This window comes from Lissotriton vulgaris, chromosome 1_2 (genome assembly GCF_964263255.1).
Source record: "Lissotriton vulgaris chromosome 1_2, aLisVul1.2, whole genome shotgun sequence".
NCBI classification, from domain to species: Eukaryota; Metazoa; Chordata; class Amphibia; order Caudata; family Salamandridae; genus Lissotriton; species Lissotriton vulgaris.
This window is the reverse complement of record NC_141686.1, coordinates 352,828,240-352,972,418: the sequence shown is the minus strand read 5'-3', so window position 1 is coordinate 352,972,418 and position 144,179 is coordinate 352,828,240. Positions and strand designations below refer to the sequence as shown.

The 144,179-nt window shown below is 51.3% G+C and overlaps 1 protein-coding gene across 1 annotated transcript; it reads left to right on the top strand.

The window, feature by feature from the left end:
• The first annotated feature begins 29,699 nt into the window (after positions 1–29,699).
• Positions 29,700–97,706, top strand: LOC147736790 (uncharacterized). Its single transcript, XM_086952699.1, is given in 7 exon segments — positions 29,700–31,488; positions 74,460–75,277; positions 82,364–82,535; positions 89,061–89,153; positions 89,156–89,901; positions 96,849–97,431; positions 97,510–97,706. Coding segments are annotated over 7 exon segments (4,398 nt in total).
• Positions 97,707–144,179: the final 46,473 nt, after the last annotated feature.

The following is a 144,179-nucleotide window of genomic DNA, read 5'->3' as shown; positions in this document are numbered from 1 at the left end:
AAGTGGCTGGGAAACATAAAATGGCCGCCAACAACACATGGCCAGGCCAACCACAGAAAGTTATTATAATGAACTCAAACATGCCTACACACTAACTACATGGAGTACTAGGGTCAGCTATTGGCTTAAAAAAAAAAAACATTTAAATTACACAAACAGAAATTCCACAGCAGACATTGCTATTGCATAATGATGACCATAATCCAATGCCAGCCATGATGTTTGTTTACAAACTTGAATAAAAATTTAAACACAGAATTATGATTTTACCCATGGGTACCTCTCTATGTAGCCTGGATGAAATTTAAAAAGAAATACAAGTTGGGACCTCATAAAAGTACAGGCACCCATCAATAATTTAAATCAAGGAATGAATACTGTAGTTAAAAAATTTAAAATCAAACAAACACAAGTCTACAACATCATACTCACTCATACATTACTGAAACTTACTTGAAAAAGAGAATTCAAAATCCAAAAGTCCTCAGTAAAATCCAAAAAAAAGCAGTAATGCAGCCAACACACACAGAAAGTGATCCTGCCAGCTCAAAATCCAAATGAAAGTGACCACCTCATGGACAAAGCACTGGGAGGAGCCTGGTGGACAGGAACAGGAAGTTGTAAACTCCAGAGCCCTTCCTCCTTAATATTCAAAAATAGAGTAGAAACAGAAAGAGGACTCCTTCCCCCCAAAAAATACAGCCAAAGGTACAACTTTGAGGGGTTTCTCACTTTTTTGCTAACCAAAATGGTAATTTATTATTATGGTTTAACTTTTAACATGCTCGCGAGTTATTCTGTGCAAGATTGCAGGTTCTGCGTGTTCGGCAACTCGATCTTACCAACAAACATCCTCGCGCGTCCTTATGGCTTTATCGCGCATCCAATGACGTTATCGCGTTCGCACAGTCGCACGGGAGGGTTTACAAACATGGTGGCAGACGCGACCGGGAAAAAGCGAACGCAGAACCAAGGTAAGCCATTGCCGCGCACGCGATAATGTTATTCAGCGCGCGACAACTACGCTACGCACCGGATAGCGGAGTAATCGACAGCTACGCGTACTCCGCGGAACGCGGAGTTGCCAAAACTCCGCAAACTCCGCGAACGGAGCGTAGTTCTTCGCCCAGGGTTACACATAGCACAGAAAAAGAGGCGATTCTAATATCGCACAATCATCAAGGCGGCACTAACATGCATTAGCGCATGATAGCTGCCGTTTTACGAATGCCTCGCCTTCATCACTGATTAGATGCAAAGTAGGCTAACCTCACATAGAATCCATGTAAAACATCGCTGACACAGCATCGCAATATTTACAAGGTTGCCCCAGATCCGTGAATCGCCAATAATAGTTGCACTAATGCCCCTTAATGCTGGATCCTAATGTCTGGTATTTTCTTGACTACACTATGTGTACTATTGGTGGTGGATTCTAGGGTTGAAGACAAAATATGCGGCAAGTAGGGCACTGTAGGAGAGTAGGGTCTGCTATCCTATGGTCACCCCAAATTTTTGCTTTTTGCTTCACTGGTTTCTGACTTAATGTGGCTGTGGGCCTGCTAATCAGACCCACAGCCTGCTGTTCTCTCTCTAAATTGATGCCAATGCACTCTAGGTGCATTACGAATTGGAACTGGTTCACCTTATGAGCCCCTGTAATAGTGCACCCTAGGTGCCCAGGGCATAGGTGTATCCAAGGCCTACCAGGGGCTGCAGCACGTATTGTGCCACCCCTGGCCTGGCCTCCATCTTTGACACAACTGGCTGAACACTCAGCTGGGGTAAGTCGGTGTAACCACCTCTTACTTAGGTACAGTATGCCTGTGCCTAACCCTAAACTGGACACATATGTTCCTATCAGCCACTCCTATGGAAGGCCTCATCAATCCTGGAGGCAGAGTGCTTGGAAATATGTGAGATGGTGCTCTAGCATGAGCTGAGCCTGTCTGCAGCTGTCGGGAACCACTCCCTAAGCTGTTCCGGGATATTGCCATACCATATACTCTTAAGTGCATTATAATCCTCGCGGTTAAATGCTATCTTTGGTTTGGCTTTATCAAAACATGTCGAGTAAGGTGTCATACGAATTGGAATACTATCCCCTCGCCAGTTCTGGCGACGGGGATAGCATTCCACCCTTCTAGAGGGACACGACATGTGTGTAGCCTTAACCCCGGTTAAAGTTAAACAGAGCCTCAGCTCCACAAAATGGACGCTGCCACCACAGACACAAGTCTGGCCTCCTGCTGCTGACCGAAACTCGGCAGATGGTGGCCTGGACAAAGGGTTTCCTGCCTTGGGAGGTGCGAGCACCACCCCAGACAGGATTTTGTGTATTAGGTAGGACAGGGCTGAAAAGAATCAGACATGCCCGGGGCACACAAGGTGTCCCCGTGCATAGGCCAGCCCAAACCGGTTCTGGGGCCTTCCAGCCCCAGTCCTGGCGCGGAGCTGGACAAAGGAAAGGGGGTGTAACCGCCCCCCTTCCTGGTTCCTCCCAGAGGAGGGACCTAGTAGGTGATCCACCCCCTAGATTGGAATAAGAGGGGGAGCAGTGCCATTGCACAGCAGATCATCCCGAAATCAACTTAAACTAAGAAGAAGACTGGACTTCGACATTCTGCTGCACAGAAGACTGAAGAAGAATCTCCCTTGTGGCCAAGGAGTGACCACCCTGTGAACACAGGTACCAACCAGCAACTCGACGTCTGCTTTGCCGCCGCCTCCCGCCGGAGACCGAGCCCAGAGCCCGACAAGAACCAGATTCCCAGACCTCTCAGAGCCCGATCCACAGTCCCTGCAAAGAAGGGACCCGTGGAGGCACCGAGTGACGTGGGACCGGACCTCTTGGAAGACACTCGTAAAGCTGACTGCGCAGCTTCTGAGGCATCCTCGACGTTGTGCTTTGGGGATTGAGAACCCCCACCACCGAGCAGCCCTTGCACCGAAGATCAGCCCTCCAGCATCTCCACGATCTGCGTGGGGCCCTTTTGCACTGTGCCACTCGACGCGCCATCCCGGCCACTAGCCACGCGGCCAGCGGCCATCTTGGCGACGAACCCGAAGATTTAAACAGCAGGTCTGGTTGCTCCAGACCTACCCAAGCTCCTGTGAAAAGGAGCACCCGCTCTGACCTTGCTGGTCCGAGTGAACAGCATCTTTCAACTTCTGCGTGGCTTGCATTTGCCAAGGCCTGTTTGCTCCGATCAGGTCGCCGACACCGCCAACAGCGAGAAGCCTACGTGGGACAGCTCGTGACCGACTCCTGGACGTCCTCGACCCCGGGTATCCACGTGGCTGCAGAAAGAAGCTACCCGACAACGCCTGTTTGCACCCGACATCACCTGGTTCCACTCTGGTTCCACGGCAGTCACTGGCTAGTGACTTTGAACATTGTCCCCTCTGCTTTCAGGTCTTCAACTCTACAGATCCACCCTTGGATCCACCGGAACTCTTCTCATCGAGCCGCCTGCAGCATCTCCTGCTCCAAGCACCATCGACCAGCGTGACGAAACCCGACACATCTTCGACCCTGTGCACCCGCTTCCTGTGGGTGAGGTAACTCAGCTCCGCCGGTGCTCCTGCACTGGTACACATCCCAAGGGCCTGTGTTTTAAGTTTCAGCTCCGTAGGTCACTCGGAAGGTTCCTAACTTTCTAACTTTGTGCTTTTTACGCACCATAGACTTTGTATTGAGAAGTGCGTGCACTTTGAACACTGCACCCGAGTCCCGTGGGCCTTTCCCGACTTAGCTAACTCCAGTCTCGAATAGCTCCAGCGATTCCCAAGGCCCTAGGCCTCTTCACTTTCCTCCTGGTATCCCTTATACCACTTATTTAGTATATGGTTTAGGTGGCCCCTAGGGCTCATCCATATTGTGCAACTTTTGTGTATTTTAAACTGTCTTGTGATTTAACGCTTGTGCTTCTGTGCTCATAAAGAGTCCAGGGGATTTTAATAGTTAATAAATCAATATATATTTTCAATATATATCTGTGTGGTGTCCCTTTCATTTGGTATTCGAGGGGGTTGTGTATGGTATAACAGCTGGCTTCACATGCCTTTCAGAGTTTAGCCTAAGACTGCTTTGTCCACGTTACCACTAGGATAACTGGTCTACAAGGTTGAATTACAACCATCATCATAAGGGTTGCTTGGCATGGTACAAAGTGATCACTAGAATTAGTGAGCATTATATACCAGGCCAACTTCTCACATTGGTGAGCAGCGGATTGGGATCTGAGCTTGCTGTTGTTTTACCATTACAATCTTTGAGATTATCATTTGAAAGATCATACAGGTACCTGCTAGGTACATATAAAACAAGACTAGTATACTTAAGTTCTACTGAACTTAGTTGTTGTAGAGTAAAGGGAGTAGCACACCCTAGCTACAACTACTAGATAGGTTTAGTAGGAAAACACCAGTGTAGGTAGATTGCAACACATCCACCCACACTAGAGCAATGTCTGGAACAGAGGGGTCCAGTGGACTTACTCCTGTTGAGAGTGACCCTCCAAGGGCACCATCCCAGTTTGCTATTTTTCCCTTTAAGGAATTAAGACAGCTTTGTGTCTTAAGGGGTCTGAAGACAGGGCCTACCCCTACTACAGACCACCTAAGAGAGCTCTTGGATCAGTCTGAGGCTCTAAAGACCTCTAAAGCAAACCCCACAGGGAATGCTGAAGGAGGCCATCCTTCAGAGGATGACACTGTAGACACCCCTACCCCTATCATCCTAGTAGATGAGGAAGCCTCCACCACTGGAGCTCCTCAGGTAGATGAAGAGGAAGAAGAAGAAGAGGAGGAGGAGGTGGAAAGCAGTGAGTCAGATGATGACAGAGATAGTCAGGTGCTGGTCAGTAGACTGAACCAGGCTAACTTAAGTCAACTTGGGAATGAATCAGGTAACAACCCATTCAGACCCCCAGGTGGACTTAACCAGGGCCATAGGAGGAGAAGGCATCACTCAGGTGAATCCAACACCTCCCATGTCTCTAGAGGCTCTCATGGTCACTCCAGAAAGGAGATGACTAGCCCTCAGAGAAGGGAACATGAGGCCAAGATGAGAGAGGCTGAGCTTAGGATCCAGAGGCAAGAATTAGAGGTTGCCCTGGCTAAGGAGAAACTTGCTAGAGCAAGACAGCCTAGAGAGAGTGGGGTAATAGAACCCACTGGTGGCAGCAATATCCACAAGGATAAAGACAGGTCTTTTGATAATAGAAACCTGAGTAAGATTGTGCCCCCCTACAAAGCTGGGGATGACATCCATAAATGGATTACTGCAATGGAGAGAGCCTGCAGAGTACAGCAGATCCCTCAGGAGCAGTGGGCAGCAATCTTGTGGCTCTCCTTTGAAGGTAGAGGCCGAGACAGACTCCTCACAGTTAGTGATGGGGATTCTAGAAACTACCTGGTCCTGAAGAGTGCTCTGATTGATGGGTTAGGCTTAACCACTGAACAGTACAGGTTAATGTTCAGAGATACCCAGAAGACACAGACTCAGGACTGGTCTGAATTTGTTGAGTGTGCCACTAAGGCTCTGGAGGGATGGTTGCTGGGAAGCAAGGTTACAGACTATGAAGGATTGTACAATTTGCTGATGAGAGAACAAATTTTAAATAATTGTCAGAACCAGCAGTTGCATCAACATTTGGTTGACTCAGATTTGACCTCTCCCCAAGAATTGGGAAAGAGGGCAGATAAATGGGTAAGAACCAGAGTTAAGCAAAAGAACCAGAACCAGAACCAGGGTGGTGACCAGAAGAAAACAGACCAGAAGGGTGGGGAGCAGAAAGCTAAAGACCAGAAGTCTTCAACAGGGCCCCAAACTGAGACAGAGGGTGGGTCCCAAACTTCCAAGAAGAAGAAGAAAGAAGGTCAGAAGAAACCCTGGTGTAAAACTTGTAAGAACACCTCTCACTGGACAAGTGAGTGTAAAAAGGGTGGAGCCCCCAACACTGCAGCCCCTAAGGCACCTGCACCCACTAGTACAGTTAGCAGTGTTGGTCCTCAAGCCAAGGGTTTAGTGGGAATCACTTTGGGAACTGAAGGAGATTCTGACCTAGTCAGAACCCTTACACAGGCTGTTCTGGTTTGTGAAGGGGACATAGATTTGACCCCTGACATAAGTCCCAGTAACCTGGGCAAATACAGACAGACACCTTTGATTAACAACAAAGTGGCTCAAGCTTACAGGGACACATGTGCCAGTGTCACTATGGTGACACCTAACTTTGTGGACCCTGGACAATACATGCCAGGCGATGATTACCTGGTGACCAATGCCAGCAATGTCACTACTACACATAGTGTGGCACTTGTTAACTTTTCCTGGGGAGGGGTAACTGGCCTAAAGAAAGTTGTGGTTAGTGCTGATCTCCCAGTAGAATGTTTGTTGGGCAATGACCTGGAGAACTCTCTATGGTCAGAAGTTGAGTACAGGACTCATGCAGAGATGTTAGGGATATCATCACATGTCCTTGCTGTGACCAGGTCACAGGCCAAAAAGTGCCTCTCTGAACCTCAGGTCTTGGATCCTGGAACAATGGACCAAGTACCTCCCAAGAAGAAGAACAGGAGGGTTAAGGCTGTGCCTTCCCAACTGCCTACAAGTGAGGATCAGGCTTCACAGGAAACTGATCTAGAGACCCCTGAAGGAACTGTCCCTGAAGAACTTGAACCTGATCAGGTTGAGTTTCTGGGGACAGGGGGACCTTCTAGGGCAGACTTGGGGCAGGCTCAGTTAACCTGTCCTTCTCTTGAACCCCTCAGACAGCAGGCTGCTGCTGAGGCTGCTGGGAATGCTCAAGGTGCCCATAAAGTATATTGGGACGATGGACTCCTTTATTCAGAGGCTAGAGACCCCAAGCCTGGTGCTACCAGGAGGTTGGTTATACCTCTGCAATTTAGGGGCTTCCTACTCACCTTGGCCCATGATATTCCTTTAGCAGGACACCTAGGCCAGAACAAGACTTGGGACAGGCTTGTCCCTCACTTTCACTGGCCTCACATGTCTGAAGACACCAAGGAGTTTTGTCGCTCCTGTGAAACCTGCCAAGCCAGTGGTAAAGCAGGTGGAACAACAAAGGCCCCCCTGATACCACTACCTGTGGTGGGGGTTCCCTTTGAGAGAGTGGGGATTGATATTGTTGGTCCAATGGATCCCCCTACAGCATCTGGGCACAGATTCATACTGGTGGTAGTGGATCATGCCACCAGGTACCCAGAGGCAATTCCCCTTAGGACCACAACAGCTCCTGTTGTGGCCAGGGCCTTACTTGGAGTTTTCTCCAGAGTGGGGTTTCCTAAGGAGGTAATATCAGATAGAGGTACCAACTTCATGTCTGGATATTTGACAGCTATGTGGAAGGAATGTGGTGTAAACTACAAGTTCACCACTCCTTATCACCCACAATGCAATGGGCTTGTTGAGAGATTTAACAAGACCCTAAAGGGCATGATTAAAGGATTACCTGAAAAGCTCAGGCGAAGATGGGACATCCTTCTGCCCTGCCTTTTGTTCGCTTACAGAGAGGTCCCTCAAAAGGGGGTTGGCTTCAGCCCCTTTGAATTGTTGTTTGGGCACCCTGTAAGAGGACCCCTGTGTCTTGTGAAGGAAGGATGGGAGTTACCTCTCAAAAAGCCTAAACAGGACATAGTGGACTACGTACTTGGTCTCCGCTCCAGGATGGCAGAGTACATGGAAAAGGCATCCAAAAACCTTGAGGCTAGCCAAGAATTACAAAAAGCTTGGCATGACCAAAAGGCTGTCCTTGTTGAATTTCAGCCTGGACAGAAGGTATGGGTGTTGGAGCCAGTGGCCCCAGCAGCACTCCAAGACAAATGGTCTGGACCCCATACAATTCTGGAAAAGAAGGGAGAGGTTACCTACTTGGTGGACCTAGGAACTCCCAGGAGCCCCCACAGGGTGCTCCATGTGAACAGATTGAAGGCATATGTCAGCAGGGCAGACATGGGCTTGCTCATGGCTACAGATGAGGGACAGGAGGAAGAGAGTGACCCTCTCCCAGACCTGCTCACTCAGAACCCTGAGGATGGCTCAGTTGATGGTGTGGCCTTAGGTGGCAGCCTCACTGAACATCAGCAACATGACTGCAGACAAGTTCTACAGGCATACAGGCATATGTTCTCCTTGACCCCCAGTCAGACTAACTGGTGTACCCATGTGGTGGACACTGGTGACAGTCTTCCTGTAAAGAGCAAGATTTACAGGCAACCTGACCACGTCAGGGACTGTATAAAGACTGAGGTGCAAAAGATGCTGGAATTAGGTGTCATTGAGCCTTCAGAGAGCCCCTGGGCTAGCCCAGTGGTTCTGGTCCCCAAACCTCACACCAAAGATGGCAAGAGAGAGATGAGGTTCTGTGTGGATTACAGAGGACTCAATGCTGTCACCAGGACAGATGCACACCCTATTCCAAGGGCAGATGAGCTCATTGACAAGTTGGCTTCTGCCAAATATTTGAGCACATTTGACTTAACAGCTGGCTACTGGCAAATCAGGTTAGCTGAGGAGTCTAAAGCCAAGACAGCATTTTCTACCCCTAGTGGGCATTATCAGTTTGTGGTGATGCCCTTTGGTTTGAAAAATGCACCTGCCACCTTCCAAAGGTTGGTGAACCAAGTCCTCACTGGGTTGGATGACTTTTGTGCAGCTTATCTGGACGATATTGCTGTCTTTAGCTCCACCTGGGAGGATCACCTGATCCACCTGAAGGAAGTGCTTGAGGCTCTGCAGAAGGCAGGCCTCACTATCAAGGCAACAAAGTGCCAGATAGGGCAGAGCAAGGTTGTATACCTGGGCCACCTTGTAGGTGGAGGCCAAGTTCAACCACTGGAGAGTAAGATCCAGACCATCAAGGACTGGTCCCCTCCAACTACCCAGACTCAGGTCAGAGCTTTCTTGGGCCTGACTGGGTACTACAGGAAGTTTGTTAAGAACTATGGGTCCATTGTGACTCCTCTTAATGATCTGACATCCAAGAAGATGCCCAAAAAGGTTCAGTGGACAGAAATCTGTCAAAAGGCATTTGATGACCTGAAGAAGGCCATGTGCTCTGCACCTATCCTGAAGAGTCCTGACTACTCAAGAGAGTTCATTGTCCAAACAGATGCTTCTGAGTTGGGAGTGGGAGCAGTGCTTTCACAGCTTAATGTAGATGGCCAGGACCAGCCCATTGCTTTCATTAGCAGAAGGCTGACCCCCAGAGAGAAACGTTGGTCAGCTATAGAGAGGGAGGCCTTTGCTGTGGTGTGGGCCCTGAAGAAGTTGAGACCATACTTATTTGGCACTCACTTCAAGATTCAGACCGACCATAAGCCCCTCCTATGGCTTAATCAGATGAAGGGTGAAAACCCCAAACTACTCAGGTGGTCCATTTCCCTACAGGGGATGGACTTTACAGTGGAGCACCGCCCAGGGACTGACCATGGCAACGCAGATGGTCTCTCCAGGTACTTCCACTTAGAACATGAAGACACAACTGGTCAAGGTTAGTCTAATGTCCCTGCGTTTGGGGGGGGGTTATGTAGGAGAGTAGGGTCTGCTATCCTATGGTCACCCCAAATTTTTGCTTTTTGCTTCACTGGTTTCTGACTTAATGTGGCTGTGGGCCTGCTAATCAGACCCACAGCCTGCTGTTCTCTCTCTAAATTGATGCCAATGCACTCTAGGTGCATTACGAATTGGAACTGGTTCACCTTATGAGCCCCTGTAATAGTGCACCCTAGGTGCCCAGGGCATAGGTGTATCCAAGGCCTACCAGGGGCTGCAGCACGTATTGTGCCACCCCTGGCCTGGCCTCCATCTTTGACACAACTGGCTGAACACTCAGCTGGGGTAAGTCGGTGTAACCACCTCTTACTTAGGTACAGTATGCCTGTGCCTAACCCTAAACTGGACACATATGTTCCTATCAGCCACTCCTATGGAAGGCCTCATCAATCCTGGAGGCAGAGTGCTTGGAAATATGTGAGATGGTGCTCTAGCATGAGCTGAGCCTGTCTGCAGCTGTCGGGAACCACTCCCTAAGCTGTTCCGGGATATTGCCATACCATATACTCTTAAGTGCATTATAATCCTCGCGGTTAAATGCTATCTTTGGTTTGGCTTTATCAAAACATGTCGAGTAAGGTGTCATACGAATTGGAATACTATCCCCTCGCCAGTTCTGGCGACGGGGATAGCATTCCACCCTTCTAGAGGGACACGACATGTGTGTAGCCTTAACCCCGGTTAAAGTTAAACAGAGCCTCAGCTCCACAAAATGGACGCTGCCACCACAGACACAAGTCTGGCCTCCTGCTGCTGACCGAAACTCGGCAGATGGTGGCCTGGACAAAGGGTTTCCTGCCTTGGGAGGTGCGAGCACCACCCCAGACAGGATTTTGTGTATTAGGTAGGACAGGGCTGAAAAGAATCAGACATGCCCGGGGCACACAAGGTGTCCCCGTGCATAGGCCAGCCCAAACCGGTTCTGGGGCCTTCCAGCCCCAGTCCTGGCGCGGAGCTGGACAAAGGAAAGGGGGTGTAACCGCCCCCCTTCCTGGTTCCTCCCAGAGGAGGGACCTAGTAGGTGATCCACCCCCTAGATTGGAATAAGAGGGGGAGCAGTGCCATTGCACAGCAGATCATCCCGAAATCAACTTAAACTAAGAAGAAGACTGGACTTCGACATTCTGCTGCACAGAAGACTGAAGAAGAATCTCCCTTGTGGCCAAGGAGTGACCACCCTGTGAACACAGGTACCAACCAGCAACTCGACGTCTGCTTTGCCGCCGCCTCCCGCCGGAGACCGAGCCCAGAGCCCGACAAGAACCAGATTCCCAGACCTCTCAGAGCCCGATCCACAGTCCCTGCAAAGAAGGGACCCGTGGAGGCACCGAGTGACGTGGGACCGGACCTCTTGGAAGACACTCGTAAAGCTGACTGCGCAGCTTCTGAGGCATCCTCGACGTTGTGCTTTGGGGATTGAGAACCCCCACCACCGAGCAGCCCTTGCACCGAAGATCAGCCCTCCAGCATCTCCACGATCTGCGTGGGGCCCTTTTGCACTGTGCCACTCGACGCGCCATCCCGGCCACTAGCCACGCGGCCAGCGGCCATCTTGGCGACGAACCCGAAGATTTAAACAGCAGGTCTGGTTGCTCCAGACCTACCCAAGCTCCTGTGAAAAGGAGCACCCGCTCTGACCTTGCTGGTCCGAGTGAACAGCATCTTTCAACTTCTGCGTGGCTTGCATTTGCCAAGGCCTGTTTGCTCCGATCAGGTCGCCGACACCGCCAACAGCGAGAAGCCTACGTGGGACAGCTCGTGACCGACTCCTGGACGTCCTCGACCCCGGGTATCCACGTGGCTGCAGAAAGAAGCTACCCGACAACGCCTGTTTGCACCCGACATCACCTGGTTCCACTCTGGTTCCACGGCAGTCACTGGCTAGTGACTTTGAACATTGTCCCCTCTGCTTTCAGGTCTTCAACTCTACAGATCCACCCTTGGATCCACCGGAACTCTTCTCATCGAGCCGCCTGCAGCATCTCCTGCTCCAAGCACCATCGACCAGCGTGACGAAACCCGACACATCTTCGACCCTGTGCACCCGCTTCCTGTGGGTGAGGTAACTCAGCTCCGCCGGTGCTCCTGCACTGGTACACATCCCAAGGGCCTGTGTTTTAAGTTTCAGCTCCGTAGGTCACTCGGAAGGTTCCTAACTTTCTAACTTTGTGCTTTTTACGCACCATAGACTTTGTATTGAGAAGTGCGTGCACTTTGAACACTGCACCCGAGTCCCGTGGGCCTTTCCCGACTTAGCTAACTCCAGTCTCGAATAGCTCCAGCGATTCCCAAGGCCCTAGGCCTCTTCACTTTCCTCCTGGTATCCCTTATACCACTTATTTAGTATATGGTTTAGGTGGCCCCTAGGGCTCATCCATATTGTGCAACTTTTGTGTATTTTAAACTGTCTTGTGATTTAACGCTTGTGCTTCTGTGCTCATAAAGAGTCCAGGGGATTTTAATAGTTAATAAATCAATATATATTTTCAATATATATCTGTGTGGTGTCCCTTTCATTTGGTATTCGAGGGGGTTGTGTATGGTATAACAGCTGGCTTCACATGCCTTTCAGAGTTTAGCCTAAGACTGCTTTGTCCACGTTACCACTAGGATAACTGGTCTACAAGGTTGAATTACAACCATCATCATAAGGGTTGCTTGGCATGGTACAAAGTGATCACTAGAATTAGTGAGCATTATATACCAGGCCAACTTCTCACAGGCACCATTCCCAAATTACACAAAGTCAGGAAAATTCCTTTCTCTATCAGAGAGGAAGTAAAGTTCCATTTAGAAAAATTACTCACGGATGACATAATTAAGATGGTGGAGTCATCCGAGTGGGTCACCACTTTGGTTGTGGTTAAACGAACCAATGGGAAATTGAGATTATGTATAGATCTATGCGGTATGTTTGCCAGTAAAGTAAAGAGAAGCATAATCTGAGCCTCCGTTGGCTGACATAGAATAGGCATAGACATCATGGGACCTGGTATGGATCATGGGTGGTTAAATTTCTTGATGAGGTTTTCATTAAGGAGGCGTTACCCAAATGTATTGTCAGTGACAATGGTCCCCAGTTTACCTCAGAGTTATTCCGCAACTACTTAGGATGGAACAATATAACACACAAAACCACGTCTGTGTATCACCCTGACAGTAATGGGGCTGTTGAGCGCTTCAACAGGGTCCTTAAGGGCATTATAAAGCTATCCACATTTAACAATTTAGCATGGAAGAATGAAGTTTGCAAGACTTTATGGACATATCGCATTACACCATGCAACAGCACAGGACACAGCCCAGTCGAGCTCATGAGGGGCATGACCCCCATGTCTAAAGACAATGTGTGCTGGCTAGCTGCCAACAAAAGAGTAGAATGGTCACCTGAACAAGTAAGACCCTGTTTCGAAAAAACACAAGAGGAATGCAAGGCACGTTATTAAACCAAACATAGCTGCAAACCTGTGCATTTATGTGTGGATGACATGGTACGAGTGAAAGTGAGTGGGTTCACATCAGAGTCATAATAGGTTTTCAAAACCTCTCAGGGTAGAAAAGGTGTTTTGCAACTCAGCCTTGTTGAGTGACGGTAGAGTTTGGCATTTCTCAAAGTTATCGGCATGCAATCCTGGTTACCAAGATGGACTAGAACCTAGGGACTCACAGTATGGTCAAACTCCCCACAGCTCAAAGGTAGGAATGTGGATTTCTGGGAGGATGATGAAAATGTTGGTCAATTACAAGTCACCCAGCGAACAGCCTCTACGTGCTCAGAAGAGCGTTTGTCTGTAAATGGCATTGGTGCACCTTTAAGAATCAGATATGGTCGACTTGTGGTTCCTCCAAGGAAACTCAATGATTTTGTATGTGATTAGCATTTTCCTCTTGTTTTTGTTCAGTATAGAGGAAGATGTGTAGTGTTCCCCCTCTCCCTTTTGTCCCCTCTCACCGCCCTTCCCCACCCACCTCCCTGCCATCAGCTGAGCATTCTGGAATGTTGCCAGACGACAGCTGATGATGACTGCAACAAGACGCTCCTCTCGGGTCTCTCCACTGACCCACTTTACACTGTGTTGGAAGTTATCAATAAACTATAGTTTGACTCCTTCCTCGAGTTGTCATCTTTTACATTCTCTTTAAAATTAAACAGTTACTGGCAGATGCATCAAGCAAAATACCTCCCGGTAAAATAGCGATTTGGTAAAACAGGCCGATACCGAACGCAAAACCAGAAAATGCAATGCATCAACCCCAAATCGGTAAAAAATAAAGAATCGCTAAAAAATCCCTTCGGTAAATTACCGAATTGCAATTCAGACAATCGGAAATAACGAACACCAAAGCTGACCTCGGAAATATCGAATCGCTAATAAAGAATCGCAATGGAATGCATGAAAAATCGCTAATACCGAAAATTGCCAAAATCGCTATTTTGCATGAGCAAAATAAGGGGAATCTCAAACTGGAGGTAAAGTTATTTGAAGGAATGAAAAAAAAAATATTATTTCCAGGTGCTGAAAATCAGTAACCCTTCAAAAATGCCCCTGGAAACCCCACAAGTCTTCCAAAATGGCTGCCCCTACGTGCTTGCTAGCAGGAGGAGGATCAACACCCAGGCTCAGCGCAGGAGGATGATCCAGGACAGGGTCTTCAGGGTGCGCATCACATTGCTGGGGCAGACAGAGGAACAGGTGTACGATAAGTACAGACTCAACCGTGCCATGATCATGCGCCTAATAGCAGATCTGGAATCATTACTGCAGCACCAGACACGTAGGACCAACGTCATACCAGCCCATGTCCAGGTCCTATGCAGCCTGCACCTGCTGGCGTCTGGAAGCTTCCAGGGGGTAATAGCAGAGACCGGAGGCGTGTCGCAAAGCGCATTATCACGCTTCTTCAACCAGTTCCTAGAGGCCATGCTGACATTCATACATCGCCACATCACCTTCCCCACAACCCCCCAGCAGCTGACCCGCACCAAACGGGAGTTCTACCAGGTGGCACAATTCCCCCATGTGATAGGGTGTGTTGACTGCACGCATGTCCCCATCTGTCCTCCCTCAGCCATCGAATACATCTTCCGCAACCGGAAGTCATATCATTCCATAAATGTGCAGGTCGTGTGCAATGCTAAGCACATCATTACGGACCTTGTAGCCCAATTCCCAGGGAGCACACACGACGCATACATCTTCCTTCACAGTGGCATCCACAGGCTCCTGATCAACCGTGAATTTGGAGAGGGACACCTACTAGGTACATATTGATGCATCATCGTTTACTCCATCCCCACATGTATCATTGCATTCATTCTCTCCCCATCCTGCAAGTGACAGTGCTTACGCATTGCGTGAGTATCTACTCACTCCCTACCTCAACCCAGCAACACCTCAAGAGCAGTGCTACAACAGAGCACACATCAGCACAAGAAATGTGGTGGAGCGTACATTCGGCATCCTCAAGAGTCGCTTCCGAATACTGCACAAGACAGGAGGTGCCTTGCAGTACGACCCAGTGACCTGCTGCCAGATCATAGCTGTCTGTGCCATCCTGCACAACATCGCCTCCCATAGGGGGATACCCATAGAGGTGGACGGAGAGGATGAACTACGTGCACAGTAACCCACACCCCAACACCGACAGGCACATGTGCCCAACACAGCAGAAGGGCAACGGAGGCGGACATATATCACACGGCATCATTTCTGAGACAGGTAGGAGAGAGCCTTGACAACATGATCTGGTTTGCAAGGGTTTAATGGACATGAACACCTGACTGGCGCAGATAAATGTAACACAAACATGATGCAGCTGAAGTTAAAGCTAAACTTAAATTGTTCGTTGTCAACATGGGTGCTGCATGTAGCACTATAGTTGGCCCATAGTTACGTCACCATGGATAGGGAGACATTGCCACATGTCTACTTGCGTTTGCCACGTACCCCCAGTCTCCTGGCCAGTGACTCCTCCGCCTCTCCACGATGAGTGTCAGTGGCTGTTGCGCCGCGCACACTGCGCCTCCTCCCGCTGGTCTCCGGCAAGGAGATGCTGCTCACACTTGAGGCTGCCTCACTCCCCTCATCCACTCCCACACTGCTGACACTGGAAGTCCCAGACTGCAGATGCTCCACTGCAGTGGTCACTCTCTCGAGGGCCCTTGCCACATCCCCACAATAATGCCCTAAATCCACCTGCAGGGACAGGGACCGGCGGGAGAGCACAGCTGTACTGTTGCAGAGCTTAGTGATGGCCCTAATGGTGGAATTTGTTGTGAGCATGTTCTGCCTGTGCCTCCGGCGCTCACTTTGTTGGCCTGTGACAACAGCACGTGTCAGTTCCTGCAGGCATAGCTTAATGTCATTGTTGCCCACAGCTACGGCTGTGGTGAGCTCACGCACAGCGTCAGTCATGGTGCCAATTCTGTTAGACAGTTTTGTCATGGTGAGATTAATTGCACCCATGTGTCTCCCCTGCAGGCGCTGGACACGCAGCATCCGGGTCTCAACAATTCCGTACCCATCGGCCGGATCCACTGGTCTCGCTGCAGCCCTACCCTGGGGCACGGCCCTCTGTCTGACACGCTGACGTGCTGCTGTTTGGGTGGTTGGAGTGATGACAGCCTGGCGTGGGACATTTGGGGCTGCTATACTCTGCTCCGTCTCCATCTTGTGCAGGGAGGGGACATCTGCCCTGCGGCTCTGCGGAGTTGTCCGCACTGATGGTGGTGGTGGAGGTGTTGTTCTTGTCCGCACGGATGGCAGTGGTGGAGGTGGTGTTTTTGACAGCACAGATGGCGGTGGTGGAGGTGGTGTTTTTGTCCGCATGGATGGCGGTGGTGGAGGTGGTGTCCACGGTGGTGGTGAAGTGGAGGACATGGCTTCATGTCCCTGTGAGCACTCCGCATCGGTCACCACTGGTGTCTCAGAGATGATGAGGTGGCTGCTGTCATATGATTCCATGGGGGATGCATCTGTGTGCATTGTTAATATTTTGTTATTATATGTGGATATTGCATTCTTTTGTCTATATAAAGTACATATTTGGACTGACATTTGGCCCTTTGCTGCTGTTTTCATATCATTCACCTCTGGGGTCAGACATGCACTCATTCATGTATTGACTACAACTCCCATGGTGCAACACTATGGTGAGGGTATGTGTTTTAGGCACCGCTACACGTGCACTGTGTCTGGCATGGGGGAGTGGGCAGGGATTGACAACACGCTGCATATCTACACTGCCATGCATCTTACCTTGTCCTCCTTCCGCAGCATCAGAGGTGTCCAGTTGGGTGACCCCCACAACAGCTTCAGGTTCTATTGTTGACTCCACTAGGTCCTCTAGGGCTGTGTTCGGTGTCACATTGGATGACCCCCCACCTGTGCCTGCTGCATCCTTGACCCTCTGAGCAATCCTATCCTTTGCCCTTTTACGCAGGTCATACCAGCGTTTCTTTAAGTCGTCAATGCTGCGGTGGGTGACTCCGCAAGCATTGACCCTGTCCTTGATGCGCAGCCTCATCTTTCTTTTTTCTGCCTCAGGCACCTTCAGGGACAGCTTCCCAAACAGCTTCTCATTATTGCTGCTGACACTCTCAATCAGTATTTCAAGTTCCTTATCAGAGAACTTGCGCGTTCTCTTCCTGGGTGTGTCCTTTCCCTGCTGGGGTGCCTCCTTCTCCATCATCAACTGCTTGCCTGGTCCTGGTTGCTGCTGGTTCTGTGTAGCTCCTCAGCTCCTGTGCTCTGCCTCCTCCTCTGAGCTCCTCGGGCACTGAATGGAGCATGGGCTGTCCAACTTCCTGGTTGTGATGTCATCAGCCTGCTTCCGATGCGTCTCGTCTTTTTACCGATTTCGCAATTACTGAATTCGCAAATACCGATTCGGTATTTGCTAATTCGGTATTTGCTAATGGTGTCTCGCTATCGTACTTTCGCTGTGGAATACCGATTTTTACCGATTCGGTAATTAATACCGAGTCTCTTGATGCATCTCGATTTGCATGTCCTTATTAGCGATTCCTTATTTTTCGCTAATAAGGACATGGAATACCGAATTTTGATGCATATGCCCCTTATTTCTTTAACATGCAATGGCGTTTAACCTTAATACATCAGATTATTTATTCTTGTACAACACCCTGAACCCATGTAATAGAAGTTGCTCTCATATCTGATAACTAAGAAAAAATCTGTCTAAAATTAAATATTTGCCTAAAATCACACAAATTAGTGAAGCACGGAAGCCAGGATGAGTTCCGGGTTTCTGAGCTCACATGATGAAATTCAGCATATCCCTTTAACCAGCCTCTGCCATAAAGGTGACTCTGCCCCCGGTGACCCGGACACGATCACACTCACAGGAAGAGAGGAGCTCAGTGTAACAATGTGCCTTTTACTTAAGTGTATCTAGTTGTCCCTTTAAGGGTTTTGATGATTGTTTAAGCAGCACCATGGCAATGGAATGTTTATGTGTGGGCAGCAGGTCAGTTGCACCTGACTAGATCAAGCTGATGGATGGGACATTTCCTTCTCCTGAATAAACTTATCTTTATTCATCCTTCTGGAGATTATTCTTGATTTTACACTCAGCCTCCGCTGCTGACTTTGCCCCCTCTGACCCGGGTACTATTACCCTGACAGGACGAGAACAGCTGAACAGCCTCTGCTCTGACCCGGAAGTGAAGCTGTTCCTGAGCTCTGCACAGAAGGAGAAGCGGGAGCTTTGAAGGAGGAGAGAGGGTGAGACTGAGGGGGGACAGAGGGGGGAGGAGGAGGAGGAGGGGGAGGGTGAAGGAGGAGGAGAGGGAGGGGGGAAGGAGGAGGAGGGGGCGGAGAAGGAGGAGGAGGGGGAGACTGAGGGGGGACTAAGGGGGGATGAGGAGGAGGAGGGGGAGGGGGAAGGAGGAGGAGGGGGAGGTGGAAGGAGGAGGAGGGGGCAGAGAAGGAGGAGTAGGGGGAGACTGAGGGGGGAGGAGGAGGGGGAGGGGGGACTGAGGGGGCATGAGGAGGAGGGGGAGGAGGAGGGAAGGAGGAAGGAGGAGGAGGGGGAGGGGGGAGGAGGGGGTAGGAGGAGGAAGAGGAGGAGGAGGGGGAGGGGGTGGGGAAGGGGGGAGGAGGAGGGTGTAGGGGAGGAGGATGGGGAGGTGTAGGAGGAAGGGGAGGAGGAGTAGGAGGGAGAAGGAGGGTGATGGGGAGGCATAGGGGAAGGGGTGGGGGGAGGGGACATTTCCTTCTCCTGAATAACTTTATCTTTATTCATCCTTCTGGAGATTATTCTTGATTTTACACTCAGCCTCCGCTGCTGACTCTGCCCCCGCTGACCCAGGCTCTATTACACTGACAGGACGAGAACAGCTGAGCAGCCGCTGCTCTGACCCGGAAGTGAAGCTGTTCCTGAGCTCTGCACAGAAGGAGAAGCTGGAGCTTTGAAGGAGGAGAGAGGGTGAGACTGAGGGGGGACAGAGGGGGGAGGAGGAGGAGGTGGAGGGGGAGAAGGAGGGGGAGGGGGCGGAGAAGGAGGAGGAGGCGGAGACTGAGGGGGACTAAGTGGGGATAAGGAGGAGGGGGAGGAGGGGGGAAGGAGGAAGGAGGAGGAGGGGGAGGGGGAGGGAGGAGGAGGAAGAGGAGGAGGAGGAGGGGGAGGGGTAGGGGTAGGGGAAGTGGGGGAAGAAGGGGGTAGGGGGAAGGGGAGGTGTAGGAGGAAGGGGAGGAGGGGGAGGGGGAGGGGGGAGGAGGCAGGAGGAAGAAGGGGAGGGAAGGAGGAGGGGGAGGAGGAGGAGGGGAAGGAGGAGGAACAGAAGGAGGAGGAGGGGAAGGGGGAGGGGGAGGAGAAGGGGGAGGAGGGGGAGACTGAGGGGGGACTAAGGGGGGATGAGGAGGAGGGGGAGGAGGGGGAAGGAGGACGGAGGAGGAGGGAGGAGGAGGAGGGGGAGGGGTAGAGGGTATGGGAAGGGGGGAAGAAGGGAGGAGGGGGAGGGGGAAGGAGGAGGAGGGGGAGGTGGAAGGAGGAGGAGGGGGCAGAGAAGGAGGAGTAGGGGGAGACTGAGGGGGGAGGAGGAGGAGGGGGAGGGGGGACTGAGGGGGCATGAGGAGGAGGGGGAGGAGGAGGGGGAGGGGGGAGGAGGGGGTAGGAGGAGGAAGAGGAGGAGGAGGAGGGGGAGGGGGTGGGGAAGGGGGGAGGAGGAGGGTGTAGGGGAGGAGGATGGGGAGGTGTAGGAGGAAGGGGAGGAGGAGTAGGAGGGAGAAGGAGGGTGATGGGGAGGCATAGGGGAAGGGTTGGGGGGAGGGGACATTTCCTTCTCCTGAATAACTTTATCTTTATTCATCCTTCTGGAGATTATTCTTGATTTTACACTCAGCCTCCGCTGCTGACTTTGCCCCCGCTCACCCAGGCTCTATTACACTGACAGGACGAGAACAGCTGAGCAGCCGCTGCTCTGACCCGGAAGTGAAGCTGTTCCTGAGCTCTGCACAGAAGGAGAAGCTGGAGCTTTGAAGGAGGAGAGAGGGTGAGACTGAGGGGGGACAGAGGGAGGAGGAGGAGGAGGTGGGGGGGAAGGAGGGGGAGGGGGCGGAGAAGGAGGAGGAGGCGGAGACTGAGGGGGACTAAGTGGGGATAAGGAGGAGGGGGAGGAGGGGGAGGGGGAGGGGGGAGGAGGGAGGAGGAGGAAGAGGAGGAGGAGGAGGAAGAGGGGGAGGGGTAGGGGTAGGAGAAGTGGGGGAAGAAGGGGGAGGGGGAAGGGGAGGTGTAGGAGGAAGGGGAGGAGGGGGAGGCGGAGGGGGGAGGAGGCAGGAGGAGGAAGGGGAGGGAAGGAGGCGGGGGGAGGAGGAGGAGGGGAAGGAGGAGGAACAGAAGGAGGAGGAGGGGAAGGGGGAGGGGGAGGAGAAGGGGGAGGAGGGGGAGACTGAGGGGGGACTAAGGGGGGATGAGGAGGAGGGGGAGGAGGGGGAAGGAGGAGGAGGGGAGGGGGGAGGAGGGAGGAGGAGGAAGAGGAGGAGGAGGAGGGGGAGGGGTAGGGGTAGGGGAAGGGGGGAAGAAGGGAGGAGGGGGAGGGGGAGGGGGGAAGAGGTAGGAGGAGGAAGGGGAGGGGGGAAGGAGGGGGAGGAGGAGGAGGGGGAGGAGGAGGAACAGAAGGAGGAGGAGGGGGAGGAGAAGGGGGAGGAGGGGGAGGGGGAGGGGGAGGTGTAGGGGGAAGGGGAGGAGGAGGGAGAAGGAGGGGATGGGGAGGGGGAGGGGGATGAGGAGGGGTGGGGGGAGGGGGAGGAGGAGGAGTCGGGTGAGGGAGGGGGTGGAGGAGGGGGAGGGAAGGGGGAGGGAAGGGGGAAGGAGGAGGAAGTGGAGGGAGGGGAATGGGCAGTGGAGGAGGAGGCAGTGGAGAGAGGGGAATGGGCAGTGGAGGAGGAGGCAGTGGAGAGAGGAGGGGGAGGAGGGGGAAGGGGAGGGGTAGGGGGAGGAGGAGGTGGAGGGGGCGGAGGAGGAGGGTGAGGGGGCAGAGGAGGAGGTGGGAGGAGCGGGAGGAGGGGAGGGGGTGGGCAGAGGTTGGGGCAGAGGGGGAGGAGGGGCGAGGAGGGAGGGGCAAGGAGGGGCTGGGGCAGAGGGGGGAGGAGTGACTGGGGCAGAGGGGGGAGGAGGGTGGAGGAGGGGTCCGGGGTAGAGGAGGGAGGGGGAGGAGGAGCGAGGAGGGGCTAGGGCAGAGGGGGCAAAGAGGGACTGGGGCAGAGGGGGAAAGGAGCGGCTGGGACAGAGGAGGGGAGGAGCGGCTGGGACACAGGGGGGAGGAGGGGCCGTGGGGGGAGGGGGGCTGGGGCAGAGTGGGAGAGGCTGCTTCCTGTTGTAGGTGCTCCTCGTTATGCTGTTCTCGCCGCTTTGGTGTCTCAGGGGGTATACGCTCACTGGGGATTATGGCCATAGGTAATGCGCAAAGGCTGATCATGGCTGCCATCGGGTGTTCGTGGCTCGCCTTGGCCCACCGCATATGTGTTCGTTACAATTACAATGATTGTGGGGGGGTTTGCAGGGAGTCTTGTGTGTCAGGGCCATCCGGGTCCACTGTGCAGGCCTGACCGCCCGCTGCTCTGCTTGCCCATCATCGCCGCCCCTGGGCTGGGACGCGGTCCCAATGAGGCCTCTTCCATTGGTTGCCCCTGGGGGTGATTGTCAGACGCAGGGAGGCAGCACCAGAAGCCTCCGGTGAAGCAGGCCCTTCAGGACACTCACATCGGTCCGAGGCCCTGAAATGTATGAGCAGCCGGTGCCTCCATGTGGCTCGCGGGGGGACACCTCTTCTCTGCGGAGGCCGAGCTCCTCGTGGCTGGGCTGGGAGGCTCCAGATCAGCTGGGGCCTTCCTGAGCATGTGCAGGGCCCCCGAAGAGCTCCCCATGCTCGTCACCTAGACTCACGCATCCCCAGTAAAGAAAGGCGGTTAGAGACAGAGGAATGGAATATATTCTTATATAGCTTAGATCAAAAAGAGGTTAGACCTGCCAGCAACTGGTTTCAGGCATTTAAAAGAAGGGGAGAGGATCAGACCCTAGGGAAGAGCCATGTTTTAATGTGATTCCTGAACTTGGGTAGAGAGTCCATTTGTCTAATATTCTGAGGAAGCTTGTTCCACAGGAGAGCGGTGGTCACTCTAAATGACCTTCCTCCCATCCTAGATCGCTTAAATCTGCCAGCACTTGAGGAACGAAGTTGTCTTGTGGGGTGGTACCAGAGGAGGGGGAGGAGGGCCCGGGGCAGAGGACGGGGGAGGAGGGGCCGGGGCAGAGGATGGGGAGGAAGGGCCGGGGCAGAAGAGGGGCGGAGGGGGCCGGGGCAGAAGAGGGGGGAGGGGGCCAGGGCAGAGGAGAAGGGCAGAGGAGGGGGAGGAGGGCCCGGGGCAGAGGAGGGGAGAGGAGGGGCTGGGGAAGAGGGGAGAAGAGGGGCCGGGGCAGAGGGGGGAGGTGGGGCCGGGACAGAAGAGGGGGAGGAGGGGCCTGTGGCAGGGGGGAGGCGGGCCGGGGCAGAAGAGGGGGGCCAGGGCAGAGGAGGAGGGAGGAGGGGCCCGGGCAGAGGGGGGAGGAGGGGCCGGGCAGAAGAGGGGGGAGGGGGGCCGGGGCAGAGGAGGGGGGAGGAGGGCAGAGGAGGGGGAGGAGGGCCCGGGGCAGAGGACGGGGAGGAGAGGCCGGGGCAGAAGAGGGGGGGAAGGGGGCTGGGGCAGAGGAGGGGGAGGGGGAAGAGGAGGAGGAGGAGGGCCCAGGGCAGAGTACGGGGGAGGAGGGGCAGGGGCAGAAGAGGGGGGGAGGGGGCCGGGGCAGAAGATGGGGGAGGGGGCCAGGGCAGATAAGGAGGGCAGAGGAGGGGGAGGAGGGCCCGGGGCAGAGGAAGGGGGAGGAGGGGCCGGGGCAGAGGGGGGTGGCGGGGCCCGTGCCAGAGGGGGAGGAGGGGCCTGTGGCAGAGGGGGGAGGAGGGGCCAGGACAGAAGAGGGGAGGAGGGGGCCAGCGCAGAGGGGGTAGGAGGGCCCGGGACAGATGAGGGGCCCAGGGCATAGGAAGGCGGAGGGGGAGGGCCTAGTTGGCATGATATAAAACTAAAAAACAAAAACGAGTGGGTGCAGAGATTTGAGCAGCATTGCAGGGGGCAGCACCAGGCCTCCTGCAGTCCTTGTTTGCAGCAGTGGTAACACTGCATAGTGCAGCACATGAGCTCATACAGATGTGCAGTGCATATGACTTGGGGTCAGATGCAGGGGGCAGCACATGAGCTCATACAGATGTGCAGTGCTATGACTCGGGGTCAGATGCAGGGGGCAGCACATGAGCTCATACAGATGTGCAGTGCTATGACTCGGGGTCAGATGCTGGGGCAGCACATGAGCTCATACAGATGTGCAGTGCTATGACTCGGGGTCAGATGCAGGGTGCAGCACATGAGCTCATACAGATGTGCAGTGCTATGACTCGGGGTCAGATGCAGGGGGCAGCTCATGAGCTCATACAGATGTGCAGTGCTATGACTCGGGGTCAGATGCAGGGGGCAGCACATGCGCTCATACAGATGTGAAGTGCTATGACTTGGGGTCAGATGCATGGTGCAGCACTTGAGCTCATACAGATGTGAAGTGCATATGACTCGGGGTCAGATGCAGGGGGCAGCACATGCGCTCATACAGATGTGAAGTGCTATGACTCAGGGTCAGATGCAGGGTGCAGCACATGAGCTCATACAGATGTGCAGTGCTATGACTCGGGGTCAGATGCAGGGGGCAGCACATGAGCTCATACAGATGTGCAGTGCTATGACTCGGGGTCAGATGCAGGGGGCAGCACATGAGCTCATACAGATGTGCAGTGCTATGACTCGGGGTCAGATGCTGGGGCAGCACATGAGCTCATACAGATGTGCAGTGCTATGACTCGGGGTCAGATGCAGGGTGCAGCACATGAGCTCATACAGATGTGCAGTGCTATGACTCGGGGTCAGATGCAGGGGGCAGCACATGAGCTCATACAGATGTGCAGTGCTATGACCATGGGTCAGATGCAGGGGGCAGCACATGCGCTCATACAGATGTGAAGTGCTATGACTTGGGGTCAGATGCATGGTGCAGCACATGAGCTCATACAGATGTGAAGTGCATATGACTCGGGGTCAGATGCAGGGGGCAGCACATAATGCTCACACAGTCGTACGACCCACAGCGGGGTAAGTTAGGCGTTCGATGAAGTGTGCATGCCAGGAGCCTGTCACACTCATCGTGCAATCTAGGAAGTGTGAATGCAGTTCTTGTACTGCCAGCTCTCATAGTATCCCTCTCTGAAGGGGTATTTACTGAGGGGCTATTGGCCCTTGGAGTATCTTGGGGGTCAAAGGCTCTCTGTCCCCCTCCTGCTGCCCCTCCCTCCGTTCATTTAGGGGTGTCTCACCCAAGGCTCACTGACGGAGGCAGAACAGGCATCAGGGGGCCACAGGTAACGAGAGTAGAGGGGGTGAAGTTTGTTACCGTAAATATAGCCCCTTACACCATTGCATTCCTGCTACAGCAACGGAAAATCAAAGCACTGCTCGGAGGATTTTCACAGTCCCATCTAATAACTCCCCTTTATTTCTCTTCCCCTGCCTTGTCCGTCTTCACTTCTATATATGTATAACCCTCTCCAGCTCGGCAGGTACCTGTGACCCTGCTGAGTAAGATAATGGGACCGGCCAGGATACAGGAGATGCACTGAGACTTAAAGAGAAGAGAAGAGCGAGAGACATGAGGTGGAAGGGAGAGACGGGAATGATGTAGAAAGATATGTGAGGTGGAGAGGATAAGATATAGAAACATGCGAGGTAGCCGGAAGGAAAGATGAAGAGTGGTAGATAGAGGAGGACGTGAAAGAGAAAGAGATTTCAAATTGATGACCTGAACTCTGACCCTAGAGATTATGAATTTGCCAAGTTAATGGTGTTGAATTTACACCAACTCAGCTCACATGAAAGGAAATACCTCGGATCTGATCTGTGCCTATAATTTGCATCAACCAAATTTCACTCATCCTTGCATATGGTCCGATCATTATTTGATCAAGATTTGTATTCAGTAGATTTTCGTAACTTGATCCACAAGAGGAAATGTAAACATATGCAAATGGCGACAGATTAATACAGAGCCAGTGTTATCAACACTCTCGCAATCCCCCACTTCCCATTAATTGAAGACATTCTTTCCAAAGAAAAAGTATCCACTCTGTGGCTCAGACAGGCCACGTGACCCACACCCCTCAAATCCATCCGCGTGTTATAAACCTCACCAAGCCAGTGCCCTGATTCAAACCAGAGCTAAAGGAGGCGAAACCTGCATTGAGTCGAGACTGGCAGAAATGAGATGATGAAGAGAGGAAAAAACACATTAAAAACTGAACTTTCAGAACATAAAGGCAAAACCTCTACATGAACACTCCTCTTACTAGGCTATTAAAATCTTAGGAGCAAATAATAAACAAAAAGATTTTTGATATCCTGAATGATTTGTCGTCCCCAGATAAAATCAGAACTACCCTGTTTCCTATCGAAGCATTCTGTAACACTCGAAATCATTTTTTTATTAACAAAAAACAGCAATAATTCTGAAGTTGAGTCTGAAAAGAACTCTCCTCTCCTTATCCTTGTTTGAAGAAATAAACAAGGTCAAATCTGACAAGGTCAAATCTGCTCACCAACTGACCCTTGCCCTCCAGGAGTCATGGAACCTCTGACCTCAGCAATCTTATGCAGAGCATTTTCAGCAAATTAATAACTAAAGCGATCGATTCAAGTGCGTTTAAAAATGCTGTAGTGCTTCTGTTACTGAAATAGATGGGAGATGTCCCGGAGATACTCAAGAATCACAAACCTAGAGCTAAAAGTCTGGGAGGGATGGACGATAATAACTACCAGCAGTAGGCTCTCAATGCATATTTATACTGAAAGTACTTACGAAAATAACGCCACCGCTCCCACTTTAGGCAACAAAAGCAATAGCGGTGCCCGCAGTCCTATCTAGATCGCATTATGCCAACCGAGTATATGTAAGATTATCCAATAACACATTCATAGACTACAAGTAATTCACAGCGACGCTGCTTGTTTACTACATCATCTTCAGAGGTGGGCACGCGCCACACCTATATTGAAATAACAAATCCACTATCAGACCCTCTGCCTCACCTTCAAAGGGTTGAGATTGCAAGGCAGGTGGAAATGCATACACCCGTACAAAACCTATGATCTCACTTGTTGAATATTAACAAAACTGAGATTGTAATTCTAAAGAATAGGATCAATCTTTGGAGCCAACGTTACTCGCCAACAAAAATGAAATTGTTACCGGAGCCTAAACCCTCAGCTAAAAGCTGGGCGTGATAATCGATAATAATCTTGAAATCTTTTTCAGTTTAATAGTCAATAAAGGCAATTCATACGTAAGGCAGTCAGGCAAAATCATCCGTTATTGAACGAATACAGCAAAGGTCAACTGACCCACGAGCGCCAATCCGTCCTATCATCACTGATCTAGAATGGGCAAACCTTAACCCCGAACCTTCAAATCACACCCCCACCCCCACCCCCTGAGCGTTCATAGTAGATACAATAGAGATTGATCTTGTTAACAGAGTCAGTCTGAGCATGGCAGTCCACCGTAGAGCATCATCTTCCCAGCTGTAAGAGTTTCTCTCCCCTCCCCTTGGCGTCATTCGCTCACCTCCATTCTCTCTGGCATGTCCCCCTCTAGAGAACATGTATAAGTGAGTAGGCCCTGAATTATCTCAGCCCAGGTGGCGAGGGCCTCCTATGCTTTGGGGTCTCTTCTCGTCCTTCTCAAGTGGAAATTTAAACCTATGCAAACGCCAGACCCACTCCACTGGATCAACCTCCCAAGCCCTCCTCATCGGAGCCCGGGGACTCATCCAGTGGATTGCAGCTACCCTCTTAGCTATAAGGAGCCTCGCATAGTGTACTGGCTACTGAGCTTCCTTTTTGGGTTCTCTGGAAGAAGGCCCAGCAGACATGCACATAAAGGAATCTCCCAGCCAATGGCCTCCTGTAATTCAACTAAAACCTCAGCCCAAAAGCCCTATATCTTTGGGCAGTGCCAAAAGCCCTGTATCCTTGGGCAGTGCCAAAAGCCCTGTATCCTTGGGCAGTGCCAAAAGCCCTGTATCATTGGGCAGTGTGAAAAGCCCTGTATCATTGGGCAGTGCCAAAAGCCCTGTATCCTTGGGCAGTGCCAAAAGCCCTGTATCCTTGGGCAGTGCCAAAAGCCCTGTATCCCTCGGCAGTGCCAAAAGCCCTGTATCATTGGGCAGTGCCAAAAGCCCTGTATCCTTGGGCAGTACCAAAAGCCCTGTATCATTGGGCAGTGCCAGATCACGTGTAGAAAGTCTGCGATCTCTGTGTGGTAGTTCTGGTCTCTAGTGGGATATGTACTGTGCAGGCGCTTGGGGGAGAGGTAGGTCATGTGTATAATATTTTATTGTTTTAGCTTAAAACGAGCAGACACCGCCACCCTTTTTATTCTCGTATTTATCCTGAGCCACTGGGTCTTCAATATGCCGCTGCCAAGCCGTTTCAATTGGAAGGGGCTTTAGTCATTTATCGGAGCGTACTGCCCAATATAAGTGTGTAATTAAGACCCCGACATTGACAACAATGTATAGAGTGTTAGTGTGTTCTGGAAACGAGCTTGTTTAGTTTAGCGTCTTCTGAGGTGGGCAAACGTCACACCTATATTAAAATAACAAATCCGCTCTAAGACCCTCTGCCTCACCTCAAGCCCCTTACTTCATTGCAGGCCAGGTGGAGATGCATACACCCCTACAAAACTTACAATCTCACTTGAATTTACTTGCTATTCCAAAATTATAGAAGATCAGATCAGGAGGTTGCAGCTTTGGTACAAGCTCCTTCCATAGGGAACTCTCTCCCGGTTAAATACATTTGAATCTAACTTAAGTGTTTTCCCAGAAATATGATAACCCACAAGCCTACTAATACTACATTCTTGTCTGATTTGTTGTCTTCTCTTTGTCTTCTCTTTTATGAATTTCTGATTCAGTGCCAAGAAACCCCAGGTTGAACATGCTCTCTATAAATGCAAGGACATAAGCAGCATTTTGTAGAGGTTTGGTATGTTGGGGCGTGCTTCAGTCACTTAACCGAATATTGCAAAAGAGAGCTGTACAGTGCCAGTGAGGATGATTGCGCAGTCTTGTCTGTTTTATAAACCTTCGATTGCTGCAGTTCTCTTTTTTAGGTCGCACAGTGTGTAATTTGGACAGAGCAAGGAACAGACATAGGCCCTGATTTAGATCTTGGCGGTATTCCCTCCGTCACTCCACGGCAGCAGCTTCAAGTACTCCGTTGAGTTGCCGGTATCCCGCCTGCTGTATTTAGGTGTGTGCTGGCTGAACCATTTTACTCACCGGCAGACTGTTTTCCGTCGCATAAGTGGCACACACCCGGACTCGGCGGTCTCCTCTGCTGGCTAACATAACTCCGTCCCCATCAGGCCAGCCGTATTGTGCCAAGCCTATTTAGATATCCCTGTTGTGCTGGGGTTGTCCTAGCTGCAGTTTGCTGATGGAGTGAGTCCCTGGTGGAGTGGAGACTGGTAAGTACTACTTATTAATGTGTCCATACATATATGTTGTATGTGCTTCTAAATACATATGTACATAGTGTCATGCCCCTTTTTGTTACATATTGTATGCCACACAAACAACATTCCCACGCTATTGAATGCACACCCACAGGCATCACAGCAATAATATATTTTTTCAAGATTCAATACAGATGTATTCATTTGACCTTTTTAAATTATTAAATGATGACTACTGCATTGCACAGGAGAAAAAAATTGAATGTAAGAGCAATGCAAAAATACGTAAGGCTACAGCAATTGTCAACATATGATTCATAGTAAGACAAATGTAAAAGTAGCTTACCTCAGATCCCGGCGACAACGGAGTCATTTGGCATCGTGGTGCTGTCGAAGCAGCAAAGGTGGAACCTGGATGAAGGGATTAAAGACAGAAACAGTAGTGGAAAACACAAAAAAGTTAAGTTTTTATTCCTCATTTCCTTTGATTCCAACGCAAATTAGGTGGGATTCCAGCCATAGTTGGTTCGACGGAAAGCTACAGCGTGATTAGCTCGCCGATCATCTTGGCTGGAGTGCCTCCAACAGCTGATTCTGCCTCTTACACCCTCAATGCAGTTGAAAATTCCTGGCAGAGTCGGTTGAACTCTGGCGTTCTTTTCTCTATGGACCCGTCAACATCTAAATAGAGTGGATGAACCGCCAAGAAGGCATGCAAGTTGAAACAGAGATGGCTAAACCATACTGCCAAGATCGAAATCAAGCTTATTGTGCTGGAAACACATTTCAAATCAGTTTCTTTCTTAATGCATGGACTAGGTTATGGGCATTGTGAAAATCTAATGATTGCATTTTTGGGTGGTTTTAGACATGAGCGATGTTCTCTGATCACACCGGGCTTGGTGAGACGGGAAGGAATATTTTGACCTAACTGTCCTGTGATAACGTGTTGTGTTTCTCTTTTCCTTCTCTCTGCAGACACTTGAGACTTGAAAATCAAAGTACCAGAATGGGGAGAAGACGGGCTCCAGGAAAGAAAGTGACAACGCAGTGTTCACGTGAATCCGTAAGAGCCACAGTCCCATCTTTACCTCTCCATAACATCTCCACTTCAGGATCCCAAAATGATGCTCAGAGGGACAGGGACCTGGAACCGCTTTTGGAGGACCTGCCCCACATTATCCTTCTATCCATGCTGGAGGAGTTGGAAGCCAAACTGGATAACTTGCTGAATACTGTGGAGGACGTACCTTCTAGAGTCGCTGGGCTGATTAACAAAATCAGGATAGAAAAGGATCAAGGTTACCTAGATAATGGTGGAGTGTCTTTGGAGGTGGTTTGTCTAGCGAGCATTAGAGATTGTGCTGTTAGCCAGTCTCCGGCGACACCTCAACTGGACAGGCCAGTGGAACCGAGCTTGTGTCTTCAGACAGTGTGCTATGATGGGCATGCACTAAAGCAGGAGTGTACGCTCTCTTCTCCAACCAATATTCAAGGGCGTCCAGAGGAGCCAAACCTTTGTCTACAGCCAATGCTTCTACATCGATGTGACCCACAGCAGGACCAGTGCTTGCAACCTGGGTTTCCAGATGTACACGAGTCGAAGCGAGACCAGTGCTTGCAACCTGGTTTTCCAGATGTACACGAGTCGAAGCGAGACCAACGCAAGCAGCCTCGGTTTCCAGATGTACATGAGTCGCAGCAGGAAGAGTGCATGCAGCCTGGGTTTCCAGATGTACACGAGTCGCAACGAGACCAGTGCATGCAACCTGGGTTTCCAGATAGAAATGGACTACAGCTGGATTGTACTTTATCCATATGCCCTCAGACAGATCCTCCAGGCAGATCACTGGAGGCAAGCCTGTGTCTTCCCTCACAATTTGTTGTTGGCCAGGCACCAGAGCAAGACCAGAGGGTACAGTCAGCGTTCACAGAAGAGAGGGAACCAGAAGCGCCCCTGAAGCAAGAAGCATCCCCATTGTCTACTAATAGATGGGACCAGCAACAGAACCTCTACCCACACCCGCTATTTCCTGAAGGACTCGAACCACAGCAAAACCCCCGTATACAACCCACGCTGCCAGATGGGACGGAACCTGAGGATCCCTTGGAGGAAGAATTGATATGTTTTTATTTCCAAGATCCCCAGGAGAACCGCACCCTACAACCCGTGTCACCTGATGGGATGTCATCAGATGAACACTTATAGTCTGAGCTATTGTCCTTTCATGAGTTGGTGTCACAACAAACCCAGCGCCTACAGCAACACTTATGCTTGAAGCAGGAACTTCCTTATGCACAGGATCCAAACGTGAACTACGAGCTAGAATCTATGCGCCCTGAAGCACAGGAACCAGAGCAGAAGGACAAGCTAGATCAGACCTGTGCAGATGCACCAGGTTCAGATCAGAACAACACGGTGGAATCACTGCACACTGCTGCACTGGATCGAGAGAGAGAATCGGTGCTTCCTGAAGCACAAAAAACAGATCAGAACAAAACAGTGGAACCACTACACCTAGAGGAGCAGGATTCAAATCTGAAGTACACGCTAGAACCAGCCTGTACTGATGCACAGGGCTCAGATCAGAGCTATATACTCAAACCACTGCATCCTGAATCACAGCATCAACATCAGAACAGCAAGGCAGAACTGCTCTGTCCTGAAGAGCAGGATCAGCCTGTGCCCCCATCATGCGTAGAACTGGATACAAATACTGCAGATGAAGACGCCCCCTCAGACTCAATGGAGACAGGACCAACACAGTCATATTTATTGCTGTCCAAAGTCACCCCAGGTATGTGTTTCGCTATACATGGACACGCGGAGTGCATACTAACACATGTAACCTCTTTAGGATGCATATTAGCAGGTTTTAGAAAGTCTCTGAGGGGATCATTTGCTGTTGGGTGAACCCCCTGAGCGATACTGACCCCCAGTGTACACAGGGTGCAGATGTGCCCCTGCACTCTTCTCTGTTTCCACACAGGACTGCATCCTTCCTGTGCAGAAACAGGCCTGGTTATGGGACTCTGCATGAGACAAATAGGACAGTAGCTCTTGTCCTTCCTTGACCGTCCCTATTCCAGCTGAGGTACTGGAAATAGCGCAATTCATGGGAGAAATTACTGGCCAGACTCACACGTAATAGTCGGATAAAAGTGATGTGGTGTTCATTGAGAATAGCCGACATGCACAGTCTAGAGAGGGAACTGTGTTTCCAGTTGCACAGTTACATTGGGTAAGACGCAGTCGTCTCCAGTTCCTGATATAAAAATCCTAGTCAGTATTCAGCTTCAACAGCAGGGCCGACCAGGGATGTTCTTGCCCCTGCAGGGTTCTCCAAGAGTGCACACGGCCTTGTTGTGAAAGACAGATACACTACGTGATTCGCTGTATGTGACTTGTGAGTTCACCCACCCGAATTCTAGCTCAGTCCCAAGTGTGCTATTAATGGTTTTAAGGGAAGATAAAAGTAGCCATGGTCTCCCTACAGCAGCATCCTGCCTTTAGTAAACTCTTTAACTATGTAAAATGTCATCGCATCATCACACGTAACATGCTGAGTTAGGGTTTGCACACCCGTAGTGCGAGTTATGTATTGTGGTTCTAACTATAACTTGCATATTGCAGTGGTTTGATCAGTTTTATGTTTCAACTATAAATGCACTTTACCCTTGTTTTTTAAGAATTTATTTTTTTATTTTTTTAAAGATCCATTAAGGTGTTATAACAAAACCAACTATAATTTGACTTTAACCTTATTCAGTGAAAATATATTAGGGATAAAGTACCTCCGGCCACACATTATAAGGATATTGCATGTCACCGAGGAGTTCCACAACTATATAGAGGAATGAGGCCGAAGGCAGAGTTACTTTATAAGGTTATTGGACTCCGAGGTGACTCGCAGTAATCTTATAATGTGCGCCAGGTGGTACTTTATCTCATATAATACATGTTCACACCATCACCTTTCCCACAAACCACTTAAAACCTTGTTACGTAGCTCTTTCATATGAAAGAGCAAACATGTTTGCAAACAAGAAGAATAAAAATAAAGCCTCTAGTGCAAAATTAAATGCATCAAAAACCTGTGGGATATTTTTTGCACACAAATATTAGAAACAGTTCAATACAAGTCATAAAAAAGCTGCAGTACCTCCGAACATGTAGAAACATGCAGAAAGATTCCATGATTCCACCTTTCCTCTATCTAAGGAGTTGAAAAAAATAAGCATGTTCTCTTTGCTTGTCACAGTAAACTAGCAAAATGAAGCAGAAGAAAGAAAATCAGCGTTCCATTTGTTGCTTTAAACAGCTGCTTCAATTATGTTTTGTTAGACCTGGCATCATTGCTGTGGGTCTCCCTTCATCTTTTCTCTTCCTATCTTTTATGTTGGCTGGATTTAGATGCTCTGGGCGCTGTGCCACTGCTAATCAGTGCCACAGAGCGAATGGTCCCCAGTGTAAAGATGACTGTATGAATTAGGATAACCATAATGCCTAGGTCTGTGTAGCATGTTCTAATAGCGAGTTAACCCTTCATTTCACTGTTACTATTGTGAAGCTATCCGTTCTCATTGGCCAGAATCGGCAGGCTGACGATTACCTTCTATAATCCTATCTGACCCCCATAAACTGATCGTGTGATATGTTTATGCTCAGGACATTGAGATACACCTTTTAGTAAGAACCATTTATATATCCCATGTTCGAAAATGGCTCTTCTGGAAACACGGTATTTTCTTGCCTGAGCTTTCCTGTAGGATTTGCTAGTATGTGTAGTGGCCGTCTGGTTTTGGAACAGCAGGGCCAGCTGGGTCAGACCTGGCTGGAGAGAGAGATCGGTATTCAGGGAAGGGTGACTCTTTGTATTGTATTGTATTGCATGTTGGATTTATGTAGCGCTTATAACCCAGGGGTCTCTAAGCGCTTGCCTTGGGAACCCGTCCAGGCTTTTCCCTGTGAGATAGCCCCTACAGGGCATCCCCAAGGTGAAAGCCAGGCATCCCGCCGCAGGGGGCCGTTGTGGAGATTAAGCAAGCTTAATGCCCAGAGTTGCAGAGTGTGAACCCATGATTAGGTCAGGCACCGAAGCGAGAATTATCGAGTCCGTGGACATTTGAGCTCAAGACCCTGCCGCGTCGGGAATAGAACCCTGGTCCCGGGTCTGACCTCTGCTTCAGGGTCTGCCTGCTCTAACCAGTAAGCCACACTTCTCTTTGATCTGAGCAAGGCCGTGCCTGGAAAAGTGAATGATAGCTCCACCCCCACACTGGGCGTCTGATAGCAGACCCCCGCATTCTGAAAGGGCAAGATGTTGCCTCGTAAACCAAGTGCTCCCCGACCCCACCAAACTGGTTCTGACTGGATTTAGTGATTTGTGGCTTTAGAGAACAAAGACTTTTTAGGTATAAAATGCTGCGCTGGAACCTTGTCCAGGTGTTTTCTTCTGGATGTCAAGACGAAACTCTGTCCGGGATAACAGAGGAAAGGACTTTTGAAACTTTCACCAAGCATGCTGAAGAAACTTCCAGAGGGCCTGAATGGAGAGCGCCTCCTGCCGAAGTCTCAGGGACATTAGACTTCACCCCGTCTGCCGTTGGAATTCCTGTGCGTGGAATTCTGCTTACAGGTGAGGCCTCCGTCGAGCAATCCAGAGCCTCTAGTTCTACTGTGAGGAACACGGACTGGGAATCTTCACTGAATCTGTGTGGGCCGCTGCAGCTAAGAGAGAGCTATCACCGCTGAGAGCCTGCCTGAATTTGAACCTTCAGAACCTTTGCTGAATATGTGCGGCCGCTGCAGCTAAGAGACTGCAGCCGCTGAGTGCCCACCATTGTGCCAGCCTGGTCGAGACCATCCTTTGTCCTGTGGGCTGCCGTAGCTAAGAGATGGCTGCTGCAGCTGAGTGCCCGCACCTTTGCCAACTTTGTATCATCATGATTCATCCTGTGGGCCACCGCAGCTAAGAGAGAGCTGCTGACACTCAGTGCCCGCAATTTTGCCAACTTTGCATCATTGGGATCTGTCCTGTGGGCTGCCGCAGCTAAGAAAGAGCTGCTGCCGCTTAGCGCCCGCACCTTTGCCAACGTTGCCTCATCGTGATTTGTCCTTGGGGCCATCGCAGCTAAGAAAGAGCTGCTGCCGCTGAGTGCTTGCATCTTGGTCACCATTGTTGAGGACTGTCACTATCGTCTCGTGGGCCGCCGTAGCTAAGCGAAAGCTCTTGCCACTGTGAGACCACCACGGAGCTGCAAGATGAGAGTCATCACCACCACCAGCTTGGCCCGTCGCAGACGCGTGCTGCTGTTGCTGAGAGCCCGCCTGTCCCTGAGTGCCTGAATCATTGTGGGTGCATGCTACGGACCCCTGCAGCCAGGACTTGTGCTCGCTGGGAGTCGGCCTGTCACCATCTTCGCTTTTTTGAGAAGCTGCGTGCTGTAGCCCCTTTCAACGGCAGGTATCTGGTGCGCAATGGGTCGCGTAGGCCCCGGCCTTGAACTCAGTCAGTGTCACGTCTGGTGAATACGTTATTGCCTTTTTGAGTCCCTACTGGTTTACGTGCATTGTAGCTTGTTAAAATGCTTTGAGAGTATAGAGTTAAACCTTAGATAAAGATATTATTGTGCATGGTCATAAATGCTTCACACACTGCCTCTGATATAGGCCTAACTGCTCGTGCTACCTTATCACAGGGTTGATCAGGGGTTGTCAAAGGGGGTAGGCCACTTGCCCTGACTTAGGAAGAAGGGTCCCTATTTGGACATTGGCGCCAGCGATTACTAACTAGAGACCCCCATTTCTAACATGTTTCATGACCTGACCTGCCATTCACCCGGGCTGCTGGCTCTTGCAGCTGGCATTTATTTATTTATTTTATTTATTTTATGTTCTTCTATAGCGCAGGAATCGACCCCGAAGGGTATCTCCGCGCTTATGGTCTTCCAAGATGCCAGATCGAAATCATAGTCATAGAGTGCCCTAGATCTTACACAGCCGGAAATAGATGTGTCTTCAGGGATTTCCTGAAGGCATAAAAGTTAGTAATTTGTCTTAGGATGAGGGGCAAAGTGTTCCACAGAGTAGGGCCCCTATAGGACAGGGCACGACCCCCTTGTCTTGCCTTCTTAATACGAGGGACCTGAAGCAATAATTGGTTGCTAGAGTGCAACGAACGGGTCGGAATATACAGCCGAAATAATTCAGCCAGATATTTAGGGCCAGATCCATGAAGACATCTGTGGATTACACAACACACTTTAAACTCAATCCGCTGGCGGATGGGCAGCCAACGGAGTTTATGCAGAAGGGGGCGTGAAGAGGACCTGGGAGGAGCGTCAAGAACTAATCTGGCCGCAGTATTCTGGACCACCTGCAGACGGCTCAATTGTTCCTCGTTGGCTGATAGGAGCAGTCCATCGCAGTAATCCAATCTACTGACGACCAGTGCCTGAACCAGCGTTTTCCTGTAGCAGTCATCCAGGAACAGGAACACACGCCTCAGGAGCCCAATGGTCCTGAAACAGGTTCCCGCCACCAGATTCACATGTTCCTTTAGTAGTAACGCCTGGTCAAGCCGTACCCCCAGGTTTTTTACTATCTGCTTAGGACAAGGAGCAGATTCTAGATCCAGGGGCCACCACTCAGGCGACCACAAGAGGGGGGGCTTCTCCAAAAAGCATGACCTCCGTCTTGCCCACATTGCATTGTAGGCAATTGGAGGCCATCCAATCAGTTACTGCTCTCATACCAGTGGAAAATGCGTGTTTAATTGCCGGTGTCAGGGTATGGAAGGGGAACAGAAGCTGAGTATCGTCAGCATACGATACTGGAGTGAACCCATATTCTCTCACAATATCCGCCAGGGGGGCCACATACACATTAAAGAGTGTGGGGCTTAGGCATGAGCCCTGAGGGACCCCCTTAGTGAGCTCTATAGAGATCGATTGATGGGAGCCCAACCTGACAGTTTGTGATTGGCCCAAGAGAAAGCTCTTAAGCCAGGCCAGAGCCGAGCCGCCTAACCCCACCTTCCACAGATGACCGAGAAGAATATCATGAGAAACCGTGTCAAAGGCAGCGGACAAATCCAACAGCACCAAGATCATGGAGCCCCCTCTATCCTGTGCCATCCTGATGGTATTGGTCACGGAGAGGAGGGCCGACTCGGTGCTGTGGTTAGGTCTGAACCCAGATTGAGAATTCCAGACCACCCGCTGCCTCGATGAACTTAGACAGATGGGTATTCACATGTTTCTCGGTCATCTTGCTGATATGAGGAAGGAGGGAGATAGGACGGAGATTGGAAAGGTCTGACCATGGCAGGGCTGCGTTCTTTCGAATAGGGTTCACTACCGCTTTCTTCCATTCACCTGGCGCATGTCCTTCTCTAAGAGAGAGATTGATCACAGTTTGAATTCCAGGTAGGAGCAGATTCCCTAGAGAGCCCACCATCTTCGCTGGCAAAAGATCTAAAGGAGATCCTGTTTTAATTTGACTGGCCAGGGAGGTAGCATCAGGAAGATTAATCTCTGAAAATGTGGTAAATAAAATATTACCACACGCGGATGGCGGAGGTGAAATAGGGAATGTCGGGGAGGAACTGGCGATATTACTCCCAACAATCCCTGACTATTTGATTTTCTCATAGATAAGCTCTATTTTATTCTCGAAGAACAACGATATTTCATCACACAGGGCTTGAGAAAAGTCATCAGGACTCTCACAGGCCACTGGTTTTATGAAGGACTGTAGGATCTTATAGAGTTCTCTGGAAGAGTTGTCTACTTCAGCTAATTGTGATGCAAGACAGCTCCTCCTGGCCATCTTCAAGTTTTTGTGATAGGAGGCCAGGGCATCAGTATACTCTTTCTTACTAGCTTCCATGTGTGATTTCCTCCAAGCTTTTTCGAGCTTTCTACACTTCTGCTTCTCCCCTCTAAGTTCTTCAGTATACAATATCTCTTGTTTGGATACTGGATGCTGTTTGTGTAGCTTCAGTGGCGCCAATAAATCCACTGCTTCCAAAAGAGCTTTATTGTACTTGGTTAAGCCGGACTCAACATTATCTATCTCTGTGATGATGGGTTCCTTCCAGACCCTCTGTAATTCATCCGATATTACATTACGCCACGGTCTCCGCAAAATAGCGGGAAGAGATTTTTGATGTGGTATAGCAAGACCACAGAAAAGGAATTCAACCATATGATGGTCAGACCAGCTCACTTGAGGCGTTGACCAATATTTAATTTTAGAGCAATTGGTGAAAATTAGGTCCAAAGTATGTCCACCAATGTGTCTGGGACCCTTATTTTGAATCTCTAACCCTAATATTGTAAGATCTGAGAGTAATAATGCAGTATCGGGGTGACTAGGAAGGTCTGCATGAACATTAAAATCTCCAAGGAGAATAAAATCTTCTTTGACTTTTAAATATGGAGCCAGAAATTCCACTAGAGAGAGTGAGAAGCCCGCACTTGACCCCGGGGGACGGTATACTAACGCCCCCTTCCAGTGAGTTCTAGAGGTGGAATTGATCTTAAAGACCATAATTTCCATCATGGGACAACTTCTTTGTTCTAGTAGAAAAATCTTCAGACCCTCTTCTCTATATACTATAGCAATGCCTCTCCCGGTTTTGAAAGGACGATCTAATTTAAGGACCTTATATACCCTCGGAACCCCTAGCGTAATGGCGGGAACTGTGTGGGGTTATAACCAAGTTTCTGTGAGGAAACAGATATCTGGCTTTACGATATTAACCAGATCTCAGAATTCAAGATGGTGCTTTGGTAGGGAACGAATGTTTAAAAGAAAACTTTTTAAACTGTTCACTGGCGGAGTTTCCTCAGTATTCAAGCTGGTGGAAGAATTGGTGGGGGATGTTTGGAAACAGGGCCTAATAGGTAGCTTGGTTTTCTCGGCAATACCACCTGTATCCAGATTAGTAAAAGATGCCTGAAAACAGCAATGTAGGCATGAAAATGGGCCTTCGGGGCATAACAGAGAATGCACGACACAACCTACCAGCGGTTCTGGCTGCAGATCTTTAAGCACCTGGGATGAGCACCGGATACTATGTCTCATAATTGCATCTAAGTCTTTTGAGACAGAGCCCATGGCCCCTGGCCCCGCCCGATCGTGGACGGGCGCAGACGGGCTTCTCTTCAGCTTGTTTTAGGCACGCTCTTAGGCGCACCCCTGCGTGCTATTGCTGCGCGCTCAGAGCAGAAGGAGGGCTAAATAGCCCTTCCTAAGAAAAGCCTAGAACGCTAACCGCTGCTCCGACCGGAAGTAGGTCTGGCTCTTACCTGTCCGCCCTCCGCTCAACGACACTAATTGCCGAGTCGGAACAGGGCGGGCAGGCTGGAGTATCGAGCCCAGACTTCCCTGTGTTGGAATGGGCCCCTGTTGCCCCTTATGGTACTAGGAGTGCGGCGTTAGGAGCGTGAAGGGAACTGAACCAGTAAGTGACAGCAAATATAAAATGTAAAATGCACAAATTAAAACGTATTTTTAAAAGACTGATTTCCTGGCGTCAGGTAGACAAACACGATAGTACAAGCGTGTCTGACACTCACATGACAGCTATGCTGGCGTCAAGCGGGTCGGGGAGACTCTCCCACCGTCCTCCCTACCGCATTGACCTCAGAACTCGACGGTAATAACTTATAATAGTCGAAATCTGATGTCTTTTCTTTTTAATCAGCGACTTGCTGCATCACAAGTTGCTGATAAGAAATTAGGGCCAGATGTACGACCTTTGGGATTTGCGACTCGCATATTGCGATTAATTGTGAGTCGCAAATCCCACGTTTGCGATTCCTAGTGGGGTCGCAAATTGCATGCCTCATAAATATTAATGATGCTTTCGCAATGGTCAACCCCATTGGGAATGGCTGGCACTCCCAGGGATGGTGGCCTGCTGGGGTCAGCAGACCACCATGTCTTGGACTGCTTTGTCAATAGAGCAGTTTTAAAAAAAAAATGCAGCCTGCTTTCCTTAATGGAAAACGGGATGCATTTAAAAAAGGAAAATTAAGCTTTTCAGTTTAATTTTTTAAGGGCAGGCAGTAGTCCCTGGGACCACTGTCTGCCCTTAAAAAATATTTGTGCATCCATTCAAAAAGAGGAAGGGGTCCCCTGGGGACCCCTACCCGTGTGTGAGTGCTTTACCACCCGTGTGAGAAGGGTGTTAAACTGCGAGTGTTTTGGGGTCGCACAACATTCATACATAGGTTTTAGACTCGCTATTAGGAAGTAACGCTCTTGGCACGGCCCTTCCTATTAGGGAGACACTAACCCCATTTTGCAAGTCGCTAATTCATTAGCTGCTCGCGAAATAGAGTTAGTACATTGGGCAGACCTATTTTGCGGTCGCAAAGGGGCCAAAATCCCCTTTGCGACAGCAAATAACAGTCATACATCTGGCTCTATGAGACTGCCTTTTATGCAGGGATTACAGAATCCCATGTAATATAAATATATGAACATATAATAACTTTGGAACAGTGCAGTGAATCTGCACACAACTATTTGGGTATAGCATGGCTAGTTTTATGTATGTCTGTCAAGCGGGCGGCCAAGTGCCATTTTCCATTTAATTCCCATTGAAAAAGTTATTAATAGAGCTACAGAAAAAAGGCTGAATGAAATTACAACAAACGTTACTCATGGAAGGGCCTTTGATTCATTTGATACAAATCCATCAGTTATTTTTATGAAGTTGAGCATTTGAAAAGTGTGTTTTTTGTGGGCTTCAAATCAAGACACTCGTCAATTAAATTAAAGCGAGCTGGATCTTTAGCCTAGAAATGGTCAGTGAATCTGGACTTGAGGACCAAATGTAAAAATATATTGCACCCGTTTGTATTAAGGAGCTTTTTCTCCTGTCGTCCATTTCGGATACATAAACCCAAAGTTGGGTCCTCCGACCTGAAGCTCCCTGATTGGCTGGCTACAACTCGAACCATTACAGGATAAAGTGACTTGTTCCTCCCATCGTATTAATACTAAAGCCTTAAGGAGATGTGGTGCCATCCTGTCTCTTCCTAGCACAGGAGCTGCCTAATGTTAACATTGGAAAAAAAATTGCTGATTTTAAGACTGAAGCTGGGTTCCACATTGTGATTCCCAAGGGGATAATGGACGGAGCGTTGTAGCAAATCAAACACTCACCCCCTGTCAACTGATCTGGGTTTAACCCATCCTCATTCTTTAGCTCACTCCACCAACCCAGTTCAGACATGGCCATATGCAAATCAGTATGACCCGGTGCCTCATAGGAACAGTCCAGCCGGAACTGCCAAGCCATGTCTTCCCTGGACCGGAAACATGCATCCTGGGACCAGTTTCTGGATAATCATCTGTCATCAGCCAGGCTAGCTTGAATCCAGTGGCAAAAAGAGCAAGGGACCCACATTGTGGCCCATGAGGTCTGCAAACCTTGGAAAAATGACTGCAAAACATTCAATTGGCCTTGGCCCTGGTGGACATTTGTGATTTTCAGAGACCTGGTGCTTGGTCTGAAACCCTATCAATGTCCAATAAGGATACACAAGTTTGCAAGTGTGGGAAAGTGCCTCTTTTGACATGGTTGCCCCATTTTTTTGCTGATCTATGATGTAGTTTTGTACTGTAAGTGCACTAGGTTTCTGTTAACCAGGTGCCAGATCTCGTTCCCTAATACTGTACCGAGAACATCTGCGGCGTACCACAAGGCTCATCCCACATGGCACCGCTCACCCACGTTGCACGATGGCACGACCTCAACATCATCTCCTACGCCCACGACACCCAGCTGATCCTCTCACTCACCAAAGACCCACACACCGCCAAAACCAACCTCTAAGAAGAAATGAAGGCCGTTGTCGACTGGATCAGAAACAGCCGACTGAAGCTGAACTCGGACAAGATGGAGGTCCTCATCCTCGGATCCACCCCCTCAGCCTGGGACGACTCCTGGTGGCCGATTGCACTAGGAGCATCCCCCTACACCCACCGACCATGCACGCAACCTAGGGGTCATCCTCAACTCCACCCTCTCCATGACGAAGAAGGTCAACGCCATCTCCTTCTTCAGCTTCAACACCCTTCACATGCTTCGCAGGATCTTAAAGTGGATCCCCCACTGAAACTAGAATGACGGTTACCCAGGCCTTTGTCAGCAGTAGACTGGACTACGGGAATGCACTCTACGCAGGAGCCCCGGCCAAACTCCTGAAACGGCTCTAACGCATCCAGAACACCTCCACACGCCTGATCCTCGACATCCCTTGATGAAGCCACATCACACCCCACCTCGAGGCCTGCACTGGCTCCGCATCAACAAGAGGATAACCTTCAAGCTCCTCACCCACACACACAAGGCACTCCACAACACCGGACCAGCATACCTCACCAGCCGACTCAGCCTCTACAGCCCCACCCGCCAGCTCCACTCCACAGACCGCGCCCTTGCCACCGCCCCCCACATCTGAAGAATGACCGCCGGTGAAACCTCCCCATCCGCCTGTGGCAGACCGAAGACCTTCTAACCTTCAGGAGACTCCTCAAGACCTGGCTCTTCGAACAGTAGCAGCGTCCTCCCCCCCCCCCCCAGCACCTTGAGACCATCATGGGTATGTAGTGCGCTTTATGTTATGTTATGTTAGTGCTATTTTAAATGCTATGATTGATTGACAGCATGGACTAGTAGATATCGCAAAGGCATGGTCACTGCTATACGCACAAGGTAGGATAGGAAGCAGCATCAACTTGAGATAACAGTATATGTACAAGATAACAATATTGTCCTAAGATGGGCACAACAATCAACATATAGACATAGAATACGAGTGTAGACATAAAGGCTTAGTATTTGTGCAAGATAACATCTTACACTTAAGAATTGTGGAACTTGGTTGAGGGTTAATTTTCCCGGCGAGATGTCAGTGATGTAAATTGTCTCTGACACTATAATTTTGTGGGACTTTGTTGAGAGTTGTTTTTACTGGCATGAAGTATTAGAAAGGACAGTAGGTGGCACTGGGACCAAATGTATTCTTTTGCGGTCTGGCCTCCAATATTTATACCTGGTGCCCACTTTGAAATAGGAGTTTCTAGAGACTTCCATGTCCATGGCCATGAGTTGCCGGACATCCCCTACCTCTTTGCCCTGGGTCCAGCTTGTCTGGAGTCCCAAAAGTCCAGTAATAACTCCTTTGTGAGAGTGCTCATGCAGAGCCTTTGTGATTTGCAACTATGGTAAGTGACATCTCCTCTCCCCTGTTAAGTTAAAGAGGCCTATCCTGCCAACTCCTCGCTTCCACATCAGCAGAGGAATACCAAAGCACTCAGAGAAGTCCAATGGCCATATCGTGCGGCCAATAAAGAAGTACTGAGTTGTTTGTCGTGATTTATTGTTTTCACAAATATTCACCTTTCTTGCGTCTGAGACGTAAAATCCATTACAGACAAGCAGCCGGCGCGTGTTTCGTCAGACTTTTTTAAGGCTGCAGCAGGATACATAAAGTATCTTACACAATTGTAACAAAGACATAGGGATAAGAAATGCAGCTGTTGAGTCACCATCACCAGACATAACTAGAAGAACACCGTTGTGATCCTGAAGTATACCCTGTGAAGAGCCAAGTGCATCGGGTGAAATCCTAAAGCAGATTGTGCCAGATAATCTGGCCATGCTGTTATTGCAACTTGCTATAAAATCATACTACTCCCCGGAGAAAGTCATTGTTATCCAAAACACCAGTGATCAAATCTGTTAGCATTTCAGAATGCCCAAGTAAAGGGGCACATCCGATATCCCAAAAATGCTGTATGGCGGCAATCCCCTCATATTTGGGCATACTAGTATAAAATGAACAAATTCCAAGGTAAACAGTTTGTTGCCATCAGTCTACGCACATTTTTTTTTCCCTCCTGTTCAAACATTAGATTGGGTGTGTCATGCTGTTGCATGCCAGGTATGTTTTAGGCTAGCCAGCTAGCTGCTGTCCATTTTTTAAGAACTGATATGATCACACAATGTGTTGATACCACAGTTCGGGATAATTTTTTGTTCTATAGCATTGCATTAATTGTTTTTAGGTCTCGCCTATCCTATTCCGCAAGGAATGGATAGGGGAGAATTTTAGGGTTGCATCAAAAAAGGTAAACCAGCCGGCGGATTTCTACAAGTGCATGTGATCGTGAACGCGCATCCGCCTGCTGGTTTAGCTTTCCCGATGCAACTCTAACCACTTCATAGGGATCCGCTCCGCCCCCTGCTGCACACGCTTTCCATCCGCCTGCCTCGAGCGCGTCCACTTCAAAGCCATCTGTTGCTCGGCCTCACTTCTCCACTTCTCCTCCTCCCTCCTCCCCCCTAATTACATCCCTGTTCACGGCTACGAGGCAGTGCTTCAAAGGGATCTGCAGTCCCGCCCCTAAAAGCTTCTTTCGGCGACGACTTTTCTCTCCTTCGCTCTCCTTCTCATGTTTTCTCATCCTTCTTTGCTGCACTCTGAACCCCCACCTCTTTGTTTTTTCTTTCTTTTTATCTTGACCTCTGTATCTTTCTTCTGTTTTCTCCCTGTCTGTTTCTGGGATGACTAGCATGAAAAGACCCCGGCTGGCTGAAGCTTGGGAAAAGAGACCACCATAAGATAATAGTAGGCGTACGGTTTCCCAACAACAGAGATCGGCATTAAAACAGTAATTCCTTATGGCATGTTTCTTACAAACCTGGCATTTTTAATGTGAACTATTTATAGTTCATGAACACAATAAAAATTAGAAGAGTAAATATTTCCACCCTGCCCATATCACTGATTAATTCGATAAGTAATTTCATTCGAAAACGTCCCATTTCCAGGAGCTGTCTGTTCGACTACGGGAACGACGATTTCTTAGATTAACGTGTGCAGCTAACTGCTGCGCGCTAACTATACGGTGTCCTGGGGCGGACACACATATCATAATCACAACAGCAGCAGTTGTATTTCGAATGTCAATAATGTTTAAAGTAAGATTTGATGTACCTCGTATGAAAGATATGCGAATACCTTCCAATATCAGGTTTAAGGCATGGTGTGTGACGGCCGTTTGAATAATCACTTGTTTTTCATAGCACTTCAAATAATCACCATTAATTATTGTACGTTCGGAGAGCCCTCGCCGGAAACTTGATCTGTACTTGTTCATTGATGACCACGAGGTTAGTGGCGAGCCAGGAAGTAACCAGCTGGTCTGTCTGGATTAGTAGTAGATTTATTTTTATTTCAGTGTAGCTGAACAAATGCAAATGCAGATACCACGTGCCAAGAAACCGAGCCTTGAAACACATTTTTAGTGAAAGGAGCTTTCACGTGCACTTGATTTATTAGCACTGTGAAGACTTGGAGACACTGGAGCAGAGCGGGCAAGAGAAAATGCCGGGGTCATGTTTCACAGAGGATCGGGCAGAGTTATCAGCCTGGAGAAACCTTGTCCACCACACTGGGCTATTGTAAGCATTGCCTTTTCAGCACACAGCATGAGCTCGCCCACGACTCAAAGTTACCAGTACCATGTCATTCCAATGCAAAACTGCCCCTGTGAAATATTCATGCTCACCCGACTACATCCCAGCTCATCTCACCTTAAAGCAAAGAGTGCTTCTGCCCAATCTCCACTCCTAGCCTGTGTGCTTCTGTGTTTTTTATGTATAATGTAAACTTGACCCAAAGGCATTAGAGCGCTCTGGGAGCACGAGCTCTGTATGGCCGGGATGCCCGTCACCCCCTCCCAACACAATCCCCAAGGATGGGAAGTCGGACGCAGGCTTGAACTTTTGGAAGGCGGGAGGGAGTCACCCTCCCGGCCGTATTTATTAAAATATGAAACAAAATTTAAAACATCAAATAAAAGTTTCATAATCATGTACAATTTTACATTTATTACATTTCGATGAAGACATGTTCTTTGGCTAACCTTAACAGATCTCTAATACAAAGGTTTCCTAGCCGAGTCTAACATCCTGCAAATGCATACATTCTAAATTAAAATTGTACATCCTAGCATTAAAGGCCAACGGCAAGGTCTTAACCGGTGTCAGATCCCTACTACCAAAACTCTCGCCCTCACGCTGTGAGTGGCGCATGCGCAGAGGACTCTACCCTCATTGCCAACTGTAACTTCCCTTGTCATGGTGGGGGCCCCCTTTCCACTCGACGCCATCTTAAAGGTCGTCCGAGTTCCCGTGTGAGGTATCTGTAGGAAGGACAGCGTGGACTCCCCCCCCCATCCACACACTCTCTATCCGCCGTCGCAGATATCCGGCCCCCGGGAAATTAGTAGGAGGGGCATACAGCCGCCTCCTCCCCTGGGAGGGGCCTATGGCCGTCTCCCCTTAGGCGACCCATCCTTAGTGGGTGCCGCCTCCCCATGGGAGGGGCCAATGGCTGCCTCCCCCCGGGCGCTCCCATCCATTCTGGGTGGCGCCCCCCTCTAGGGACCTTGAAATTACTGCTCACCGATCATGACCTTACCGCCCGACCAAAAAATAAATACGACAGTTGTTCACCTACTAAGGAAGGAAAAAATTCAGCATGCCTAATTGTATCAAGACTGTTTACTCCTAAAAAGAAAAAACAGTATCCTACAGACAGAAGTCACATTCTCAACCTAAACATTCCTTTACTTTTCTACAAAGGAAAAAAGGGCCTAACTCAGCAAAACTTTATTACAAAACAAACATTGCCATAAGGGGCTGGTGGGTGGGTCAAAATTGCTGCTTGTTCCGTCGAGGGCTCACGAGCAACGAGTGGGTGCAGCCTTCAGAGCACAGGAACAAGAGGACGCTTCTTCGGATTCCCGCTCTATTTATTCTTCTGCGGGAGGGCGTGTACCCTCCTCCGGTACGCCTACTGGGCGTGGTCATTGGTGTAGGTGTCTAGGACAACCATTCCTGGGCGGGAAAAGGCGCGCCCCGGCTACGCCGCTTCGGGCATACCAGCCGAGACACGCTCCCGCCCAAAATGGTTTCCCGGGAGGATCGGGGCACCCAACCATACGTTCGGGGGGACCGAGTGGTCGCCCCTTTCCATTTGGCCGGGATGCCCGTCACCCCCTCCCAACACAATCCCCAAGGATGGGAAGTCGGACGCAGGCTTGAACTTTTGGAAGGTGGGAGGGAGTCACCCTCCCGGCCGTATTTATTAAAATATGAAACAAAATTTAAAACATTAAATAAAAGTTTCATAATCATGTACAATTTTACATTTATTACATTTCGATGAAGACATGTTCTTTGGCTAACCTTAACAGATCTCTAATAAAAAGGTTTCCTAGCCGAGTCTAACATCCTGCAAATGCATACATTCTAAATTAAAATTGTACATCCTAGCATTAAGGGCCAACGGCAAGGTCTTAACCGGTGTCAGATCCCTACTACCAAAACTCTCGCCCTCACGGTGTGAGTGGCGCATGCGCAGAGGACTCTACCCTCATTGCCAACTGTAACTTCCCTTGTCGTGGTGGGGGCCCCCTTTCCACTCGACGCCATCTTAAAGGTCGTCCGAGTTCCCGTGTGAGGTATCTGTAGGAAGGACAGCGTGGACTCCCCCCCCATCCCCACACTCTTTATCTGCCGTCGCGGATATCCGGCCCCCGGGAAATTAGTAGGAGGGGCATATAGCCGCCTCCTCCCCTGGGAGGGGCCTATGGCCGTCTCCCCTTAGGCGACCCATCCTTAGTGGGTGCCGCCTCCGCGTGGGAGGGGCCAATGGCCGCCTCCCCCCGGGCGCTCCCATCCATTCTGGGTGGCGCCCCCCTCTAGGGACCTTGAAATTACTGCTCACCGATCATGACCTTACCGCCACAGGCCGGATAGTTGACCAACTATCCGGCCCCCCCTATTCCTCCTAAAGGTCATACTTCCTCAAACCCCTTAGCCATGCTATGAAGTCTCCTATGAGTAAATCATTCCCCTCCCGGGACAGGTGAACCCCATCATTCAGATACATGTGATCACCCCAAATACACCCATGAGGAATGCTATGCAACTGCGAAGAGCGAAACTATCTACCAATTTTATTGTTAACCCTCTTCACCGAATGGTTCAGTGCTGACACCGAAAGGCCCCCCCGCCATACCTTCCTGGGAATCATGTGGGACCAGGCAATCGTGCACCCCGGGATTCTTTTCGCCAACCAGCTAACAGCAGACAAAACTTGTTCAAACAACACTCGTCTACCCAGTGTCACCAAGTCATTGCCCCCCAGGTGTACTATGACTACAGATGGCGGTGACCTTTGCCGCCCTAAGAGACCCTCAACAAATGACTCGAATTGGTCAAAACAGAGCCCGCCCTTCCCATGGAAGGCCACTCTGTACCCGTATTCCCCAGCTGCGTGAGTCGCGTCACCTGCTTTGAATACGTCCATGGCGCGCCTCACGTATGAGTGGCCCACGACCCATACCACTCTCTCTCTAGACGGTGATCCATGACCGCTGGTCTCTTGGTACTGGGTCGACTGCAAATTCCGACCCGCGTGACAGGCTCGCGAAACTGTAATTAAAACAAAAGACAAGAAGCGTGAGTGCATGTCAATTGATCTTTACAACATGTGCAATCGCACATACCTTTTAAAGCAATTCGAGGACCATCGTCCCAACTGTTTCACTTCATCCACACTCTGACCCCTGGCTGTAGCCTCAGTAGCAGCCCCTATCCTAAAGGAGTGGGTCCCAAAATCGCACGGGTCCATGCCCGCAGCAGCGATTGTCAGTGCTAGCACCCTCTGGAACTGAAAACTCGTCAGTGGGGTGCCATCCTTGTGCCTCAGCAAACTCCCCCCCATATAGCCGCCCTTAGTGCCAAGTATTCCTCTATACACATTATCGGGCACGTGGGGGACCCTTGCGCGCGCTGCACAACAACACTATTTCCCATAGCCCCTTGGTCGGTCTTGGACCTGGCTATCGTGACCACCATCGAATCACCCCTAATTTGGACGTGATCCCTGCACAAGCCTCCCTCAACGTCTTTCTTATTCCTTGCGACCAGTTCGCTCACCCGCATAGCCCCATGGAACGCTAATGCGAAAGCTGCCCGGAACAGAACTGCTTCGAATTGGGAGGAGCATGTCTCGTCTAGTTTCGCCATGAGTAGGGACAACCTATCTAAGCCAATCGGGTGCCTTTCATCTTGCTTGCGACCCTCGAGGCGCTGCCAGCCGCAAAGGGCATTTTTCACTAAAAAGGAACCCGTTGGGTCTTTTATGCCATGCACCTGCGCCATGAATGAAATGGCCGCCCTATGCATATTGGCCGTTGTCGCTGATCGGCCTTCTCTGTGCAGTGCTACCAGGAACCCCAGGAAGGATTCCTCCTGACCCCAGTTCTGATTCCCTGTCGGACCCAAAAATGTGTAATAGGAACGAAACGCTCCTTCGTATGCCTTCCTCGTCCTGGGGGCTAAGCTTGCTGCCACAAGGTCTTGTAATCCGGGGCACCGATTAGCCAAAGTGCTTCGGGGAATGGTGCCGCCACTAGGTCCGCTGTAGGTAGATAACCCCTGAACGCCTGCATATGTGAACGAGAGAGTGCATCAGCTGCATGATTCAGTACACCCAGCACATGTTTCGCCCTGAACTGTACATTCAGTCTCATGCAAAGCAGCACAACGTCTTTCAACAATCTCAAGATCCATTTGCAGCGTGCTGCCTGTTGGTTAATGCATTCGACAACAGTCATATTATCAGACCAAAACACCACTGAGCGGTCTCTGAAATCGTCTGGCCATGCCATCAGAGCAACAAAAATGGGGAATAGCTCCACGAACCCAATGTTGCTTGTGAGACCGCTGGAGTGCCACCACGCCGGCCATGTTTGCGCCGACCATCGATTACCAAAAATGGCGCCAAATCCCACGCTCCCCGCCGAGTCAGTCCACAAACCTAGCTCATCCGAAGACGCTGGCGGCTTGTTCCACACTACTCGACCGTTGAAGTCCGCCAGAAATGCCAACCAAATGCGCATATCCTGGCGAACCTCTGCAGACAGTCTCATACGGTGGTGTCCTTCTTTGAGACCAACCATAGCTTGTGCAATAGAGCGTGAGAAGGGGCGGGCCATTGGTATCACTATAAAGGCAAAGTTAAGCTGACCCACTGTTTGTTGCAACTGGTGCAGGGTCACTTTCTCCTTACCAAGGCAGGGCTTCAAGGAAGCCCTAAACTTGGCCACCTTTCCCATCGTCAAACGGAAACATCCCTCCACAGAATCGAGCTCAATTCCCAGAAACTCCAGTGAAGTAGATGGTCCAACCGTCTTACCTGGTGCCAATGGGACTCCAAACTCCCTCATGAGGATGCAGAAGTCGTGCAGCGCCTGTGCACATTTCGTATCACCGGCTGCTCCCAAGAACAGGAAGTCATCGAGATAATGCATAACATGCCTATGCCCTGTGGCCTCGGTGAATGCCCACTCTAAAAAACAACTGAACATTTCAAAATAGGCACAAGAAATGGAGCAACCCATAGGCATGCATTTATCCATGTAATAGCTCCCTTGGAATGCAAAACCTAGCAAACGCTGACCCTGCGGGTGTACCGGGAGCAACCAGAACGCCGACTCGATATCTGATTTCGCCATCAGCGCCCCGGGGCCCAGGCGATTCAGCATGGCCACGGCCTCATCGAACGATGCGTACCGCACCGAACAGACTTCTGGGTCAATGGCCTCGTTCACCGAGGAACCCCTTGGAGCAGACAGGTTATGAATAAGCCTAAACTCCCCTGGGTCTTTCTTCGGGACAACCCCTAATGGGGAACAGATGAAATCCGCCACAGGTGGGCGATGAAAAGGCCCTGCCACTCGCCCTAAGCTGACTTCTTTCGCAATTTTTCTCTCTACCACACTTGGGTTATGTTGCGCCGATAACTGGTTTTTACAAAAGGAGTCCCCTCGAAAATCCCCCGCCGGGATGTGGAAGCCGTGTAAGAATCCCTTCCTCAACACCCCAGCGGAGACATGATCAGGGTATTTGTTCAACCAAGGAGTCATAGCCATGAGATCAACGGGTGTAGGCAATTGGTCACAACGTTCTACCTTACTCCTGCTTGGACCCTCCCTTTCCTCCTGTCCCGTTGTTTTTTGATCTACATGAACTCTCCGGGTGTGAGGAATTCCCACAGCCCGCACACATATGCTTGAACCTACATGTTCCTTGCGGTCTGTTACAGTTGCCTCGATTGAAGCCCCAACAGACCCCCCGCTTGCCACCATTCCCGCCGGTTTTCGGCTGGTGATCGCCACCGGCGCCTGCTCGAAAGGGCACCGCGGGCTTTTGGCGGAAGACCCCCGCCCCACTCCCGCCCGGCGAGGATGTACCTGCCGCCCCTGGCAGGAGCTGCTTATGCCATGAGACCGAGTCGAGGCAGTCCCATGTCAGAGAGGCATCATATTCTTTCGCTTTTCGGAATTTCATGTCATAACCTTTCCATTCCTCTCCCTCATACAATGCATAAAAATCCATAATACGAGTTTGATAGCAAGACAGTTCAGTTAACACCTCGGGTTTACGTTCCCCCATAACTGCAGTAAAGATTGCAAAGGCCTTCGCCCAATTCGTTACCGTTTCATCCACCCTGAACTCCGCCATCTTGGCGCGCCACACGCTCGGGTGCCACAAATCTTTCTGGGTTTTAGCATACTCCATCTCGCGATGGTCAGTTAATAATGAAAACATATTGACATATTTGTCTCCCCATATTAACTCTTTTGTGGCCATAGGGATGTGCTGTGCCACCCTCTCCCCCCTTGAGGGTAATGAGCCCTCCCCTGCCATTGGCAAAGCGAGCTTACCCGGTTCGGTCGTTGTTCCCGCCGTTTTCTCGTGACCAACTGCAGGTCCCACCGGTGCCACCTGTGGGGAAACAAGAGGAAGATTCGCCTTTGCGGCATCTCTCGACTGCCGCAATTGCTGGATTAGTAGCTTGGCCTCTTTGGCCGTGTCTCCAGGTGCCACGGCACCCCCTGCCTTTTTATTGAGCCATGCATCCAACTGAGTGGCCAATTCGGGAGGCATTTCCTCATCGTTAGTAATCACTACCGGGATCGGTTGACCCGCGTCTGGGATTGGTACCGGGTTGTCTTCCGGTGTGACAGGGGCGGCCGGGGGTACCTCTGGGACCGGAACCTCCCCTGCAACCGCCCTCTTCTTGACCCGCTTCCCTCTACCCTCGGGGACGATTCCCGGCAAGGCCGGGTCTATTACCTTCTTAGGGTTACCAGGATTGCTCAGTGCAGCCAGTTGTTTTTTGACCTCCGCCAAGCCTCGACCGATCGATTGGACTTGTCCGAGTTTCCGGTCCATGCAAGCCATCCGGTTCGACAACAGGCGTAGCACCTTATCCGTCTCGGAACCCTTTTCTGCTTTCTTGCCAGCCATGGTTTCGAGTATCCGCTCCTAGACGATCAACGAGGTCCTGGACTCTTCGACTTCGAATAACTGAAAGAGAAACACAAGAATTATAAGTTCTCAAAATTGCTGCTTGTTCCGTTGAGGGCTCACGAGCAACGAGTGGGTGCAGCCTTCAGAGCACAGGAACAAGAGGACGCTTCTTCGGATTCCCACTCTATTTATTCTTCTGCGGGAGGGCGTGTACCCTCCTCCGGTACGCCTACTGGACGTGGTCATCGGTATAGGTGTCTAGGACAACCCCTCCTGGGCGGGAAAAGGCGTGCCCCGGCTAGCTGCTTCGGGCATACCAGCCGAGACACGCCCCCCGCCCAAAATGGTTTCCCGGGAGGATCGGGGCACCCAACCATACGTTCGGGGGGACCGAGTGGTCGCCCCTTTCCATTACACAAGGTCACATGCATTTTTTAAGCATCGGGAGATTATGTTATATGCCCAAGATCACAGGATGTTAATCCAACTCCAGAACACGAACCTGGTTCCACACTTCCAAAGTCGGCAGCCCTGACAGTAAGGCCACGTGCTTTGCTTAGGAAAGTCATAGTTCTCCCTTGATGTTTTGTTATAAATAAATATGACGTGCTAGTCTCGCCTGGGCAGTCCGAGACAAGCAGCCGACTGTGTTTGTTTATGTATTTTTGTCACCACTCGAGCACGCTTGTAGTCTCTCGGTAAAGCCCCAAATGCACTAGCACCAACTGAATGTTCTAAGCATTTAACTTCAATCTCATCGCCTGAGGGGAGCACCTGGAGGGGGCCCGCAGACTGTCAATGTAAATCAAGTTGATAAAATCTACATGCGCATCTGATAAAGTGCGAGCCAAGCAGCAGCAGCTCAGTGACTACAGATCTTGCTAAGAGTGAGCTCCCAGTGTTCACTAGAGGGTCAGTGATCATTCTGTTACACCCTGCTGATATCCGTGCTCTGGGGAGGCGAATGTGTAAGTTGGGCTAGCTTTATTCAGATGGGTTGAGAATGGAATGATACACTGGCTGTGAGAAGAGAACAACATTGGTGGCCTTAAATAGACCACCGAAGAATGCTTGATCTGGGTTCAACATATGCATCCGACTGACTCTGCCACTCCTGTTTTAATATCCTGAGCGGACCTCAGTCCTCACGTTTCGCTACGCCACTCGCATGACTCCTTTTACTATGTTCACTAAGAGTCTTTGAAATCTTTACTGCTTCCATGTCGCAGGAGGGTATTACTCGCTAGAATGGAACATACAAATGTCGCTTTGAGACTCCCAGAATCCCTTCTGCCCTAAAATAGAGGGGAACTGGGGGCTCCCTAGTAATCCGTCTTTAATGATCAGCCACACAGTCAAATAGTAGACTGTAGCATGGTGCAGAGGACCTTTCTGCTTTTTATGCCCTCTGAAGGCTTAATAACTGAAGGTACTTGAAAGCTTACCACGCAGTGCCACAAATTACAAGCCACATAAGTACACTGCACTCAATGCAACATACACTCCACATACCACTCAGTGCCACATAGTTACACGCCACATAATTACACTGCACTCAATGCAACTTACACTCCAAATACCACTCAGTGCCACATAATTACACGCCACATAATTACACTGCACTCAATGCAACTTACACTCCAAATACCACTCAGTGCCACATAATTACACGCCACATAATTACACTGCACTCAATGCAACATACACTCCAAATACGACTCAGTGCCACATAATTACACGCCACATAATTACTCTGCACTCAATGCAACTTACACTCCAAATACCACTCAGTGCCACATAATTACACGCCACATAATTACACTGCACTCAATGCAACATTCACTCCAAATACCACTCAGTGCCACATAATTACACGCCACATAATTACACTGCACTCAATGCAACTTACACTCCAAATACCACTCAGTGCCACATAATTACACGCCACATAATTACACTCTACTCAATGCAACATAAATACACTTTATCTATCGCCATCCCTCTAGCTGTCTATCTATTGCACTCACTCTATCTATCGCCATCACTCTATCTGTCTATCAATCGCCATCTATCTATCTATCTATCTATCTATCTATCTATCTATCTATCTATCTATCTATCTATCTGATCTATCTATCTATCTATCTATCTATCTATCTATCTATCTATCTATCTATCGCCCCCTCCCTCTATCTATTGCCCCGTCCCACTATCTATCACTCTCTATCTATCTATCTATCTATCTATCTATCTATCTATCTATCTATCTATCTATCTATCTATCTATCTATCTATCGCCCTCTATCTATCTATCTATGTAAATGTACATGTATTTATATAGCGCAAATTACCCACATCGCAGGCATCTAAGCGCTTGCTTAGGGAACCCGTCCTGGTATTCCCCTGTGAGATAACCCCGGCAGGGTATACACAAGGTGAAAGCCAGGCATCCCGCCGCGAGGGGCCATTGTGGAGATTAAGCAAGCTATTGCCCAGAGTCGCAGAGTGTGAACCCGTGAGTCGAGTAGGCACCGGAGCGAGAATTATCGAGTCCGTGGAATTATTGAGCCCAAGCCCCGTCGAGGCGGGGAATTGAACCCTGGTCCAGGGCCGATCTCAGCTTCCGGGTCTGCCGCCTCTAACCCCTGAGCCACACTTCTCCACTTCTATCTATCTATCTATCTATCTATCTATCTATCTATCTATCTATCTATCTATCTATCTATCTATCTATCTATCTATCTATCTATCTATCTATCTATCTATCTATCTTTCTATCGCCCTTTATCTATCGCCCTCTATCTATCTATCTATCACCCTCTATCTATCGCCCTGTATCTATCTATCTATCGCCCTCTATCTATCTATCTATCGCCCTTTATCTATCGCCCTCTATCTATCGCCCTCTATCTATCAGCCTCTATCTATCTATCGCTATCTATCTATCGCCCTCTATCTATCTATCGCTATCTATCTATCTATCTATCTATCTATCTATCTATCTATCTATCTATCTATCTATCTATCTATCTATCTATCTATCTATCGCCCTCTATCTATCTATCGCCCTGTATCTATCTATCGCCCTCTATCTATCTATTGCTATCTATCTATCTATCTCCCTCTATCTATCTATCGCCCTCTATCTATCGCCCTCTATCTATCCATCTATCGCCCCTCCCTCTATCTATCGCCCTCTATCTATCTATCGCCCCTTCCCTCTATCTATCGCTCTCTATCTATCTATCGACCCCTCCCTCTATCTATCACTCTCTATCTATCGCCCTCTATCTATCGCCCATCTATCTATCGCCCTCTATCTATCTATCGCCCTCTATATATCTATCTATCGCCCTCTATCTATCTATCGCCCTTTATCTATCTATCTATCGCCCCCTCCCTCTATCTATCGCTCTCTAACTATCTATCTATCGCCCTCTATCTATCTATCTATCGCCCCCTCCCTCTATCTATCGCCCTATATCTATCTATCTATCACCCTCTATCTATCTATCTATCGCCCCCCCTGAGGAAATAGAAATTTTTAGGTAGTCAGTGTGACCCCCACTCGCACCCTATCCATGCAGCCATGCCCCATGTATGTCCATGTTATCATGTAATTCCTTTTCGGTGCCTGTTTTGATCATGCCTCTGCATTTCCGTCAAATGTTAGCATGTCAGTTAGTGAGCCCTCCATGTATATAGTACTAATTCCGCATCCAGGCCTACGTTTCCAACGCATTTACATGGTGCACTTTTAAATATTGCAAAGCACATGTTTTCCACGTTTTTCTGGCTCAGTCGAGCCAGACCCTTAATTGAGGCTCCGAGCCTCTTCTGTCTCTGAGAGCTGCAGTTTAGGTATGCATCCCTGACCTCTACCTTACTTCCTGCCCAGCCGAGCGGTGCCCGGCTCGGCCTGGCCTGCCTGCCAAGACGGTATTTTGCCTACAGTTATCTGCTCAGCCTCCGCAAAAACACATTCCAGTCTAGTGAAATAGGTAAACATATTCCAGCCTGCAGAGCAAAGGGCCCGGCCTTCCGGTCTCCTTACAAGTAATTTACTGCACCCGTTGCCATAGTAGGCCCATGGCCCCGCGCATTGCACAAAGACACGTATGCACCCACTAGCATTCAGTGATGTACGGCCTCTGCCCGAGAGACCTTTTACTTCAGACAATACATCCTCCAAACACAAGATACCAGATATACTATAGGTGCAGGTCGTTCTGACATCCCAGACACCAGACTCCTCTACTAGTGCTAAAGTCAACCCCCCAGCTCTCCCCAGTTATACGTCAATACCACGTCATGCTCAGTTGCGCGCACATATGTGGTAAAGTTTTCTGCTGACCCTGCAGAATTTCTCTATGCATCCACCCACCTATGACACTTCTGTGACGCTTCCAGCACACACCTCCGTTTACGCCCCTGTACACACCTTCTTTTACGCCCATGTGTTCTTATCTCTCTCTTTTTCACTTGTTACGCCTACTGTATTCAATGCAACTGTTCAGTTTTACTATATATAATGTGTGATGTTAATAAAATGTTGAATATCCCTTCCTGAACCTTAGTGGTGATGGAACCCGATGTCCAGTGACTCGAGCCACTTAATTAAAGCCCGTATGACTCAGATACCACGGACTCTGCCTCTCATTTATTGAGCTATCCTTATTGTCATTTAATGTATAGAAAAATAGTCCCGGTAATTTTATTTACCACATAATCTGGCGCCCGAGCAGGAACCCCTCCCCTTCCCCACGCGCCGGCGATGTAACGCAGGCCCCTGACCCCTTCTACAGCCGTGACGGACCCCTTACAGTGCACACTCGCGGGTTTTCCTGCTAACTCCCTCAGGCCCACGGAGGAGACGGAGACTGCGATCGAGCATCCAGACGAGGCGGTGAGGAATGCGGAGAGTCCCGACCAGAGCCCAAGCCGAGAGAGCAAGGTCCGAGGTATCCGGATGCCCACCTGTTCCGAAGCGCATGCGTAGCAGCCAGACGCCGTAGCAGTCCAGTCCAGTCCAGTGTCGAGTTTCCGAGGCCTTCAGTTTTGCTTCCCGGTGAGTACCGTTGTTGGGAACGCATCTAGACAGGTTCATTAATTTGTGCCCGGTCCAGACGGGTCTGGGTACGCAGACCCAGTCCAGACGTGTTCACTTAGGTGGATACGGTATGACGTGTCTCTTTATGGGACCGGTATGTCTGTACTGTTTTAGCAGTGCATCCAGTAATTCAGTATTCTAGTATTGTTTCTCGAGATTTTCAGAATTATGTTTTTCTATGTACCAGGTAGTATCTGTCCGAAATGTTTTTATGTGTTTAATGTCGTGGTATGAATGATTGTTTGCAATTCATTACTGTGTTCATTGTGTTCACATTCAAGTAAGTTCAAATATGCCGCTGTTTTCGAAATTACGTCAGATAGGAACCAGGAAAGGGATATTCGAAGAAGCAGTTCCCGTCCCGCCTAGGGACACTCCCGGACATTTTATGTACCATGAACATGGATTAGATGCCATACTGTACTTAGACTTATGGGTTGACTACACCAAAGATCTGGAAGAGAAATATAGATGGCCTGTCTCAGGGACATGGGATGCTGATTGCATCATGAGAGTAGAGGAAGCATTGTGGAAAAAGAAAGCCAGACAATCCCAGAAAGATGCCATAGAATTGTGGCGTAAAGAAGCGCATAGAAGAACAGAGAAAGAAATTAAGAAGCAGAGAAAAGTAGAGAATCATCAGAAAAAGCCCAAGAAAAAGAACTACTAGAAGAAGGTGAACGAGTTAGAGCAGAACAATTAGACTGACAAAGAAATGCCCTTATGAAAGGCATGTACCCCCTTCTCGCAGAGGGCCTACCTAAGGCTACCCCGGAAGTACCCCGTAATTTACCGCCACCACTGGTTCTAACTAAACTCCGTCATAAACAGACCGCAGCGGAAATTTTCCTTTCTTCTTACTTAGATGACACTGTCCTAGAGTATGCAAATACAAATCCTCCTCCAAATATTCATCCTCACAACCCTGTTAATGACACGATTCCCCCCACTGTTTCTCCTGCCACTGGTCCTGGCAATCCTTTTAATCCACCTATAACCCAGGACCAACCTACATTACCTACACTTACTTTACCAGCTACACTACCACCAGCGACAGCACAGCCAGTAATAGTTGACGATCACACTTCAGGAGGAGCAGTAGGAGGAACCCCTCTCACCCCGCCTCAAGTAAAACGAATATCACTAAGAGAACTAGCATTACAGCGCACACCAAAAGTAGCTACATTCGCAGCCCTTAAACAGTACCTTACTGATTGCATATATGATCCAGTACCAGGCAAAGACCAGATGCTTGTATATTCAATACGTGTACGACGTGTTACAAACTATTTGACTATTTTACCAGATATGAGGGGACATTTAGAAAAGATATATCACTTCATTAGAACGGGGGAGGGACCAGAAAGTATTCACGAGGCCATGGCACACAGGAAAGTGGAGATCCAAAATATGATCTTACAGTTTTTGATAAATTGTTTGATAAGGGAACAAGATCAGCCAGGTAAAAGCAAAGAAGAGATGAAAGTCCTGACAAAATGGAGTGACAACATAGCTGATGGTAAACATAGTAAACAGGGTTGTATAGAATCCATGTATAGAAAGATTCGTAAAGAAATTCTAGATATACACGAAAGGGAACGAGCAGAGAGAGAAGCCGAGAAGGCGGAGGATGAAGTCTCAGAAGACGATGATATAGAAACTGAGAACCCAAATAGAATAGCGTACGTAGGTAGGGCGAGACCCTTTGACAAACCCATACGCCCAGAATGTAAGAAAAGTTTTCTTTCTCCCATACCAGAACAATGTTCTCTTGAACATCTATTCCAAGCCACTGATAAAGTACTGAAACAACGAATAGGTTACAGTGAACTTAGTACCATGCATGAACAGGAACTAGCCCGGTCAGCAGTACAATGGGTTGGCAATACTAGCGTATATAAAGATGACATAGTAGCGCAAACATTTTTGAATCTTTCCCCAGACGAACAGCGACTAGCTGGTATGTACATGATCCAACACCTCATTACATCGTACGAAAGTCAGCATTCTGATCCAGGTCCCCTATATAATATATTGGAAGAGTTACTCCTAGGTAGATGGAGAGGCCTAGGTACCGATTTAATTAATGTCATTCTAGAACAGCGACACAAATACAGGACTTTCCTGACTCCACATTTCGTTCCTGTTCCACCCCCAGTAAGGAAAACATTTTACATAGACAGACAGAATCCCTTACGAGAGGTTCATCCCGTTAGAGATACTGGAGGTACCCTTCATCGAGTATTCGTATACACACCTTTGACGAAAATGGAATTATTGGAAATGAAAAAATTAGTGCCGTGTCATGATAAAGATCCAGCAGGGTTCCACCGTGAATTAAAAGACATGCTCCGCATGGGAGAGTATACATATGCTGATATACTTAAAATGTTAAAAGTTCTGTTGCCTGCAGGTATTTACGAAAAACTCAAAGAAAAAGAATGGGAAGTGGGAGAGAAAAAGATTAATTGGACAGAATTAGAAGACGAGGAAAATAGACGGACCCCTGGTACTGGCCTCGGGCCCAAAGCTAAAGAATTACCAGAATTATTAGTACAGGTCTTGCCGCGGTTATTGACAACTAAAAAGGAAGACTGGGATGCTATCTCAGCCTGCAAACAGAAACAAGACGAAGACACTAGTGATTTTTATTGCAGATTCGAAAAATGTTTCATTATTAATAGCGGCCTGAAGACAAGTAGTGAATCATACCCACATCTTTTTGTGACCAAATTAGTAGAGAATTCCTTAACACAAGTTAAAAATAGAGTGCTAAAGGTTGAGAGTACCTGGCAAGCTAATACCCCTTCCCAAATGTTACAAATGTTACAGTACCACCAGAACCGAATTAGAGAAGAACACGAACACGAACAGAGACGCATGAAAGACACGAAAATGAAAGTACTAGTTGCTCAGTCTGTCCCAGCTGATGGTCAGAAGAGGGGTACGACACCGGCCGGCCATTCTGCAGCTCCTGTAAAAGGGACGTGCAATTACTGTAAACAGCCAGGTCACTATATAAATGAATGTGCTGTCCTGAAACACAATATAGCTACAGGCAAGACGAAAGAAAGACCGCGTCCTCCAAGACAGGAACATGTTCCGCAGAACGCGCAACCTCCTCAGAACACGCAACAGACAGTAGCCGTACCCCAGCCTATAGCTGCCACACAAGTTACACAGCAAATGTACCAGTATGCACAGTCAGATTACCCCGATTATCAACAGTATTCATGAAACAGCCTAGAGAGGGAGGTTGGCTTGCCCCTTATCGAGGTTCCTGTAGATCAAGAGGGTCCCTATGTACATAGTCAGGTATTCGGGAAAGACAGAAAATTTTTGATTGACACAGGGGCGAGCAGAACTACCATCAGTCATGACGAGGTTCCAGGGGCACCCCTCTCAGGCTCACGTAATGTTTCCCTGGGATTTTCAGGAAAGCCTATTGTTAACGAAGTGTCAAAAACAGTTTCCCTAGAAGTTGGTCCATTGTCCCGTACTACAGACTTGTTACTTACGAAATCATGTCCAGAAAACTTGCTTGGTATAAAAACATTTAAAGAACTAGGAGCAGTGATTTGTTGTTCTCCGGAAGGAGTGAGATTGTTTTTACGTGATTTTAAAGGACATTATGTGTTAAGAGATTTTGATCCAAGATTGCAGAATGTACCACAGCATTTATGGGCGCAAGGTCCAACTGATGTAGGTTGCATGCACATTACACCATACTGTGTCACTCTTAAGCAAGGAGTTGTACTGCCCCGAATTCGACAATACAAGTTACCGCCTGAGGCTGTAGTGGCCTTACTGAAAATTATTGACGAGCTCATTGCTCAAGGAGTGGTTGTAGAAACTGACTCCAATGTGTGTAATTCTCCTATCATCCCGATTCTTAAACGAACTGACCCAAATGCACCACCGGTCTACAGACTGGTGATCGACCTTCGAGAATTAAACAAATGCATAATACCCCAATACCCAGTGGTCCCAGACATTTCTTCCTTATTGACTGCCATTGATTCCGAAGCTGCGTTCTTCACTGTAATTGATCTCAAGAACGCCTTCTTTAGTGTCCCCATTCATCCGGAAAGCCAGTATCTCTTCGGATTCTGTTTAAATGGCCGAAGCTTCAAATTTGCAAGAGCTCCTCAAGGGTTCACAGAAAGCCCTAGTATTTACAGCCAAGCACTGAAACGACAACTAGACAGTATTCACATGCCTACTGACACTGCCCTGCTCCAGTACGTTGATGATCTCTTGATCACAGCACGAACAGAACGTGATTGCGAACGTGCATTACTGACAGTCTTGTATTTTCTGGCCGAAAAGGGGCATAAAGTGTCCCCTTCGAAGCTATAATTCTGTGCCCAGCAAGTGGTTTACCTTGGACACTTGCTGTCCAAGAGGGGTAGACAGTTGACACCTGATCGTATCCAGTTGATTGCACATCTTCCACAACCCAAGACACAAAAGGAAGTACGGGCCTTCATTGGCCTCACTTCTTACCGTAGACAATGGATTCCCCAGTACGCATATCTAGCAAAGCCACTCATACAGTTGACAACACAGGAGGCAGCGTCTTCGACTGTCCTCCCTTGGACTCAGGAACATACACTTGCTTTTGATGAATTGAAGAAAGCCCTATGTCAAGCACCTGTTTTAGTGTCGTGTTCAGCCAGACTGACTAACCTGGATATCCGGTACAGCAGGAGCGAGGTCGAAGCTAACTTCCTTCCTCCCTAGACACGGTACCTTAGGCGAGTGTAAGACCAACACTCGCATATAGGACCCTACCCAGGGAAGGGGAAAAGTGGATAAATAAAATATAAAGATGTGGCAGCCAGAAACCATCTACAGGACTTGACAGCAGGAGAAAACGCCAAACGTAGAGGTTGTAAATAGGTACCTGCACAGGGATACAAGAGCAAGACAGTTACCTTTTACCCTACCACACTCTGCCTTTCTTTGTAGTATATAGGAGGACTGGCACTTACTCAATAAGGCTTCCACCCTTGCATTAGGAAAAAGAAAGCAAAATATGAAAAAGAAAAGAAAAGAAAAGAAGAAAGGATCTGCCCACGACCCTTATATCCAGAAAGAAGCAAAAAGGCTTCCAAGTTACTCTTCAGCGATGCCACAGGCTGATTTCCCAAACCATGAGATCAAGGATCCTATAGAATGTTCCCAATTGTCAGACTCAAAATACCAAAGGTTGCAGAGTTCTGAATCCGAGCCACTCAACAGCTCTTAGAATGCCAAAAAATGTTCAGCAAGGTACCATTGCCAAAAAACAACTAAAGTCAAGAATAGTCTTGTAAAAGAAAACAGAAGAGTTTCAAAACCACCCTTCTTTACTAGCAAACCGCTAGAATACACACTGATGATTGACGGTAACTGGAGACAAGCTAGGGTTGAAGCAGCGAACTCCAGAGTCTATAATCCTGATTCAGGGCACAACTATTTACCCCAGCTCACCCCAAGGCTCCTCAGCTGTTCTCCGAGTCTGCACGGCTTCCCAGCGCTACTTTGAACTCGGCGAGGCTCTCTGTGTCAGCGCGGCTCCCCGGCGCTGCTTCTCTCACCAACACTCGGCGAGGCTCTCTGTGTCAGCGCGGCTCTCCGCTGATCCCAGCGTCCACGCCCCAAAATGAACGGGCGAGATTGAAAATCTCCCGTCTCCGTCCTCAAAAACATGTAACTCAGTACTAGAACGTAGGACCGAAGGCTTGGTCGAAAAGTACAAACTACACAGGTGACAAGCACCGCGGCAAGCGCTGAGAAGGCATAAATAGAAAACGGACATAGACAGGTAGAGACAGAGAAAAAGGACTACAGCAAGCATTCTGGGATTTGTAGTCCCACTATCGGGTTTGAATCGTGACATTTAGCGACACCATGTTACAGCAAACCTTTTACACTTTTTGTCACTGAACGCGATGGCACAGCATTATCTGTCCTCACACAAGATCAAGCAGGAAAACACAAGCCTTGTGCTTATTTTTCTAGTACATTGGATCCAGTAGCCCAGGCTCTGCCTGCGTGCCTAAAATCAGTTGCAGCAACAGCTCTAGCTATCAGACAAAGCGACTCCATAGTGTTAGATTTACAAAAGGGGGGTGGTGATGAACAGAGTGTCTGAATTGAGCAGACCACTCTTACCCAGTCCAAAGATCAGGGCTTGATCCATCACCGTTATTTATCTCACTGCCCCATCCCAGCTCAGAACCTGGCTATATGCAAATCAGTCTGTCCCTGGCCCAGTGCATCATGGGAACAGGGCAGACTAAACTACCAAGCCAATTCTTTACCAGAAAGGAGACAAGCTACCGGGGACCGGTTTCTGGCATTTCAGCCTCTTCGGCCCGGCTTGCTTGAATCCTGATGGAGCAGTGAGAAAGGGACTCATGTCTGAGTATACCCTGCCACACCTATAGTGGCCAAAATCGATTTACAAAAGGGGGTGGTGATGAACAGAGTGTCTGAATTGAGCAGACCACTCTTACCCAGTCCAAAGATCAGGGCTTGATCCATCACCGTTATTTATCTCACTGCCCCATCCCAGCCCTTGCTCATTGCACCATCAGGATTCAAGCAAACCGGGCCGAAGACGGCTGTAATGCCTGAAACCGGTCCCCGGGAGCTTGTTTCCTTCCCAGTGTAAGAATTGGCTTTTGTAGTTTGGTTTGCCCTGTTCCCATCATGCACTGGGACAGGAACAGACTAATTTGCATACAGCCAGGTTCTGAAACTGGGATGGTGCAGTGAGCTAAAAAACGGTGTTGGATCTAGCCCTGATCTCTTGACTGGGTGAGAGCTTTCTGCTTAATTCAGAGACTCTGTCCCTCACCACCCCTTGTTGTAAATATTTTGTCCACCCTAAGCGTGGAAGGGTATTCTCAGATGTGAGACCCTTGCTCATTGCACCATCAGGATTCAAGCAAACCGGGCCGAAGACGGCTGTAATGCCTGAAACCGGTCCCCGGGAGCTTGTTTCCTTCCCAGTGTAAGAATTGGCTTTTGTAGTTTGGTTTGCCCTGTTCCCATCATGCACTGGGACAGGAACAGACTAATTTGCATACAGCCAGGTTCTGAAACTGGGATGGTGCAGTGAGCTAAAAAACGGTGTTGGATCTAGCCCTGATCTCTTGACTGGGTGAGAGCTTTCTGCTTAATTCAGAGACTCTGTCCCTCACCACCCCTTGTTGTAAATATTTTGTCCACCCTAAGCGTGGAAGGGTATTCTCAGATGTGAGACCCTTGCTCATTGCACCATCAGGATTCAAGCAAACCGGGCCGAAGACGGCTGTAATGCCTGAAACCGGTCCCCGGGAGCTTGTTTCCTTCCCAGTGTAAGAATTGGCTTTTGTAGTTTGGTTTGCCCTGTTCCCATCATGCACTGGGACAGGAACAGACTAATTTGCATACAGCCAGGTTCTGAAACTGGGATGGTGCAGTGAGCTAAAAAACGGTGTTGGATCTAGCCCTGATCTCTTGACTGGGTGAGAGCTTTCTGCTTAATTCAGAGACTCTGTCCCTCACCACCCCTTGTTGTAAATATTTTGTCCACCCTAAGCGTGGAAGGGTATTCTCAGATGTGAGACCCTTGCTCATTGCACCATCAGGATTCAAGCAAACCGGGCCGAAGACGGCTGTAATGCCTGAAACCGGTCCCCGGGAGCTTGTTTCCTTCCCAGTGTAAGAATTGGCTTTTGTAGTTTGGTTTGCCCTGTTCCCATCATGCACTGGGACAGGAACAGACTAATTTGCATACAGCCAGGTTCTGAAACTGGGATGGTGCAGTGAGCTAAAAAACGGTGTTGGATCTAGCCCTGATCTCTTGACTGGGTGAGAGCTTTCTGCTTAATTCAGAGACTCTGTCCCTCACCACCCCTTGTTGTAAATATTTTGTCCACCCTAAGCGTGGAAGGGTATTCTCAGATGTGAGACCCTTGCTCATTGCACCATCAGGATTCAAGCAAACCGGGCCGAAGACGGCTGTAATGCCTGAAACCGGTCCCCGGGAGCTTGTTTCCTTCCCAGTGTAAGAATTGGCTTTTGTAGTTTGGTTTGCCCTGTTCCCATCATGCACTGGGACAGGAACAGACTAATTTGCATACAGCCAGGTTCTGAAACTGGGATGGTGCAGTGAGCTAAAAAACGGTGTTGGATCTAGCCCTGATCTCTTGACTGGGTGAGAGCTTTCTGCTTAATTCAGAGACTCTGTCCCTCACCACCCCTTGTTGTAAATATTTTGTCCACCCTAAGCGTGGAAGGGTATTCTCAGATGTGAGACCCTTGCTCATTGCACCATCAGGATTCAAGCAAACCGGGCCGAAGACGGCTGTAATGCCTGAAACCGGTCCCCGGGAGCTTGTTTCCTTCCCAGTGTAAGAATTGGCTTTTGTAGTTTGGTTTGCCCTGTTCCCATCATGCACTGGGACAGGAACAGACTAATTTGCATACAGCCAGGTTCTGAAACTGGGATGGTGCAGTGAGCTAAAAAACGGTGTTGGATCTAGCCCTGATCTCTTGACTGGGTGAGAGCTTTCTGCTTAATTCAGAGACTCTGTCCCTCACCACCCCTTGTTGTCCATAGTGTTAGGACATCCCCTGACGGTACAGGTTCCACACTCCGTGGAAGTTCTCTTAAACAGGACACAGACTCAGCACTTGACCATAGCACGACGGACAGGATATGAACTGACACTGTTCCAGCCACACATAGAGATCAGACGTTGCAACATATTAAACCCTGCTACTCTGTTACCCTCGATTACAGCAGACCCTACACCACATGACTGTGTGGAAGTCATTAACACAATGACGAAACCAAGACAAGACTTGACAGACATTGCATTACCCGACCCAGACCTGACACTTTATGTGGATGGTTCATGTATGAGAACAAGTACAGGAGAGTTAGTGGCCGCATATGCAGTGACCACTGAAACTGAAGTCATAGAAACACATCGTATTGACACATTGTCTGCTCAAGCAGCAGAGCTCATCGCTCTGACCCAAGCCTGCATACGAGCCAAGAACATGAAAGTAAACATATACACAGATTCACAGTATGCATTCGGAGTCGTTCACGACTTCGGTGTTCTCTGGCAAGAGAGAGGATTTTTGACTTCTCATGGAGCGAAGATACAGCATGGTCCCCTCATTCAAGCTCTGTTAGATGCAATACACTTACCTACAGCCATTGCCATCATGAAGTGCAAAGCACATACGAAAGTTACTGACACTATTTCTCAGGGTAAAGACCTGGCAGATCGAACAGCCAAGATTACAGCTCAGACTCATGCAGACATTCCAGCTGACACGACAAAGACTGAAGTAACTCCACTGACGCATTGCAAGACAGTCAGGGATCCCACACAAGATGTACTCGACATTCAGACACATGCCACTCCGGACGAAATCAAGAAATGGACTGAACAAGGAGGGGTCCAGACGAATCAGGGATGGATGACGAAGGGAAAAGCCACATGGTTTCTCCCCGACTCTATGGTTCAAGTTATCATTAATACAGCACATAGACCGGCACACTTGGGAGAAAAAGCTATGTTAGACAGTATCCAGAACCTTTGGTTCAACAAACATTTACGTGCAGCAGCAAAACAGAAAGTACGTACCTGTATGATCTGTTGTCAGTTCAATCCAGGCAAAGGCATTCCCGTGGAACAAGGTGGATTTCATCCTCCTGACTACCCTTGTGAAGTCCTCCAGATGGATTATATCCAGATGGATCGATGTCGAGGATTCAAGTATGTCCTCGTAGTTGTATGTGCCCTATCCAGATGGACAGAAGCTTACCCAGTCCCAGATTACACTGCTGTGACCACTGCCAAACAGTTGGTCCGTGAATTCTTCCCGCGATACGGCTTGCCCCGTGTCGTGTACTCAGATAATGGACAGCCATTCTCGTCCGAACTGATGAAACAGGTATCACTCCTGTTAGGATACCAGTGGAAATTTCACTGTGTACGACACCCCGAAGCAGCTGGTCTCGTTGAGAGACATAATCAAACTCTGAAAACACGGTTAGCGAAGGTCTGTGCAGAAAAAGGTGTAGATTGGATGGTAGCCCTGCCGGTTGCCCTCTTTTACATGCGTATGGTAGCTCATTCCAGAACCGGACTATCCCCGTACGAAGTGGTTTTTGGAAGACCACCGAATATGTGGGGTACGCCTATGCCGCGCAAGATCACCGATGTTGACAGTAATATGCTGACAGATTACCTGGCTTCCTTGATGTCTGCACTACTCTCTTGTCGTTCACAGGTCGCGGCTGCTTTCCCGGACAACACCCAAGTGAAACCGCATGAAATCGTTCCAGGTGATCTAGTTTGTATAAGGAACTTCGACCGCTCAAGCCCTCTGGAGCCCAGGTGGCGGGAGCCGAAGCTGGTGTTGATGACCACGAGGACCGCAGTGAAAGTTGAGGGAAGAAAAGGGTAGCTACATTCCAGCCACGTTAAACGATTCCATGGACTGTGTCCAGAGACATTTCCCAAGGACTGCCCTGATTCTGATACTGACACTAAACTCCCTCTGTTAGAGAAAACTCCGCAGCAGGAGTATAAAGCTAAGTTACGGTCTAGTAAGTCAGACAGCGTTTAATTGTTTAAGTCCCCCTCGGGTGAAGCGGTTAGACAGGTTTCTGACATGTATGAGATAGACCCAAATAGTGAGAGAGATAGACAGAAAGTCAAGAAAATGAAATACTGTAAAAATCTACGTAGTAGATGCATCGTTACATTGCTTTTTATGTTTTGTCTGAGTATTACGATCATATGTATAAGCTGGACGTTACATGTTTTCTTTCCTCCTCTTGGTTCACATGTACATTCTTCTTTCAATGACACCATAGAGCATACATTCAGTGACCTGCCCCCTCACGAGCTATCCTACCGACTAGCACTGCGCAACAACACTTTTATCCGTATGTTACACCATTCTCATCAGACCAGCAATGTCACGAATTGCTGGGTGTGTGGCCGACTCCCACCTTACCAGAAAATGAAGGGAGCTCTGCCCCTCTTTCCCTATCCGTTTACACATAATGGTTCGTGCGGAGCATGGTTTACTTTAATGTCCTCGCTAGACAGTAAGTCCAAAGTTTCCCAGGGCAATTGGATATGGGGAAACCTGAATACAGTCATGAATACAGCCTGTTTCCCAGACAAAGACGGTCTTCCCCAAAGGACAGGGACCGATTTAGAAAATGAAGTGTATGGATTAGGAAATTTTTCCCTTAGCCTCATGATTCTGAACGTTCAGTCCGAGACTAATTCGGACTTGCCGTTTATAACAGTTTTACCCGTAAAAGGTGAATTATGCGTTAGGAAAAATGGTTCAGTACGCCTAGGACACAGTGATTGTAATACTGTGGTCGAATTCAGTGATAAAGGAAAGTCTACTTTCAGAGCTTCTCGCCATTCCTATTTTATTTGTGGTCAGACAGCTTATGTACGTCTGCCAAAGATTGGGGTGGAACATGTTATATTGCGTTCCTACTGCCACCTGTTTTTCTAGCCCCATCCAATTACCATCGAGATACCCATCTTGTGCATATAAGACATAAGAGGGAGATTGAGTCCCCAATTGTCGGACAGACTGAGACAGCGTGGGAGCAATATAAAGATTTCAATAAAGGATTCTTTTTCTTTGTAGGTCCTGTCCAAAACAGTAAACTGATACGCAAATTAACCAGAACTTTGGAAGCAGTAGTGAATGAGACTACTTCTGCCTTAGGTAACCTGACCGAAGAGCAGTCTGCTATGAGACTTGTTGTTCTTCAAAATCGCCTTGTTCTTGACGTCATCCTGGCCGATAGGGGCAGGGCTTGTAGAGTGATCGGATCCAGTTGTTGTGTGTTTATTCCTAATAACGCACCATCGGTATATAAAGCAATAACAAGGCTTCATAAAATAGCTCACCAGATACACCAGAATCCTGGCACCTGGACTTGGTCCGGTTGGCTCTGGAGTGTGATATCCGCCTGGGGATGGAAAGTACTGTCATTTCTAGGAATAATACTGCTTATAGTATTCAGTTGCTGTCTCTGTCTGCAATGTGGGCCAGCGATTTGCGGCTTGTGCGCCACTGCTTGTATTCCCCGTCCACGTTCACGTTCCCGTGCCCGAATGAAAAAAGATGAGCAAATGATGTTATATGAACAGATAGATGGTCTCATGAAAATAGATATATCCTGAAGGGCGCAGTAGGGGCCAAGGAGGGAATGAGGAAATAGAAATTTTTAGGTAGTCAGTGTGACCCCCACTCGCACCCTATCCATGCACCCATGCCCCATGTATGTCCATGTTATCATGTAATTCCTTTTCGGTGCCTGTTTTGATCATGCCTCTGCATTTCCGTCAAATGTTAGCATGTCAGTTAGTTAGCCCTCCATGTATATAGTACTAATTCCGCATCCAGGCCTACGTTTCCAACGCATTTACATGGTGCACTTTTAAATATTGCAAAGCACACGTTTTCCACGTTTTTCTGGCTCAGTCGAGCCAGACCCTTAATTGAGGCTTCGAGTTTCTTCTGTCTCTGAGAGCTGCAGTTTAGGTATGCATCCCTGACCTCTACCTTACTTCCTGCCCAGCCGAGCGGTGCCCGGCTCGACCTGGCCTGCCTGCCAAGACGGTATTTTGCCTACAGTTATCTGCTCAGCCTCCGCAAAAACACATTCCAGTCTAGTGAAATAGGTAAACATATTCCAGCCTGCAGAGCAAAGGGCCCGGCCTTCCTGTCTCCTTACAAGTAATTTACTGCACCCGTTGCCATAGTAGGCCCATGGCCCCGCACATTGCACAAAGACACGTATGCACCCACTAGCATTCAGTGATGTACGGCCTCTGCCCGAGAGACCTTTTACTTCAGACAATACATCCTCCAAACACAAGATACCAGATATACTATAGGTGCAGGTCGTTCTGACATCCCAGACACCACACTCCTCTACTAGTGCTAAAGTCAACCCCTCAGCTCTCCCCAGTTACACGTCAATACCACGTCATGCTCAGTTGCGCGCGCATATGTGGTAAAGGTTTCTGCTGACCCTGCAGAATTTCTCTATGCATCCACCCACCTATGACACTTCTGTGACGCTTCCAGCACACACCTCCGTTTACGCCCCTGTACACACCTTCTTTTACGCCCATGTGTTCTTATCTCTCTCTTTTTCACTTGTTACGCCTACTGTATTCAATGCAACTGTTCAGTTTTACTATATATAATGTGTGATGTTAATAAAATGTTGAATATCCCTTCCTGAACCTTAGTGGTGATGGAACCCGATGTCCAGTGACTCGAGCCACTTAATTAAAGCCCGTATGACTCAGATACCACGGACTCTGCCTCTCAATTATTGAGCTATCCTTATTGTCATTTAATGTATAGAAAAATAGTCCCGGTAATTTTATTTACCACACCCCCTCTATCTATCGCTCTCTATCTATCTATCTACCGCCCCCTCCCTCTATCTATCGCTCTCTATCTATCTATCGCCCCTCCCTCTATCTATCGCTATCTATCTATCGCCCCCTCCCTCTATCTATCTATCGCCCCCTCCCTCTATCTATTGCTCTCTATCTATCTTTCGCCCCCTCCTCTATCTATTGCTCTCTATCTATCGCCCTCCCTCTAACTATCGCTCTCACTCTATCTATTGCATCACTCAGAGGCACCACAACATCACAGCACCATAAGTGGCCTTTTGTTCAAGTATTGCTGTTAATCAGAGGCACCACAACATCACTATGCGCTACCACAGCATCACTCATCGACACAAGAACATCAATCAGCACCACCACAGCATCAATCTGTGCAACCACTTAACAACAACTGGTTCAAATATGTTCTCTCAATGTTTCAAGCTTTATTACAAATGTCACAAAAACATGTTAATATTTCACTTCTGTTCTTGGATTTTCGTCACAATAAAATACAATGAACATAATCTTTACAAAAGTTATTTACAAAAGCTATTTCCATGATAAATTACAATAACTTTTATATGGTGTCACATTTGCTAAAGTTAAAACTATTGACATTGTAAATGACAAAGCTATTAATTTCGCTATTTTCAAAACCAACACATAAATAAAAAAATTGTCATTTACAATACCATAGCTCAAACTTTCCTAATGCGAGACCTACTGCATTGCAAATGCTTGTTAGATTGTTACTTGCATGTATACAAGACATTTCTCTTTCGACGACCGCTCCGCATGGGTACAAACATGCCATTTTTAGGTTGAGCCTAGGCAGACCGCATGCGCTGTCTGCAAGACCTCCTGTAATCAATACTACTGCTCTATTCCCGCCTGCTGCTCACCGAGGGCTTAGTGCAGTGCCAGTCTTCTTTCCTGCCTCCTAATTCATTCCTGCAGCCGAAACCTCACTTCCGTTTAAGGGTGAGGATCACCTGCTAATTACAGTTTCCATAAGCTACGTACTTTATGTGCTGTTTGCAAGAACTCTTTTTCAAAAGCTTTCTTTACGCCAGTCACTGCTTGCTTCATTTGGCTTCTCCCTTCCGCCTTGCGTTATCAACCCTCCCCCCCCATCCGCCACATGCTGTAGAAGCTGCACTCTAAACAACCCACTCTCCTTTTGCTGCTTCAGCCGTGCCGTTATTTTTTTTTTCTTTTTTTACTTTAAAGCTAAGCATGCTGCCAACTCTCCCCTACACTCTGCCCACGTTTCATCTGGCATTACTCTGAGTTTATAAGGTTGCTTGCCCTAGTTCTACACATACGTTTGTAGGGGTCTCACACTCTGAGCAACGCCCATCAATCACAGATACAGGGAGACAAAGCGCTGTTTACACTAAAGACAGCTATCTATACAGGCTGCCCATGAGTTCTTTCTTACATGATAAACACCATAGCAGAATGGTGTTTCTGATAGATACATCTGCTGTGTGGATTCCTCACCTTGTGAATATCCCCTTGCGTCAGCAACATTCGGAAATTCTTTTGGTAGCTTCGCGCCGACGTGGACTTGGACGTCATAGAGGCACGGCATCGCACGCGACCCCGCTGACGTCACCGACGCCTACAATAGGCCCACGCCAGCGTGATGACATCAGTTCCCTTTTTTCTGCGTCGTCGACGCTAACGGTTTCGGGATACTCAGTAGCTTTTGGTAACTCTGTTACTGTTTTTCTTCGTTTCTTTACTCTCTTGCCTCTTTGTCTCCTTATAATGTCGACAATGAAGACTGGTTTTAAACCCTGCAGGGAGTGCTGGAAGATGATGTCCGTTACGGACCCACACCAGGACTGTATTTGGTGTTTGACCTCCGACCACGACGTAGATGAATGCTCATCGTGTCAAAAAATGAACCCAAAGGCCCTGAGAGAAAGGGAGACCAAGCTTCTTGTGGCAAAACTGAAAGCCGATAAAGGAAAGAAGTCTTCAAAATCCCGCTCGAGGAGGTCGAGGTCAAGATCTAGATCTCGAGAGGCGTCGGCTTCGAAGTCTTCGTCGGATCATGCTTCGAGGTCGCATAAGAAGCATAAGAAAAGGAGACATGAATCTCGACGTCATTCGGGTGAGAAGTCGGGCTCGAGGTCGAGATCACCCAAGAAGGTTAAGTCGAAGGTGATCCCACCACAAGAGGTTTCGGATCGAGAAGGTGAGGCCTCGCCTTTGGAGTCGCAAGTTCAATCTCCGACTCCGGTTTCCGATCTGACTCCGACGCCGTCTCCGGCTCAAGAAGAGGTCGGTGAAGTTCCTAATGAGGATGAGGAATCGGCTCCTGTTGATGAACCAGATTCGAATCTGCCTCGATATCGGCCTGAGGGTGTTCATCCACCTTTTCCAGCACCAGGTCAGGATCCTTCGGCGTTCCTGAACGCTATGTATGGAGTATTCTCGAGGTCGTGGTACCCCTCTGGTGCACCTTCGGGTCCCATGGGTCCAATGGCATTTAATTTGGGTGTGCCTCACTCTTATGCCCCGGCACCTTTCATGCCGTATATGCCAGCCCCGACTCTGCTGTGGCAGTACCCGGTTCCACCGAGGTCGACGCCGGCTCGACCGAAGTCGACGACTCCAGCACCGGCGTCGCCCGCTCCATGCAAATCTTTGGAGCATCCTTCTAAGCCTTCGGATTCGGTACCGACGTCGGCTCCGGCGCCGTCTGAGTCGACAGTGGATCCGGCTGCAATCCGTGTTAAACAGAGATCTAGGAGGGAAGCTCAATGTCTCCTGGAAGAACTGAGGTATTATGAGTCTCATTCAGACTTGGAGGAAGGTGAACTGGATGAGAATTATTTGGAGGAGCGGGCTGATTATTATTATTATTAAAAATTTTTATAGAGCGCGTAGTCACCCTGAGGTATCCCAGCGCTAAAGATCCCTCCACCTGTGGGGTCGGGGGTTGAAAAGAAGAGGGGGGGGACAACAGTTTTCAGACAGAAGCGGTTAAAATTAAGGGAACAGGTGAGTTTTGAGCCGTTTCCTGAAGCGCAGGTAGTTGGGTTCTTTCCTCAGGTCTCGGGGGAGAGCGTTCCATAGGCGTGCTCTGTGGATCGAGAAGCGTCTTCCACCCGTGCGGGCTTTCTTGAATCTGGGCAGGATGATGAGGGACTCCTTGTCCGATCGGAGGGATCTAGGGGCTTTATAAGGTTGTATAAATTTCCTCAGAATGGGGGGGCCTTGATTCTGCAGTAGCTTATGGGCCAGGCATAAGGCTTTGAATATTACTCGTTCCCTCACTGGGAGCCAGTGAAAGAGCTTCAGAGCAGGTTTGGCTGAAGCTCTGGCAGGGGTGTTCGTGAGGATCCGGGCAGCAGCATTTTGGATTTTCTGGAGTTTGTTTAGGGTTGCTTCGGGTGCGCCTAGGTATATAGCATTGCTATAGTCAAGCCTGGACAGTATGAGGCCTTGGATGAGAAGTCTTTGCGATGTGGGTGGAAGTAGGGGCAGGATCTTTCTCATCGATTTGAGTAGCCCGAAGCAAGTACCGGCTACTTTTTTGGCCTGCGTGGTGAATGAAAGGTCTGTTTCAATCCATACTCCCAGGCTTTTTACTTCCTGTTTGGGGGCAGGGGGGGAGGCCAAACAGGGTGGCCAGATGTTCAAAGGGAAGGTGAGACCTTTCTGACCCAGAAGGAGAATGTCAGTTTTAGATCCATTCAGCTTTAAGGCTGAGTTGTTCATCCACCCTTGGATCTGCGTCAATGGTGCTAGTGGTCTTGATTTTTCCCCAGAGTGGGTGTTGCCATCAGGTCCGGATGCGCCCTCTAAGGATGTTCAGGCATATCACGTGGTAATGAAAAAGGCTGCAGGACTTTTAGGCTTGACATTACCTACTGTTGAATTTAAATCAAATCTGCTTACTGAGGTTCTCCATTCACCAAGCTCAGCAGTGGAACCATTACTCCCATTTAATGAGGCGTTAACTGAACCCATTATGGAAGTGTGGAAAAAGCCTCTTTCTGCTCCTGCTGTCTCAAAAGGTGTGGCTAGGAGATATAGAGTGGCTCCTGAGGACCCTGCATTTTTATCATCTCACCCTTCTCCTGAAAGTCTGGTGATTCAAGCTGCGTGCTCAAAAAAGTCAGTTGGTGCTTTTCCCCAAGTGCCTGGTGACAAGGAGGCTAAAAGACAGGATCAAGTGGCCAAGAAAACTTTCTCCTCCGCAAGTATGGCGTTAAAATCAACGAATGCCACTTGTCTTATGGGGAGGTATGTGCACGCACTTATGGACTCAATGCGTTTATTGATTCCAAAGGTACCAGAAGACTGCAGGGGTGACTTTGAGGAAGTTTTATCTGATACTCAAGCGGCAGCTCGTCAGGTTATCCAGAGCGGTCTAGATACTGCAGATTCTGTTGCAAGGATCATGGGCACTGCGGTTGCCACAAGACGTTCAGCTTGGCTAAAATCCTCTGATTTTTCTGCTGATGTGCAGTCTGCGTTGTTAGATCTGCCTTTTGACGGTGAAGGACTCTTTGGCAAGAAGGCAGATACAGCCTTAGAGAGATTTAAGGATAGCAGGGCAACTGCTAGATCTCTTGGTCTTCAAGTAAGAGGATCAACGGCCAGAAAGTTTTTGAGGTTTTGGACGCTCTTCTTTCCGTACCTTTAGACAAGGTCAACAGCAGCAACAACAGCAGCAGCAGCAAAATACCTTGTATAGGTCATACAGGGGATAACAAAGGTCACCTCCTCGAGGGCGTCAAGCCTCATCCTCCTCCACCTCCTCCAACCCCCTAGCCACAGAAAAGCAGCCCTAGATCCGCCATTCAGGATCATGTGGGTCCGGTGGGGGGTCGGCTTACCCACTTTTTACGAGATTGGGAATCGGTTACATCAGATCTTTGGGTTCTCAATCTCGTAGAAAATGGGTATGCCCTTCCCTTTTGGGAGTTCCCTCCCAATTACCCTCCTTGCCAGGAATATTGCTCAGAGGAACATCTGTTACTCCTATAGGAGGAAGCCCAAACTCTGTTAAGAAAGGGTGCGATAGAGGTGGTCCCAGAGCAGGAAAGGGGTCAGGGATGCTACTCCCGGTATTTCCTGATCCCAAAAAAGGATGGCAGGCTTCGTCCAATCCTGGATCTCAGGATCTTGAATTTTTATCTGAAACAAGAGAAATTCAAGATGCTCACCCTTGCTCAGGTTCTTCAGGCGCTGCTGGAAGAAGACTGGATGGTGTCGCTCGACTTGCAGGATGCGTACTTTCACATCCCCATCCTGAAGTCACACAGGAAGTATCTCCGTTTTACGGTGGGATCGCAGCACTATCAGTTTGTGGTCCTTCCGTTTGGGCTTACTACTGTGCCTCGAGTCTTCACCATGGTGATGGAAGTCGTGGCGGCGCATCTCAGAAGGTCAGGGATTCCTGTATTCCCTTATTTGGACGACTGGCTAATCAAAGCGGAGTCGCCAGAGAAGGTGCTCCATCATCTGCAGGAGACAACCCAGTTGTTGTACAGGTTGGGTTTTTCGATAAATGTACCCAAATCTCACCTGGTGCCCTCCCAGCGCAACCTGTTCATAGGTGCTGTACTGGACACAAATGTATGTCGCACATTCCCTCCTCCTCAAAGGATTCACGACATACAGGAAATGATTCCTTTATTCTACAATGGAGCGGTCGTTCCAGTCCTGAAGGTCCTTCGCCTGCTCGGTCTGATGGCTTCAAGCATTCTGTTGGTCAACCATGCACGCTGGCACATGAGGGCGCTCCAGTGGTGCCTCCGCAGGCAGTGGCATCAGCACAACGGAGATCTCAGGGAGTCAGTGAGGATCTCCAGAGAAGCTGCAGCGGATCTGTCTTGGTGGGGCGTGGAAGGCAACCTGTCTCAGTGGAAGCCTTTTCAGTTGCCTCCTCCGGTGGCCACAGTGATAACGGATGCATCCACTCTAGGGTGGGGTGCTCATCTGGGGGATCTGGAGGTCAAGGGTCTTTGGTCTCCAGAGGAAAGGTTACTTCACATCAACCTTCTAGAATTGCGGGCGATACGTTTGGCGCTCAAGGCCTTCCTCCCTTCCCTTCGCGGTCGGTCGATCCAGGTCCTGATGGACAACACGACCGCGATGTGGTACATCAACAAGCAGGGAGGAGTGGGGTCGCAGTGTCTCTGCAGGGAGGCTCTGCGTCTTTGGTCCTGGGTTCAGGACCATCAGATTTGTCTGATGGCGAATCATCTGGCCGGAGTTCTGAACGTGCGTGCAGACAGTCTCAGTCGGCAGTTCTCGGCCGACCACGAGTGGAGGCGTCACCCAGAGGTGGTTCGGCACGTTTTTCGGACGTGGGGGACTCCTCAGGTGGACTTGTTCGCCACTCGCGAGAATGCTCACTGCCTGTCATTCTGCAGTCTCCAGTATCCGTTGCAAGGAGCCTTGGGGGACGCGTTTCAGTTGAGTTGGGGAAGACAACTCCTTTACGCGTTTCCCCCCCATACCTTTGATTCCTCGGGTTCTGAGGAAGATTCGCCAAGACTGGGCCCAAGTCATATTGGTTGTCCCGGACTGGCCGAGAAGGGTGTGGTATACACATCTTCTCCACCTCTCCTCTCGCCCGCCGCTCCGTCTCCCTCTCAGAGCAGACCTCCTCTCTCAGATGGAGGGGGAGGTTCTACACCCCCACCTCCAGACATTACACCTTCATGCCTGGAGATTGAACGGGGCAACCTGAATTCCTTTTCTCTTCCGCCTGACGTGGTGGATGTCATCTTGTCAGCCAGGTGTGACTCCACTAAGTCCGTCTATTCATATAGATGGTCGAAGTTTGTCACTTGGTGTGGTGGGAATTCTGTTGACCCTTTGAGAGCCCATTTGTCTGATGTTCTCCAGTTTGCCCTTTCTCTGGCGCGGCAAGGGCTTGCTGTTGCCACAGTTAAGGGCTATCCTTCTGCGCTGTCGGCATTTCTCTGTTTGCCTGACCAGCCTTCTCTTTTTAAATCTCCTGTGGTTTTAAGGTTTTTGAAGGGCCTCACAAATAAGTTCCCACCTACTCCTTTTATTGTGCCTCAGTGGGACTTAAATCTTGTCTTGACCTTTCTGATGGGTGCTCCCTTTGAGCCTCTTCACAAATGTCCTATGAGGCTTTAGACTCTTAAGGCAGGCTTCCTCGCTGCAATAACCTCAGCAAGGAGGGTAAGTGAGCTTCAAGCTCTTAGTTCCAAGCCCCCTTTCTTGACCATTCATGCTGATCGAATGGTTCTTAGGACCAGGGCTGCTTTTCTCCCAAAGGTGGTGACTCCTTTCCACCTTGGTCAATCCATTACCCTCCCTACCTTTTATCCTCCCCCACACCCTTCCAAGGAGGAGGAGAGGTTACACCGTTTGGACCCTAAGAGGGCGGTGTCCTTTTACCTGGACAGAACTAAAGACTGTCGATTGGATGACCAGCTCTTCATTGGGTTTGCTGGCTGCAAAAGAGGAAGAGCGGTCCATAAAAGAACCTTGTCAAGATGGATCGTCCTCTGTATAAAGATCTGCTACTCTTTGGCCGGTAAGGAACCACCAGAGGGTATAAGGGCTCATTCTACAAGAGCTAAATCTTCAACCTCTGCTTTTGTTAGAGGTGTACCTGTAGAGGATATTTGTGGGGCGGCAACTTGGTCTTCCCTCCACACTTTCGTGAAGCATTACTGCTTGGATTCCGAAGTGAGGAGGGACGGCCACTTTGTGCGCTCTGTCCTCCAGGATTTCTTGGTTTCGAAGAGTGGACTCCCTACTCCGGGAGTGGGGACTGCTGTGGGACTCTATTCACAAGGTGAGGAATCCACACGGCAGATGTATCTATCAGAAGAACAAGTTACTTACCTTCGGTAACGCTTTTTCTGGTAGATACAATATCTGCCTGTGGATTCCTCACTGACCCACCCGCCTCCCCGTTGTCCACTCTTCTATACCAGAGCTTCTGTAATGTATTTGTTTTATTCTCAAGGGGTTGTTTATTTCAAGTGTTTTATTGCATTTGCTTCACACTGTGTGTGTTTTACCTTGGTATTTGTACTGCGTATACTGTGTATATGTCTACTGTCATTGGTCCGTCCGTGTGCCTCGAAGGCACGGAAAAAAGGGCGGAACTGATGTCATCACGCCGGCGTGGGCCTTTTGTAGGCGTCGGTGACGTCAGCGGAGTCGCGTGCGATGCCGTGCCTCTATGACGTCCAAGTCCACGTCGGCGCGAAGCTACAAAAAGAATTTCCGAATGTTGCTGATGCAAGGGGATATTCACAAGGTGAGGAATCCACAGGCAGATATTGTATCTACCAGAAAAAGCGTAAGTAAATTCAAAGTAGGGACGTTCTGACACCAGATGTCCACCCCACCAAGATCCAGGAAAAAGAGGGGGTGCTAACTGAAGTCTTATCTGCAGCGGCCCTCTTCTGCCTCGCTGGGGAGTCCATCACTGCTGCTCGCCTCACTACAACGAGGCGCTGCGGGGGAGGATCAGACCAGCCTCGGTAGGGAGTCCATCACTGCTGCTCGCTGCGCTACAACGGGGTGCTGCAGGGGAGGATCAGACCAGCCTCGCTGGGGAGTCCATCACTGCTGCTCACTGAGCTGCAACGGGGTGCTGCCGGGGAGGATCAGACCAGCCTGGCTGGGGAGTCCATCACTGCTGGTCGCTGTGCTACAACGTGGTGCTGAATTGGAGTATCTGACCAGCCTTGCTGGGGTGTCCATCACTGCTGCTCGCTGTGCTACAACGGGGTGCTGCGGGGGAGGATCAGATACAGACAAAAGGGGGGTTATGACCAAATCACCCTCCTAAACCTGGGCATAAAACATCAAATATGTATATAAAGAAAAAGAAGGTACAGAGGGACCAATCCAACATTTATTTTCATTCAAGGTACCCTTAATTACCCTGATGTTTCAATTATTTTTTGAAAATTCTGCATAACCATGAATCTAACTCATATATGTGTCAAATGACGGGGCTGAGCACAAACAAATCAAATCAGAGTTTCCTCATGTGTAAACATAATATATACAAGACATGAACATATAAATCACATTCATATATATGATACAATACATATACACAATATATACAACATATACAAAAAGTACAAAAGCACCATTACTGAGAGCAAAAACAATCGGAATGTACACTCCTTACTCCGAGAGAGCAATTACACCTCTAGTCTAATTATTCTATAGGCGCTTTCCCTTTCAACAGAAATCAAAATAATGGGACTCCTCGTAAATATGTTGACGCAGTAACGGTCGCGTTTCAGCCAGTGATTCCTTTCGGCTTCATCAGGACAAGTGTAAGATCCACCGTTCCCTCTAGGGCGCGCGCATGCACCTCCCCTGACGTCAGCGCATACCGCCTCGTGTGGAGCGGGCACACAGTCAGGACATCGCGCGAGAGAGTCGCGCCGCTGGCCGCTTTAAAGAAGCGAGCGGTGCAAACATGAGGCACTTTTCCATACGGTGGCGGCGGAGCGGTCGTGGGGAGTGCAGGTAAGGAGGCGGGAGGCTGGTGGGGCTTGTGGCTATGTGGGAGCGTGGGGCAGACTGTGGCCTTTTGTTCAAGTACTGCTGTTAATCAGAGGCCCTTCATTCACAGGCTCTGATTAACAGCAATACTTAAACAAAAGGCCACAGTCTGCCCCGTGCTTTACTAACAAAAGCGTAGTCAGTTTCCAAACACAGCGCGTACTTTAGCACATGCTGTGTTTGGAAACTGTCTCTATGCTTTTTTTAGTAAAGCGCGGGGCAGACTGTGGTCTTTTGTTTATTGCTGTTAATCAGAGTCCGTGAAGGGACTCTGATTAACAGCAATACTTAAACAAAAGGCCACAGTCTGCCCCGCACTTTACTAACAAAAGCGTAGTCAGTTTCCAAACACAGCCCGTACTTTAGCACACGCTGTGTTTGGAAACTGACTACGCCTTTGTTAGTAAAGCCCGGGGAAGACTGTGGCCTTTTGTTTTATGGGGTACATCAGCTGTGCACACCTGGATAGTGCATAGCTGCCAAGGTTTCACATTGCTTTGTGTGACTTTTTTCAAAATTTCAGCGTAAATATGAGTGACATTTCAACAACTATGAGTGACACTTTTTCCTCATAAATAGTAAGGCTACATTCTACAGGGTGGGTGGGAATAGATGCATTTGCCATTTGCTATGTTCAAGTTTAAAAAAAAAAAAGAATACATTATTTTTTAAAGGCCAGTGACACATGTTTTCAGACTAAGTTCTGCAGAGTTCTACACAAAATGCTCACAACAGCCTTCCAAGTATAAATGTGAAGTCTTGCCAATGCAACTCGCAGCTTTCATATCTTGGTTACTAGATACATTGAGAATGCATTATTAATTCACAATATCCGCATTATAGTTCCTTTTACAGGCCTGTTCACCCCAGTTTGGTGCAGCCGACGGAACAGTGTGCAGTGCTGGGATTTATGATAAACTAGTCTGGTCTGTTTTTCATAATGTTTTCTTCTGTTGCAGGTTTCGCAGCCAGAACCCCATACATTTAAACAGGCGTACGTGAGTGTATGCAGAAGAGGTAATTGTTGGGTTGAGTTAAACTGTGGTGCATCTTGAACATTGCAGTATCATATATACTTACCCATGTTTTCTTATGTTTTGACGTTTTGCACCCAGAACCCCATACATTTAAATAGGCGTACATGAGTGCAATCAGAAGAGGTAATTGTTGGGTTGAGTTAAACTGTGGTGCATCTTGAACATTGTAGTATCATATATACTTACCCATGTTTTCTTCTGTTGCAGGTTTCGCAGCCAGAACCCCATACATTTAAACAGGCGTACGTGAAGGCAATCAGAAGAGGTAATTGTTTGGTTGAATTAAACTGTGGTGCATTTTGTACATAACAGATTGCATTCATGAGCTAGGCGTCAATGTAAGCCATGTTTCCTTATTTTGCAGGCTTTGTGGCGAAGCAGGTTCAAACCTGCGGGTACGGAAATGTTCAAGCGCAAAGCTGTAACTTCAGGAGAGTGCAGTGCTTCACCACAAAGGAAAAAATGTTGCCTTGTATTAAAGGAAGAGTGGATGAAGGATATTGTGGAGGCTGAGACACAGAAGTCACGAAGCAATGTTTGCATGCAATTCGGGAAACTATTTCTTATACAGTCCAGACATGGGATTGATTTGCAAAGCATGTGCCGAAGCCAAGATTGTTGGGGACTTTTCCACAGGGAAGAAAAGGAGTGATGGCTGGAAACTGGACTACATGAAACGCCATCTACTTAGCAAAGTACACTAGTCTGCCATGGTGATATTGAGAAACAGAATTGCTGCTGCCTGGTTTGGTTTTGGAGTGCGGGCTATGCTGACAGAAACTGCCACTGACAAAGAGAATAGAATGGAAGTAGTTGAACGCTAAAGATCTATGCCTGAGGAGATAAAGATTCTCATCAACGTGTTGCTGGCAGTCAAGATGAATACTTCAATGTTATCTGTACAAGACATCCATGACCACCTAGCTTTGTATGTGAAGATACCAGACAGCTGGAGGAGCAAGAATTATGCCTTTGAGTTCCTTGAGGCCATCAATAGCGTGATACACTGTGAAGCTATGACAGAACTTTGGCAAGCTTTGTATTACACCTTGATAATTGAGAGCACAAATATTTCTCTTGCAAAAATAATCATCCTGTACTTCAAGTTCCGACCTGTAACATTAACTGAGCACAAAACGCAGTTTGGGGGCATAGTGAAGCTGGCTAGCTGTAATGCTGGGGCTATCACTACTGCCGTGAAAGAATTCTACACTGACAATGAACTGGACCTCATGAAAACGGTCATGTTCACATCCGATGGTGTGTCGGTGATGCTGGGTAAAGAATAATGGTGTTGCTACTCGCCTTAAACAGTCCATTCCTCATCTAGTTGAGCAGCATTGTGTCGTCCATCGAGAAGATTTGGGAGTTGATGATGCCTGGAAGAGGGTTCCAATGATTAAAGAGATGGAGACATTATTGAGGACTGTCTACACTGTGTTCTCCAGATATCCTGCAAGGAAGTCCAAGCTGGATGAAATTGCATCGGTCACTGAATGTGAAGTTGTCTCTTTTCGACCACTGAATGAAGTCCGGTGGCTTTCAATGCATTTTGCTGTTGGTGCAGTAATTCGTAATTGCGAGACTGTTCTTATGTACTTTGAGCATGAGAAAGTTGAGGAGAATGATCCAATTGCTAAATATTGTTATGAAAAGCTATCGGACTCCAACTACCATATTTCCCTTGCAGTACTTAATGACATTCTGGGAGAATTTGCATCTTTGTGCAAACTATTCCAAAAAAGTTATTTGACTACTGTTGAAGCTGTACAGTATGCAAGAGCAAAGATTGGCCAAATTAAGCAACAGTATTTGAGGGACACTTTCTTTTGGAGCAGCGACGTAACAGATCTGATGGTGTTGTACAAGGAAAGGCAAGAGTTTGACAGTGGGCCTATTTTTTCTTTTGTTTCCCTTCTTTGTGAGCACATGCAAAAAAGGTTCCCTGCCGACGAGCTAAAAGAATGGGCAAGTTTTGAGATCCAGGCAATAGCAACACAATCACATTTTGATTTTGGGACTGAGAATATTCAAAGACTTGTTGAAAAGTATAAAAATGTCTTGGCCCTGGGTGATTGTGAAACACCAGAAGATGTTGTTCGACAATACAGAGGCTATATATATGTGCTGGCAGAACAAGTAAAGGGTGGGTTATCTACTACCTTTCAAGACATGGTGAATTTCACTGTAAGCAATGCGGCTCAGTATAGTGTAATGTCTAAGCTTGTTCAGGTCTGCGCAACATTTCACGCATCTAGTGCAGACTGTGAACGAGGATTCAGCCTCATGAATACTATCAAGAGTAAATTGAGGAATAGACTAAAGCAGAAGCATTTGGATAAGCTGTTGAGGACAAAGGCCTCCCTCCTGAATGGGAAAGTTGACCCAGACCGAGTTTATCAGCACTGGAAAAATAGCAAGGATCGCCGTGAGAAGCAACCCTGTCACCCATCTAGTGACGCCACTTGACGTGTCTGAACTGCCCTCTCCGTTCTTGTGTATATGTGATATTGTATAGGCTCGCAACATTTCCCCACCCAATAAACTGTGATCCAGTTAACAATATTTATTAAAATCTTATGATGGTACCACCATTGAAGTCTTGTGCTTTTCTAAACTTGAAGTGTACTTGCCTGTGTAACCAATTCATGTCAGGGCGTGATTATCCATTTTGCAAACTGCCCTTAAGACCCTTATTGTGGCGCTGTATGTGTGAAAATGCACCATCTTTTCACTTTTTAAATTAAACGTTTTGAGTGCCTTTTGGCACCGCAGACACGCACGGTATGGTTCCTGGCGCTCATAGCCATGGTTGCAGCGCACAGAGACCCTCCACTGCCACACACAGAGGAAATAAATTAGAGGGAACATTGGTAACAACACATCTTAAAGGAGAGTAATACTCTCCAACTCAAGGACAGCGAGGTAGTTACGGGGCACAAATGCCCGGGAATACCCGGCACATAGGACCACTCGAATCCTGTTTTATTCACGTCGGTCCACCAGGTCAGCAAACCCGCACACGCTCACTCTCAATGTAGGCAGGGATCTCGTCTCCTGCACCTCTGCTCTCGCCAGTGAAAAACGAGTGGTACAGAAGGCAAAAAGGGCACAGAAATACCGGAAAAACGAGTGGCACAGAGGCAAAATAAAGAATACAGAAATACAGGGGCAGCTATGAACAGAAGGCAGAACGGGCAGAGAGGCACGGGGGCAGCGAAGGGAACAGAAGGAAAAATTGGGCTTAGAGACACGGGGGCAGCGGGGGGTAGAGTCCATCACTGCTGCTCACTGCGCTGCAGCCGGGTGCTGCCGGGGAGGATCAGACCAGCCTCGCTGGAGTGTCTATCACTGCTGCTCACTGCGCTCCAACAGGGTGCTGCCGGGGAGGATCAGACCAGCCTGGCTGGGGTGTCCATCACTGCTGCTCGCTGTGCTCCAACGGGGTGCTGCCGGGGAGGATCAGACCAGCCTGGCTGGGGAGTACATCACTGCTGCTCACTGTGCTACAACGGAGTGCTGCGGGGGGGGATCAGACCAGCCTTGCTGGGGTGTCCATCACTGCTGCTCGCTGCGTTACAACGGGGTGCTGCGGGGGAGAATCAGGCCAGCCTCGCTCTGAAGTCCATCACTGCTGCTCGCCTCTCTACAACGGGGTGCCGCGGGGGAGGATCAGCCAGCCTGGCTGGGGAGTCCATCACTGCTGCTCGCTGTGCTACAACGAGGCGCTGCGGGGGAGGATCAGACCAGCCTCGCTGGGGAGTCCATCACTGCTGCTCGCTGCGCTACAACGTGGTGCTGCCGGGGAGGATCAGACCAGCATCGCAGGGGAGTCCATCACTGCTGCTCGCTGTGCTACAACGAGGTGCTGCGGGGGAGGATCAGACCAGCCTCGCTGGGGAGTCCATCACTGCTGCTTGCTGCGCTACAACGGGGTGCTGCGGGGGAGAATCAGACCAGCCTCGCTGGGGAGTACATCACTGCTGCTCACTGTGCTACAACGGAGTTCTGCGGGGGAGGATCAGACCAGCCTTGCTAGGGTGTCCATCACTGCTGCTCACTGTGCTACAACGGGGTGCTGCGGGGGAGGATCAGACCAGCCTCGCTCTGGAGTCCATCACTGCTGCTCAGCTCTCTACAACGGGGTGCTGCGACGGAAAATCAGACCAGCCTTCCTTCAGCGGAAACGCCATTCCTGAAGGAATCCCACAGCCCATCAAGGTCTCCCTTACAGGAACACATACAATCCAGTGAATGGAGAAGTTTGTGGAAAAGATTCCACAAACCCCCCTTTCCACTCTAGAACACCCCAGGAACAGGGGCTTGCCCCTGGAGACTCACTCACAGAGGTCTGAGTGTGTCTTGCAAGGGGCATTGTTTTGTTTGCAAGCAGCTCTCAGGGCTTCCTCACTTCTGTAGACGACTTCCTGTGCGAGAAGCCACTATGGCTCTCGAAAAAGCCTGAAGACCAGCCCTTTTTCTCCAGTCCAATTTTCTACGTTACTTTTTCTTCAGGTCCTAGAAGCATTGGGAGTCTGTGCAGAGAGGGTAGGAGGCAAACTATGAAAACAAGATTTCTGGCCAGTGGATGGAGGGCCAGAAGTTGTTCCCTCCACACTCCTCTTTCTTTTCAACTTTTTCCTGTCTTGCTTACCATCCCTTCTCCTCCTCCACTACTCTCCCCTCTCCCTCCTGCATTAGCCACCCCCACGCTACCCACGACCCTCACTCCTTTCCCCTGCTGTCACCTGTTCCCATTTTTTTCTTCTTGCCCTTTCATCATGACTATCCGTAGCCCTCCTCTTCATCTCTTTCCTCTTCATCTCCTTCCCTCCATAAAGCTCACTACCCTTCTCATGCCCTCCCTTACTCCTCTCTACTCACTCGTCTCCACTCATGTGTCCTGCCGGAACCTGCCCTCTCCCTCTCTGCTCCAGCACTCCTCACTCTCAAACTCAACCCTCTTCCTCAACTGAACTTTCCTCTCATTCACCTCCCACACCCTCCTCATCCCTTCTTTCCAACTAGAACCCCTCTCTTTGAAACCTTTCTTCTCTCGTCCCTCCTCTGCTTTGTCTTCTCCCGTCCGCGCTCATGCCACCCCTCCCCTCCCTGTCCACCTTCCTCTCTCATCTTGACTCTCTCGCAATTACTGTCTTCACCCCCCTTCATTTTGTGTTCTCTGTCTGCCCTCTGTCCGCACCCCTGCTTTTCACTCCTTCCCTTTCAGCTGCTCTCGTCCTCTCTAGTTCCCCCTTCGCTTCTCTCTTCCTTTTTTGTCTCCTTGTGTCCACCCCCTTTTCTCTCTCTTCCTTTCGTATTCAGCTCTCCATACCACCTTCCTCCCGTTCTCCATTTTCCTCTCTCGTTTCTTGCCCTTACTTTCTCCCTCTTCCACCTGCTCTTCCATGCTTAGGGGAGAGAGCAGAAGCACGTTAGCACTGGTTAGCCAACGTGCACAGAGTCCTAAGGCCACAGAAACAAATTCAGCAAAAATAGGAAGGGTGAAGGCACCAGTTTGGGATGACCCTGCCTGTAGAGAGGGCCAAGTCAAACAAATTCAATAGTTGTTTTCTTCAAGTGCCACTAACAAGCTGAATCTTGCAGTAGTCGCATCGATCCTTCATGAGTGACTTCCAAGGTATATCATCGGTAAGGACGTAAACTCTGGAGAGATGAGATAAAGGCCGGCGTAGAATGTTGAGTTCTGACGTTCACGCAGTGTAATCAAGATGTGTTCAACTACTCTCCGTGTGTGGCTTGGTTATTGGCGAGTACCTAGGCTGGCAGGACGCTATAACTGGTGACAATATAGGGGATACGAAGTCCGTACACTGAGAGCGCTCTTCCAGAGAGTTTGCCGTGGTCAAGCACACTGCTTGTGCGTGCCACATGTGCCTCAGTTGAAGTGCAGAATCAATGCTGGCACTGGCGGAGTCTCAGCGCAGTGCCAGCCTGAATAAAATGCTTAAAGATAAAGACAGCGACACTGAAAGTCTACATGTCGCTGAACAGGAACTGAATGAAACAGCTTCTAATGGAATATATGGCGCCATTACGCAAATTAATACCATTACGCTATGTGGAGTAAGAAAACTAAAGGTGGACAAAGAAAGCACACAGAAATAGTTCAGTACACATTACACTGAAATTCACATGCTATGAAGCAGAGATTAACCAGGTGTTTATGAAGAAACATTTCAGCACAAAATCGACCAGTGTTATCTGCTTTCATGTACTAGTAGTGTAAAAAGATTTATCTCCTTCTCTAAACCATCAACAAATCATTGTCTCTCAACATGCTGGAGAGCAGTCCCAGACAGAGGGTCGGGTTGGGTTTGCCGAGTTTCCACAGACGAAGCGGCCCACCACCAAAGCTGCTGCACAAGGGGCCCAGAACAACTTCTTAGACAGCCATAACATACAGAGCTCCGATGGAGAGCCAGGACGAGAACCAAGCTCCAAAAGTCATTAAGGCTGACCCTGAAGCCGGCACATCACGAGGCGCTAGAAAAGCTCTGTCTGATCAAGTTCCACAGGAAGTGCCTGAGAGAGCACTACTGTCCTCCAATGTATACACGGCTGCTGCATTCTTAAAACCGCAAACTGTGTTTGATTTTGCAAAAAAACAGAATATTGGCGATGATGGATGGATAGAAACTTTTGAATATTTCATAGATGCAATAGATGAAAAAGAGTATAAAGTATCTTGAGAAACATGGCCAATGAAGGAGGCAAGAAACCATGAAAAAGAATTTACAAGAAGGTGAAAAGACATATGATCAAATCGAAAAGGCCTTTAAGGTCAAGTTTAAGCCAGTGCCAAATGTGAATTATAAAAGATATATCTTCATCCAGAGACCAGGTAAGACCATTGATGAGTTTGTTGAAAGACTGGATGTTTGGTAAAGCACTGTAAATTCAATTAATTTATGATGAGGAGGCTACCCTCCTCAGAGTGATCAATGGATGTCTGTCGGAAGCATTTCAACGACGAATGCTGATGGAAACTGAGCTTGTATCAAGTCCTCAAGGCTGCTTGCGCTGACAAGCGTACTTATCGCCAAGTGACTGACATGGAGGCTGTAGATGCCCAAAGTGCGTCTGTCATGAGCACGAAAAGTAAGCCAAGGTACAAGGCTGAGGGACACAAGGTACTGTCTCCACAGAAAAACAAAACGTGTTACAGATACGGACTGTCATTTCCACACAAAGGTAAATGTCCCGCCATTGGACAGATATGCATAGACTGTGGTAAAGCGAATCATTTTGTGATAAACTGCAACGCGAAGATAAAAGTAAGTGTGTAATATAGAATCTATTTTTACTTAATCCTGCGTGGATTCCCTTTTTTGATTTACTCACTGTGTTGCTGCACTAGTGTGTTGCACAAATGCTCTGCACATTGCATCTTTAAACTAGCCCGACTGCTCTGCGCCAAGCTACCAGAGGGTGAGCGCAGGACAGGTTATCTCAGGTGTGTATCTGGTTTACCCTGACTAGAGTGGTGGATTCTGCCTGGCTTAGGTGCCTACCCTAGCCAACCAGAACCCCCATGTCGAACAGTGGTTCTTGTGAATCACTTGATTTCCCAGCATGCTCCTGCTGCAGGACCAGGTCAACGCACTTTGTGTAGGAGGACTAGCCACCATTTGTGTCTCAAAGGGAAGTGTGACTCTTTTTCCTAGAACATACATTTTTTTCCCCTGAATTGTAACTGTTCACTTCTCCATATTATATCAATGCAGCTTTTTCAAGAAATATTTTCTTCATGTAATTTTCAATGTTTTTTCTATTTTGCAGAACAATCACATCTAGAAAATATGAATGGGAAAGAAAGCCATAAAGGTTCCGGAGGCAAGATGAATTTTACTCAAAATATCTACTTAAGGAAACGGACAGAATGCACATGAAGGAGAGACGCTTTGCTTGTAATGTGTGTGACAAAGAATTTATCAATGAGACACTTCTTGTGAGGCACAAAAAAGGACACACCAGCCTCAGGCCATATCCCTGCGAAACATGTAAAAAGTGTTTCAGTCAAAAGGCAACTTTTTTACAGCATCAAAGAACACACACTGGAGAGCGGCCGTATCACTGCACAGTGTGTTCCAAGCGCTTTGCTCATAAGAATAGCCTCGTACAGCATCAACGTGTACACACAGGAGAGAGGCCTTATCACTGTACTGTATGTGCCAAGAGCTTCACTCGAAAGAAAATTCTTCATGAGCATCAACACATACACACAGGAGAAAAGCCTTTTCACTGCACCATGTGTGAGAAGAGCTTCAGTCAAAAGACAAAGCTACTAATGCACCAAAGAACACACACAGGGGAGAAACCTTATCATTGCACTGTGTGTTCCAAGCGCTTTGCTCATAAAAAAGGCCTTGTACAGCATCAAAGCGTACACACAGGAGAGAGGCCTCATCATTGCACTGTGTGTTCCAAAACCTTTTCTTGTAAAACAAACCTTGTACTGCATCAAAGAACTCACACAGGAGAGCGGCCTTATCACTGCACTCTGTGTTCCAAGCGCTTTTCTTATAAGGCGTCCCTTGTACAGCATCAAAGCGTACACACTGGAGAGAGGCCTCATCACTGCACTGTGTGTTCAAAGCGCTTTGCTCATAAAAAAGGCCTTGTACTGTGTTGGACTTGGCCTGTCTGGTAGGTCCGCCCCTGAAGTTTGGTGCTTAGTATATGTGTCCGGGGAATGGTGATTCCCCCTCTGAGTGTGTGTGTGGTGAGAGAGACCTGCCTCCCATAGGAATGCATGGGGAATGTATGTGGCCCTGGTAGTTCCTGATGCGTGGGGGCGTGCCGGGTCGTGTTTGGTATGTGTGCGCTCGTGAGGTTGAATGCTACAAGATGATGTATGCAGCATGTGTGTGACTAGAAGGGAAGTGCCACTTCTAGACTTTGGTGCCTGTGTGCAGTAGGTGTGCTGGTGTATGATTGGCTGAAGCCGGCTGGGCCTTCCCCACCAGGCTGGCTCCACCCCCTGGGGTGCGTCCAGTGCCCCTGGCCTGGCCAGTAGCATGAAATTCCTTATAACCAGTTCTGGCTGGTTCTCTCCCTGCCTGCCCCTTTTGGAGACAAAGGGAGCTCCTGTATAAAAGGGGGGTGGGCCCTCTTCTCTCTCTCTTCCTCTCTTCCTGCTTGTCCTGCCTGGAACCCTCCCAGGGTCGTGCTGCTGCGTGGGCTCAGGGTTGGCTGGCCTCCCTGGGCCCTGCTCCTGCACTGCTGATGTCCCTTTTTCCCTTCTACAAGCTGATGTGCTCCCCCTGAACTCCTGGACTTCCTATGGACCCTGCTTTCTATGGCCCTAGCGCTTGAGAGCGTTCTCCTGCTATCCTAGTGCCTTGTGGCGCTCATTCCCGCTTCTAGCGCTTGGGAGCGCTTTCCTGTCGTCTTAGCGCCTTGGGGCGGTGCCATCCGGCTGTCCTAGCGCCTCGAGGCGCTGCCGTTCTGCCCCCAGCGCTAGGAGCGCTCTATTCCTCCAGCCGGTGCCCGCCCGGCATATGCCTGTCGTGGGAGGGGGCCCGAGCCCCCAGCGAGTGCCTACCTCGCGTTATTGCCTTCCTGGCTGCCTTATCGAGGGAGCCGGGCCCTCGTCAATTTCCCCTGTGTTTCACCGCCGCAGCCCGGGACCCCGCGTGAAGCCCGCCCCCGGGCCGCGCTCTGATTGGCTGTCGGCCCGGGCTGAGCTGATGACGTTTCCCCGGGCCGCGCTCTGATTGGCCGGCGGCCCGGGGAGCTGTGGAGACGACCGGAGAGAGCCACGAAGGCAGGGGTCGGCGGGAGCCTACTCCGCGCCCCTGCGTTCCACCCGAACCACTGCCGCTTCCCCCCCGGGGCCCCCAGGAGCGAGAGGGAGCCCCGGAGAGCGAGGAGGACCGGCGCGTCTGCCCGCCGACGGTGAGTGCTGCCGGAGGGGAGGCGGGGCGTCGGAGCACATTGTCGGTGCTCGCCCCTCCCCTCCAGCGCGAGCACGCGTGTGCCTCGAGGCCCGAAGGGCCCCCAGTGATGCCGGGTCCCCCGAGGGGGGCCCCGCCTGCCCAGATCATCCCTGAGCCCCCGAGGAGGCTCCACCATGGGTCTCTGGCCCCTCGAGCCCGCGAGGCTCCGCCCAGCGCTCTTGAGCCCGAGAGGCTCCAGCTGTAATCCTCTTGAGCCCTGAGAGGCTCCACCATTGTCCTCGAGCCCCGAGAGGCTCCACCGTTGGCCCCAGTCCCTACGAGCCTGCAAGGCTCCGCCCACTATTCTGTCCTAAGAGCCCCGAGAGGCTCCCACGTGGCCCCTTCCTCCTCGAGCCCCGAGGAACTCCCCCCATTTGTCCCTTGCCCTCTCAAGCCTGCGAGGCTCCTACATGATGTCCCCCTCATCCCCGGTTGCCCAGCACTTCGTGGGCAGCCGCCACGTTTAGGTTTGCCCTGGGCCCCTTGCAGCCCCCTCAGGACACCGAGACTCTAAGGCGCCCTCGCCCCAGGAAGGCCATCTGGCCTAGGGGGCGCTACTGACTATTATCAATGTGTTGCTGAGACTGATTATGTGTTGCCCTGCTGATGGGGGCCTCTGTTGTGTTATGTACCTTGCCATTCCTTCCCCCCTGCATAACCTTGCCTCATGTATGTCTATACTGGTTAGAGTGAGTTCTATGAGACCCCGGGGCGTGACGTATCCTAATGCTAAGCTCCTGGTGATTATGTGTTCTAGTCCTAGTCCGAGGAAGCTCCCAGTTGTTCTATGTTCTAGATGCTAGCTCCATCATGTGCATCTTCCTGGCAGTGGTCCCGCGGCTCTGCTTCGTACCTCCTTCCCTGTAACCCCTGCCCGTGCCCCTGGCACCTTGTACAATGTGTGCTCCTATGTGCCCTGCTTAATACAAAGACTATTTTTATATATACTTTGCGTGGAGTTCCTTTTGTGGGAGGCCTGGGATGTTGCTGTTGGTGGGTGCGTGCGCAAATGCTTCACACATGTCCTCCGAGATAGGCCTGACTGCCCGCGCCGCGTTACCTAGAGGGCGAGCAGGGGTCGACTTTACATAGGAGTGGTGGTCTCTGACTGGCTGTGGCGCAAGCCCTGGCCGGCCGGGGGTCCCATTTCCTACACTGGTGGCAGCGGTGGGATCCGGACTTGTGTTTGCGCAGTACCACAACGATAACTGGCCTCCCTACAAAACTCTGCATTGTAAATGGTCGCAAAGAAAGGAGATTATTGCTTTTAAGAGGTTACTTAAATGTCTGTTCTGTGAAAAATGTATTCTGGTACGCTATGGGTTAGGTGGCCCTAGCTCGGGAGGGTAGATCAACTCCCTAGTGCCATGGGTTTTTCTGGATTCACCAGAAGGGTGGGATCCAGTGGTGGCAGCGTAATTGTGTTCAATGTGCATGGTCCCTGTCCCTTCCCTGGAGTAATGATACCTGTGCCACATGGGTCGGGTCAGGTTGCTGAAAATGTCTGTTTTGTGGAAATGGTTAATGATTAATAGAAATACCCGTTCTGTGGAGAGTTTTTTAAGGTTACTTAAATGTCCGTTCTGTGGAAAAATGTGTGCGTATGCACTGTGAGTTAGGTGCCCCTAGCTTGGGAGGGTAAATCATCTCCCTAGTGTAATTTGGTTTTCTGGATTCACCAGGAGGGTGGGATCCAGTGGTGGTTGTGTAATTGTGTTCAAATGTGAAGGGTCCTTGTCCCTAGAGTAATGGTACCTGTGCCCCGAGGGTCGGGTTGAGGAATCAGGGGCGGTGGAAAACTGTCTTACCAGTCTAGGGGACGGTGTATGGATGAATGTTGAGGTGCACGGAGTAATGGAGTGTAAGTTCTCTGGGATGGGGAGCTTGCTGAATCACCGATAATCCTGTCCTTCCTTACCCCGCTGAATGTGTAAAACTGTCTTACCGGTCTAGGGGACGGTGTGTGGATGAATGTCGAGGTGCGCTGAGTAATGGAGTGTAAGTCCTCTGGGATGGGGAGCTTGCTGAAACGATAATCCTGTCCTTCCTTACCCCGTTGAATGTGGTTGACGCATCATGTGTTCCGTATCCCGCTGGATGCGTTTTAGGCGTCAGGTGTCGCCCTGGCTGAATTTATCTTAAGTGGTATCCCTGTTGTGTTCTAGGCGTCAGGTGTCGCCCTGGCTGAATGTATGTTAAGTTGTATCCCGGACAAGGAAGACCTGCTGGCGCGGCCGCGGCTTGCCTTGGGGAGAGCTGAACTCTGAGACTCTTCTTGTTGCGTTTTAGGCGTCAGGTGTCGCCCTGGCTGAATTTATCTTAAGTGGTATCCCTGTTGTGTTCTAGGCGTCAGGTGTCGCCCTGGCTGAATGTATGTTAAGTTGTATCCCGGACAAGGAAGACCTGCTGGCGCGGCCGCGGCTTGCCTTGGGGAGAGCTGAACACTGAGACTCCTCTTGTTGCGTTTTAGGCGTCAGGTGTCGCCCTGGCTGAATTTATCTTAAGTGGTATCCCTGTTGTGTTTTAGGCGTCAGGTGTCGCCCTGGCTGAATGTATGTTAAGCTGTATCCCGGACAAGGAAGACCTGCTGGCGCGGCCGCGGCTTGCCTTGGGGAGAGCTGAACGCTTAGTTCCCAGGTGGAAGACCAGTGGAGGGAGGAAGTCCCAAGACTGGTAGGAAAGTGTGTTCTGAGGGTGTTTCTCCTGGGAGAACGCGGAACCTCAGAAGTAGAGGTAGGGTGGGGCATTCTTGCCCGTGACCTCTGGCAAGCCTGAGGGTGCGGACCCTAGGTGGAAGGAACAGTGGTAGTCGTGGCTACCCTGAGAAAGGGAGTGGAGAAGGGCTATTGTGGGCCCGGGGTTACCACCCCCCACTTCGGATTAGCAGGGACCAGTGGTATCTGGATGGCTTAGGGCCTGGTCCTAGTCATGGACAACTCAGGAGTACCAGGTGGGTAGCCTGGTTGGGCCTATGTCTTCATTTTTTTGTTTTGTTTTGTTAATTTCTTTTTTTTTAACTTTTATTATTTTTAGTCTGTGTATGTCTATCGGTCCGGCGGTGCGGGCCGCGTCCAAATTCTATCGCCCTGCAGCAGGGAAGTCCATCACGGTAGTGATTGGTCTGCCCTGCGTTTGGGCTGGGAGGGGCATGTGTTGGACTTGGCCTGTCTGGTAGGTCCGCCCCTGAAGTTTGGTGCTTAGTATATGTGTCCGGGGAATGGTGATTCCCCCTCTGAGTGTGTGTGTGGTGAGAGAGACCTGCCTCCCATAGGAATGCATGGGGAATGTATGTGGCCCTGGTAGTTCCTGATGCGTGGGGGCGTGCCGGGTCGTGTTTGGTATGTGTGCGCTCGTGAGGTTGAATGCTACAAGATGATGTATGCAGCATGTGTGTGACTAGAAGGGAAGTGCCACTTCTAGACTTTGGTGCCTGTGTGCAGTAGGTGTGCTGGTGTATGATTGGCTGAAGCCGGCTGGGCCTTCCCCACCAGGCTGGCTCCACCCCCTGGGGTGCGTCCAGTGCCCCTGGCCTGGCCAGTAGCATGAAATTCCTTATAACCAGTTCTGGCTGGTTCTCTCCCTGCCTGCCCCTTTTGGAGACAAAGGGAGCTCCTGTATAAAAGGGGGGTGGGCCCTCTTCTCTCTCTCTTCCTCTCTTCCTGCTTGTCCTGCCTGGAACCCTCCCAGGGTCGTGCTGCTGCGTGGGCTCAGGGTTGGCTGGCCTCCCTGGGCCCTGCTCCTGCACTGCTGATGTCCCTTTTTCCCTTCTACAAGCTGATGTGCTCCCCCTGAACTCCTGGACTTCCTATGGACCCTGCTTTCTATGGCCCTAGCGCTTGAGAGCGTTCTCCTGCTATCCTAGTGCCTTGTGGCGCTCATTCCCGCTTCTAGCGCTTGGGAGCGCTTTCCTGTCGTCTTAGCGCCTTGGGGCGGTGCCATCCGGCTGTCCTAGCGCCTCGAGGCGCTGCCGTTCTGCCCCCAGCGCTAGGAGCGCTCTATTCCTCCAGCCGGTGCCCGCCCGGCATATGCCTGTCGTGGGAGGGGGCCCGAGCCCCCAGCGAGTGCCTACCTCGCGTTATTGCCTTCCTGGCTGCCTTATCGAGGGAGCCGGGCCCTCGTCAATTTCCCCTGTGTTTCACCGCCGCAGCCCGGGACCCCGCGTGAAGCCCGCCCCCGGGCCGCGCTCTGATTGGCTGTCGGCCCGGGCTGAGCTGATGACGTTTCCCCGGGCCGCGCTCTGATTGGCCGGCGGCCCGGGGAGCTGTGGAGACGACCGGAGAGAGCCACGAAGGCAGGGGTCGGCGGGAGCCTACTCCGCGCCCCTGCGTTCCACCCGAACCACTGCCGCTTCCCCCCCGGGGCCCCCAGGAGCGAGAGGGAGCCCCGGAGAGCGAGGAGGACCGGCGCGTCTGCCCGCCGACGGTGAGTGCTGCCGGAGGGGAGGCGGGGCGTCGGAGCACATTGTCGGTGCTCGCCCCTCCCCTCCAGCGCGAGCACGCGTGTGCCTCGAGGCCCGAAGGGCCCCCAGTGATGCCGGGTCCCCCGAGGGGGGCCCCGCCTGCCCAGATCATCCCTGAGCCCCCGAGGAGGCTCCACCATGGGTCTCTGGCCCCTCGAGCCCGCGAGGCTCCGCCCAGCGCTCTTGAGCCCGAGAGGCTCCAGCTGTAATCCTCTTGAGCCCTGAGAGGCTCCACCATTGTCCTCGAGCCCCGAGAGGCTCCACCGTTGGCCCCAGTCCCTACGAGCCTGCAAGGCTCCGCCCACTATTCTGTCCTAAGAGCCCCGAGAGGCTCCCACGTGGCCCCTTCCTCCTCGAGCCCCGAGGAACTCCCCCCATTTGTCCCTTGCCCTCTCAAGCCTGCGAGGCTCCTACATGATGTCCCCCTCATCCCCGGTTGCCCAGCACTTCGTGGGCAGCCGCCACGTTTAGGTTTGCCCTGGGCCCCTTGCAGCCCCCTCAGGACACCGAGACTCTAAGGCGCCCTCGCCCCAGGAAGGCCATCTGGCCTAGGGGGCGCTACTGACTATTATCAATGTGTTGCTGAGACTGATTATGTGTTGCCCTGCTGATGGGGGCCTCTGTTGTGTTATGTACCTTGCCATTCCTTCCCCCCTGCATAACCTTGCCTCATGTATGTCTATACTGGTTAGAGTGAGTTCTATTGCTAGTCCTATGAGACCCCGGGGCGTGACGTATCCTAATGCTAAGCTCCTGGTGATTATGTGTTCTAGTCCTAGTCCGAGGAAGCTCCCAGTTGTTCTATGTTCTAGATGCTAGCTCCATCATGTGCATCTTCCTGGCAGTGGTCCCGCGGCTCTGCTTCGTACCTCCTTCCCTGTAACCCCTGCCCGTGCCCCTGGCACCTTGTACAATGTGTGCTCCTATGTGCCCTGCTTAATACAAAGACTATTTTTATATATACTTTGCGTGGAGTTCCTTTTGTGGGAGGCCTGGGATGTTGCTGTTGGTGGGTGCGTGCGCAAATGCTTCACACATGTCCTCCGAGATAGGCCTGACTGCCCGCGCCGCGTTACCTAGAGGGCGAGCAGGGGTCGACTTTACATAGGAGTGGTGGTCTCTGACTGGCTGTGGCGCAAGCCCTGGCCGGCCGGGGGTCCCATTTCCTACATACTGCATCAAAGAATACACACAGGAGAGCGGCCTTATCACTGCACTCTGTGTTCCAAGCGCTTTGCTGATAGGGGCTCCTTTGTACGGCATCAAAGAACACACACAGGAGAGAAGCTTTATCACTGCACTGGGTGTTCAAAGCGCTTTTCTCGTAAGGCGACCCTTGTACAGCATCAAATCGTACACACAAGATAGAGGCCTCATCACTGTACTGTGTGTTCAAAAACGTTTTCTCAGAAGGCAACCCTTGTACTGCATCAAAGAACACACACAGGAGAGAAGCTTTATCACTGCACTGAGTGTTCAAAGCGCTTTTCTCGTAAGGCGACCCTTGTACAGCATCAAATCGTACACACAAGATAGAGACCTCATCACTGTACTGTGTGTTCAAAAACCTTTTCTCAGAAGACAACCCTTGTACTGCATCAAAGAACACACACAGTAGAGAGGCCTTATCTATGCATTAGGTGTTCCAAGCGCTTTGCTTATCAGGGATCCCTTGTACGGCATCAAAGCATACACACATGAGAGAAGCCTTTTCACTGCACTGTGTGCGAGAAGAGCTTAAATCAAAAGTCAAGTCTCGTAACACCAAACACACTGGAGAGAAATCTTAACACTGCAAAGTGTCTTCCAAGCGCTTTTCTCAGAAAGAAAGTCCATGTACGGCATCAAAGTGCACACACAGGAAAGAGGCCTTATCACTGCACCGTGTGTGATAAGAGCTTTACTGGTAAGGCACATATGCAACGGCACCAAATAATACACACTAAACTGAACCCTATCCCTGCACAGTTTATGCCAGGAACTTCACTCAAAATGAACGTTTCTACAACATCAATAAATACAAACTAGATCCATTTTCACTGTAACAATCTTATGTCCTGCTTACCCCAAAGTAAGTTTTACTGGAATGTTGTAACTTAGCAAGGCCTTATAGTCAGCCGCAACGCTATCACACCGTCTTACAAAACACACACTAAACTACTACTTACATTCACAACACCTTTTAGCTCACAGCTAGGGCTCTCAGCACAGCCCCCTATTCGTAGATGCCAAAGTCCCTACTCGCCTCTTGGAACGGACTTGCGTCCATCTTCAGCCCAGGTGCTGCTCGCTCTTTGTGGTGCGTGATTACCGCTGGAGCTGCAGAAAGAAACGTGGGCTCTTTTCCCTTCCCATCATACCTTTTATCACATATGTTTAAGAGTTAATAGTTGAACTGTGTTTATTGCAGATGTATGTAGACCTCTTTACCTCAATAAATCCTGCTGTATCTTGCATTACAATGGGTTCGAGTCAGCATTCTGTGCATTTAAGATCCCCTCCTAGAGGGCGCGCATTTATTTTTGTGTCACTCTGTAAGCTCCACAGCGCTCAGGCTTTGGTAGTGAAGTGTTCTGCCGCAACCAACTGGAAAGCAGCTAACCCACTGAGCAGCCCTTATCTCTGAGTGCTGCCAGGTATAACTTGATTTACCTCTTGTAAGGAGTAAGTACTGTGTCCAGACTGATTTTTAAAATTTCTTTTTTCATCCCAGTTCTTTTTTGCTATCTCATTTGAAGAATGCAAAATACAACAAGACTTAGGGCAGGATGTACTAGCATCAGGAATACCGATTTCCTATTTGCGATTCTCTATGAGTCGCAATTTGGAAATCGGAATTCCTAATGTATGAAAGCAACTCTTTTGAGTTCCATTAGCGATTGCTAGCGAGTTTCAAATAGACCTACCTCATGCATATTAGTGAGGTAGGTCGCAATTTGAGACCCATTAGGAATCACAACCATCACAGAGATGGCAGCCTGTTACGGTCAGCAGACCACCATATCTATGATTGGGTTTTAATAAAGCAGTCTGTTTATTTTTTTTTAATGCAGTTCGTTTTCCTTAAAGGATAATGGGATGCATTTAAAAAGAAAAAAAATAAGCTTTTTCGTTAAATTTTTTAAGAGTAGACAGTGAGGTCCGTGGGACAGCCGCCTGCTCCTAAAAATATTTGTTTTCCATTCTTCAAGCGACCCGCACCTATTTGCAAATGTGTTACCACATCTTTCAGGGAGTCAGTAAAACTTGACCTTAATTCGGTCGCAAAACTTTCATACAGCCCATTCAGATTCAGTAATTGTAAGAAATGCTGTGAACATGCCCCTTTTAAATACCAAATCTCAAACACTAATTGCAAGTAGGTAGCGTGTTACTGAATCACAATTTGTATTTGGTACATTTGTAAAAGCATTTTTGCAGTTGGACGTTTCCGACTTCAAAAATGCTTTGCACAAGGGGCCCCTAATGATTTACTCCCCCAGCAGGAGAACTAGCCAATAGGGCACTAAACTAATGGTGCAGCGCCAGCTTTGCACGTGTGCAGCAACAGCGGTGGCATGAGCACTGGCACTTAGGTTTTTAAAAAAACAAATTGATTACAGCAAGCATTCATTTATTTGTGCTCCTCATGATTGAAGATATCTCTTTCAGTCTTAGGCTTGGAGATAATATTTTGATTGAAGTCCATGTTCGTGTTTTCCCAGCGGACGGCAGATGCTCCTGCTGTTCTTGGTCCATTCATCACACACTCCTGCTGGTGCTTGCTGACTCTTTATGCTTCTGTGCACTTTACCATTGGTGCAGCAGGTGCAGTGGCACGGGGCCCAGGACTGTGAGGGGCCCGTTGACCCTGTAAATTACTGTATATTAGCATCCCAACAACAGTCAAATTGGTGATTTCCTTTGCTTGCACCTGAGCTCATGGCATCCTGGTCTTTCCACAAACATGCATAAACCCGAGCTGGGCGTCACTGCTAGCGCTGATGGAGGGCTGTACGTTTTGGAAGGAGAGTCGATCTCTCAGGACCATGCTCAGATAAAATGATCATTATTACGAGTGACTGCGGTGCCGACACCTGAGCGGCAGGAACCCTTCATCTACCTCTGCTTGGTTCATGCGGGGCTTCATTCTGCCTAAAATAAGGTTCCCATATGTTTCATTTAACAACACAGTTTGCTTCCTAAATGCTTCGGCAAATTTATATTTTAGTGGGATGAACAGCACATAGGATTATACCTGCAAGCGTTTTGGAAATACAAACAGACACACACACGCATCAATCCTTTTAAGAATATCCACACCTTATGTCCATTATACTCCACTCCACGTGTTGTATAGCATTCCCCATCATAGGGAGGGGACGCCTTCACAAAAGAAGGGTCGAGGACGTGTTGCATCTTAAAAGGCTTCAAGCCTGTGCTCTGCGTGCTGCAGATGTCCGCAGTGGATGCCTTAACCACCTGCGCTACCTTACATGCTTACTAAGACACAGGAACAATGCTGTATGTATGTCTATTGTAACTGAGGATCAACAAACGTTTTGGTTTAGAGGATCGCCTAAACCTTTTTGTTTAGTAGCTACAAGCACTTTCTTTCTGTGGCACTTTGCATTTCATGTTCACTGTGCTGCGGCTCACCATTACCAGTCCAACAAATAAAAATGCAATTGAGAATTGGTTGCAGGTTGGAGGTTGCAGGCTCCACTCATCCTCCACCGTTCCACATGCAGGTAGTTTGGATCTTCCATTTATTTAAGGCAATTCCTGAAATATCAGAAATAGCTGTATAGTCCAGAAAAATCTTTCACACTCCTTCCTTTCTTTTCTTGTCCAACTCCTCTTTGCTGTTTTTTTTTTATTATTATTTTTTTATTAACATTTTAAAGATCACACATGCACATTTGACCACCTCGTAGTCCCACTGCACAACATAGTTCTTGTATGATACAGAAAGTAGTACAAAGCATTCAGTGGAAAGTGGCGCTCTTCAGTATACCTTTCTGCTGCTGACATTCATTCGATAGACTTCTCCCCACACATCTGCCCCAGAGGACCTGTCGTCCGTACATTCTTCAACTGCATACATTTGTTCGTCCTTTGCAGGGGTCTGGTGTTACCGCAGCCCCATTCCATAGCCCACCACGCTGCACCCTGCAATCCTCTTTTAGTATCCTTTGTCCAGCATCGCCCCTCTGCGTTCCCTTCTTCCTCAGCATTTTCGCCTTTATCCACTAAGTATGCCTTATAAAGGGCCCAGTAGTCCCTAGGGTGGTTCTGCACAGACTGAAGCTCATTAGAAGTGTCCAACTACTCATTACAGTGTGCCATGTCCGAGTGCCGATCCCCCAAATTTGGAGCTGGGACCCTTGCCCAGCGCATCGCTACTCTGCGCTTAGCTAATAGTAGTCCAATAGCTATCTTCCTGACCGATTTTTCTAGGTCCTTATCGTATCCCAATAAAGCTAGCATTGGTTCCATCTGTATAGTGAGGCTGTTCTAGCCGTCCATGCCTGGAAAACTCCCTCCCAGAATTGAAGTATCGCCGGAGAGAACCAAGCAGCATGTATAAACCCTTCTTCCTGCTCACTGCATCGCAGGCAGTTTGCAGATTCCCGTAGGCCATATCGGTACAATCTTTCCAGCGTATAATACACACGGTTTATGTACTTAAAGTGTATCAACTGGTGTCCCCATTTACAGATCCCTCCTTCGTTCTAGTGGATTGGTGTGGCTCACTGGTTAGAGGCAGCAGACCCGGGAGCAGAAGTCGGCCGGGACCAGGGTTCAATTCCCGACGTGGCAGGGTCGTGGACTTTGGTCAGCGGACTTGATAATTCTCGCTTTGGTGCCTACTCTAATCAGGGGTCCCACTCGGCAACTCTGGGCACTAGCTTGCCTAATCTCCACAACGGCCCCTCCAACGCCGGGGATGCTTGGCTCCAACTTGGGGACTCCCAGCCGGGACCATCACACAGGGAAAGCCAGGACGGGTTCCCCAGCGTTACACAGCGCCAGGAAACCTCCGGGTAACAGTGCGCTTTACAAGCTCAAACATAATAATAATAATAATAGCGCAGCAGGACTGCCATACCTTATCTTCTATGGGCCGACCCAAGTCTCTCGGCTAGTCCGATCTTGCTTCAATCGCACTGGGTCTGCACCTGCCTGTGCGTAAGCATAGAGCACTCTTACTAACTTGTCTGGGGCTTCTTCTGTTTCAGGGCAGAACGTGCCGGCATGTCTAGTGGCTCTTGCAAGTCTTGTCCTAATAGTTCTCTCAATTCATGGCAGTGATATCGAGTCAGAGCTGATGGCGGGTGATTTGCTCAGGGATATTCCTCTGATTCCCAACCTTTACTTTGTAAAAAAGATCTCCCATCTTTGTTACCCCTTACGTTTGCAGGGCAGTTCTCATATTTGTTACCAGTACTAACGAGAGCCAGGTGCACCGCTCCAGTTCAACATGCGGGAATACAAGAGTGTGCCCCTTGTTTATCTCACAAGCTCCACCTTGCATGTGATGTAGTGTTCAGTAGATTCAAGACTCCAATTTGGCGGGTTGGAGCCTTGAAAGTTTCTGCGGGGAGTGTGTGGGGGTGTGCGGCGTCTCTCTCCAAGCACTGATTAGGCAGATCGTGTGGGCCATGAATCCAGTAGTAGGTGAAGGAGCTTTGCACCACTTTATAGTACAATTCTAGGTCTGGCGCATTAAGACCCCCTATGTCATAAGATAGAGTGAGGACCTCCCACCGAACCTTTGGCTGCTTTCCCGTCCATGCTAATTGTGTCAGAAAACTGCATAATGTCGCAAAAATTGCTTTAGACAGGAGAGTAGGTATGTTCAGAAACAGAAATCTAGGGAGGACTACCATTTTCATAAGAGCTATGTGCCCAATGAGAGAGAGTGGTAGTTTGACCCAGAGGTTCACATCTTCTAACATTTGTATTGCCTTACCGTAGTTCTCAAGTATGACTATTGCTGGATCTGTATGAATCTATATTCCCAAATATCGTTCTGCTTCTGTCGTCTATCGTAAGGGGAATTCCAATACTGGTGGCGTCGTGGATGGGGTAAATGGAAACATGAAGGACTTATCCCAGTTAAGCTTTAGCCCTGAAAGACCCCCAAATCATACCACTTCTCTTAATATAGGCGTAGGATTCTTCCCTGGTTCCCGAACATACAGCAACATGTTGTCAGCGTATGCTGATATGACTAGTCTGTAGCTCGGGGGATCACGACCCTCTGTGACCATGATATTCTCGGAGCGCGCACGCCAGCAGCTCTACTATGAGAGCACTAGCTGGGGCGATAGTGGGCAGCCCTAATGGGTGCCTCTTGTAATCGGACTTTGGGACGTGGTTATTGCACCAATACGAATATGTGCTACCAGTTTGTTGTGCAGTGTCTTAACCAATTGTTGAAATACTTCTTCCACTCCAATCCGTCTCAAGGTTGCTCTTATGAATACCCACTCGACTGAGTCAAACGCCTTTTCGGCGTCCAAAAAGACTGCTGCCGCTTCTGTTTCTTGGTCCAGGTGCTGTAGTGCATCCAGCAGCGTCCTTAGGATTAGTATTCAGACTCCGACCCGGGACACATCCCGACTGCTCTGGCCCCACCACTCTTGGTAATATCAACTCCAGCCTATTGGCAAGTACTTTAGCGTATATTTTCACGTCAACATTTAATAACGATAAAGGCCCACAGGAGGAGCAGGCATTGGGAGGTTAGCCAGGTCTAGGGCCTCGCGCATCAAAGGTGGCATTATTCTGGTCTGTACCATTTCTTCATAGAGCATGTCTAAGTGTGGTATCAGGACATCTTGATATGCTTTATAAAAAGCCACAGTTATGCCATCCATCCCCGACACTTTCCCAGGTTGCATACCCGCCGGTGCTGCACGGATCTCCTCCGGGTCCAGCGGAGCCATCAGATGCTCCCACGTCATTTTAATGTGCTCCAAATGGTCATTCATGGCTGCCTCATCCGGGGTTATTCAAGACCTATTTAACTCTGCCTAGTATTTGCCAAATCTCTCTGCTATATGTTGCAGCTCATGTAGGGGTTTGTCATCTTCATCTAACTCTTCCAACAGAGTCTCTACCTCTCTCCTAGAATGCACCAATGCTCCTAGCGTTGTCCCTGGGTGTTCCCCTTCTCGGTATGCTCTGGCTACCGCATACTGTCCCGTATGCTTAAACTCCTGGGCTGCTATTTCATTGTCCTCTTCTAGTCTAACCTGGATGTACCTTAACGTTTGTTTATCTCCCAACCGTTGATGTTTCGTTTCTAGCTCTCTTTCTAGGAGTGTTCACCTACTCCGGAGGGATTTCAGTACCCCTGAGTGCTTTGATATAACCATCCCCCCGATATAAACTTTGAATGTTTCCCAGAGCGTTCAAATGTATCCACCGAGCCTACATTGTCTGAGAAAAACTCACTTATTAGCTGGCTCAATTCCACTTTAAAGGCGGAGTCTAGGAGAGAGCGGGGTGGGAATCGCCAAGTAAAGGCAGAGGTCTGGCATTGTCAGAGCTCCATGGTCAATATCACTGGCGAGTGATCGGAATATGTACGGGGAGAGGTTCACGTTGTGTAACCCTAGGCACTAGGCTCTTAAAGATTGACCAATAATCTATCCTAGTGTGTATGTCATGTACGGTGGAATAGTGCATATACCTGACCCGTATTTAAGCAATGTCTCCATATATCCACCATTCCCAAACAGTCCATTAAATCTGTGATGGTTTTTGCAGCTGCTGCCTGTCTGCGGGTCGGGTCCAATGATCTATCCATAGCAGGTTCAGGGGGGGCAATTAAATTCACCCCTCTAAATCTGAGGCAGGCCATCGTCCTGGTGCAGGTAGGTGCCGAGTGTGTGGTAAAACTGCGGGTCATCATAGTTAGGACCATAGAGTCCAACCAACAGGACTGCCACGCCTTCCTTATATCAACGGGCCACCACAAATCTACCGCTTGGGTCAATGCGTACATTTTTTATCGTCACACCTGCCTTATTGTCAGCCCAGATAAGGACCCCCCTAGCACGTGAGGTAAATCCAGATGCAATAAATTGACATGTTGTCGTTTCGCCCTCTTTCTCATTGGCTCAAAATCTGGTTGAACAAGCGTACCGCCCTAAATAGAGAGATCCTAAGGGATTGTATGGCTCTGGACCATGCCCACTACATTCCTTGGTTAAAATACATCCGGGATGAATATAGGACTCTTGGTAGGGCGGATCTCTATAGTAATCCGAATTCAAAGAAAGAAAAGATCTTCTTTGGGCCGCTGGTGAATAGGCAAGAGCGTGACTTAATGAAGTCCAGTGTATGTAAATATATTATTCTTAAGACGGACCTACAATTGAACCGCATCTCCTAGGGCTTCCCAAAACGCATGACCGTTTTCTATTAACCGCTTAACCGTGTTGGCAATTCCGCCGCGGTGCGGTGGTGTAGCGCAGTTGCCGGGGCCGCGTCGCCCAACAGATGTGCGCAGCACTACGAAGGTAGTGCAATCGACGGCCGTTGGTCGACCCCAGCAGCGAAGGGGTTAACAAGATTACGTTTTGATTTATTTCACCTTCTCCTCACCCACCTGCGAGGGAGTAGAAAAGGCGAGACTCTGTTGCCATGTGGTTGTGATGGCAAATCCCCTCAGGATATGACTCATTTTTTAATGTTTTGTAGTTGTTATGAGGTGCTGATGAAAATGCTATTAATTCCCGTTTTAAAACAAGCAAATTTTACGCAACTGCGCCCTGCTTTTACCTTTTTAGCCATGCTTTCAGGTTCCACTTTATGTCATGTTTTTAGTCTTTTAAAGGTTGCAGTTCGGCTTAGATCTAGCTGCGACTAAATTTCATATATGAAGTAGTCCTGAAAGTGTGATCATTCTTGATTTGTATATATTATGTAGATCATTTTTTATGTCCTTTTTTACTGTACTTTATAATTAATTAAAACCATTGATCAGTGATATTCATGGACGGGATCCGTCTGCTACAATGTAACTTGGACTTTTATGTTTTTATGCAAAAGCTGAATAAAGTACTTTGATTGATTGATTTGACCTTGCAATCCACGTTGCGTCAATTTATCTCTATTGTGGTCCAGGTGCGTCTCCTGGTGCATCTTCATCTACACTGTAGCGTTTGAGATATTCTATCACCTTCCGTATTCTCCTACGGTCATTCAACCCTCTAACATTCCATGTATGGAGTCTAATCTGCGGCTTTGTGTGTGGATCAATCATTCCTTGTCTTGTACCTTTCCATGATCTCAGTGCTTTGTGTGCTGTGTAGTTACGAGTATCCACATTGTCAACATACACACTTCTACCTAACAAAACTAAATAGACAATACCATCCCCGTTATGGATCCCACCCACGCTATACATTCCCAAACTTTGCATAGCATCTCTGCGACCCCCCTCCCTCCCCCAATGCCCCTCCCGGTAACTTAAAAGTGCTGTAAACTATACAAGGTGGTGCACACATGAGGGCGAATGTTGCTCATCTCCACTCTTCCCTAATCCCAGCCTTCATTCAGACGCTATCTCTCTGGGGTCTTAATTATTTGGAATCCAATCATCTCTTGCAGGATTCCCAGTCTGGATTTAGACTGGGCTTCAGCACTGGGACTGCGCTGCTTGAGGTGGCTGAGTCCATTAGAGAGTGCGTGGATGGGGCAAGGAGGCTACGTTAGTTCTCCTCGACATATCCGCGGCTTTCGATACTGTGTCTCATGATATATTACTGGATCGCTTGCGCAATATTGGGATTGGGGGTACCCCCCTGGCCTGGGGTAAGGTCGTTCCTTGAGGGTAGATCTCAACCGGTCTTCCTTGGGCCTTTTGTATCGGAAGCAAAGCCCCTGCTTTGCGGTGTTCCACAGGGCTCTGCACTTAGCCCTGTATTCTTTAATATCTACCTTACCCCGCTGGCAAAGTTGGCTGAAGACTGGGGGGTCAGAGTGATCTCTTATGCTGATGACAGTCAGCTTTTGTTTTCCTTTAGAGATCATTCTGACGGCAGCTTGGCCAATTTTCGTCGCTGCCTTATTAACATCTCCTCCTGGATGACGTCTAACAATCTTAAACTTAATACGGATAAGACGGAAGTCTTGTTTTTTAATCAGAAGTCCCCTCTCCCCCCTCCGCTTTGGTGGCAGGCGGAGCTTAATCCCCCTCCTGCTCCAGCTCAAACAGCTCGTAATCTGGCCTTTCAATTTCATGTAAAACCAATATCAATTAAGTGACTTCAGCCTGTTTTGGTAAACTTCGCATGATCAGAAAGATTTTTCCATATCTTCCTCTTGACTCGCGTAGGACGGTTGTCCATGCCCTGATTACCTCTTATTTGGATTATTCAAATAGCTTGTATGTTGGGGCTCCAGCATATCAGATCCATCAGCTGCAAATCGTGCAGAATGCGGCTGCTAGGCTAATTGGTAACATCCCCTACCGCCGCTCTATTTCCCCATACTTAAGGAAGCTGCATTGGCTGCCAGTGACCCGACGTATTCAATTTAAAGCAATGGTCTTTGCTTTTCGGGCCCTTAATGGCCGTGGCCCTGTTTATCTGCAAAATAGGCTGAAACTTGTTCATTCAATTAGAAATCTCAGAGCTAAAAATCTCCGTCTGCTTGCCACCCCTCGGTTTCATCGGTCCAGAATGGGAGGCAGGTCCTTTACGGTAGGGACCGCTAAACTCTGGAACAGCCTCCCACTAGAGCTTAGGCTGGCTTCATCGGAATCACAGTTTCGTAATAAATTGAAAACTTGGCTGTTCTCCTGTCCCTAGTCGCTGCCTTCTGTATTAATAGTTTGCTGTCTAGCTGCTGCCATCTTTTCTCTTAGGTCTCTGTCTGCAGGGCCGGGACACCCCCGTTGGGGGTAGCCGTGCGCTTTATAAGCTTCTAATTAAATAAATACATAAAAACGTAATGTGCACAAACAACGTTGCTTGGTTCCACTTGTTACCTAAGCGTTAAGAACATCAAGGGCCAGTTTGGATAATCGAGTCCTCTCCCTTCAGAGGAGTTCTATCCCCGCCTCCTCGTCTCCATTGCACGCAAGTATGTCCATGCTCAGCATCTACATGTTCCGTACCATCTTACCAATAATCCAATGAGAAGGTCCAATCTTCTCCTCCCCCACCAGGTGAACACTTTCACAGCCGTCTCTCAGCAAAGGATAAAACCATGGTGTGCTTACAATATTTGCAGTGCGCTTAGCGCAGCTCCACACCCTGATCTCATATCCCCAACTTAGCAGGAGAGTTGGGGGCAGCTCTGATGTTACCATCACCTCATTGCTCCTCTAGGTCCGGAGCGTCCTCATCTTCATTCAAATTACCTTTGGGGAGGTCCCTTTTGTCTTTAACTTTTCATATTTGCTTACGGAACTGGAGTGCTGTCTTGGGATCTGTAAAGAAGAGAGTCTTCCCCTCATTTACATTTCTGAGCTTAGCGGGATACATCATGCTATATATATATATATATATATATATATATATCTCTCGGTGCTTTCTCTTCACTGGCACAAACTGGCGGCAAGGTTCCTGCACTTGCTGCGTGAAGTCGGGATAAATGGATTACTTCATGTCCTCGTGGCGCAGAGTCCGAATCTCTCTGGCCTTATGCAGTGCAGCATCCCGGTCCCTATAGTTTCAAAATGTGGCAATTATTGGGTGAGGGGCGGCCTCCAGGACCGGATTCGGGGCAGCTCCCAGGATCGGCTTCAGGGTGACCCCCAGGACCGGCTTCGGGGCCAAGGCACGGTGAGCCCGCTCCACCACAAAGATCTCTGAAAAAGTGTCTCTGCCCATTATGCTCACCAGTGTGCTTTCCACAAATTGCTGTATATTCGTTATATTGGCTTTTTCCGCAACTCCCACTATACGCACACACCACATAGGGCCCCACTCGTGGCCGTGCCTAAGTGTGCTCCATTTGGCCGGGTTCGGTGTCCTCTCCTGCTCCGAATACACCCCCGCAGTCCACACCTGACCCGGGTCCATGGCCCAGGCGCCACCATGATGAGTCCACGCCTTCCGTTGGTTCTGGTTTTATCAGTCCGGCATGAGTATATGTTTTATATTGGTTTGCTGTGATTTAACAGGGTACACGTTCTTTGCTGATAACTTTGAGCGGAATTCAAAATTGATAATTCTACATATTGCTATCCGTTTTGCCGGCATATTAATTCTGGTGAATATCTAACTTACGAAGTTCTAGACACGATAACACATACTTTTTAATGGTCTGCATACCCCTTCACGCGCCACCAAAAGCATTCTGTTGCTTTGCTGAGCTTGTTTCCATCCTCCTCGGCTCACATCCCCTCCTCTTCTGAGGTGACTGGTGACCCGACTTGCCGCAGAGTGCAGAAGGTGAGCCGGGTTCTCTCTCTGCTGGAGGAGGAGGCAGCACGCCGCCACAGACCTCTGCCCATAGTGCACCAGCTCACCTCACTGCTGCTGCCTGGAGAGCCAGAGATCGGACTGACATACTGTCGTTGCAGAGCCAGCTCTCTCCTTAGCCATCCCAGGGGCACCTTCCTGACGCCTGTTGACAGCAACCAAGGACCCATTCCTCTGACCACCCTGCTGCAGCACCAGTCTGGGGACTGGAAAGTTATTTCAAAATAGATTTATGTATGTGCGTGTTTATTTTCTGGCAGAGATCTCTGACTGATCACGACCCGCAAGGCTTTCCCTCTGCCTTCCCTTCAGGATTCATGCTGGTGCAGGCGGTCTGCTACAGGGTGCGAGAACGGCGCATGCCTTACTGGAGGATAGGATCCGTACACCCTGACGTAGCTGGTGCATCCTTATTATACACGCATTAAAAATGCAATAGGTCTTGCCTTTGATTAAGTTAAAGCCATTTGCTTTGCTAATGATACTGTATATGAAAGCAAATGGCTTTAACTTAATGAAAGGCGAGACCTATAATTTACTGTGGCGCCAAGGTACCACCCTGTTGCAACTTTAGTGTCTTTACACAGCGTGCAGTGGATGTAATCCGCACAAACTGAGGGGCAGATTTACAAGAAAGTGACGCATCTATAGAGATGCGTCACTTTCCTTGCGCCACAGTAGAAAATGCTTGTACCACCATGGATGTGCCGTATTTACAATATGGCACACCATGGCACAAGGACTGACAGATGCGTCAGAAATTCTGACGCATCTGTTGGCGGAAAAGTCACGCATTGCTGGAGTCATGTCGCAAGCATGACGCAACTTCAGCAATGTGTGTTGAGGCGGATTCCCACACACTGCGTCACTAGGGTTTTGACGCAGTGGCATCCTAAAAGTGGCACAGTGAAATCTTCGCTTTTATAAGGCTTTCCTGCGTGGTAACTCCCACCATGTATACATTTTACCTAACGCAGGTATAATGTGACGCCGGGCTTTACAAAGTGACGCGTCTCCTTAGATGCGTCACGGTGTAAATAGGCCGCATTGTTTACGCCGTTGTTGTCTCGTGTCTTTCATTTCCTCTCTCTGTTTCTGCACGGCCTGCTCACCCTCTCTCAACAGTCTGCTCACCCTCTCTCCACGGCCTGCTCACCCTCTCTTCACGGCCTGCTCACCCTCTCTCCACAGCCTGCTCACCCTCTCTCCAAGGTCTGCTCAGCCTCTCTCCACAGCCTGCTCACCCTCTCTCCTCGGCCTGTTCATCCTCTCTCCTCAGCCTGCTCACCCTCTCTCCTCGGCCTGCCCACCCTCTCTCCATGGCCTGCTCACCCTCTCTCCACAGCGGCCTGCTCACCCTCTCTCCTCGGCGGCCTGCTCACCCTCTCTCCACAGCGGCCTGCTCACCCTCTCTCCACGGCCTGCTCACCCTCTCTCCACGGCCTGCCCACCCTCTCTCCACAGCCCACCCTCTCTCCACGGCCTGCCCACCCTTTCTCCACAGCCCACCCTCTCTCCTCGGCGGCCTGCTCACCCTCTCGCCACGGCCTGCTCACCCTCTCTCCACAGCCTGCTCACCCTCTCTCCTCGACCTACTCACCCTCTCTCTTCGGCCTGCTCCCCCTCTCTCCACGGCCTGCTCACCCTCTCTCCATGGCCTGCTCACCCTCTCTCCTCGGCCTGCTCACCCTCTCTCCTCGACCTACTCACCCTCTCTCTTCGGCCTGCTCACCCTCTCTCCTCGGCCTGCTCACCCTCTCTCCACAGCCTGCTCACCCTCTCTCCTCGACCTACTCACCCTCTCTCTTCGGCCTGCTCACCCTCTCTCCTCGGCCTGCTCACCCTCTCTCCACTGCCTGCTCACCCTCTCTCCACAGCCGGCTCACCCTCTCTCCTCGGCCTGCTCACCCTTTCTCCTCGGCCTGCTCACCCTCTCTCCATGGTCTACCCTCTCTCCTCGTCCTGCTCACCCTCGCTCTTCGGCCTGCCCTCCTCTGGGAGCTCCCACACAAGACCCCTTTGAGTCGACGCCCCCATGCCAGACCTGTGCACTCTGTCTTCAGGTGGAGTCTGTATACCTGGGCACAAGCAGCCCTGTGTGCAAGGCAGAGCCGCTGGCACACAAGGGGACTTTCTGGAGCCTGGCAGGACCGTGGGCAACATGGGCTGGCTGGCTGTCGGACCCCTCCTGAGTGCCAGATCGCCCAGACCAGGTCCAGAGGACAGAAACATGGACGCACTGAGCATGCACACGGACAAGCGCACCCAATTTCAAGAAGTCTATCAGACAAACGCCCAAGGACGCAGGCATGAGTGCACACAGGCCCGCAAACACGCAGGCATGAGGGCACACAGGTCCACAAGCACGCAGGCATGAGCGCGCAAAGACCCGTAAGCATACAGGCATGAGCGCACACAGGCCCGCAAGCACGCAGGCATCCAGTGCACACAGGCCAGCAAGCACGCAGGCATGAGCGCGCAAAGACCCGTAAGCACACAGGCATGAGCGCACACAGGCCCACAAGCACGCAGGCATGAGCGCACACAGGCCCGCAAGCACGCAAGCATGAGCGCACACAGGCCCGCAGGCACACAGGCATCCAGTGCACACAGGCCAGCAAGCACGCAGGCATGAGCGCGCAAAGACCCGTAAGCACACAGGCATGAGCGCACACAGGCCCACAAGCACGCAGGCATGAGCGCACACAGGCCCGCAAGCACGCAGGCATCCAGTGCACACAGGCCAGCAAGCACGCAGGCATGAGCGCGCAAAGACCCGTAAGCACACAGGCATGAGCGCACACAGGCCCACAAGCACGCAGGCATGAGCGCACACAGGCCCGCAAGCACGCAAGCATGAGCGCACACAGGCCCGCAGGCACACAGGCATCCAGTGCACACAGGCCAGCAAGCACGCTGGCATGAGTGCACACAGGCCACAAGCATGTTCTTTGGATTTTAATATATGTGTATACATATATATGTTTTTCAGATCTGAATAGGAAACATAGAGAGTGGGTATTTGAGCAAACGTGGAGATAGCTAAATGGTAAGAAGACATTTGTGGTGAATAGGGGAAAGTACCATGGTACATGGCAGTAGGGAATATACACGGATAGTGAATTGGTAGATATTATGTTGTATTTTACAGAGAATTTAACAGAAGAAGCGAAGAAACAAAGGGAAGTTGAGGTCCTAACTTGGATCCTATTCACTAAAGAGGTGAGATTCAATTTGAACTCATGTTAGGAACCTGCTTTTTGTAACTTCAGAGTACCCTAGAAATTGATGGGCATGAGAGTAATGCTCAGCAATAATTGACTCTTTTGAAGTATATGATGATAAATATGACGTGTACCATATATATCATTGGGATGTTTTTATTACAGATATCGAATGGTGGTCAATACCTATTATAAACTGGGATTAGAGAGATTTATCTGTCGAACAAACTATTAAACTATTAAAAGGTAGGCGTCTCTGAATTTTTGAGGCATTCTGTGAGTTTGGGGAACAGATCTATGGAGTTCATTTGAAGGTATTTTGAACAATACTTCAGACTGCCAAATAGGCAGGAGGAGAGGTATTAAGTATAAATGATTGTGTACTGTCATGGTAATATTGTAATTTTGGTTATTGGCTTTTCAAGTGTATAATGCACTTCCCTTGTTTGATTTATATTTCAACAGCCCTGATGATGTCCTTCATTGGACGAAACGCGTCAGCTGTGGCTGTTTGATGTTTTGAGTAAATTTGGACTCATTTATGTTGAAAATCACTAAGGAAGCTGTCGCCAGTTGATGAATGAAAACGTGAATAAAAATAATTGGGAATCAACAATCTTTGGCCCTGTGATATTTTCAAGAAGTATGGACCGCTCCCTCTAATTATTGGAATTGTATTGGACATTTTTGGATCTTAGGACGGTGGATCCACTTGGGGGTTTGGAGCGGACGCCAAACCAAAATAGACAATTGAGTTATCTCTATTTGTGAATTTGGGTTATTTTCTGTGCTACAGTGTGTGGTGCCCTCACCGTTGCTTCTTTTGAACACCGCAAGCACGCAGGCATGAGTGCACACAGGCCCGCAAGCACGCAGGCATGAGTGCCCACAGGCCCGCAGGCATGAGTGCACACAGGCCCGCAAGCAGGCAGGCATGAGTGCACACAGGCCAGCAAGCACGCAGGCATCCAGTGCACACAGACCAGCAAGCACGCAGGCATCCAGTGCACACAGGCCAGCAAGCACGCAGGCATCCAGTGCACACAGGCCAGCAAGCACGCAGGCATCCAGTGCACACAGGCCCGCAAGCATGCCGGCATGAGTGCACACAAGCACGCAGGCATGAGTGCACACAGGCCCTTAAAAACCCAGGCATGAGTGCACACAGGCCCGCAAACACGCAGGCATGAGTGCACACAGGCACGCAGGCATCCAGTGCACACAAGGCAGCAAGCACGCAGGCATGAGTGCACACAGGCCAGCAAGCACACAGGCATGAGCGCGCACAGACCTGAAAGCACGCAGGCATGAGCGCACACAGGCCAGCAAGCATGCAGACATGAGCGCACACAGGCCCACAAGCAGGCAGGCATGAGTGCAAACAGACCTGAAAGCACACAGGCATGAGTGCACACAGGCCAGCAAGCACGCACGCATGAGTGCACACAGGTCCCCAAGCATACAGGCATGAGCGCACACAGGCCAGCAAGCATGCAGACATGAGCGCACACAGGCCCACAAGCATGCAGACATGAGCGCACACAGGCCCGCAAGCACGCAGGCATGAGCGCACACAGGCCCGCAAGCACGCAGGCATGAGCGCACACAGGCCAGCAAGCATGCAGACATGAGCGCACACAGGCCCGCAAGCACGCAGGCATGAGCGCACACAGGCCCGCAAGCACGCAGGCATGACCGCACACAGGCCCGCAAGAACGCAGGCATAAGTGCACACAGGCCCGCAAGCACGCAGGCATGAGTGCCCACAGGCCCGCAGGCATGAGTGCACACGGGCCCGCAAGCAGGCAGGCATGAGTGCACACAGGCCAGCAAGCACGCAGGCATCCAGTGCACACAGACCAGCAAGCACGCAGGCATCCAGTGCACACAGGCCCGCAAGCATGCCGGCATGAGTGCACACAAGCACGCAGGCATGAGTGCACACAGGCCCGCAAAGACGCAGGCATGAGTGCACACAGGCCCGCAAGCACGCAGGCATGAGTGCACAAAGGCCAGCAAACACGCAGGCATCCAGTGCACACAGGCCAGCAAGCACGCAGGCATGAGTGCACACAGACCTGAAAGCACGCAGGCATGAGTGCACAAAGGCCAGCAAGCATGCAGGCATCCAGTGCACACAGGCCAGCAAGCACACAGGCATGAGTGCACACAGACCCTCAAGCACGCAGGCATGAGTGCACACAGGCCCGCAAGCACGAATGCATGAGCACACACAGGCCAGCAAGCACGCAGGAATGAGCGCACACAGGCCCACAAGCACGCAGGCATGAGCGCACACAGGCCCTCAAGCACGCAGGCATGAGCGCACACAGGCCCGCAGGCATGAGCGCACACAGGCCAGCAAGCACGCAGGCATGAGTGCACACAGGCCAGCAAGCACGCAGGCATCCAGTGCACACAGACCAGCAAGCACGCAGGCATCCAGTGCACACAGGCACGCAGGCACGCAGGCATGAGTGCACACAGACCTGAAAGCATGCAGGCATGAGTGCACACAGGCCCTTAAAGACGCAGGCATGAGTGCACACAGGCCCGCAAACATGCAGGCATGAGTGCACACAGGCCCGCAAGCATGCAGGCATCCAGTGCACACAAGGCAGCAAGCACGCAGGCATTAGTGCACACAGGCCAGCAAGCACGCAGGCATGAGTGCACACAGACCTGAAAGCACGCAGGCATGAGTGCACACAGGCCAGCAAGCACGCACGCATGAGTGCACACAGGACCGCAAGCATACAGGCATGAGTGCACACAGGCCAGCAAGCATGCAGACATGAGCGCACACAGGCCCACAAGCACGCAGGCATGAGCGCACACAGACCTGAAAGCACGCAGGCATGAGCGCACACAGGCCAGCAAGCATGCAGACATGAGCGCACACAGGCCCACAAGCACGCAGGCATGAGTGCACACAGACCTGAAAGCACGCAGGCATGAGTGCACACAGGCCAGCAAGCACGCACGTATGAGTGCACACAGGCCCGCAAGCATACAGGCATGAGCGCACACAGGCCAGCAAGCATGCAGACATGAGCGCACACAGGCACACAAGCACGCAGGCATGAGCGCACACAGGCCCGCAAGCACGCAGGAATGAGCGCACACAGGCCCACAAGCACGCAGGCATGAGCGCACACAGACCCGCAAGCACGAGCGCACCCAGGCCCGCAGGCATGAGTGCCCACAGGCCCGCAAGCACGCAGGAATGAGCGCACACAGGCCCACAAGCACGCAGGCATGAGCGCACACAGGCCCGCAAGCACGCAGGCATAAGCGCATACAGGCCCGCAAGAACGCAGGCATAAGTGCACACAGGCCCGCAAGCACGCAGACATGAGTGCACACAGGCCCGCAAGCACACAGGCATGAGTGCCCACAGGCCCGCAGGCATGAGTGCACACGGGCCCGCAAGCAGGCAGGCATGAGTGCACACAGGCCAGCAAGCACGCAGGCATCCAGTGCACACAGACCAGCAAGCACGCAGGCATGAAGTGCACACAGGCCCGCAAGCATGCCGGCATGAGTGCACACAAGCACGCAGGCATGAGTGCACACAGGCCCGCAAAGACGCAGGCATGAGTGCACACAGGCACGCAGGCATGAGTGCACACAGGCCCGCAAGCATGCAGGCATGAGTGCCCACAGGCCCGCAGGTATGTGTGCACACAGGCCCGCAAAGACGCAGGCATGAGTGCACACAGGCCAGCAAGCACGCAGGCATGAGTGCACACAGACCTGAAAGCATGCAGGCATGAGTGCGCACAGGCCAGCAAGCAAGCACGCATGAGTGCACATAGGCCCGCAAGCATGCAGGCATGAGCGTACACAGGCCAGCAAGCACACAGGCATGAGTGCACACAGACCCTCAAGGGTGCACACAGGCCCGCAGGCATGAGCGCACACAGGCTAGCAAGCACACAGGCATGAGTGCACACAGACCCTCAAGCACGCAGGCAAGAGTGCACACAGACCCTCAAGCACGCAGGCATGAGTGCACACAGGCCCATAAGCACGAAGGCATGAGCGTACACAGGCCAGCAAGCGCACAGGCATGAGTGCACACAGACCCTCAAGCACGCAGGCATGAGTGCACACAGGCCCGCAAGCATGCAGGCATGAGTGCACACAGGCCCGCAGGCATGAGTGCACACAGGCCAGCAAGCATGCAGGCATGAGTGCACCCAGGCCAGCAAGCACGCAGGCATGAGTGCACACAGGCCCGCAAGCATGCAGGCATGAGTGCCCACAGGCCCGCAGGTATGTGTGCACACAGGCACCGAAAGCAGGCAGGCATGAATGCACACAGGCCAGCAAGCACGCAGGCATCCAGTGCACACAGACCAGCAAGCACGCAGGCATCCAGTGCACACAGGCCCGCAAGCATGCCGGCATGAGTGCACACAAGCACGCAGGTATGAGTGCACACAGGCCCGCAAGCACGCAGGCATGAGTGCACACAGGCCCGCAAGCACGCAGGCATGAGTGCACACAGGCCCGCAAGCACGCAGGCATCCAGTGCACACAGGCCAGCAAGCACGCAGGCATGAGTGCACACAGGCCAGCAAGCACGCAGGCATGAGTGCACACAGACCTGAAAGCACGCAGGCATGAGTGCACACAGGCCAGCAAGCACGCACGCATGAGTGCACACAGGCCCGCAAGCATGCAGGCATGAGCGCACACAGGCCAGCAAGCATGCAGACATGAGCGCACACAGGCCCACAAGCACGCAGGCATGAGCGCCCACAGGCCCGCAAGCACGCAGGCATGAGCGCACACAGGCCCGCAAGCACACAGGCATGAGCGCACACAGGCCCGCAAGCACGAGCGCACCCAGGCCCGCAGGCATGAGTGCCCACAGGCCCGCAAGCCCGCAGTCATGAGTGCACACAGGCCCGCAAGCAGGCAGGCATGAGTGCACCCAGGCCAGCAAGCACGCAAGCATCCAGTGCATACAGTCAGCAAGCACGCAGGCATAAGTGCACACAGGCAGGCAGGTATAAGTGCACACAGGCCCGCAAGCACGCAGGCATGAGTGCACACAGGCCAGCAACAACGCAGGCATGAGTGCACTCAGGCCACCAAGCATGCAGACATCCAGTGCACATAGGCCCGCAAGCATGCAGGCATGAGTGCACACAGGCCCGCAAGCACGCAGGTATGAGTGCACACAGGCCCGCAAGCACGCAGGCATTAATGCACACAGGCCCGTAGGCACTTGGGGACTAAAGGTTAGCGCGAAGGAAGTTTATGTGAGGATATAGTCTTTGCCACATTTGAAACTGGACACATTAGTATTGTAGTGTAGCATTTATATGGTTTTTCGTATATCGTTTTGGGGCCTATTTTCGCACTGCGGACCTACACCAGTGAGGTGTGCACGGTTGGTGCAGAGTGTTGTGTTCTTTGTCATCCTTGGTGTCTTAACTGAATGACCGCAGAGATGCTTTTATCTTGTCTTGTAGTGCGATGGATACAATTGTGATGGAGGTGGTAGCACGAGAGCCTCACATAATTTAGTTGTAATTAGTTGAGGTTTATAATTTTCTTAGCATGTTCCATGCTATGCTTCAAGCTTTCTATTCCGAAATAGCAAAAGACACACACTGATGGAAGGAATGCAGAATAAATCAAAACATTACCACCCACAAAACAATTCTTCATTTCCCCTCTACAAATATACTCGCATTCCTTTAGCCTTCCATAATTTTACTATCAACAAGTTTCCACTCTTACCTCTTTTGCACCCCCATTCTTCCTTATCCCTGCTCTGCCATTCACCCATACAATCTTCCTTCACCCACACAGTACTTTTTAAATAACTTTCTCACATATTACCTTTTAGCACTCCAAACTAACAAGCATTTTTGCTGTATACTCCCACAGGCCACCGCAGCTCGAACTCACACGTTGCACAAAACTCCATATTGTATTAAAAGTAGCCTGCCACTCGCCAGCCGCAATTACTCAGGTCCACCACAGCATCACTCAGCACCACCACAGCTTCACTCAGCACCACCACAGCTTCACTCAGCACCACCACAGCTTCACTCAGCACCACCACAGCTTCACTCAGCACTCCACAGCATCACTCAGCACCACCAAGCATCACTCAGCACCACCACAGCATCACTCAGGAACACCACAGCATCACTCAGCAGCACCACAGCATCACTCTGCACCACCACATCCTCACTTAACACCCCCACAATATCACTTCGCACCACCACAGCATCACTCAGCGCCACCACAGCATCCCTCAGCGCCACCACAGCATCACTCACCTTCACCACAACAGCACTACCACAGCATCACTCAGGAACCTCACAGCATCACTCAGTACGACCACAACATCACTATATGCACAACAGCATTAATCAGCATCGCCACAGCATCAGTCAGCACCACCACATCATCACTCAGCACCACCACAGCATCACTCAGGACCACCACAGCATCACTCAGCACCACCACAGCATCACTCAGGAACACCACAGCATCACTCAGTACCACCACAGCATCACTCTACACCACCACAGCATCACTCAGTACGACCACAACATCACTATATGCTACCACAGCATCACTCTGCAGCACCACAGCATTAATCAGCATCGCCACAGCATCAGTCAGCACCACCACAGCATCACTCAGCACCACCACAGCATCACTCAGCACCACCACAGCATCACTCAGGAACACCACAGCATCACTCAGTACCACAACAGCATCACTCAGTACAACTACAGCATCACTATGCGCTACCACAGCATAACCTTCACCACAGCATCAATCAGCACCACCACAGCATCACTCAGCACCAATACAGCATCACTCAGGGCCACCACAGCATCACTCAGGGACAGCACAGGATCACTCAATGACACCACAGCATCACTCTGCACCACCACAGCATCACTCAGTACGACCACAACATCACTATATGCTACCACAGCATCACTCTGCAGCACCACAGCATTAATCAGCATCGCCACAGCATCAGTCAGCACCACCACAGCATCACTCAGCACCACCACAGCATCACTCAGCACCACCACAGCATCACTCAGCACCACCACAGCATCATTCAGGACCACCACAGCATCACTCAGGAACACCACAGCATCACTCAGTACCACCACAGAATCACTCTGCACCACCACAGCATCACTCAGTACGACCACAATGTTGGACAGGCCACATGAAGGGCCGCTCTCCCCCGGCCCGACCCGGCCCGAGCCCGGTCCCGCAGGTACCACACACCACCATTGCACGTCCTCCGTCCCCTCAGGGACCCCTGCCTTCGAACATATCGACCTCGTGGACCCGATCCACTGCTGGCCCGCGCGCCCATCCTGGGTGCCATCTTGGACCCTCCACCACGAGGCCGCCTGGCCCCCGATCGACCTCAACCCTGGGCCTGGCCAGGCCTCAGACATCCCGGCACCACCATCCACCCAGGAGGTGAGCGGGCTACTTGGCAACTCAATGGGAGAAAGAGGTGTCGATGGCTCTCCCCGCCAAGTGCCGCTCGCCCATCGCCTCCCCGGGCGCTGGCCCCACCCCCCTGCTGGGTGTCTGGACTCCCCCATCCCGGACCTCCCGACCTCCAAGTGCGAGGGTCCGGACATCAAAGAACACCAGCCCTATAACTGGGGCAGCTCCAGAGCAGGAAGGCAGTTGTATCTTGGAGTCGAGAGACGCAAAGAAGAACTCATCCTTGACGGACTACTGGCGCTGCCGTAGCTCTGTCTCGTGCACCATCGTCTTGCCTGTTGGCGCTGCCGCAACCTTCGGAACCTTCATATCCTTCATCGTCGTCGGGACCTGCTGGCGTGGCCGCGGACCGTTTGTAACCATCATCGTCATCGGGACCTGCTGGCTCCGCCGCGGACCGTCGTTTCCTTCGTCCATCTCGGGACCTGCTGGCTCCGCCGCGGCCCGACCATCTAGAACGCCGAGCTCGAGGATTGAGAGCTATTTCCATCTTTTTGGTAACAAGACTGTCCCGCTACCCTTTTCCCAAAACCAGAGACTAGAATCGAGGGGACCCCTGAGTCCAGACCTCCTTGTACCATTCCATCGTAAACTAAAGAAATTGCCTATAAAGTCTCGTTGAACTTTAACCTTGTGTGGTGTCCGTCTGTGGGGGGGAAGTTACTTGTCTGTACGATCGCTGGAGACGGCTCTCCCCGGAGACCTCTCCCCTTATCCTCGGCCGACCCTCCCGGTCCGTCTAACATTGGTGGCCAGCGGCGCGATCCGAATCCCCGCATAACCGTACAGAGAGTAACTCACCCCACGGCGAATCACGATGTCAACTAAAGAAAGCGGATCAACGGAGAAATTCCAGATGGAGAAATTGGACGAGTACAGCCATCGTGAACTAAAACAGTTTTGCATCGAACTAGGTATCGCTACCACCGGTCTCAGTACCAAAGACGATTTTAAGCAGGCCCTAGAATCTTGGGCAGAAACCGGGGCTGCCGGAACCCCCGATCAAAGCATCGCAACAAAAATCACCCCGGCCCCTGAAGAGCGAAGAACGGGTCTCTCGCAAGACGAGATCCAGGAACGAGAGAAAACCCGACTACACGAGCTAGAAATGGCCCGGCTCAAAATGGACATTGAACTTAAATTAGCCGAACAAAAAATCAACTTAGAGCACCTGCGTCTCCGAGAAGAAAGAGAGGAGAAACAGAGACAAAGGGAACTCGAGGAAAAGAGACTGGCATATGAGCATGAGCAGAAACTAGCCGAGATCGACCTACGCAAGAATAAAGAAGTCGGGGTGTCCGAGCAACCCCACATCCCAGGGGCAACAGAGAAAAAGGTACACATCCCCAAGGATGTCGTTCGAGAGTACTTCCGAGAGGACGACATCCAGCAATGGTTTAAGGCCTATGAAATCGCTATGACTGCACACCGGATCGATAGATGCGATTGGGGGGCCGGTCTATGGGGGAGATTCCTCAATGAGGGCCGCGACGCCCTGCTGCAGCTCCCGGACCACCAGATGACCTCCTATGACCATATGAAAGCTGCACTCCTCACCCGCTATGGCCTCACACCCGAGATGTACCGTCAGAGGTTCCGAGACTGCACCCGCATCCCGGGTACAACTTGGGTGGACTATGTAAACTACTTTAGCCGAGCCTTCGAAGGCTGGATCAAAGGAAGCAAGGTCACAACCTACGAACAACTGTTCAATCTTATGGTCTGGGAGCATCTGTCGAACAATTGCTTCATTGAACTCCGCCAGCACCTCCTCGACAGCAAGTTAACGGATCCCCGGCAGCTCGCAGCCGAAGCTGACCGGTGGGAAATCACCAGAGTAGGCCGGAATGGATCCTACGAACAAAACCGGAACAACAATGGTCAACACCGTCCCCGAGGAGGAGGAGGCGGCCAAGGACGCGGAAGAGACAACGCTCCGGTTGCCCCCGCTACAAGCACCACCCCCCCGGCCAACCGGGGCAGCACCCCGGCGCGACCGGGATATCGAGCCAACGTTACGTGCCATCGATGCCAACGAATCGGACACTATGCAAACGACCCAAACTGCCCCCAGTACCAGAGCCCAAGACCCCGCCAAGTGGCCGCTGCTGCTCTGGGGGAGGAACAGATCTCAGAGGAACAGGAGGAATATGAACAGGAACACCAAGAATGGGAGCCAGCCGCCATGGCCCTAGCCTGCTTAGGGGGGAGAGACATGGTCCCGCGGGTCCCCCTACCCGCTAACACCCAGAAGTACAGTCAATGGGTGAGCATCAATGGACGCCGGGCCGAAGCCCTTCGTGACACTGGGGCCAGTGTAACAGCCGTCCGCTGTCACCTGGTGACCCCCGAACAATATCTACCGAACATCCTCTGCCCTGTACGTTCAGCCGATAACTCGGAAAGTCTGTGTCGGATGGCCTGCGTCCCCTTCGAATGGGGAGGGGTCTCCGGCATGCTGAAAGTAACGGTCCGAGACGATGCCCCCGTAGACTGCCTCCTGGGGAATGACCTTGAAAGCTCTCCGTGGGCAGCCGTAGAACGAAGAGAACACCTGGGGATGTTAGGCGTCCCGGACTGGGCGTGCGTCACCACCCGGTCCATGGCCGCCCGTGCCAACCCCCACCCAGAGGAACCCGAATGGCCGGCGCCACCGCCTCCGGTCGCCCCAGCCAAAACCATCGACCGTGACGTCCCCCCAGAACCAGCTCAACCGCCAGACCTCGCTAACCTCGACCAGTGGCCTCAAGAGGGGGGGCCCACGCAAGAACAATTTCGCCAAGAACAGAAGACCTGTCCCTCCCTTGAGGGACTCCGCCAACAAGCGCTCGCCCAAAGCGCAGGGGATACCTCCGGAACGCACTGGGTCTACTGGGACAATGATCTGCTGTACAGTGAGCAAAGAATCGCGGAGCTGGGGGCTAGCCGAGTACTGGTGGTGCCCCTCCGTTTTAGAGACTTTCTGCTAAACCTGGCCCACGATGTCCCCCTGGCGGGACACCTGGGTCAAGATAAAACCTACAGTCGTCTGGTGACCCACTTCTTCTGGCCCAAAATGAGGAACGATGTACACCAGCATTGCCGATCTTGCCCCACGTGCCAAGCCAGTGGAAAGAGCGGCCGCAAACTAAAAGCCCCCCTGCAACCTTTTCCCGTGGTCACCACCCCGTTCGAGAGGGTCGGGATAGACATCGTGGGGCCCCTGGACCCACGCACCAAACAAGGCCATCGATTCATCCTGGTGCTAGTGGACCACGCCACCCACTACCCCGAGGCTGTTCCCCTGCGAACTGTGACAGCCCCGGTAGTCGGCCGGGCTCTGATGGGGATCTTCTCCCGTGTGGGCTTCCCCAGAGAAGTCGTCAGCGACAGAGGCACGAACTTTATTTCTAAATATATGAAGTCTCTCTGGCAACAGTGCGGGGTTACCTACCGATTCACGACCCCCTATCACCCCCAAGGAAACGGACTCGTTGAGCGGTTCAACCGCACGCTAAAAGGGATGATCGGGGGGTTGGAAGAGCCCCTCCGTCGCCAGTGGGACGTGCTGCTGCCGTGCCTCCTTTTCGCCTATCGAGAAGTTCCCCAGAAATCCCTGGGCTTCAGCCCGTTTGAACTACTATACGGACACCCAGTGCGGGGGCCGCTCAGCCTAGTCAAAGAAGGCTGGGAGATGCCCCCTCTAAAGAACCCACCGGATGTTTTCCGATACCTCCTAACCCTCCGCAACCAGACCCGGCGGTTCAGAGAGCTGGCAAAAGCCAACCTAGAGGCCAGTCAAGAGGACATGAAAAAGTGGTATGACCGGAATGCCTCCTCCATCGAATTTGAACCTGGGCAGCAGGTATGGGTGATGTCCCCCACCGAACCCTGCGCCCTGCAAGACAAGTGGACGGGGCCCTTCAAAGTAGTCGAGCGCAAGGGGCCTGCCACCTATCTCATCGACATGGAATCTCCCCGGAACCCCCTCCGGGTCCTCCACGCTAACAGACTGAAACCCCACTTCGTGCGTTCAGAACTCAGCCTCCTGATGGCCACAGACAACGGGGCTGAAGAGGACTCCGAACCCCTCCCTGACCTCCTACGGACTCGGGAGAAAGATGGCTCCGTGGATGGGTCCGACTCTCGGAGGCCCTCACCCGGGAGCAACGCCAGGAGTGTCGAGTCCTCCTGTCACAGTTCGCCAGCCTGTTCTCCCTCGCCCCAGGTGTCACTTCCTGGTGTGTGCACGACGTGGACACGGGGGACAGCCCCCCTATCCGCCACCGGGCCTACCGCGTGCCAGATCGGGTACGGGCCTGCATCCAGGAAGAGGTAGCAAAAATGCTCACGCTCGGGGTCATCGAGCCCTCAGACAGCCCCTGGGCCAGTCCAGTCGTACTGGTCCCCAAAGCGGCCGCCCCTGGCACCACACCGGAACTCCGGTTTTGCGTCGACTACCGGGGCTTGAATGCGGTCACCAGAACAGACGCACATCCCATCCCCCGGGCAGATGAACTGATCGACCGCATGGGGGCTGCCCACTACCTCAGTATCTTCGACCTGACGGCGCTACTGGCAAATCGGCCTCACACCACGGGCCCAAGAGCGTTCTGCCTTTTCCACCCCCGATGGCCATTACCATTTCAAGGTCATGCCCTTCGGCATGAAGAATGCCCCAGCAACATTTCAGCGGCTCGTCAATCAGGTCCTGGCGGGGCTCGAAGGGTTCAGCGCCGCCTACTTAGACGACATCGCTGTATACAGCCACCATTGGTCCGAGCACCTCCACCACCTCCGAGCAGTACTACAAGCCCTTCAGCGAGCTGGCCTCACGATCAAGGCCAGCAAATGTCAAATTGGGCAAGGGTCTGTGACCTACCTCGGGCACCAGGTGGGAAGCGGCCTGGTGGCCCCTCTGCAGCTCAAAATTGCCGCCATCCAGTCCTGGCAGCCCCCCATCACCCAGACCGAAGTACGAGCCTTCCTGGGCCTCACGGGCTATTACCGAAGGTTCGTGAAAGACTATGGTACTATAGTGGGGCCCCTCACAGAGCTCACGTCAAAACATCAACCCAAGAAGGTCAGCTGGACCCCAGAGTGTCAAACAGCCTTCGAACAATTGAAAGCCGCCATGTGTTCCGCCCCTGTGCTCCAGGCCCCCGACTACAGCAGGGAGTTCGTCGTCCAGACGGATGCCTCCGACCATGTCATTGGGGCAGTCCTGTCTCAAGTGAACTCCGAAGGCCTTGATCAGCCCGTGGCCTTCATCAGCAGGCGCCTCCTACCACGGGAACAACGCTGGAGCACCATAGAGAGGGAGGCCTTCGCTGTGGTATGGGCCCTCAAGAAGCTCCGGCCCTACCTCTTTGGCACACACTTCCGGGTGCAGACCGATCACCGACCCCTGCAGTGGCTGATGCAGATGCGGGGGGAAAACCCGAAGTTACTACGTTGGTCCATCTCCCTACAAGGGATGGACTTCACAGTTGAACACCGGCCTGGGCCGGATCACGCCAACGCAGATGGCCTGTCCCGGTTCTTCCGCCTCGACGAGGAGAGTCCCCAAGAGGATGGGTAACTCTCCCCGCCTTCAGCTGGGGGGGACGCATGTTGGACAGGCCACATGAAGGGCCGCTCTCCCCCGGCCCGACCCGGCCCGAGCCCGGTCCCGCAGGTACCACACACCACCATTGCACGTCCTCCGTCCCCTCAGGGACCCCTGCCTTCGAACATATCGACCTTGTGGACCCGATCCACTGCTGGCCCGCGCACCCATCCTGGGTGCCATCTTGGACCCTCCACCACGAGGCCGCCTGGCCCCCGATCGACCTCAACCCTGGGCCTGGCCAGGCCTCAGACATCCCGGCACCACCATCCACCCAGGAGGTGAGCGGGCTATTTGGCAACTCAATGGGAGAAAGAGGTGTCGATGGCTCTCCCCGCCAAGTGCCGCTCGCCCATCGCCTCCCCGGGCGCTGGCCCCACCCCCCTGCTGGGTGTCTGGACTCCCCCATCCCGGACCTCCCGACCTCCAAGTGCGAGGGTCCGGACATCAAAGAACACCAGCCCTATAACTGGGGCAGCTCCAGAGCAGGAAGGCAGTTGTATCTTGGAGTCGAGAGACGCAAAGAAGAACTCATCCTTGACGGACTACTGGCGCTGCCGTAGCTCTGTCTCGTGCACCATCGTCTTGCCTGTTGGCGCTGCCGCAACCTTCGGAACCTTCATATCCTTCATCGTCGTCGGGACCTGCTGGCGTGGCCGCGGACCGTTTGTAACCATCATCGTCATCGGGACCTGCTGGCTCCGCCGCGGACCGTCGTTTCCTTCGTCCATCTCGGGACCTGCTGGCTCCGCCGCGGCCCGACCATCTAGAACGCCGAGCTCGAGGATTGAGAGCTATTTCCATCTTTTTGGTAACAAGACTGTCCCGCTACCCTTTTCCCAAAACCAGAGACTAGAATCGAGGGGACCCCTGAGTCCAGACCTCCTTGTACCATTCCATCGTAAACTAAAGAAATTGCCTATAAAGTCTCGTTGAACTTTAACCTTGTGTGGTGTCCGTCTGTGGGGGGGAAGTTACTTGTCTGTACGATCGCTGGAGACGGCTCTCCCCGGAGACCCCTCCCCTTATCCTCGGCCGACCCTCCCGGTCCGTCTAACACACAACATCACTATATGCTACCACAGCATCACTCTGCAGCACCACAGCATTAATCAGCATCGCCACAGCATCAGTCAGCACCACCACAGCATCACTCAGCACCACCACAGCATCACTCAGCACCACCACAGCATCTCTCAGGAACACCACAGCATCACTCAGGAACACCACAGCATCACTCAGTACCACAACAGCATCACTCAGTACAACCACAGCATCACTATGCGCTACCACAGCATAACCTTCACCACAGCATCAATCAGCACCACCACAGCATCACTCAGCACCAATACAGCATCACTCAGGGCCACCACAGCATCACTCAGGGACAGCACAGGATCACTCAATGACACCACAGCATCACGATGCGCTACCACAGCCTCACTCAGCAGCACCACAACATCAATCGGCATCATCACAGCATCAGTCAGAACCACCACAGCATCACTCAGGGCCACCACAGCATCACTCATTGCTTCTTACACTTTTTAATTACAACGTCTCAGCATGCTGCACAGCAGTCACAGTTCTCTACAGCACAGCTTAGAAACATTGGCAAAGTCAATAGCTCTAAGGTCTCGCCTTTGGGACATTATAAGTCACGCCCCCTCCCAGTCGCATTAAAACGCCGCGCTGAATCACAAACCGGTGTTGAATCACAGCTACCCTTGAGGCGGAAGCCGGGGGTTTCGCTCTTAAACTTTTTAAAAATCTGCACAACTCCACACCTTGTTGACTTTACAAACACTGTGTGTTTCGTTTTTTAAATGCTTCTGATGACAATTTCCTTCACAGCGCTGCTGTAAGAAGGACGCTCTCTTAGCCGCCATTACCACCCTCGAGACCCGAGGCCACGCCCCCTGAACTAGCCACGCCCCCTCCTCCTCCCATAACTATGATCACTCCTCGGAGGCGCAGCGGACGAGCGCAGCGGACGAGCCCTCAGCACGCCGAAGACACGCCAAAGACGAGCCCGTCTGTGCCCGTCCGTGCCAGTACGGGACACGGGGCTAGTGATTATACTCCTCTACCCAGGCCCTCAAAGGTTATGTCATCTGACCTATTAAAATCTTTGCGCCCTGGCCAACATGACAATTGCACGTTGCTTGAAATCCCTCATCTGGGCACTGCTTCCTGCCCATTTTGTAGCTACACAATTACATCATATCAGCCCTACCCCCCTCGTAGAACTAGACGTAGTAAGCAGGTGAAGCCAGCACACCCTACTAACGAAAACCATCTGTTCTACAGTTTAAATTGTCGTTCCCTACCTATGCATAAGGTTGAGATTTTCGACCTGCTAATGGACGACAAACCTAGCGCCCTGTTTCTCACTGAGACCTGGCTACATGAAGTTTCAGGGCCCGATATAGCTATGGCCCTTCCTCCCAACTATGCGATCGCCAGATTGGACAGAACCTTTAAAACCGGAGGTGGAATCGCGATTGTTTACAATAAACAATTTACTTGCACATTTGAATCAATAGTTATACCTGACAGTGAGGCTGCATCTTTTAAATTATGTCTTAATCCAAACTTCACGCTGTCCGGTATTCTTGTGTACCGACCTCCCGGAAATGGCACCAAATGGGCTATGGAACTAGCAAATCATATTACCCCTTTTATGTTAACATCCAAAAACTTCTCTATCATCGGAGATTTGAATCTTCATTTAGAAGATAAATTGAACACAACATGCATAAATTTGCTGGATGATCTTTTAGCTACAAACATTCACCTTATTAATTCAGGGCCTACCCACAGGGCAGGACACCTACTAGACCCGATATTGACAAACCTTCCCTTACTTGGATAGAAAATATCCCTGTATCTTACTATACCCAGTACCTCAACAGACCAAAACAGGTCACTGCCTTCTCTGAGGAAAAACTGGAAAGCTTTAGACATCTCCAATCTTAACGCGAACCTAAACTCACATCCCCCAAATAAAAATCACAATATGGAAAGCATTGCCATGGCCACTCAACTATGGCTTACCAATGCGGCAGATGCCTGTTTAACCCAGACTAAGACAAAGGGGAACCTACATCGTCCCCCGGCCCCCTGGTTTACTGACTCTCTTAAGGAAGAAAAAACTAAATGCAAGGCACTTGAGAGAGATTGGCGCAGAGATTTCGATCCTGATTAAAAAAACAGGTATCATATAGCTAGAAATCTCTACCATACTGCTTGTAGAAAAGCTCGCACTACATATGTAGCCACGACCATAATGGAAGCTGCGAATAAATCAAAAACGCTGTTTAATACAGTTAAAGACCTCGCAGGGGCTCAAACTACTGCTCCAACGCGACCCCTAAACATGAAGCAATGCCAGGATTTAGCTCAATTTTTCTCTGATAAAATTGACAATTTGATTGTCGAGATAGATAAAAACACTTCGACAACCGCCCCTAAGGAAGACTGGGAGTACACTCCGACCATAAATCAGACCCTTCAAAAATGGCCCCCTATTACAACGGATGCTCTCATCTCAATTATGAAGACAATAAAATCTGGTTCTCCACAGGATCCCATTCCTATCAAGATAATAAAACTACTTGACACGCCTGCCCTCAAAATCCTTGCGGACACCCTAAATTCATCTTTAGAGCTTTCCACAGTGCCAAAGATATGGAAACATGCTATAGTGACACCCCTGTTGAAAAAACCTACAGCCGATCCGGATAAATTGACCAATTATAGGCCTATTTCACTCCTTCCCGCTTTTTCCAAATGCTTGGAAAGACATGTGCATTCAGCACTGACGCTTTTTTCAGAGGAAAATGCCTTACTTCACTCCACCCAGTCAGGTTTCCGAGCGGGTTTCTCTACAGAAACTGCCCTATTGGGTGTTTCTGAAACCATGAGGAAACTCCTCGATGATGGTCAAACGGTTGCGCTTATTTTACTTGACTTAAGCGCAGCCTTTGACACCGTATCGCATAAAAGGCTAATCGCTCTACTGGAAAAAAATGGAATAGGTGGAAACGCACTCCAATGGATTAGATCATTCCTGAGTCATCGGACCTTTCAAATATCGTCGTCAGCGGCATGTTCGGAAACTTTCAAGTCCCCTCATGGAGTACCGCAGGGCTCCATCCTTAGCCCGCTTTTTTTCAATTTATATCTTAGACCCTTAGCGGATCTAGTGGAAAAAGCGGATCTAACCTTCATGTCGTATGCCGACGATTCTCAGATTGTGTTCTCACTATCTGAACCCCAAACTTCTTCTCCATCTCTCCTTAAAGCTGGCCTGCTATCCATTTTTAACTGGATGTCAAAGAACCAGTTGAAATTAAATGGAGATAAGACGGAGATTCTCCTTCTGGGCAGGCAACCAGAGCTTTGGAACTCATTACATTGGCCTGCCCAGATGGGAAATCTCCCGACACCAGTGCCGCAGGCTAGAAATCTGGGGATAATCCTGGACAATTCCCTGTCCATGAAACAGCAAGTCAACAAAGTAGTGAGCATCTGCTTTACCATCTTGAGATGGCTCAGAAAGATCCTGTGGATGCTGCCTAGCCCTATGCAGAAAACGGTGGTCAACGCCTTAATTACATCTCGGCTTGACTACGGGAACATCCTGTATCTAGGTGCAAATAAAGCAGTCACAAAAAGACTGCAGCTTGTACAAAATGCGGCCGCTCGTCTTCTTTGTGGCATACCTAAAAACAGCAGCGTGTCCCCTTACCTGCGTGAACTGCACTGGTTGAGGGTGGAGAATCGCATTAGGTTTAAAGCACTAAACTACATGTTTAAAATCAAAGCAAGTACCGCTCCTAAATATTTGCAGGCACTAGCTTCCCCCTACATCCCTAATAGGAATTTACGATCAAAAGCAGCTGAAAAATTCTGTGTCCCCAGATTTAAGCTGGCCAGGATGGGAGGCAAATCCTTTGCCTACCTGGGTCCCGTCATTTGGAATACACACCCAATTCAAATACGCAAAGAGCAACACCCTCTCAGGTTTCGAAAGGAGGTAAAAACCTGGTTGTTTAACCAGTAATCTGATCACTTATGCTGTCTACACCTTCTACCAGGCTGTGTGTTAGGCGCCGGGAATCCCTTTTTGGGTAGCTGTTGCGCCATATAAGTTGATAAAATAAATAAATAAATAAGTGTTTATTATCCAGCAGAATATCCTTGGTGCAACAACATGAACTGTTGCATGGCTAAACACTTATAAGGTCCCAAAAGCGAGACGTATTGGCTATGCCAATGCTTGTTTAACTAGACAGCAATTAAGAAGAAGAACCCCTGGAAGTACCTTCGCAGCGTAGGAGATGGCGAGACAGTGGAGGTATATGTTGTCGCCAGAGAGAAGGTGAGCAGTGTGGTCTTGTGTCCCTCCCGTCACCGAGAGGCCGGCTCTGCCTGGCAGTGCAGGTGGCATGGTGGAACTGGTGGCACCGGGAGCTGGGGGTCGCTTCTTTCTGTGATGGCCACCGCAATCCTGTCTGATGCCATGGTCCGTGTCGGCTGGCAGGGTTTGCCTCTCAGGCCCTTGTTTCCACCCATGGCCTTGCCCCGCAGTGACTCTCTCTAGTGAACCCTTGGGTGGGTCACGGCTCCGGGGCCAGGGTGTGCTGTCCTGTCCTTTCTTCAGTGTCCTCCTCTCAACGTCTCTCTTCCTCCGCAGGAAACAGAGGCCGCCAGTGTCAGCAGCCCAGAGGGTGTCCCTAACCAGGGAATACGCTCCATCGCCGCGGACCCCCGCAAAACGTCAGTCTGTCCTGGGGAGACTGAGGCTACCCTGGGTGTTCAAGGGGGGTCCCTGCATGAGTCCAAGGCGCGGATGACTGTGAGGCCTAGTGCATGTGGGGGCATCTCTAGATTAGACGGGGCAGTGTCTGCTGAGCCACTGGGCAGGCAGCGGTAGTGCCCGGCTCCTGGCACACTACCTGCTGCCCCCACATCCCAGGCTCTGGTAGGAGTGAGCAAGCTTCCATGCCCGCAGAGGGGCTGGACTGGGAGGCGGCCCCCTCTAGAACCCCTGGGGCAGGGCAGACCCTCACGCCAGGCTCAGCTCTTGAGGTGCGTCTGATGGCGAGCATGAACCCTCCCTGCTGCTGATGCTGAGCACTAGCGTGGCCTGGTGCCCCCACATCCCAGGGACTGGCAGGAGTGAGCAAGCTTCGGTGCTCGCAGAGAGGCTGGGCTCGGAGGCGGCCCCCTCTAGAACCCCTGGGGTGGCGCAGACCCTCGCCCCAGGATCAGCTCTTAGGTGCATCTCATGGAGAGCATGAACCCTCCCTGCTGTTGACGCTGAGCACTAGCGTGGCCTGGTGCCCCCACATCCCAGGGACCGGAAGGAGTGAGCAAGCTTCGGGGCTCGCAGAGGGGCTGGGCTGGGAGGCAGCCCCCTCTAGAACCCCAGGGGCGGCGCAGACCCTCGCCCCAAGCTCAGCTCTTGAGGTGCGTCTGATGGCAACAATGAACCCTCCCTGTTGCTGACACAGAGCACTAGCCTGGCTTGGTGCCCCCACATCCCAGGGACCGGCAGGAGTGAGCAAGCTTCGGTGCTCACAGAGGGGCTGGGCTGGGAGGCGGCCCCCTCTAGAACCCCTGGGGAGGCGCAGACCCTCGCGCCAAGCTCAGCTCTTGAGGTGCGTCTGATGGCGAGCATGAACCCTCCCAGCTGCTGACACAGAGCACTAGCGTGGCTTGGTGCCCCCCCATCCCAGGGACCGGCAGGAGTGAGCAAGCTTCGGTGCTCGCAGAGGGGCTGGGCTGGGAGGCGGCCCCCTCTAGAACCCCTGGGGTGGTGCAGGCCCTCGCCCCAGGCTCAGCTCTTTGGTGCATCTGATGGCGAGCATGAACCCTCCGTTACTGCTGACACTGAGCACTAGCGTGGCCTGGTGCCCCCACATCCCAGGGACCGGCAGGAGTGAGCAAGCTTCGGTGCTCGCAGAGGGGCTGGGCTGGGAGGCGGCCCCCTCTAGAACCCCTGGGGCGGCACAGACCCTCGCCCCAAGCTCAGCTCTTGAGGTGCGTCTGATGGCGAGCATGAACCCTCCCTGCTGCTGACACTGAGCACTAGCGTGGCCTGGTGCCCCCACATCCCAGGGACCGGCAGGAGTGAGCAAGCTCCCGTGCTCGCAGAGGGGCAGGGCTAGGAGGCTGCCCCATCTAGAACCCCTGGAGCAGCACAGACCCTCGCCCGAAGCTCAGCTCTTGAGGTGCATCTGATGACGAGCATGAACCCTCCCTGCTGCTGACACAGAGCACTAGCCTGGCTTGGTGCCCCCACATCCCAGGGACCGGCAGGAGTGAGCAAGCTTCGGTGCTACAGAGGGGCTGGGCTGGGAGGCGGCACCCTCTAGAACGCCTGGGGTGGCGCAGACCCTCGCCCCAAGCTCAGCTCTTAGGTGCGTCTGATGACGAGCATGAGCCCTCCCTGCTGCTGACACTGAGCAGTAGAGTGGCCTGGTGCCCCCACATCCCAGGGACTGGCAGGAGTGAGCAAGCTTCGGTGTTCGCAGAGGGGCTGGGCTGGGAGACAGCACCCTCTAGAACCCCTGTGGCGGCGCAGACCTTCGCCCCAAGCTCAGCTCTTGAGGTGCGTCTGATGGCGAGCATGAACCCTCCCTGTTGCTGACACAGAGCACTAGCCTGGCTTGGTGCCCCCACATCCCAGGGACCGGCAGGAGTGAGCAGGCTTCGGTGCTCACAGAGGGGCTGGGCTGGGAGGTGGCCCCCTCTAGAACCCCTGGGGCGGCACAGACCCTCGCCCCAAGCTCAGCTCTTGAGGTGCGTCTGATGGCGAGCATGAACCCTCCCTGCTGCTGAGACAGAGCACTGGCGTGGCTTGGTGCCCCAACATCCCAGGGACCGGCGGGAGTGAGCAAGCTTCGGTGCTCGCAGAGGGACTGGGCTGGGAGGCGGCCCCCTCTAGAACCCCTGGGGCGGCACAGACCCTCGCACCAAGCTCAGCTCTTGAGGTGCGTCTGATGGCGAGCATGAACCCTCCCTGCTGCTGACACAGAGCACTAGCCTGGTTTGGTGCCCCAACATCCCAGGGACCGGCAGGAGTGAGCAAGCTTCGGTGCTCACAGAGGGGCTTGGCTGGGAGGCGGCCCCCTCTAGAACACCTGGGGTGGCGCAGACCCTCGCCCCAAGCTCAGCTCTTAGGTGCGTCTGATGGCGAGCATGAACCCTCCCTGCTGCTGACACTGAGCACTAGCGTGGCCTGGTGCCCCCACATCCCAGGGACCGGCAGGAGTGAGCAAGCTCCTGTGCTCGCAGAGGGGCTGGAACCCCAGGAGCACCTTAGACCCTCACCCGAAGCTCAACTCTTGAGGTGCATCTGATGACAAGCATGAACCCTCCCTGCTGCTGACACTGAGCTCTAGCGTGGCCTGGTGCCCCTACATCCCAGGGACCGGCAGGAGTGAGCAAGCTTCGGTGCTCACAGAGGGGCTGGGCTGGGAGGCGGCCCCCTCTAGAACCCCTGGGGAGGCGCAGACCCACGCGCCAAGCTCAGCTCTTGAGGTGCGTCTGATGGCGAGCATGAACCCTCCCAGCTCCTGACACAGAGCACTAGCGTCGCTTGGTGCCCCCTCATCCCAGGGACCGGCAGGAGTGAGCAAGCTTCGGTGCTTGCAGAGGGGCTGGGCTGGGAGGCGGCCCCCTCTAGAACCCCTGGGGTGGCGCAGGCCCTCGCCCCAGGCTCAGCTCTTTGGTGCGTCTGATGGCGAGTGTTAGACGGACCGGGAGGGTCGGCCGAGGACAAGGGGAGAGGTCTCCAGGGAGAGCCGTCTCCAGCGATCGTACAGACGAGTAACTTCCCCCCCACAGACGTATACCACACAAAGATAAGGTTTGACGTTCTTTATAAGCAATCTTTTAAGTACGGTGGAAGGGTACAAGGAGGTCTGGACTCAGGAGTCCCCTCGATTCTAGTCTCTTGGATGGGAAGGGGGTAGCGGGACAGTCTTGTTACCAATCTGGTAGATGCAATGGTGTGATGAACAGCTCACAATCCTCTAGCTCGGCGTTCTAGCTGGACGGGCCGCGGCAGCGCCGGCAGGTCCCGAGATGATTGTAGGTAGCGACGGTCCGCGGCGGCGCCAGCAGGTCCCGGTGAAGGTGGTAGTTACAACGGTCCGCGGCAGCGCCAGCAGGTCCCGACGAGGATGAAGGATGCAGAAGGTTGCGGCAGCGCCAGCAGGCAAGAGGATAGTTCGCAAGGCAGGGCTACGGCAGCGCCAGTAGTCCGTCAAGGATGAGTTCTTCACGGTGTCTCTCGACTCCAGGATACAACTGCCTTCCTGCCCTGGAGCTGCCCCAGTTATAGGTCTGGCGCCCTTTGATGTCCGGACCCTCGCACTTGGAGGTCGGGAGGTCCGGGATGAGGGAGTCCAGACACCCAGCAGGGGGGTGGAGCCAGCGCCCGGGGAGCTGGGGGGCGATCGGCACCTGGCGGGGGAGAGCCATCGACACTTCTTTCTCCCATTGACCTGCCAAGTGGTCCGTTCACCTCCTGGGTGGATGGTGGTGCCGGGATGTCGGGGCCTGGCCAGGCCCAGGGTTGGGGTCGATCTGAGGCCACGCGGCCTCGTGGTGCAGTGTCCAAGATGGCGGCCGGGCCGGGCGAGGGCCGGTAGTGGTTCGGCCCCATGATACAGAGATGTCCGGGGGCAGGAGTCCCGTATGAGACAGGGTGCGGGGTGCTTCTGTGGGTAACACCTGGAGGGCCGGGGCCCGGGCCCTGTCATGCGGGGAGGAAGCAAGCCCATCATGTGGCCTGTCCAACAGCGAGCATGAACCCTCCGTTACTGCTGACACTGAGCACTAGCGTGGCCTGGTGCCCCCACATCCCAGGGACCGGCAGGAGTGAGCAAGCTCCCGTGCTCGCAGAGGGGCAGGGCTAGGAGGCGGCCCCATCTAGAACCCCTGGAGCAGCACAGGGAGGGTTCATGCTCGCCATCAGATGCACCTCAAGAGCTGAGCTTGGTGCCCCAACATCCCAGGGACCGGCAGGAGTGAGCAAGCTTTGGTGCTCGCAGAGGGGCTGGGCTGGGAGGCGGCCCCCTCTAGAACCCCTGGGGTGGCGCAGACCCTCGCCCCAGGCTCAGCTCTTAGGTGCGTCTGATGGCGAGCATAAACCCTCCCAGCTCCTGACACAGAGCACTAGCGTCGCTTGGTGCCCCCTCATCCCAGGGACCGGCAGGAGTGAGCAAGCTTCGGTGCTTGCAGAGGGGCTGGGCTGGGAGGCGGCCCCCTCTAGAACCCCTGGGGTGGCGCAGGCCCTCGCCCCAGGCTTAGCTCTTTGGTGCGTCTGATGGCGAGTGTTAGACGGACCGGGAGGGTCGGCCGAGGACAAGGGGAGAGGTCTCCAGGGAGAGCCGTCTCCAGCGATCGTACAGACGAGTAACTTCCCCCCCACAGACGTATACCACACAAAGATAAGGTTTGACGTTCTTTATAAGCAATCTTTTAAGTACGGTGGAAGGGTACAAGGAGGTCTGGACTCAGGGGTCCCCTCGATTCTAGTCTCTTGGATGGGAAGGGGGTAGCGGGACAGTCTTGTTACCAATCTGGTAGATGCAATGGTGTGATGAACAGCTCACAATCCTCGAGCTCGGCGTTCTAGCTGGATGGGCCGCGGCAGCGCCGGCAGGTCCCGAGATGATTGTAGGTAGCGACGGTCCGCGGCGGCGCCAGCAGGTCCCGGTGAAGGTGGTAGTTACAACGGTCCGCGGCAGCGCCAGCAGGTCCCGACGAGGATGAAGGATGCAGAAGGTTGCGGCAGCGCCAGCAGGCAAGAGGATAGTTCGCAAGGCAGGGCTACGGCAGCGCCAGTAGTCCGTCAAGGATGAGTTCTTCACGGTGTCTCTCGACTCCAGGATACAACTGCCTTCCTGCCCTGGAGCTGCCCCAGTTATAGGTCTGGCGCCCTTTGATGTCCGGACCCTCGCACTTGGAGGTCGGGAGGTCCGGGATGAGGGAGTCCAGACACCCAGCAGGGGGGTGGAGCCAGCGCCCGGGGGAGCTGGGGGGCGATCGGCACCTGGCGGGGGAGAGCCATCGACACTTCTTTCTCCCATTGACCTGCCAAGTGGTCCGTTCACCTCCTGGGTGGATGGTGGTGCCGGGATGTCGGGCCTGGCCAGGCCCAGGGTTGGGGTCGATCTGAGGCCACGCGGCCTCGTGGTGCAGTGTCCAAGATGGCGGCCGGGCCGGGCGAGGGCCGGTAGTGGTTCGGCCCCATGATACAGAGATGTCTGGGGGCAGGAGTCCCGTATGAGACGGGGTGCGGGGTGCTTCTGTGGGTAACACCTGGAGGGCCGGGGCCCGGGCCCTGTCATGCGGGGAGGAAGCAAGCCCATCATGTGGCCTGTCCAACATGCGTCCCCCCCAGCTGAAGGCGGGGAGAGTCACCCATCCTCTTGGGGACTCTCCTCGTCGAGGTGGAAAAAGCGTGACAGGCCATCTGCGTTGGCGTGGTCTTGGCCCGGTCGATGTTCCACAGTGAAGTCCATTCCCTGCAGGGAGATGGACCAACGCAATAGTTTGGGGTTTTCCCCCCGCATCTGCATTAGCCACTGCAGGGGCCGATGATCTGTCTGCACCCGGAAGTGGGTGCCGAAGAGATAGGGCCGGAGCTTTTTGAGGGCCCACACCACTGCGAAGGCCTCCCTCTCGATGGTGCTCCAGCGCTGTTCTCGGGCCAGGAGACGTCTGCTGATGAAGGCCACTGGTTGGTCAAGTCCTTTGGGGTTCAACTGGGAGAGGACCGCCCCAATACCATGGTCGGAGGCATCCGTTTGTATGATGAATTCTCGACTGTAGTCGGGGGCCTGGAGCACAGGGGCAGTGCACATGGCGGCCTTCAGCTTCTCGAAGGCCGCTTGACAGTCTGGGGTCCAGTTGACCTTCTTCGGGTGGTTTTTGGATGTGAGTTCCGTGAGGGGCCCAACAATGCTGCCATAATCCTTCACGAACCGCCGGTAGTAGCCGGTGAGCCCCAAGAAGGCTCGCACCTCTGTTTGGGTGACGGGTGGCTGCCAGGACTGGATGGCAGTGATCTTGAGTTAAAGAGGGGCCACCAGACCACTTCCCACCTGGTGTCCGAGATAGGTCACGGACCCCTGGCCAATTTGGCACTTGCTGGCCTTGATTGTGAGGCCGGCCCGTTGGAGGGCCTGCAGGACCTCTCGGAGGTGGTGGAGGTGGTCGGACTAGTGGCGGCTGTACACAGCGATATCGTCCAGGTAGGCGGCGCTGAACTCCTCGAGCCCCGCCAAGACCTGGTTCACCAGTCCCTGAAAAGTAGCTGGGGCGTTCTTCATGCCGAACGGCATGACTTTGAAGTGGTAGTGGCCATCGGGAGTGGAAAAGGCGGATCGTTCTTGAGCCCGGGGTGTGAGACCGATCTGCCAGTAGCCCGCTGTCAGGTCGAAGATGCTGAGGTAGCGGGCAGCCCCCATGCGGTCGATCAGTTCATCGGCTCGGGGGATGGGATGAGCGTCGGTTCTGGTGACAGCGTTCAAGCCCCGATAGTCGACGCAGAATCGGAGCTCAGGGGTGGTGCCGGGGGCAGCAGCTTTGGGGACCAGCACGACCGGGCTGGCCCAGGGGCTGTCCGAAGGCTCGATGACCCCGATCGTGAGCATCTTTGACACCTCCTCTTGGATGCAGGCCCGTACCCGATATGGTACGCGGTACGCCCGATGTCTGATAGGGGGACTGTCCCCAGTGTCCACGTCATGCAAGCACCAGGGGGTGACCCCTGGAGTGAGGGAAAACAGGGTCGCAAACTGCAGCAGGAGGTCCCGGCAGCCTTGGCGCTGTTCCGGGGTGAGGGCATCTGAGAGTCGGACCCCATCCACGGAACCATCTTTCTCCCGGGTCTTTAGGAGATCAGGGAGAGGCTCGGAGTCTTCTTCCGCTCCGCTGTCTGTAGCCATCAGGAGGCTGAGCTCTGAGCGCACAAAGTGGGGTTTGAGTCTATTGGCGTGGAGGACCCGGAGGGGGTTCCGTGGAGATTCCAGATCGATGAGATAGGTGAAGGGGCTCTTGCGCTCGACCACTTTGAAGGGCCCCGTCCACTTGTCCTGCAAGGCACATGGTTCGGTGGGGGACATCACCCACACTTGTTGGCCAGGTTCGAATTCGATGGAGGAGGCATTTTGATCGTACCATTTTTTCATGTCCTCCTGACTGGCCTCCAGGTTCGTTTTCGCCATTTCTCTGAATCGCCTGGTCTGATTGCGTAGGGTCAGGAGGTACTTGAAGACATCTGGAGGGGTCTTTAGGGGGGCCAGCTCCCAACCTTCTTTGACTAGGCTGAGGGGCCCCCGCACAGGGTGTCCGTACAAGAGTTCGAACGGGCTGAAGCCTAGGGACTTCTGGGGGACTTCTCGATATGCGAAGAGGAGGCACGGCAGTAGTACGTCCCACTGGCGACGGAGGGGCTCTTCCAATCCCCCAATCATCCCTTTGAGCGTGCGGTTGAACCGCTCGACTAGTCCGTTTCCTTGAGGGTGATAGGGGGTCGTGAATCGGTAGGTGACCCCGCACTGTTACCAGAGGGACTTCATATATTTTGAAATAAAGTTTGTGCCTCTGTCGCTGACGACTTCTCGGGGAAAGCCCACCCGGGAGAAGATCCCCATTAAGGCTCGGCCGACCACCGGGGCTGTTACAGTTCGCAGGGGAACAGCCTCGGGGTAGCGGGTGGCGTGGTCCACCAGTACCAGGATGAACCGATGTCCTTGTGCTGTACGGGGGTCCAGGGGCCCCACAATGTCTATTCCCACCCTCTCGAACGGGGTGGTGACAACTGGGAAGGGTTGCAGAGGTGCTTTAAGTTTGCGGCCGCTCTTCCCGCTGGCCTGGCACGTGGGGCAGGACCGGCAGTGGTTGAGGATGTCGTTTCTCATCTTGGGCCAGAAAAAGTGGGTCACCAGGCGACTGTAGGTTTTGTCTTGACCCAGGTGTCCAGCCAGGGGGACATCGTGGGCCAAATGTAACAAGAAGTCTCTAAAACGGAGGGGCACCACCAGTACTCGACTGGCCCCTAACTCTGCGATTCTCTGTTCACTGTACAACAGGTCGTTGTCCCAATAGATCCAATGCGTTCCGGTGGTGTCCCCTGCGCTCTGGGTGAGGGCTTGCTGGTGGAGTCCCTCGAGGGAGGGACAGGTCTTCTGTTCTTGACGGAACTGTTCCTGGGTGGGCCCCCCTTCTTGACGCCACTGAGCCAGGCCGGGAAGGTCCTGGGGCTGAGCGAGCCCTTCGGGAGTTTGCTCCGGGGGGTTGGTGTCCTCTACTGGAGCGATCGGGGGAGGAGGTGCTGGCCATTCGGGTTCTTCTGGTCGGGGGATGGTACGGGCGGCCATGGACCGGGTGGTTACGCACGCCCAGTCCGGTATGCCCAACATCCCCAGGTGCTCTCTTCTTTCTACGGCGGCCCACGGGGAACTCTCAAGATCATTCCCCAGGAGGCAGTCCACGGGGGCATCATCTCGGACCGTCACCTTCAACATGTCGGAGACTCCTCCCCATTCGAAGGGGACGCAGGCCATCCGACATAGACTCTCCGAATTGTCGGCTGAACGTACGGGGCAGAGAATGTTCGGTAGGATCTGTTCCGGGGTCACCAGGTGACAGCGGACGGCCGTCACACTGGCCCCGGTGTCACGTAGTGCTTCGGCCCTGCGCCCATTAATGTTCACCCACTGACTATATTTTCTGGTGTTGGCGGGTAGGGGAGCCCGCGGGACCATGCCTCTTCCCCCTAGGCACGCTAAAACCATGGCGGCCGGTTCCCACTCTTGTTGTTCTTGTTGTTCTTGTTCGCATTCTTCCTGTTCTTCGGAGTTTTGTTCTCCCCCCAGGGCGGCGGCAGCTACCTGGCGGGGTCTCGGAGTCTGGTTCTGTGGACAGTTCGGGTCATTGGCGTAGTGGCCGACTCGCTGGCATCGGTGACACGTGACATTGGCTCGGAACCCCGGGCGCACCGGGGGGTTGCCCCGGTTGGCCGGAGGCGGGGTGCTGGCAGCGGGAGTGGCTGGGACGGTGTCTCTTCCTCGTCCCTGGCCTCCTCCTCCTCCTCGGGGACGGTGCTGACCTTGGTTGTTCCGGTTCTGTTCGTGTGGCCCACCCCGGCCTACTCGAGTGCTCTCCCACCGGTCAGCCTCGGCGGCGAGCTGCTGTGGGTCAGTCAATTTACTGTCGAGGAGGTGCTGCCTGAGCTCGACGAAGCAGTTGTTAGAGAGGTGCTCCCACACCATGAGATTAAAAAGTTGCTCGTAGGTCGTCACATGGCTTCCCTTGATCCAACCCTCGAAGACTCGGCTGAAATAGTTTACATATTCCACCCAAGTTGTACCCGGGATCCGGGTGCAGTCTCGGAACCTCTGGCGGTACATTTCGGGTGTGAGCCCATATCGGGTGAGGAGGGCCGCCTTCATGTGGTCATAGGAGGTCATCAGATGGTCTGGGAGCTGTAACAGGGCATCGCGGCCTTCATTGACGAACCTCCCCCATAGACCGGCTCCCCAGTCACTTCGATCGATCCGGTGGGAGGTCATGGCGATCTCGTAGGCCTTGAACCACTGCTGTATGTCGTCATCTCGGAAATACTCTCGAACGACATCCTTGGGGATGTGTACTTTCTTCTCTGTTGCTCCAGTTCTTTGTTCTGCTTCCGTAGGTTTATTTCTGCTAGTTGGCGCTCGTGTTCGTACGCTAATCTCTTTTCTTCGAGCTCTCTCTGCCTCTGTTTTTCTTCCCGTTCTTCTCGGAGCCGCAGATGTTCTAGGTTCAGTTTTTGTTCGGCTAATTTGAGTTCACCGTCCATTTTGAGTCTGGCCATTTCTAACTCATGTAGTCTGTTTTTTTCTCTCTCTTGGATCTCTTCCTGCGAGAGGCCCGTTCTTCGCTCCTCTGGAGTCGTGGTGTTTCTCTCTGATGCTGCAACGTTTTGGTCCGGGGGTCTGACGGCCCCGGTTTCTGCCCATGACTCAATGGCGTGCTTGAAATCGTCTTTAGTACTCAGACCGGTGGTAGCAATGCCTAGTTCAATGCAGAATTGTTTCAATTCACGATGGCTGCACTCTTCCAATTTCTCCATCTGGAATTTCTCGGTGGATCCGCTCTCTTTGGTTGTCATTGTGGTTTCGTCGTGGGGTGAGCTACTCTCTGTACGATTACGCGTTGATTCGGATCGCGCCGCTGGCCACCAATGTTAGACGGACCGGGAGGGTCGGCCGAGGACAAGGGGAGAGGTCTCCAGGGAGAGCCGTCTCCAGCGATCGTACAGACGAGTAACTCCCCCCCCACAGACGTATACCACACAAAGATAAGGTTTGACGTTCTTTATAAGCAATCTTTTAAGTACGGTGGAAGGGTACAAGGAGGTCTGGACTCAGGGGTCCCCTCGATTCTAGTCTCTTGGATGGGAAGGGGGTAGCGGGACAGTCTTGTTACCAATCTGGTAGATGCAATGGTGTGATGAACAGCTCACAATCCTCGAGCTCGGCGTTCTAGCTGGACGGGCCGCGGCAGCGCCGGCAGGTCCCGAGATGATTGTAGGTAGCGACGGTCCGCGGCGGCGCCAGCAGGTCCCGGTGAAGGTGGTAGTTACAACGGTCCGCGGCAGCGCCAGCAGGTCCCGACGAGGATGAAGGATGCAGAAGGTTGCGGCAGCGCCAGCAGGCAAGAGGATAGTTAGCAAGGCAGGGCTACGGCAGCGCCAGTAGTCCGTCAAGGATGAGTTCTTCACGGTGTCTCTCGACTCCAGGATACAACTGCCTTCCTGCCCTGGAGCTGCCCCAGTTATAGGTCTGGCGCCCTTTGATGTCCGGACCCTCGCACTTGGAGGTCGGGAGGTCCGGGATGAGGGAGTCCAGACACCCAGCAGGGGGGTGGAGCCAGCGCCCGGGGAGCTGGGGGGCGATCGGCACCTGGCGGGGGAGAGCCATCGACACTTCTTTCTCCCATTGACCTGCCAAGTGGTCCATTCACCTCCTGGGTGGATGGTGGTGCCGGGATGTCGGGGCCTGGCCAGGCCCAGGGTTGGGGTCGATCTGAGGCCACGCGGCCTCGTGGTGCAGTGTCCAAGATGGCGGCCGGGCCGGGCGAGGGCCGGTACTGGTTCGGACCCATGATACAGAGATGTCCGGGGGCAGGAGTCCCGTATGAGACGGGGTGCGGGGTGCTTCTGTGGGTAACACCTGGAGGGCCGGGGCCCGGGCCCTGCCATGCGGGGAGGAAGCAAGCCCATCATGTGGCCTGTCCAACAGCGAGCATGAACCCTCCGTTACTGCTGACACTGAGCACTAGCGTGGCCTGGTGCCCCCACATCCCAGGGACCGGCAGGAGTGAGCAAGCTCCCGTGCTCGCAGAGGGGCAGGGCTAGGAGGCGGCCCCATCTAGAACCCCTGGAGCAGCACAGGGAGGGTTCATGCTCGCCATCAGATGCACCTCAAGAGCTGAGCTTGGTGCCCCAACATCCCAGGGACCGGCAGGAGTGAGCAAGCTTTGGTGCTCGCAGAGGGGCTGGGCTGGGAGGCGGCCCCCTCTAGAACCCCTGGGGTGGCGCAGACCCTCGCCCCAGGCTCAGCTCTTAGGTGCGTCTGATGGCGAGCATAAACCCTCCCTGCTGCTGACACTGAGCACTAGCGTGGCCTGGTGCCCCCACATCCCAGAGTCCGGCAGGAGTGAGCAAGCTTCGGTGCTCGCAGAGGGGCTGGGCTGGGAGGCGGCCCCCTCTAGAACCCCTGGGGCGGCGCATACCCTCGCCCCAAGCTCAGCTCTTGAGGTGCATATGATGGCGAGCATGAACCCTCCCTGTTGCTGACACAGAGCACTAGCCTGGCTTGGTGCCCCCACATCCCAGGGACCGGCAGGAGTGAGCAAGCTTCGGTGGTCACAGAGGGGCTGGGCTGGGAGGCGGCCCCCTCTAGAACCCCTGGGGCGGCACAGACCCTCGCCCGAAGCTCAGCTCTTGAGGTGCGTCTGATGGCGAGCATGAACCCTCCCTGCTGCTGACACAGAGCACTAGCCTGGCTTGGTGCCCCAACATCCCAGGGACCGGCAGGAGTGAGCAAGCTTTGGTGCTCGCAGAGGGGCTGGGCTGGGAGGCGGCCCCCTCTAGAACCCCTGGGGTGGCGCAGACCCTCGCCCCAGGCTCAGCTCTTAGGTGGGTCTGATGGCGAGCATGAACCCTCCCTGCTGCTGACACTGAGCACTAGCGTGGCCTGGTGCCCCCACATCCCAGGGACCGGCAGGAGTGAGCAAGCTCCTGTGCTCGCAGAGGGGCTGGAACCCCAGGAGCAGCTCAGACCCTCGCCCGAAGCTCAGCTCTTGAGGTGCATCTGATGACAAGCATGAACCCTCCCTGCTGCTGACACTGAGCTCTAGCGTGGCCTGGTGCCCCTACATCCCAGGGACCAGCAGGAGTGAGCAAGCTTCGGTGCTCGCAGAGGGGCTGGGCTGGGAGGCGGCCCCCTCTAGAACCCCTGGGGCGGCGCAGACCCTCGACCCAGGCTCAGCTCTTAGGTGCGTCTGATGGCGCGCATGAACCCTCCCTGCTTCTGACACTGAGCACAAACGTGGCCTGGTGCATATTAAGTGTGGTCCCACAATCAGCCCCCAACCCTGGGTACCTCTGAGCCCCTATGCCCTGGGTTGCGCCAGCCCCCTGGTTGTGACCAGCTCGGTCCCTCCA